We start from the raw sequence: 123,075 nt of genomic DNA on the forward strand, positions 1-123,075 counted from the left end.
TTGGAACGGGCCTCATCCTCAGACAGACGTCCTTGTGCAGTCAGGTAATCTGTGGGACACATGGGACGTCAAAGATCAGGCTCAGAGCCCACGCCATCCACCGACAGGAAGAGCCACGACTCACCAAATAACTCCCCGCTCCGGGCATATTCTGTCACTAGATAAATCATGTCTTTGGTCTCCATCACCTGCAACGTGAGAGAAAGATTAACAGGGAATAAGGAGCAGAGTACAGCAGGGTCACGCGAGGACGTGGAGGGGCAGAGGAGGACAGGTGAGGGTCATGTGAGGACACAGGGGGCAGAGGAGGACAGGTGAGGGTCATGTGAGGACACAGGGGGCAGAGGAGGACAGGTGAGGGTCATGTGAGGACACAGGGGGCAGAAGAGGACAGGTGAGGGTCATGTGAGGACACAGGGGGCAGAGGAGGACAGGTGAGGGTCATGTGAGGACACAGGGGGCAGAGGAGGACAGGTGAGGGTCATGTGAGGACACAGGGGGCAGAGGAGGACAGGTGAGGGTCATGTGGGGACACAGGGGCAGAGGAGGACAGGTGAGGGTCATGTGGGGACACAGGGGGCAGAGGAGGACAGGTGAGGGTCATGTGAGGACACAGGGGCAGAGGAGGACAGGTAAGGGTCATGTGGGGACACAGGGGCAGAGGAGGACAGGTGAGGGTCATGTGGGGACACAGGGGCAGAGGAGGACAGGTGAGGGTCATGTGGGGACACAGGGGGCAGAGGAGGACAGGTGAGGGTCATGTGAGGACACAGGGGGCAGAGACTGACAGGTGAGGGTCATGTGAGGACACAGGGGGCAGAGACTGACAGGTGAGGGTCATGTGAGGACACAGGGAGCAGAGGAGGAGAGGTGAGGGTCACGTGAGGACACAGGGGCAGAGGAGGACAGGTGAGGGTCACGTGAAGACACAGGGGGCAGAGGAGGAGAGGTGAGGGTCATGTGGGGACACAGGGGGCAGAGGAGGACAGGTGAGGGTCATGTGAGGACACAGGGGGCAGAGGAGGACAGGTGAGGGTCATGTGAGGACACAGGGGGCAGAGACTGACAGGTGAGGGTCATGTGAGGACACAGGGGGCAGAGGAGGACAGGTGAGGGTCATGTGAGGACACAGGGGGGCAGAGACTGACAGGTGAGGGTCATGTGAGGACACAGGGGGCAGAGACTGACAGGTGAGGGTCATGTGAGGACACAGGGGGCAGAGACTGACAGGTGAGGGTCATGTGAGGACACAGGGGCAGAGGAGGACAGGTGAGGGTCATGTGAGCACACAGGGGGCAGAGACTGACAGGTGAGGGTCATGTGAGGACACAGGGGGCAGAGGAGGACAGGTGAGGGTCATGTGAGGACACAGGGGGCAGAGACTGACAGGTGAGGGTCATGTGAGGACACAGGGGGCAGAGGAGGACAGGTGAGGGTCATGTGGGGACACAGGGGGCAGAGGAGGACAGGTGAGGGTCATGTGAGGACACAGGGGGCAGAGACTGACAGGTGAGGGTCATGTGAGGACACAGGGGGCAGAGACTGACAGGTGAGGGTCATGTGAGGACACAGGGAGCAGAGGAGGACAGGTGAGGGTCATGTGAGGACACAGGGGGGCAGAGACTGACAGGTGAGGGTCATGTGAGGACACAGGGGCAGAGGAGGACAGGTGAGGGTCACGTGAGGACACAGGGGCAGAGGAGGACAGGTGAGGGTCACGTGAAGACACAGGGGGCAGAGGAGGAGAGGTGAGGGTCATGTGGGGACACAGGGGGCAGAGGAGGACAGGTGAGGGTCATGTGAGGACACAGGGGCAGAGGAGGACAGGTGAGGGTCATGTGGGGACACAGGGGGCAGAGGAGGACAGGTGAGGGTCATGTGAGGACACAGGGGGCAGAGACTGACAGGTGAGGGTCATGTGAGGACACAGGGGGCAGAGACTGACAGGTGAGGGTCATGTGAGGACACAGGGAGCAGAGGAGGACAGGTGAGGGTCATGTGAGGACACAGGGGGGCAGAGACTGACAGGTGAGGGTCATGTGAGGACACAGGGGCAGAGGAGGACAGGTGAGGGTCACGTGAGGACACAGGGGCAGAGGAGGACAGGTGAGGGTCATGTGAGGACACAGGGGGCAGAGGAGGACAGGTGAGGGTCATGTGAAGACACAGGGGCAGAGGAGGACAGGTGAGGGTCACGTGAGGACACAGGGGTAGAGGAGGAGAGGTGAGGGTCATGTGAGGACACAGGGGGCAGAGACTGACAGGTGAGGGCCATATGAGGACACAGGGGGCAGAGGAGGACAGGTGAGGGTCATGTGAGGACACAGGGAGCAGAGACTGACAGGTGAGGATCATGTGAGGACACAGGGGGGCAGAGACTGACAGGTGAGGGTCATGTGAAGACACAGGGGGCAGAGGAGGACAGGTGAGGGTCATGTGAGGACACAGGGGGCAGAGGAGGACAGGTGAGGGTCATGTGAGGACACAGGGGCAGAGGAGGACAGGTGAGGGTCATGTGAGGACACAGGGGCAGAGGAGGACAGGTGAGGGTCATGTGAGGACACAGGGGCAGAGGAGGACAGGTGAGGGTCATGTGAGGACACAGGGGCAGAGGAGGACAGGTGAGGGTCATGTGAGGACACAGGGGCAGAGGAGGACAGGTGAGGGTCACGTGAGGACACAGGGGCAGAGGAGGACAGGTGAGGGTCATGTGAGGACACAGGGGCAGAGGAGGAGAGGTGAGGGTCACGTGAGGACACAGGGGGCAGAGGAGGACAGGTGAGGGTCATGTGAGGACACAGGGGCAGAGGAGGACAGGTGAGGGTCACGTGGTGGGGGTCTCACCTGGTACAGGCGGATGATGTGGGGGTGGCGCAGGCGCTTCATGATCTGCACTTCTCTGTAGATCTTCTCCAGGTTGCTGCGGTCCAGTCTTGTCTTGTCAATGATTTTAATGGCGACCTATGAAGAGAAGGAGCATGAGTCCGGTCACACAGGCTCCGCCCCCACACACCTGGAATTCCACTACCTGTGTGTTGGTCACTCGGTGCCGCGCCAGTTTCACCACTGCAAAGTTTCCCTTGCCAAGCGTCCTCTCAATATCGTAAAAGCCAACCCGGAGCGGCCTGCGGGGGGCGCCACCTGCACCATCCCTAAGAATCACCATCCTGCACCAGAGGAAACGGGAAGATGAGAGGCCGACACGTATATACCAGGGGGCACATAGGGGTCTGATACAACTGGGTGCATATAGTCAGGTGTATAAGGGGAGGGGTCAGGTATATTGTAATATATATATTATATATATATATATATATATATATTATATATATATATATATACACACAGAATATATATAGGTCCCACCTGTCATGTACACCCCATCCCCCTCTCTCGTCTTCTCTCTCCTTTGTGCATAGTGTATATATATATATATATATATATATATATGGAGGTGCATATAGTCTGTCTCCCAGTATCTCCCTTGTATATATGGTGTGTATATAGTGTAAGTGAGTAAAGATAATCTATGTATATATGTGGTTTGTGTATATAGTATACAGGGAGTGTACAGTGTATACAGGGAGTGTACAGTGTATATAGGGAGTGTATATATGTATACAGTAGAGGGTATAGTATATAATATATCCGGGTCCTACCTATCCGTCTCCCGGTCTCTCTCTTGTATATAGTATATATAGTACAGTGTATAGATGTATATATAGGGGTGTATAGATGTATATATAGGGGTGTATAGTATATATAGTACAATGTATAGATGTATATATAGGGGTGTATAGTATATATAGTACAGTGTATAGATGTATATATAGGGGTGTATAGTATATATAGTACAGTGTATAGATGTATATATAGGGGTGTATAGTGTATATGGTACAGTGTATAGATGTATATATAGGGGTGTATGATATATACACTCTCCGGCCACTTTATTAGGTCCACCTGTCCAACTGCTCGTTAACACTTAATTTCTAATCAGCCAATCACATGGCGGCAGTGCATTTAGGCATGTAGACATGGTCAAGACAATCTCCTGCAGTTCTCCCGAGCATCAGTATGGGGAAGAAAGGTGATTTGTGGCCTCTGAACGTGGCATGGTTGTTGGTGCCAGAAGGGCTGGTCTGGGTATTTCAGAAACTGCTGATCTACTGGGATTTTCACGCACAACCATCTCTAGGGTTTACAGAGAATGGTCCGAAAAAGAAAAAACATCCAGTGAGCGGCAGTTCTGTGGGCGGAAATGCCTTGTTGATGCCAGAGGTCAGAGGAGAATGGGCACACTGGTTCGAGCTGATAGAAAGGCAACAGTGACTCAAATCTCCACCCGTTACAACCAAGGTAGGCAGAAGAGCATCTCTGAACGCACAGTACGTCCAACTCTGAGGCAGATGGGCTACAGCAGCAGAAGACCACACCGGGTGCCACTCCTTTCAGCTAAGAACAGGAAACTGAGGCTACAATTTGCACAAGCTCATCGAAATTGGACAGTAGAAGATTGGAAAAACGTTGCCTGGTCTGATGAGTCTCGATTTCTGCTGCAACATTCGGATGGTGGGGTCAGAATTTGGCGTCAACAACATGAAAGCATGGATCCATCCTGCCTTGTATCAGCGGCTCAGGCTGGTGGTGGTGGTGTCATGGATCCATCCTGCCTTGTATCAGCGGCTCAGGCTGGTGGTGGTGGTGTCATGGATCCATCCTGCCTTGTATCAGCGGCTCAGGCTGGTGGTGGTGGTGTCATGGATCCATCCTGCCTTGTATCAGCGGGTCAGGCTGGTGGTGGTGGTGTCATGGATCCATCCTGCCTTGTATCAGCGGGTCAGGCTGGTGGTGCTGGTGGTGTCATGGATCCATCCTGCCTTGTATCAGCGGGTCAGGCTGGTGGTGCTGGTGGTGTCATGGATCCATCCTGCCTTGTATCAGCGGCTCAGGCTGGTGGTGGTGGTGTCATGGATCCATCCTGCCTTGTATCAGCGGGTCAGGCTGGTGGTGCTGGTGGTGTCATGGATCCATCCTGCCTTGTATCAGCGGGTCAGGCTGGTGGTGCTGGTGGTGTCATGGATCCATCCTGCCTTGTATCAGCGGGTCAGGCTGGTGGTGGTGGTGTCATGGATCCATCCTGCCTTGTATCAGCGGGTCAGGCTGGTGGTGCTGGTGTCATGGATCCATCCTGCCTTGTATCAGCGGCTCAGGCTGGTGGTGGTGGTGTCATGGATCCATCCTGCCTTGTATCAGCGGGTCAGGCTGGTGGTGGTGGTGTCATGGATCCATCCTGCCTTGTATCAGCGGCTCAGGCTGGTGGTGGTGGTGTCATGGATCCATCCTGCCTTGTATCAGCGGCTCAGGCTGGTGGTGCTGGTGTCATGGATCCATCCTGCCTTGTATCAGCGGCTCAGGCTGGTGGTGCTGGGGGTGTCATGGATCCATCCTGCCTTGTATCAGCGGCTCAAGCTGGTGGTGCTGGTGTCATGGATCCATCCTGCCTTGTATCAGCGGCTCAGGCTGATGGTGGTGGTGTCATGGATCCATCCTGCCTTGTATCAGCGGGTCAGGCTGGTGGTGCTGGTGTCATGGATCCATCCTGCCTTGTATCAACGGCTCAGGCTGGTGGTGGTGGTGTCATGGATCCATCCTGCCTTGTATCAGCGGGTCAGGCTGGTGGTGGTGGTGTCATGGATCCATCCTGCCTTGTATCAGCGGGTCAGGCTGGTGGTGCTGGGGGTGTCATGGATCCATCCTGCCTTGTATCAGCGGCTCAGGCTGGTGGTGCTGGTGTCATGGATCCATCCTGCCTTGTATCAGCGGCTCAGGCTGGTGGTGGTGGTGTCATGGATCCATCCTGCCTTGTATCAGCGGCTCAGGCTGGTGGTGCTGGTGTCATGGATCCATCCTGCCTTGTATCAGCGGCTCAGGCTGGTGGTGGTGGTGTCATGGATCCATCCTGCCTTGTATCAGCGGCTCAGGCTGGTGGTGGTGGTGTCATGGATCCATCCTGCCTTGTATCAGCGGCTCAGGCTGGTGGTGTCATGGATCCATCCTGCCTTGTATCAGCGGCTCAGGCTGGTGGTGGTGGTGTCATGGATCCATCCTGCCTTGTATCAGCGGCTCAGGCTGGTGGTGCTGGTGTCATGGATCCATCCTGCCTTGTATCAGCGGCTCAGGCTGGTGGTGGTGGTGTAATGGATCCATCCTGCCTTGTATAACGGCTCAGGCTGGTGGTGGTGGTGTCATGCATCCATCCTGCCTTGTATCAGCGGGTCAGGCTGGTGGTGCTGGTGTCATGGATCCATCCTGCCTTGTATCAGCGGCTCAGGCTGGTGGTGGTGGTGTCATGGACCCATCCTGCCTTGTATCAGCGGCTCAGGCTGGTGGTGGTGGTGTCATGGATCCATCCTGCCTTGTATCAGCGGCTCAGGCTGGTGGTGGTGGTGTCATGGATCCATCCTGCCTTGTATCAGCGGCTCAGGCTGGTGGTGGTGGTGTCATGGATCCATCCTGCCTTGTATCAGCGGCTCAGGCTGGTGGTGTCATGGATCCATCCTGCCTTGTATCAGCGGCTCAGGCTGGTGGTGGTGGTGTCATGGATCCATCCTGCCTTGTATCAGCGGCTCAGGCTGGTGGTGCTGGTGTCATGGATCCATCCTGCCTTGTATCAGCGGCTCAGGCTGGTGGTGGTGGTGTCATGGATCCATCCTGCCTTGTATCAGCGGCTCAGGCTGGTGGTGGTGGGGTCATGGATCCATCCTGCCTTGTATCAGCGGCTCAGGCTGGTGGTGGGGGTGTCATGGATCCATCCTGCCTTGTATCAGCGGGTCAGGCTGGTGGTGGGGGTGTCATGGATCCATCCTGCCTTGTATCAGCGGCTCAGGCTGGTGGTGCTGGTGTCATGGATCCATCCTGCCTTGTATCAGCGGGTCAGGCTGGTGGTGGTGTCATGGATCCATCCTGCCTTGTATCAGCGGCTCAGGCTGGTGGTGGTGGTGTCATGGATCCATCCTGCCTTGTATCAGCGGGTCAGGCTGGTGGTGGTGGTGTCATGGATCCATCCTGCCTTGTATCAGCGGGTCAGGCTGGTGGTGGGGGTGTCATGGATCCATCCTGCCTTGTATCAGCGGCTCAGGCTGGTGGTGGTGTCATGGATCCATCCTGCCTTGTATCAGCGGCTCAGGCTGGTGGTGGTGGTGTCATGGATCCATCCTGCCTTGTATCAGCGGCTCAGGCTGGTGGTGGTGGTGTCATGGATCCATCCTGCCTTGTATCAGCGGCTCAGGCTGGTGGTGTCATGGATCCATCCTGCCTTGTATCAGCGGGTCAGGCTGGTGGTGGTGGTGTCATGGATCCATCCTGCCTTGTATCAGCGGGTCAGGCTGGTGGTGGTGGTGTCATGGATCCATCCTGCCTTGTATCAGCGGGTCAGGCTGGTGGTGGTGGTGTCATGGATCCATCCTGCCTTGTATCAGCGGGTCAGGCTGGTGGTGGTGGTGTCATGGATCCATCCTGCCTTGTATCAGCGGGTCAGGCTGGTGGTGGTGGTGTCATGGATCCATCCTGCCTTGTATCAGCGGGTCAGGCTGGTGGTGGTGGTGTCATGGATCCATCCTGCCTTGTATCAGCGGCTCAGGCTGGTGGTGGTGGTGTCATGGATCCATCCTGCCTTGTATCAGCGGCTCAGGCTGGTGGTGGTGGTGTCATGGATCCATCCTGCCTTGTATCAGCGGGTCAGGCTGGTGGTGGTGGTGTCATGGATCCATCCTGCCTTGTATCAGCGGGTCAGGCTGGTGGTGGTGGTGTCATGGATCCATCCTGCCTTGTATCAGCGGGTCAGGCTGGTGGTGGTGGTGGTGTCATGGATCCATCCTGCCTTGTATCAGCGGGTCAGGCTGGTGGTGGGGGTGTCATGGATCCATCCTGCCTTGTATAAGCGGCTCAGGCTGGTGGTGGTGGTGTCATGGATCCATCCTGCCTTGTATCAGCGGGTCAGGCTGGTGGTGGTGTCATGGATCCATCCTGCCTTGTATCAGCGGCTCAGGCTGGTGGTGGTGGTGTCATGGATCCATCCTGCCTTGTATCAGCGGCTCAGGCTGGTGGTGCTGGTGTCATGGATCCATCCTGCCTTGTATCAGCGGCTCAGGCTGGTGGTGGTGGTGTCATGGATCCATCCTGCCTTGTATCAGCGGCTCAGGCTGGTGGTGGTGGTGTCATGGATCCATCCTGCCTTGTATCAGCGGCTCAGGCTGGTGGTGGTGGTGTCATGGATCCATCCTGCCTTGTATCAGCGGCTCAGGCTGGTGGTGGTGGTGTCATGGATCCATCCTGCTTTGTAACAGCGGGTCAGGCTGGTGGTGGTGCCATGGATCCATCCTGCCTTGTATCAGCGGGTCAGGCTGGTGGTGCTGGTGTCATGGATCCATCCTGCCTTGTATCAGCGGCTCAGGCTGGTGGTGGTGGTGTCATGGATCCATCCTGCCTTGTATCAGCGGCTCAGGCTGGTGGTGCTGGTGTCATGGATCCATCCTGCCTTGTATCAGCGGCTCAGGCTGGTGCTGGTGGTGTCATGGATCCATCCTGCCTTGTATCAACGGCTCAGGCTGGTGGTGCTGGTGTCATGGACCCATCCTGCCTTGTATCAGCGGCTCAGGCTGGTGGTGGTGGTGTCATGGATCCATCCTGCCTTGTATCAGCGGCTCAGGCTGGTGGTGCTGGTGTCATGGATCCATCCTGCTTTGTATCAGCGGCTCAGGCTGGTGGTGGTGGTGTCATGGATCCATCCTGCCTTGTATCAGCGGCTCAGGCTGGTGGTGGTGGTGTCATGGATCCATCCTGCCTTGTATCAGCGGCTCAGGCTGGTGGTGGTGGTGTCATGGATCCATCCTGCCTTGTATCAGCGGCTCAGGCTGGTGGTGGTGGTGTCATGGATCCGTCCTGCCTTGTATCAGCGGCTCAGGCTGGTGGTGCTGGTGTCATGGATCCATCCTGCCTTGTATCAGCGGTCAGGCTGGTGGTGGTGGTGTCATGGATCCATCCTGCCTTGTATCAGCGGCTCAGGCTGGTGGTGGTGTCATGGATCCATCCTGCCTTGTATCAGCGGGTCAGGCTGGTGGTGGTGGTGTCATGGATCATCCTGCCTTGTATCAGCGGCTCAGGCTGGTGGTGGTGGTGTCATGGATCCATCCTGCCTTGTATCAGCGGTCAGGCTGGTGGTGCTGGTGTCATGGATCCATCCTGCCTTGTATCAGCGGCTCAGGCTGGTGGTGGTGGTGTCATGGATCCATCCTGCCTTGTATCAGCGGGTCAGGCTGGTGGTGCTGGTGTCATGGATCCATCCTGCCTTGTATCAGCGGCTCAGGCTGGTGCTGGTGGTGTCATGGATCCATCCTGCCTTGTATCAGCGGCTCAGGCTGGTGGTGCTGGTGTCATGGATCCATCCTGCCTTGTATCAGCGGCTCAGGCTGGTGGTGGTGGTGTCATGGATCCATCCTGCCTTGTATCAGCGGGTCAGGCTGGTGGTGGTGGTGTCATGGATCCATCCTGCCTTGTATCAGCGGGTCAGGCTGGTGCTGGTGGTGTCATGGATCCATCCTGCCTTGTATCAGCGGTTCAGGCTGGTGGTGGTGGTGTCATGGATCCATCCTGCCTTGTATCAGCGGCTCAGGCTGGTGGTGGTGGTGTCATGGATCCATCCTGCCTTGTATCAGCGGCTCAGGCTGGTGGTGGTGGTGTCATGGATCCATCCTGCCTTGTATCAGCGGCTCAGGCTGGTGGTGCTGGTGTCATGGATCCATCCTGCCTTGTATCAGCGGGTCAGGCTGGTGGTGGTGGTGTCATGGATCCATCCTGCCTTGTATCAGCGGCTCAGGCTGGTGGTGGTGGTGTCATGGATCCATCCTGCCTTGTATCAGCGGGTCAGGCTGGTGGTGGTGGTGTCATGGATCCATCCTGCCTTGTATCAGCGGGTCAGGCTGGTGCTGGTGGTGTCATGGATCCATCCTGCCTTGTATCAGCGGTTCAGGCTGGTGGTGGTGGTGTCATGGATCCATCCTGCCTTGTATCAGCGGCTCAGGCTGGTGGTGGTGGTGTCATGGATCCATCCTGCCTTGTATCAGCGGCTCAGGCTGGTGGTGGTGGTGTCATGGATCCATCCTGCCTTGTATCAGCGGCTCAGGCTGGTGGTGCTGGTGTCATGGATCCATCCTGCCTTGTATCAGCGGGTCAGGCTGGTGGTGGTGGTGTCATGGATCCATCCTGCCTTGTATCAGCGGCTCAGGCTGGTGGTGCTGGTGTCATGGATCCATCCTGCCTTGTATCAGCGGCTCAGGCTGGTGGTGGTGGTGTCATGGATCCATCCTGCCTTGTATCAGCGGGTCAGGCTGGTGGTGGTGGTGTCATGGATCCATCCTGCCTTGTATCAGCAGGTCAGGCTGGTGGTGCTGGTGTCATGGATCCATCCTGCCTTGTATCAGCAGGTCAGGCTGGTGGTGCTGGTGTCATGGATCCATCCTGCCTTGTATCAGCGGCTCAGGCTGGTGGTGGTGGTGTCATGGATCCATCCTGCCTTGTATCAGCGGCTCAGGCTGGTGGTGGTGGTGTCATGGATCCATCCTGCCTTGTATCAGCGGCTCAGGCTGGTGATGGTGGTGTCATGGATCCATCCTGCCTTGTATCAGCGGGTCAGGCTGGTGGTGGTGGTGTCATGGATCCATCCTGCCTTGTATCAGCGGCTCAGGCTGGTGGTGGTGGTGTCATGGATCCATCCTGCCTTGTATCAGCGGCTCAGGCTGGTGGTGGTGGTGTCATGGATCCATCCTGCCTTGTATCAGCGGCTCAGGCTGGGGGTGGTGGTGTCATGGATCCATCCTGCCTTGTATCAGCGGCTCAGGCTGGTGGTGGTGGTGTCATGGATCCATCCTGCCTTGTATCAGCGGCTCAGGCTGGTGGTGGTGGTGTCATGGATCCATCCTGCCTTGTATCACCGGGTCAGGCTGGTGGTGGTGGTGTCATGGATCCATCCTGCCTTGTATCAGCGGCTCAGGCTGGTGGTGCTGGTGTCATGGATCCATCCTGCCTTGTATCAGCGGCTCAGGCTGGTGGTGGTGGTGTCATGGATCCATCCTGCCTTGTATCAGCGGCTCAGCCTGGTGGTGGTGTCATGGATCCATCCTGCCTTGTATCAGCGGGTCAGGCTGGTGGTGCTGGTGTCATGGATCCATCCTGCCTTGTATCAGCGGCTCAGGCTGGTGGTGGTGGTGTCATGGATCCATCCTGCCTTGTATCAGCGGCTCAGGCTGGTGGTGCTGGTGTCATGGATCCATCCTGCCTTGTATCAGCGGCTCAGGCTGGTGGTGGTGGTGTCATGGATCCATCCTGCCTTGTATCACCGGGTCAGGCTGGTGGTGGTGGTGTCATGGATCCATCCTGCCTTGTATCAGCGGCTCAGGCTGGTGGTGGTGGTGTCATGGATCCATCCTGCCTTGTATCAGCGGGTCAGGCTGGTGGTGGTGGTGTCATGGATCCATCCTGCCTTGTATCAGCGGCTCAGCCTGGTGGTGGTGTCATGGATCCATCCTGCCTTGTATCAGCGGGTCAGGCTGGTGGTGCTGGTGTCATGGATCCATCCTGCCTTGTATCAGCGGCTCAGGCTGGTGGTGGTGGTGTCATGGATCCATCCTGCCTTGTATCACCGGGTCAGGCTGGTGGTGGTGGTGTCATGGATCCATCCTGCCTTGTATCAGCGGCTCAGGCTGGTGGTGCTGGTGTCATGGATCCATCCTGCCTTGTATCAGCGGCTCAGGCTGGTGGTGGTGGTGTCATGGATCCATCCTGCCTTGTATCAGCGGCTCAGCCTGGTGGTGGTGTCATGGATCCATCCTGCCTTGTATCAGCGGGTCAGGCTGGTGGTGCTGGTGTCATGGATCCATCCTGCCTTGTATCAGCGGCTCAGGCTGGTGGTGGTGGTGTCATGGATCCATCCTGCCTTGTATCAGCGGCTCAGGCTGGTGGTGCTGGTGTCATGGATCCATCCTGCCTTGTATCAGCGGCTCAGGCTGGTGGTGGTGGTGTCATGGATCCATCCTGCCTTGTATCAGCGGCTCAGCCTGGTGGTGGTGTCATGGATCCATCCTGCCTTGTATCAGCGGGTCAGGCTGGTGGTGCTGGTGTCATGGATCCATCCTGCCTTGTATCAGCGGGTCAGGCTGGTGGTGGTGGTGTCATGGATCCATCCTGCCTTGTATCAGCGGCTCAGGCTGGTGGTGGTGGTGTCATGGATCCATCCTGCCTTGTATCAGCGGCTCAGGCTGGTGGTGGTGGTGTCATGGATCCATCCTGCCTTGTATCAGCGGCTCAGGCTGGTGGTGGTGGTGTCATGGATCCATCCTGCCTGGTATCAGCGGCTCAGGCTGGTGGTGGTGGTGTCATGGATCCATCCTGCCTTGTATCAGCGGCTCAGGCTGGTGGTGGTGGTGTCATGGATCCATCCTGCCTTGTATCAGCGGGTCAGGCTGGTGGTGGTGGTGTCATGGATCCATCCTGCCTTGTATCAGAGGCTCAGGCTGGTGGTGCTGGTGTCATGGATCCATCCTGCCGTGTATCAGCGGGTCAGGCTGGTGGTGCTGGTGTCATGGATCCATCCTGCCTTGTATCAGCGGGTCAGGCTGGTGCTGGTGGTGTCATGGATCCATCCTGCCTTGTATCAGCGGTCAGGCTGGTGGTGGTGGTGTCATGGTGTTGTTGCTGACCATGTCCATCCCTTTATGAGCACAATGTACCCTGTAACATCTGATGGCTACTTTCAGCAGGATAATGCGCCAGGTCATAAAGCTGGAATCATCTCAGACTGGTTTCTTGAACATGACAATGAGGTCACTGGACACAAATGGCCTGCACAGTCACCAGATCTCAATCCAATAGAGCATCTTTGGGATGTGATGGAACGGGAGATTCGCATCATGGATGTGCAGCCGACAAATCTGCGGCAACTGTGTGATGCCATCATGTCACTATGGAGCAAAATCTCTGAGGAGCTTCCAGCACCTTGTTGTATCTTTGCCACGAAGAATTGAGGCAGTTCTGAAGGCAAAAGGGGGTCCAACCCGTTACTAGCATGGTGTACCTAATAAAGTGGCCGGTGAGTGTATATAGTGTATAGATGTATATATAGGGGTGTATAGTGTATATAGTACAGTGTATAGATGTATATATAGGGGTGTATAGTATATATAGTACAGTGTATAGATGTATATATAGGGGTGTATAGTATATATAGTACAGTGTATAGATGTATATATAGGGGTGTATAGTGTATATAGTACAGTGTATAGATGTATAGGGGTGTATAGTATATATAGTACAGTGTATAGATGTATATATAGTACAGTGTATAGATGTGTATATATAGGGGTGTATAGTATATATAGTACAGTGTATAGATGTGTATATATAGGGGTGTATAGTGTATATATAGTACAGTGTATAGATGTATATATAGGAATGTATAGTATAAATAGTACAGTGTGTAGTATATATAGGGGGGTGTATAGTACAGTGTATAGTATATAGTATATACGGGTCCTACCTGTCCGTCTCCCGGTCTCTCTTGTATATATAGTGTGTAGTATATATAGGGGGTGTATATATGTATATAGTATATATAGTACAGTGTATAAATATATATAGGAATGTATAGTATATATAGTACAGTGTGTAGTATATATAGGGGGTGTATATGGTAAAGTGTATAGTATATATCTGGGTCCTACCGGTCCGTCTCCCGGTCTCTCTCTTGTATATAGTGTATATAGTACAGTGTATAGATGTATATATAGTACAGTGTATAGATGTATATAGTATATATAGTACAGTGTATAGATGTATATAGTATATATAGTACAGTGTATAGATGTATATATAGGGGTGTATAGTATATATAGTACAGTGTATAGATGTATATATAGGGGTGTATAGTATATATAGTACAGTGTATAGATGTATAGGGGTGTATAGTATATATAGTACAGTGTATAGATGTATATATAGGGGTGTATAGTATATATAGTACAGTGTGTAGTATATATAGGGAGTGTATAGATGTATATATTATATATATATGAGGGTGTATATAGTGTACAGTATATAGGGAGTGTATAGTATATAATATATCCGGGTCCTACCTGTCCGTCTCCCGGTCTCTCCCGTCCTGTGTCCCGGTGCATCACGTGTTTCTGAGCCTCTCCAGTCCATAGCCCCGCCCACAACCCCAGGGCCCGCCCAATTGACGTCACTCCTACGTAAACCCTCCAGAACTCCGCCCCGTTGCCTGGTGACCGGGAATGCTGACGCGCGCATTGATGTCTCCGCCGCCATGGTAACGAGGCAATGACGTCAGAGAACAGCTGGCGCCGCAATCATCAGGTTTCAGTTTCCTTCAAATGCGCATGCGCAGCTCACAGGTGCCGTCACGGGGCGGGGCCTAGCGGCTGCGGCGGGAACACCACACGGACACCTACCTGAGGAGATTATATATACACACACACCTACCTGAAGAGAGTCCCGACACCCACACCTACCTGAGGCGATTATACAGACACACACACCTACCTGAGGAGATTATACACACCCACACCTACCTGAGGAGATTATACAGACACACACACCTACCTGAGGAGATTATACACACCCACACCTACCTGAGGAGATTATACACACACACACACCTACCTGAGGAGATTATACACACACACACACCTACCTGAAGAGATTATACACACACACCTACCTGAGGAGAGTCCCGACACCCACACCTACCTGAGGAGATTATACACACCCACACCTACCTGAAGAGAGTCCCGACACCCACACCTACCTGAGGCGATTATACAGACACACACACCTACCTGAGGCGATTATACAGACACACACACCTACCTGAGGAGATTATACACACCCACACCTACCTGAGGAGATTATACAGACACACACACCTACCTGAGGAGATTATACAGACACACACACCTACCTGAGGAGATTATAATAATAATAATAATAATAATTCTTTATTTATATAGCGCACACAGATTACGCAGCGCTGCACAGGCATGTCAAATTGGTCCCTGTCCCCATGGGGCTCACAATCTAAACAACCTAACAGTATGTTTTGAAGTGTGGGAGGAAACCGGAGTACCCGGAGGAAACCCACGCAAACACGGAGAGAACATACAAACTCTTTGCAGATGTTGACCTGGGTGGGATTCGAACCCAGGACCCCAGTGCTGCAAGGCAGATGTGCTACTCACTCAGCCACCAGATTATACACACCCACACCTACCTGAGGAGATTATACACACACACACACCTACCTGAGGAGATTATACACACACACACACCTACCTGAAGAGATTATACACACACACCTACCTGAGGAGAGTCCCGACACCCACACCTACCTGAGGAGATTATACACACCCACACCTACCTGAAGAGAGTCCCGACACCCACACCTACCTGAGGCGATTATACAGACACACACACCTACCTGAGGAGATTATACACACCCACACCTACCTGAGGAGATTATACAGACACCCACACCTACCTGAGGAGATTATACAGACACACACACCTACCTGAAGAGAGTCCCGACACCCACACCTACCTGAGGAGATTATACACACCCACACCTACCTGAGGAGATTATACACACCCACACCTACCTGAGGAGAGTCCAGACACCCACACCTACCTGAGGAGAGTCCAGACACACCCACACCTACCTGAGGAGATAATACACACCCACACCTACCTGAGGAGAGTCCAGACACCCACACCTACCTGAGGAGAGTCCAGACACCCGCACCTACCTGAGGAGAGTCCAGACACACCCACGCCTACCTGAGGAGATTATACACACCCACACCTACCTGAGGAGATTATCCACACCTACCTGAGGAGATTATACACACCCACACCTACCTGAGGAGATTATACACACCCACACCTACCTGAGGAGATTATACAGACACACACACCTACCTGAGGAGATTATACACACACACCTACCTGAAGAGAGTCCCGACACCCACACCTACCTGAGGCAATTATACAGACACACACACCTACCTGAGGAGATTATACACACCCACACCTACCTGAGGAGATTATACACACCCACACACACCTACCTGAGGAGATTATACACACACACACCTACCTGAGGAGATTATACACACCCACACCTACCTGAGGAGATTATACACACCCACACCTACTTGAGGAGATTATACACACCCACACCTACTTGAGGAGATTATACACACACACACCTACCTGAGGAGATTATACACACACACCTACCTGAAGAGAGTCCCGACACCCACACCTACCTGAGGCAATTATACAGACACACACACCTACCTGAGGAGATTATACACACACACACCTACCTGAGGAGATTATACACACACACACCTACCTGAGGAGATTATACACACACACACCTACCTGAGGAGATTATACACACACACACCTACCTGAGGAGATTATACACACACACACCTACCTGCGGAGATTATACACACACACACCTACCTGAGGAGATTATACACACACACACCTACCTGAGGAGATTATACACACCCACACCTACCTGAGGAGATTATACAGACACACACACCTACCTGAGGAGATTATACACACCCACACCTACTTGAGGAGATTATACAGACACACACACCTACCTGAGGAGATTATACACACACACCTACCTGAAGAGAGTCCCGACACCCACACCTACCTGAGGCGATTATACAGACACACACACCTACCTGAGGAGATTATACACACACACACCTACCTGAGGAGATTATACACACCCACACCTACCTGAGGAGATTATACACACCCACACCTACCTGAGGAGATTATACACACCCACACCTACCTGAGGAGATTATACACACACACACCTACCTGAGGAGATTATACACACACACACGCCTACCTGAGGAGATTATACACACACACACACACGGCTACCTGAGGAGATTATACACACACACACGCCTACCTGAGGAGATTATACACACACACACACACACACGCCTACCTGAGGAGATTATACACACACACACACACACACGCCTACCTGAGGAGATTATACACACACACACACACGCCTACCTGAGGAGATTATACACACACACACACACGCCTACCTGAGGAGATTATACACACACACACACACACGCCTACCTGAGGAGATTATACACACACACACACACACGCCTACCTGAGGAGATTATACACACACACACACACACGCCTACCTGAGGAGATTATACACACACACACACACACGCCTACCTGAGGAGATTATACACACACACACACACGCCTACCTGAGGAGATTATACACACACACACACACACACGCCTACCTGAGGAGATTATACACACACACACACGCCTACCTGAGGAGATTATACACACACACACACACACGCCTACCTGAGGAGATTATACACACACACACACACACGCCTACCTGAGGAGATTATACACACACACACACACACGCCTACCTGAGGAGATTATACACACACACACACACGCGCCTACCTGAGGAGATTATACACACACACACACACGCCTACCTGAGGAGATTATACACACACACACACACGCCTACCTGAGGAGATTATACACACACACACACGCCTACCTGAGGAGATTATACACACACACACGCCTACCTGAGGAGATTATACACACACACGCCTACCTGAGGAGATTATACACACACACGCCTACCTGGTGAGAATACAGAAACCTACCTGAGGAGATTATACACACACACACACACACGCCTACCTGAGGAGATTATACACACACACACACACACGCCTACCTGAGGAGATTATACACACACACACACACACACGCCTACCTGAGGAGATTATACACACACACACACACACACGCCTACCTGAGGAGATTATACACACACACACACGCCTACCTGAGGAGATTATACACACACACACACACACACACACACGCCTACCTGAGGAGATTATACACACACACACACGCCTACCTGAGGAGATTATACACACACACGCCTACCTGAGGAGATTATACACACACACGCCTACCTGGTGAGAATACAGAAACCTACCTGAGGAGATTATACACACACACCTACCTGAGGAGAGCGCAGACGCCTACCTGACGACAGCGCAGGAGGGGAGTGCAGGCGCCCACCCGAGGGGCTACAGCTACAGGTGACAGGCATAGACGGGCGAGATTACGCCCCGCGTGGCTACAGGTGACAGGCATAGACGGGCGAGATTACGCCCCGCGTGGCTACAGGTGACAGGCATAGACGGGCGAGATTACGCCCCGCGTGGCTACAGGTGACAGGCATAGACGGGCGAGATTACGCCCCGCGTGGCTACAGGTGACAGGCATAGACGGGCGAGATTACGCCCCGCGTGGCTACAGGTGACAGGCATAGACGGGCGAGATTACACCCCGCGTGGCTACAGGTGACAGGCATAGACGGGCGAGATTACACCCCCCGTGGCTACAGGTGACAGGCATAGACGGGCGAGATTACACCCCCCGTGGCTACAGGTGACAGGCATAGACGGGCGAGATTACACCCCGCGTGGCTACAGGTGACAGGCATAGACGGGCGAGATTACACCCCGCGTGGCTACAGGTGACAGGCATAGACGGGCGAGATTACACCCCGCGTGGCTACAGGTGACAGGCATAGACGGGCGAGATTACACCCCGCGTGGCTGGGTTTGCAGCCAGATCTTGTTGCAGTAAGCTCAGCAGGTTTTTGTGGCACATTACCTTTTAAAAAGCATCAGAAAAGCGAGTGTGTGAGCTTGGTGGCGAGTGCGCATTGATCCGAAGTGTGTGCAGTGTCCAAAGTGTGACTTACGTTTGAGGGACTTTAGCAGGTAACTGCTGTATTTTGTGTTACTTTGACTGTAAATTTTTCTTTCCATGCATATTTCTATTGTAATCCCCATTAGAACAATGGACTCCATAAGTGGCATTGCTACACGGTGTACATCCTGTGCCATGTATGCTTTCCTTGAACAGCTGTTTGAGGGGGAATACTGCTGTGTGGGATGTGTGAGGGGGTATATACTGCTGTGTGGGATGTGTGAGGGGGTATATACTGCTGTGTGGGATGTGTGAGGGGGTATATACTGCTGTGTGGGATGTGTGAGGGGGTATATACTGCTGTGTGGGATGTGTGAGGGGGTATATACTGCTGTGTGAGGGGGTATATACTGCTGTGTGGGATGTGTGAGGGGGTATATACTGCTGTGTGGGATGTGTGAAAATTGCTCATCTGGAATCCCAGATTCTGGATCTAAATGAGCAAGTTCAAGGCTGCGGGCAAGTATGGAGGTGCAGAGTGAGGGGGCAGATGGGTGTGGGGAGGGAAGTATGGAGGTGCAGAGTGAGGGGGCAGCTAGTTGGGTAACATGTAGAAGGCGGGGTAGAGGGAAGAGTTGTAGAGAGTCTAGTCCTGATCTGGTGCACCCCAATAAGTTTGCCAGGCTGGCGGATGAGGGGGATATCAGCTCTGGGGTAGCAATGCTGCAGAAAGACGTGGCCTCTAGTAACCAGGGGAATGTCTGCTCCGGTAAGAAGGGTAATGGGAGCACAGGCAAGGTCAGACAGGTGCTGGTAGTGGGAGATTCAATTGTTAGGGGAACACACAGGGCATTCTGTCACAAAGACCGTGCATACCGAACAGTGTGTTGTTTGCCGGGTGCTCGGGTTCGGCATGTTGCGGATCGGGTTGACAGATTACTGGGAGGGGCTGGTGAGGAACCAGTGGTCATGGTCCACATTGGCACTAATGACAAAGTAAGAGGTAGGTGGAAGGTCCTTAAAAATGATTTCAGAGATTTAGGCCATAAGCTCAGGGCAAGGACCTCAAAGGTAATTTTCTCCGAAATACTGCCTGTACCACGCGCCACACCAGAAAGGCAGCGGGAGATCAGGGAGGTAAATAAGTGGCTCAAAAGTTGGTGTAGGAAGGAGGGGTTTGGGTTCATGGAGAACTGGGCTGACTTTTCTGTCGGCTATAGGCTCTACAGTAGGGATGGGCTGCACCTCAATGGGGAGGGGGCCGCTGTTTTAGGGGAAAAAATGGCCAGAAGGTTGGAGGAGTGTTTAAACTAGAGACCTGGGGGGAGGGCAACTACACTCATGCAGGGCAAATAGACAGTGTACATAGAGAGCTGGGAAGAGTCATAGTCCATGGGGGAGGAAGGGGGGCTGGAATGAGATTGGGGAATAAGGACAAAAGGAATACGGACAGGGAAAACCATATAAAGTGCATGTGCACAAATGCCAGAAGCCTCACAAACACAATGGAGGAACTGGAACTCTTGATGTTGGAGCGGAAATATGATATAGTGGGTATCAGCGAGACATGGCCGGACAGTAGCTATGACTGGGCTGTTACTATAGATGGTTATAGTCTTTTTAGAAAGGATCGTATAAATAGACAAGGGGGAGGGGTTTGTTTATATGTAAATTCTTGCCTCAAGCCTGTCTTGCGAGATGACATTGGTGACACAAATGCAAATGTGGAGTCCCTATGGGTGGAGATAAGGGGAGGGAAAAAGAATAATAAAATATTACTAGGGGTTTGTTATAAGGCTCCAAATATAATGGAGGCAGCAGAGGAAATGCTGATAAGTGAAATGGATGCGGCTTCAAAGCACAAGGAAGGACTTATCATGGGGGACTTCAATTACCCAGATATCGACTGGGGGGCAGAAACCTGCAGGTCCTTCAAAGGTAGCAGGTTCTTGTCAACAACAAAAGACAACTACCTGTCACAACTAGTCCTGGAGCCAACAAGAGGGGGGGCACTGCTGGACCTTATCCTTACCAACAGACCTGATAGGGTATCAAAACTACAGGTTGGGGGGAACCTGGGGAATAGTGATCATAATATCATTGATTTTTGTATTACGCTTTTTACACTCTAAAATGGGAATTTATCTCATATATTCTAAAAACAAAATCCTGTGAGAAACACATACCTTATGGGAAAAAGCATAAGAGGAACAAGAAAAAGCCAATGTAGTGACTAGTCCTGTAAGGAAAGCAATAAGTGAGAAAGGTAAGGCGTTTAAGGTGCTAATAATAATCTTTATTTATATAGCGCCATCATATTCCGTAGCGCTTTACAAATCATAGGAAACAAATACAAATATAATATAACATGACAGAGCACAACATTTGTATGGAACAACAGGAGTGAGGTCCCTGCTCGCCAGAGCTTACGGTTTATGAAGCTGATGGGGTAACACGAGGTAAAAGAATATTTAATGGTCAAGCCATTCTTCTTAGGGAATTGAACAAAATATAATAAATGGAATTGCTGTCGCTTGAACCAATCAGCCGTCATCTTATATACCAGGTAGTAGAAGAGTTAAAACTTCATGCAGTTAATGAGTGTTATAGGCTTGCCTAAAGAAATGGGTTTTAAGAGCACGTTTGAAACTTTGGAGGTTAGGTATTAGTCTGATAGTCCAGGGCAGAGCATTCCATAGAATTGGTGCAGCTCTAGAGAAGTCTTGGAGACGCGAGTGGGAGGTCCGCACTAGGGTAGAGGTTAATCTAAGATCACTGGCAGATCTAAGAGCACGAGTTGGGCGATAGACTGAGATAAGAGAGGAGAGGTAGGGGGGTGCAGCATTATACAGAGCTTTGTGGATGAGGGTTATTATTTTAAACTGTATTCGAAAGGAGACTGGCAGCCAGTGCAGCGACTGGCATGAACTGTAGGCATCCGTGTAGCGTTTAGTCTGAAAGACGAGCCTGGCTGCCGCATTAAGAATCGATTGGAGAGGAGAGAGTTTGGTGAGTGGAAGACCGGTTAGTAGAGAGTCAGAGAAAAAAGTAGTGTGTCACTAACATGGTTTGATTCAAAAAACATAACAAATTTTATTAATATTCAACACTGAACACAAACATGCATATAAAATCAATTAAAACTGTACCAAAGTACATACAATTGTCTACCATGTTATGCACTATGGTCGGTGCAAAAACAAGACACCTCCTGAATGGGTGGTATCCACCCAAAACCACCCCTAAACAATGAAAAGACACATATAAAGTGCAAGTGCATCTGTCAAGCTGCCATGGAAGTAAGGGTTAAGTCAATTAATGCCTACAATGTAAACATGGTAAAAAGTCGATAAAGGTATTCACCCCCTGTAGTATGGGACTCTTATAGCCCCCTTATAACTCACACAGTCACTTCCCCTTCTTTCACATCCACCCCATTTATTCGTTGTACACTTAACCAATCATTGTCCACGTTTTTTTGAACTCGGTAATAATCATCATCATGCGACTAACCTTCTCGATGTACCTGGTAGTTAAAGACAAAGCCTCTCTCCCTTTCTAATAATAAAAAGAAGGATCCACCATTTGGAAGCAGTCTCCTCAGAATCCCCTGGCCCCTCATCCTCCATATGAAGAGAATGAGCTATTAGGATTCGATGTTCCACTCCAAGTTTATTCCAAGGAGGACGATAAAGAGGTCCCTGATCCATATGGACTACTGTTATCTTTACACACCCCTTCTTGAATATGGACTTATGACTCGTATACCCCAGGACTTTTTACTTTACTCTTTTACAAACTTGATGTTCACACCCACTGGACACAGGAATGTTCATTTGTGTGACAACTATACTGTAACTTGCTGTGGCTCCCCTGTGTGCCCCTCTCAGCATCTCGCCGGCATTTTCATTCCTTAGTGGATTATTATCTTAAAAACTACTCGCGGTTGGCATTATATTTTGACAGGCGCTACATAATATTAATAATATACTGTACTTATTAAGTAGTTTATGAATATGTGACTACTACCTAATTCCTATGTTCGGAAGGTTCGGATTACACAGGATGATAATACTTACCTATATGTGACTACTTACCTTTATACTTCTCTTAATATATTGTCACTTCTGTGATTTCGCCGTCTTGAACTTCCTTATATGTATTTCCTAGGCAGTCTTTAATTACCGTCCTTTTGATAAATAACATTGCTTAGTGAGTAAAAAATCTCTTTCATGACCACTTGATTTTATTTGAGCACTTGAAATCACTCGTTTATGTGTTGCACGTATTACCTCTTGCTCGTAATAAGTGGATAATATATATTATTCATTTTATTATCTTATTGCGTTTGGATGGATTTATTTGCATCCATACCATTGGATCTTATATAACCTTGTTCTATCTTCTTTTATTTATTTTTTTTGAAATTCTTTATTTATATAACAATTTTTAACAGTAAATGGAGTAGAATATGCATATAGGCAAGACAGGACAACGAAAAGAACAAAAGATTGCATATATGTGACATGACCGCAGAAGCACGGTCTGGCTTAGGTTTTTACCGTCAGCTGCGCTGGGCGGCCAAGCGTTCGCTGGTGAGCCCAGGAAGGCCAAATACAGAAAGAAGGGGGGGGACAAGGTGTTTTCCAAGGGGAAAGAGGAAAAGGACGTGGGAGGAGGTTGGGGAATGGGGTGGGGGGAGGGAGGAATGACGGAGGAGGGCAGAGAAGAGTGGGGAAGGGGGAAAGAAAGAAGGGAGAAAAAAAAAAAAAAAGGGGGGGGGGAGCCTGGCCACAGACAGTGACCGGTGGGGTTGGGGGGTTATGGGATTTCCAGACAGCCAGGGCAGCCACTGGGTGGGCGTCCATGTAGGTGGGCTCACTAATCACCAGTGGCCAGGAGGGACCTGTACGTGGGTGATTGCCTGAACTGAGTCCAGGGAAGCCAGGTCTTGTGGAATTTCTCAAATGTGTCATGAATTGAGGCAGTGAGTTCTTCCATGAGCATTATTTCGTTAACCTTCGAAAGCCAGAGGGACACAGACGGGGCGACCGTTTGTCGCCACAAAAGGGGAATGCATGATCTTGCCGCCATAACGAGGAAGCGGAGACTATCTTCTTTTATATATATTCCTATTCCCAGTGTGGATGTTATCGATCGACTACACATCCTGTTTTGTTTTGATGTTTCGCCGTTCGTCTTATGTGAATAACCTGGCGCCACATAGTAGCGTCTGGTTATTTCCCTTAACTGCTTTCTATATGTCAATATTTACATTATCACGCCTTTGTTTCATTTTTGGGGTGTTTTACCCCCCTTTTTATGTATGTCCCTAGAACATAACTATATCTTTAAGGCAATTGTTGTCCATTTATATAAACATACTTTTGGAGTATAAATCCTTCTTATTACTATACCTTACTTCAACACTCCATAATCACCTATTTATTTGCTGTATAAAAAAAAAAAAAAAATTCACCTTTTGTTCACAACAAATTAAATATATATATTATCTCATTCTTATAAATAGTACTATACTTAGATGAGTTTTATTTATAATATTGAATTTCATGTAATAAGCGTCTTTTCTATGTGACTAACCAAGCACTGCATAGTAGCTCTTGGTTACCTAGCAACTATACTCACTTGTGATCATGTGACACCCGTCACTTCCGGTTTTCATACTCACTTGTGATCATGTGACACCCGTCACTTCCGGTTTTCAGTGACGCGAGCCATGTGACTAACCCGGAGACTTCCGGTCTCTGATGGACATGGCGCCTGATTCAAACATCTGGTTCCTACAGCTGAGGGTGAGTGCAATATGGGGGGTATATAAGGGGAGCCTAGCAACACAGGGGGCATCTTTACCCCTGAGGAAGTCTCCAGTTGGAGACGTAACGCGTGGGGAGCCCTCCACCTCCTGATCACTCCAGCACCCCCCCTGCATGCTGCTATTTCTCTGGTTTGTTTGCCAGGTCACTTGTTATATGTACTAGGGTTTGCCTCCATTACCTTTATCGACTTTTTACCATGTTTACATTGTAGGCATTAATTGACTTAACCCTTACTTCCATGACAGCTTGACAGATGCACTTGCACTTTATATGTGTCTTTTCATTGTTTCTGCGTAGTTTTGGGTGGATACCACCCATTCAGGAGGTGTCTTGTTTTTGCACCGACCATAGTGCATAACATGGTAGACAATTGTATGTACTTTGGTACAGTTTTAATTGATTTTATATGCATGTTTGTGTTCAGTGTTGAATATTAATAAAATTTGTTATGTTTTTTGAATCAAACCATGTCAGTGACACACTACTTTTTTCTCTGATTCTTGATTTGCTTGTTTTGAGTGTGTCGACTATTACCTCTACTTGGTGCAGTATTCTGCTGTGCAAGGTTCCATTTTCTATTGACTGCGGTTAGTAGAGAGTTACAGTAGTCTAGTCGAGAGTGAATCAGAGCAACAGTTAGCATTTTAGAAATTTCAAATGTGAGAAACGGTCGGATTCTGGAGATGTTTCTGAGATGCATCCGGCAAGAGCGAGCAAGAGCTTGAATGTGTGGCTCAAAGGAGAGGTCGGAGTCCAACACAACCCCAAGACAGCGGGCCTGCTGCTTTGGGGTTATGGTGACCCCACAGACTGATATGGAGAGGTTAGGATAGGCTCTGTTAGTGGATGGTGGAAAGACAAGAAGTTCAGTCTTAGAAAGATTAAGTTTCAAGAAGAGAGAAGACATGATGTTAGAGACAGCAGAGAGACAGTCACTAGTGTTCTGGATTAAGGCAGGGGTGATGTTACGTGCTGAGGTATACAGCTGGGTGTCATCAGCATAAAGATGATATTGAAACCAAATCTGCTGATTGTTTGTCCAATGGGGGCAGTATAGAGAGAGGAGAGGAGAGGACCTAGGACTGAGCCCCGAGGAACCCCAACACTGAGAGGAAGAGGACCTAGGACTGAACCCTGAGGAACCCCAACACTGAGAGGAAGAGGACCTAGGACTGAACCCTGAGGAACCCCGACACTGAGAGGAAGAGGACCTAGGACTGAGCCCTGAGGAACCCCGACACTGAGAGGATGATGAGAAGAGAAAGATCCAGAAAAGGAGACACTGAAAGTGCGGTCAGAGAGATAGGAAGAAAACCAAGAGAGTGCAGTGTCCTTTAGGCCAATGGAGTGAAGCATCCTGAGGAGGAGCTGGTGGTCCACAGTATCGAACGCTGCCGATAGATCCAGAAGAATGAGGAGAGAATAGTCACCTTTGGATTTAGCAGTGAGGAGATCATTGGAGACTTTAGTAAGAGCAGTTTCAGTGGAATACATAGAATGGAAACCAGATTGCAGGGGGTCAAGGAGGGAGTTAGCTGAGAGAAAACGGGAAAGTCGAGAATAGACCAGGAGTTTGGAGATGAAAGGGAGGTTAGAGACTGGTCGGTAGTTAGCAGCACTGGATGGGTCCAGGGAAGGTTTCTTTAGTAAAGGGGTAACAATAGCATGCTTGAAAGATGAGGGAAAACACCAGAAGAGAGAGAGAGATTGAAAATTGTAGTTAGGTGAGAAGTGACTGCTGGGGAGAGAGACTGTATCAGATGTGAGGGGATGGGGTCACTGATGCAGGTAGTGGGGCGAGCAGAGGAGAGAAGCCTGGACACTTCTTCCTCTGTGACTGGCTCAAAGGAAGAGAGTGAACAGGGTAAGGTATCAGAGAAAAGTGGATTTATGGAGTTAGTGGACTGAGAAATTACTTCCTGGCGAATGCAGTCGATTTTTATCTTTAAAGTAGGTGGCCATATCTTCAGCCCCAAGGTCTGTGACCGGTGGCTGCTCCTTTGGTGTTAGTAAGGAGGGAAGAGTATTGAAAAGCCTTTTGGGGTTGTTAGAAAGAGAAGATATTAGATTAGTAAAATAGACCTGTTTAGCAAGATGGAGAGCAGAGTTATAGGATTTAAGCATAAATTTAAAGTGAAGAAAGTCAGAGGAAGTGCCCGATTTTCTCTACAGACGTTCGGCACTCCTGGAGCACTTACGAAGGAAACGGGTTTGTGCCGTGTGCCAAGGTTGCCTACATCTGTGTCGAAAGGCTCGAACCGACGGTGGTGCCATCTTATCCAGGGCGCTTTTAAGAACATGATTGTAATGATTAGTGGCCAGGTTAGGACAGGAGAGAGAGGAGATGGGGGACAGCGATGGCTGCACAGTTTCTATGAGGTGGGGAACGCTGATGGCACGTGGGTTCCGCTATGTGTGATAAATGGACTTATTCTGTACAGGACAAGAACTATTTACAGTAAAAGAGAGAAGGTTATGGTCTGAAAGTGGAAAGTCATTGTTAGTAAAGTCAGAGACAGAAGAGAGTCGGGCAAAGACCAAGTCAAGGATGTTTCCCTCTTGGTGGGTAGGAGAATCAGAGAGTTGTACAAGTCCCAGAGAGGTAGTAAGTGATAAAAGCTGAGAGGCTGAAGAGGAGATGGGGGTGTTCATAGGGATGTTAAAGTCTCCCATGATGAGTGTTGGGATATCACAGGAAAGAAAGTAAGGGAGCCAGGAAGCAAAGTGATCAAGGAACTGATGGGGTGAACCAGGAGGACGGTATACTACAGCCACACGGAGAGAGAATGGACGGAAAAGTCTGATGGTGTGAACCTCAAAAGATGGGAAAGTAAGAGAGGGGACAGGAGGAATGACCTGGAAAGTGCCGACCCCACCTCCCTGCCTATTCTCTGGTCTGGAGGAGTGAGAGAAGTGCAAACCGTCATAGCCCAGTGCAGCGGGGGAGGCAGTGTCATCCTGCTGGATCCATGTTTCAGTGATAGCCAGCAAGTCAAATGACTTGGAAAGAAACAGGTCGTGAATGGACTCCAGTTTATTGCACACAGAGCGGGCATTCCAGAGGGCACATTTGAAAGGAGTTGTAAGACGGGAAGGGGAGATAGTAGAGGGGATGCATTGGATGTTGATGAGGTTAGTAGGGTTCATATGAGGGGTGGAAAGTTTTGAGCTAAAAGAAGGAGGGCCAGGGTTTGGAGAGATATCACCTGCTGCAAGTAGGAAGAGAATAGACAAGGAAAGAAGATGATTAAGCGATTTATGAGAAGGTGAACTCTGCTTCCCAGCAGAACCAGATGGAGTATGGGGGTTGGATAAAGTATAGAGAACATGGGAGGAGTACAATGGTGAAGGAAGGATTGAAGAACAGATGTGAACGGAAGACACTGATGGGATAGATGGACGAAAAGAGAGGAGAAGAACAGGTAGCAATAGTACAAAGCCATTGAAGAGGTAGACAGACAAACCAGATATGAAAAGCGATGATTTGTTTGCATTTCTTTGCAAGTTTACCTTTCTCTTGCCCTTTCTAATTGCCGCTTTTATAATTGCCATTTTCAAATTATTTCGTGACACTCGATCTATAGGACGGTCTGCAGCCTACAGGCCTTGCAGCCTAGAGGAAACTAAATTTAAAGGGAAGGGGCAGAGCCATACTTGGGTTTTAAAATCATTAGACCCAAAATGCAGGACACATGAGTGAAAGTTTCTCATACAAAGAAAAACAAACAAAGTTTCTAGATATAAAGATCAGTTAATTAAATAAGATCAAACAGGATTGTAAACTTTAGGAATAAGAATTTGATGCAGGGATGGGTTACCATTAAAGACAGCAGATCAGGACACACAGATGAAAATTGCAGAGATATAACAGCAAGCAGGGATGGGTTACCTGTAGAGGAAGAAGAGGAGAGATGGAAGTTATAGTCCATTAAATTGCCGCTTTTATAATTGCCATTTATTGCCAATTATTTCGTGACACTCGATCTATAGGACACTCTAGCTATAGGACGGTCTGCAGCCTAAAACGTGAAGGTAGCGATGAGGCATTACAGGATTATAGAGAGAAAAATAAATCCTGTAAAAAGCAGATAAAGGCTGCAAAAATAGAGACTGAGAGAAATATTGCCAGGGAGAGCAAAAATAATCCCAAATTATTTTTCAAGTATATAAATGATAAGAAACTAAAAACCGAGAGTGTGGGCCCTCTTAGGAATAACATGGGGGTCATGGTGGAAGGAGATGAGGAAAGGGCCAATCTACTGAATGTCGCCTTCTCAACTGTCTTTACCCAGGAAAATCCCCTGGTGGAGACACAATGAGGAATAATGTAATGAGGAAGAGGTACGGCGCCGCCTCGCAACCACTAAGATAGATAAATCACCGGGGCCAGATGGCATACACCCCCGGGTTCTCCATGAATTATGTACCGTGATAGACAGACCGGTATTTTTAATATTTGAAGATTCACAGGACTGGTTATGTTCCACAGGACTGGCGTATAGCAAATGTGGTACCAATATACAAAAAAAGGATCAAAAAGCGATCCTGGAAACTACAGACCCGTGAGTCTAACTGCGGTGGTGGGGAAAATATTTGAAGGGTTTGTTAGAGATGCTATCCTGGAGTATCTCACTGTGCACAACCTTATAACCCAGCGTCAGCATGGGTTTATGAGAGATCGGTCCTGTCAGACTAATCTGATTGGTTTCTATGAGGAGGTAAGTTCCAGACTGGATCTGGGGGATGCTGTGAATGTTGTATATCTGGACTTTTCAAAGGCATTTAACACAGTACCACATAAAAGGTTGGTATATAAAATGAGACTGCTGGGAATAGGAGAAAATCTGTGTATTTGAATAAGTAATTGGCTTCGTGATAGAAAACAGAGGGTGGTCATTAATGGCACATTCTCAGATTGGGTTGACGTTACCAGCGGAGGCCACAGGGGTCAGTATTGGGGCCACTTCTTTTTAATATTTTTATTAATTACCTTGTAGTTTCAATATTTGCAGATGATACCAAGCTGTGTAAAGTAATAAATACTGAGGTCGATAGTTTAGCATTACAGAGGGATTTGTGGAAGCTTTCGGGTGCAGTCACACGTTGCAGTTAAAACTGCATCGCAATCCGCTTTGAGGTGGTTTTAGGTGCAGTTTTGTCAATTGAACAGGTGAAAGACGTGAGCTGAACAGGTGAATTTAATTTTTAAGGGGAAACCTCCACAAATGTCACTCATTTAGTTCATGTCATTCACCTGTTCAATTGACAGAACTGCACCTAAAACCACCTCAAAGCTGATTGCGATGCAGTTTTAACTGCAACATGTGAACCCACCCTGAGGAGTGGGCATTGAAATGGTTGATGAGGTTTAATGTAGATAAATGTAAAGTTATGCACTTGGGCCATGGAAACAAAAAGTATAATTATGTTTTAAACAGTCAATTACTTGGTAAAACTGAAGCTGAAAAGGACTTGGGGGTATTGGTGGATGGTAAACTTAATTTTAGTGACCAGAGCCAGGCGGCTGCTGCCAAAGCAAATAAAATTATGGGATGTATCAAGAGATGAATAGATTCTCATGATAAGGACATAGTTTTGCCCTTATACAAGTCCCTGGTCAGACCACACATGGAATATTGTGTACAGTTTTAGGCACCAGTGTATAAAAAGGATATAGTAGAGCTGGAACGGGTGCAGAGGAGAGCAACCAGGATTATTAGGGGAATGGGGGAACTAGAATACAAGGAGAGATTACAAAATTTGGGATTATTCAGTTTAGAAAAAAGACGACTGAGGGGAGACCTCATTACAATGTACAAATACCTGAACGGACAGTACAAGGATCTCTCCAAAGATCTTTTTATACCTAGGCCTGTGACCAGGACAGGGGGCATCCTCTACACCTAGAGGAGAGGAGGGTCTACCATCACCATAGACAGGGGACATCCTCTACACCTAGAGGAGAGGAGGTTCTACCATCACCATAGACAGAGGGCATCCTCTACACCTAGAGGAGAGGAGGTTCTACCATCACCATAGACAGGGGCATCCTCTACACCTAGAGGAGAGGAGGTTCTACCATCACCATAGACAGGAGGCATCCTCTACACCTAGAGGAGAGGAGGTTCTACCATCACCATAGACACGGGACATCCTCTACAGCTAGAGGAGAGGAGGTTCTACCATCACCATAGACAGGGGGCATCCTCTACACCTAGAGGAGAGGAGGTTCTACCATCACCATAGACAGGGGGCATCCTCTACACCTAGAGGAGAGGAGGTTCTACCATCACCATAGACAGGGGGCATCCTCTACACCTAGAGGAGAGGAGGTTCTACCATCACCATAGACAGAGGCATCCTCTACACCTAGAGGAGAGGAGGTTCTATCATCACCATAGACAGGGGACATCCTCTACACCTAGAGGAGAGGAGGTTCTACCATCACCATAGACAGGGAGCATCCTCTACACCTAGAGGAGAGGAGGATCTACCATCACCATGGACAGGGGGCATCCTCTACACCTAGAGGAGAGGAGGTTCTATCATCACCATAGACAGGGGGCATCCTCTACACCTAGAGGAGAGGAGGTTCTACCATCACCATAGACAGGAGGCATCCTCTACACCTAGAGGAGAGGAGGTTCTACCATCACCATAGACACGGGACATCCTCTACACCTAGAGGAGAGGAGGTTCTACCATCACCATAGACACGGGACATCCTCTACACCTAGAGGAGAGGAGGTTCTACCATCACCATAGACACGGGACATCCTCTACACCTAGAGGAGAGGAGGTTCTACCACCACCATAGACAGGGGGAATCCTCTACACCTAGAGGAGAGGAGGTTCTATCATCACCATAGACAGGAGGCATCCTCTACACCTAGAGGAGAGGAGATTCTACCATCACCATAGACAGGAGGCATCCTCTACACCTAGAGGAGAGGAGGCTCTACCATCACCATAGACAGGGGGCATCCTCTACACCTAGAGGAGAGGCGATTCTACCATCAACATAGACAAAGGTTCTTTACTGTAAGAGCAGTGAGACTGTGGAACTCTCTGCGACAGGAGGTTGTTATGGAGGACTCTATGTACATGGTCAGGAGAGGCCTGGATGACTTTCTGGAGAGAAAAAATATCACAGGTTATGGGGATAAAACATTTATTTAATTTTTAAAGGTTGGACTTGATGGACTTGCGTCTTTTTCCAGCCTTATATACTATGATACTATGATACAGGTAACAAGTATAGACAGGCGAGATTACACCCCACGTGGAGACGCTGAATATATACATTATCACAGACTTTATACAGGTGATACCGGGGATCGTTGTAGACATAACGCAATCACCTTTAGGCAATGTAAAACATATGGGCATCTGATTCCAACAAACAATCAATATATATATATACACACTCACCGGCCACTTTATTAGGTACACCTGTCCAACTGCTCGTTAACACTTAATTTCTAATCAGCCAATCACATGGCGGCAGTGCATTTAGGCATGTAGACATGGTCAGGACAATCTCCTGCAGTTCTCCCGAGCATCAGTATGGGGAAGAAAGGTGATTTGTGGCCTGTGAACGTGGCATGGTTGTTGGTGCCAGAAGGGCTGGTCTGAGTATTTCAGAAACTGCTGATCTACTGGGATTTTCACACACAACCATCTCTAGGGTTTACAGAGAATGGTCCGAAAAAGGAAAAACATCCAGTGAGCGGCAGTTCTGTGGGCGGAAATGCCTTGTTGATGCCAGAGGTCAGAGGAGAATGGGCAGACTGGTTCGAGCTGGTAGAAAGGCAACAGTGACTGAAATCACCACCCGTTACAACCAAGGTAGGCAGAAGAGCATCGCTGAATGCACAGTACGTCCAACTCTGAGGCAGATGGGCTACAGCAGCAGAAGACCACACCGGGTGCCACTCCTTTCAGCTAAGAACAGGAAACTGAGGCTACAATTTGCACAAGCTCATCGAAATTGGACAGTAGAAGATTGGACAAACGTTGCCTGGTCTGATGAGTCTCGATTTCTGCTGCGACATTCGGATGGTAGGGTCAGAATTTGGCGTCAACAACATGAAAGCATGGATCCATCCTGCCTTGTATCAACGGTTCAGGTGGTGGTGGTGGTGTCATGGTGTGGGGAATATTTTCTTGGCACTCTTTGGGCCCCTTGGTACCAATTGAGCATCGTTGAAACGCCACAGCCTACCTGAGTATTGTTGCTGACCATGTCCATCCCTTTATGAGCACAATGTCCCCTGTAACATCTGATGGCTACTTTCAGCAGGATAATGCGCCATGTCATAAAGATGGAATCATCTCAGACTGGTTTCTTGAACATGACAATGAGGTCACTGGAGTCAAATGGCCTCCACAGTCACCAGATCTCAATCCAATAGAGCATCTTTGGGATGTGGTGGAACGGGAGATTTGCATCATGGATGTGCAGCCGACAAATCTGCGGCAACTGTGTGATGTGTTAAAGATATTACACTGGACTCAGGCGCCATTTTACATACTGTCGGACATTTTAAAGACTCAGCATTCATTTCATATAACTTTGTGTAATAAAAACTATAGTTTGGGTGTGCCCCTCAGCACACAAAGACTTAGTGCTCGCTAGCACCACCTAGTGAAAGGTATCCAGGTGAACATCTGGACATTTGGTTTATGTGAAGACAGCCAATGGTTCTACATTCCTTTGTGTGCTTACATCCAATAGTGTTACATTTCCTGGGTGAGAATACCCAATTATAGTTGCTGCTTTCCTAATTACACGCCTTATGTAAAGTGCCTTATGGTTTTCTATAAATGTCGGTCCCTCAATAAACTTATCAGTCTTGTTGTTTGCTAACTTCCTGCAAGGACAGGTTTTGTCTTTTCTTTCAAGTTAGTCAAATTCCAGCGCTGGACACAGACTCATTTAATTTGAAAGTCACCTTACAATGATTAGGGGTTTGAGCCCCAGATAAAAATCTATAAGAGATGCCATCATGTCAATATGGACCAAAATCTCTGAGGAGCTTCCAGCACCTTGTTGTATCTATGCCACGAAGAATTGAGGCAGTTCTGAAGGCAAAAGGGGGTCCAACCCGTTACTAGCATGGTGGACCTAATAAAGTGGCCGGTGAGTGTATATTGTGGGAGATTTGGCCCAGTAGAGACCGTGGTAGTGGGATTTTGTGATGCAGTCCAAGACAGTGACACCAAAGTTTAGTCCAAAACAGGTCTCACCTGCGTTTATTCCAGGAGTAGGTACAAAATAAAACGGCCTTTACATTCAGGCATCAAACAAACAAAATCCTACCCGTCTGGGTGCTAACTAAACAGAGTTTCTCTAACTCACCACTAACATAAAAGACGTTGCTGCTCCAGGCACAGAGGTCAGGGATGTGCGCTCTCCAGCCTCCTTTCAGAGAGGCCACAACCTAAGCACTAAGGCCTTGCATAGTAGGAAAACCCAGGGGAAACATACCGCCCATCCACAGTTAACCCCTTCAGTGTCTCACATACCCTCCCCCTCTGTTTGACCCTGTGGGGGCGAACAGCTTTGGCTATCAGACAGTGGGTACGAGACAGGGCATCTGCATTCCCATGTAGCTTTCCCGCTCGATGTTCTACCGTGAACTTGAAATTCTGTAACATTAGGAACCACCTTGTGACCCTGGCGTTCCTCTCTTTGGCCTGACTCATCCAGGTGAGGGGAGAGTGATCGGTCACTAGCGTAAACTGTCGCCCTATCAAGTAATATCTCAGGGATTCCAGAGCCCATTTGATCGCCAAGCACTCCGTCTCTACTATACTATTGTTCTTCTCAGGGGGTGTGAGCTTGCGTCTCAGGAATGTCACAGGATGTTCCTCACCCTCCACTACTTGGGACAGGACAGCCCCTAAGCCCACGTCAGAAGCGTCAGTCTGCACAATAAAGGTCTTGGTGAAATTAGGGGTGATCAGTACCGGTCCCTCGCACAAAACCGTTTTAAGTCTCTGAAACGCCCCCTCAGCCTCTTCACTCCACTTTACCATTACCGACCCGCTACCCTTGGTCAGATCAGTCAGGGGTGCCACTATTGTCACAAAATCGGGAATAAATTGTCGATAATAGCCCACTATACCTAGGAAAGCCCTCACTTCCTTCCTGCTCACAGGTCGTGGCCACTGCTGTATCGCCTCCACTTTATTTACTTGGGGTTTGATGACACCCGCCCAATACAGTACCCCAGGTAATGGGCCTCTTCCAGACCAAGGGCACATTTTTGGGGGTTTACTCGTCAACTCTGGGCATAGGGTAAGAATCAAATTTAGATTCCTCGTTCAACTTCCAAAAGTCATTGCAGAACCGTAGGGAACCATCAGGCTTGGGAATCAATACAATAGGACTCGACCAGTCACTTTTAGACTCCTAGGTCTAACATCTGCCTGACTTCTTCGGATATTGCTTGCCGGCATGCTTCAGGGACCCGGTAGGGTTTTAGGTGTACCCGAGCCCCCCAATGAACCCCCTCCCAACCTGACATGTTTCCCCTTTTCTGCAGTAGCAGTCTTACCAGATAGTTTAGTGGCCTTGTCACTGGCACTACTTCGTGTGGGAGAGGTAAGTAGAAGATCCTCTGTAGCCCAATATCTCTCTACTAGGGACACAAGCTCCTCAGCATTTGTGGGACCGGCCTGTCCAACCCATCGCTGGAGCCGAGAGGGCAGTGAACTTGTCAAGAACAACTCTCTCGACCATCTGTGCTGGGGCGCAGTCCTCTGGTTGTAGCCACTTCCGGATAAGATGGATCAGCTCATGCATTTGGAAGTGCGGGGTTAGTTTTTCTGAGTATGCCCACTGGTGGACCCGTCTGGAACGAACTTGTATGGTGACCCCAGAATCTCCGCCTTCTGCGATTCGCCTGTCAGGAACGGTGCCAGGACATCTGCCCACTGCTCAGCTGGTAACTCCTATCGTTCAGCTACTCGCTTGAACACAGTGAGATACGCATCCACGTCGTTGGTCGCCGTCATCTTTTGTAAGGCCTTCTGCACTGCAGCCGTGCGGAACGCTGGACAACCGGGTACCCTTGTAAACCAGTAGGTCGTCGCTTGCGGTGCTGCCATAATACCAGAAAACTTTTCCATCAGCAGCTGGAACATGGCTCGGGACTCTTCCTGTTGTCGCTCGACACACGCTTACCTGCACCCAGCAACCGATGGTCGCAGCAGCGACACCTGGTGGGCATTGGGCGCACTGCCTTAGTGAATCACCGGAAGACCTGAGTCCTCGACGGAGAACGTGCCGCTGCATCGTGACAGGACCGGGTAAGTAAATTTGCCCCAGTGTCTGACACACAGTCCCGGGATCTCACATACTGAGGTTGGTTTGTAAGGTAGTCTAGGATCCAACTACAGAGGTGCTGGTCCACTCCAGCCAGATCCAGTTTGTCTCTTAGTAGCCCTGGCTGTATAGTATTGGAGAAATCAAAGAACATAGGGGGTCATTTACTAAGGGCCCGATTCGCGTTTTCCCGACGCGTTACCCGAATATTTCCGATTTGCGCCGATTGTACCTGAATTTCCCCGGGATTTTGGCGCACGCGATCGGATTGTGGCGCATCGGCACCGGCATGCGCGCGACGGAAATCGGGGGCGTGGCAGAACGAAAACCCGACGTATTCGAAAAAAACGCCGCATTTAAGAACGGAAAATGTGTCGCTCGGGACGCACTTACCTTCACTCAGCCCGAGCCGGTGAACTCTGGTGCGTTCAGATGCTTTTCAGCGCAGCAGCGCCACCTGGTGGACGGTGGAGGAACTGCCTTATTAAATCCCGTCCGGACCCGAATACAGCGCAGAGAACGCGCCGCTGGATCGCGAATGGACCGGGTAAGTAAATCTGCCCCATAGGGTCACGGATCGCACTTTCGTCGGAATTTGCACTTTTTTCGGGGATTGCACGGCTTGGACAGGTATATAACAGGTGTCTGCACTGTGATTGTGTCGCACGCGATTGGATTGGATAGAAATCGGGGGGTGGCCGCCAGACGGTCTGAATGGTTCAAACTGAGAGCGGAATTTAACTTTCTAATTGTGTCACAAGACCAAGCACTTACATGCACCAGGAAGAAGAAGGTGAACTCCGGGGACCTAAACGGGGAAGCAACACATGCAGGATATCGGGGCACAATCTTAGTAAGTCCCCGCACAGCGCATTATACACGGACAATACACTTACATGCACCAGGAAGAAGAAGGTGAACTCCAGGGACCTGAGAGGGGAAGTGACACATGCAGGATATCGGGCGCAGGATCTTAGTGACTCCCCGCACAGCTCATTATACACGGACAATGCACTTACATGCACCAGGAAGAAGAAGGTGAACTCCAGGGACCTGAGTAGGGAAGCGACACATGCAGGATATCGGGTGCAGGATCTTAGTGACTCCCCGCACAGCGCATTATACACGGACAATGCACTTACATGCACCAGGAAGAGGAAGGTGAACTCCAGGGACCTGAGCGGGGAAGTGACACATGCAGGATATCGGGTGCAGGATCTTAGTGACTCCCCGCACAGCGCATTATACACGGACAATGCACTTACATGCACCAGGAAGAAGAAGGTGAACTCCAGGGACCTGAGTGGGGAAGTGACACATGCAGGATATCGGGTGCAGGATCTTAGTGACTCCCCGCACAGCGCATTATACACGGACAATGCACTTACATGCACCAGGAAGAAGAAGGTGAACTCCAGGGACCTGAGCGGGGAAGCGACACATGCAGGATATCGGGTGCAGGATCTTAGTGACTCCCCGCATAGCGCATTATACACGGACAATGCACTTACATGCACTAGGAAGAAGAAGGTGAACTCCAGGGACCTGAGCGGGGAAGCGACACATGCAGGATATCGGACGCATGATCTTAGTGACTCCCCGCACAGCGCATTATACACGGACAATGCACTTACATGCACCAGGAAGGAGAAGGTGAACTCCGGGGACCTGAGCGGGGAAGCGTCACATGCATCGGGCGCGCGCTCGTAGTGAATCGGTGCAGATGTGCATTCCAGTCGCACAATGCACTTTCGGGGATCGCGCAGGATGGGTAAGTAAATGTGCCGCAATGTGTCTATTGCATTTCCTAACAACTGCTTCCCAGACTATGACTACAGCATGTCACCAGGAGGTGCAGGAGGAAGCACGGTGCCAGGAGTAAATGAGCCCCACTGTGTATACTTGTGCAACAGCCCTGCCAATGCATAGGTTAGGTGGTTGTTGCAAATAGCGCCCTCACCATGTTAGGAACTGCTAGGGAAACTGTCCATCACTCTAGGAGATTTCCAAAAGTGGAGAACGTAGACATTGTAGCTTGAAGCCACTGCCTGCTAAGGTAAGAGTTAATATGTGAAATGTTAGTAACCAATTATATCCTTTGCATTATTGTAAAGCAAGCTGGAAGCTGATTGGAGGCTGCTGCCACCTGAGCAGGGGAGCACATGTCAGTAAGTAGCAGGAGAGAGCAGCAGCTGACAGGAAGCAGAGGTGTCCCAGGCCACTTCCTGACACCTTGAGCAAATCAAGAGACTAAGCCCCTGAGCAGAGGTCCGCCATCTGGACTCGGCTCCTTCTACCAGCCAAACCTAAAGCTACTAGCAGGCTGTGAGCGACCCTTCCTGTGGACCAGCTATCTCCTACCAGCTCTGCTGATTCTTCTGCTGTTATTGTTTGGCCGTTGAAGTTCAATAAAGAACCATGAGTAGTTTTGCACAATGTTGCCTCCGTCTGATCCCTGGTTTCAGCGGTTACCACCACGGGCTCCCCATCCATCACCCAGTAACTTATCTTACACTCAGGGGTTGCCCCAGGGAAAACCAGTACATCAGCCTCTCCTTCCATATTTCTTGCACAAACCACCAGCTGGAGACCTGCCAGGCTGTAGGACAGCCCTCCGGTCCCCATACCAAGCAGTGTGACATCAGTGAGCCCTAGGCCGTAACCGCCAGCCACTCCAGTAGGCTCCGGTGGGGGGTGTACGTGCTGTGTAGGCTCCGGTGGGGGGTGGTGTACGTGCTGTGTAGGCTCCGGTGGGGAAGGAGGTGTACGTGCTGTGTAGGCTCCGGTGGGAGTGGTGTACGTGCTGTGTAGGCTCCGGTGGGAGTGGTGTAGGTGCTGTGTAGGCTCCGGTGGGAGTGGTGTACGTGCTGTGTAGGCTCCGGTGGGAGTGGTGTACGTGCTGTGTAGGCTCCGGTGGGGGGTGGTGTACGTGCCGTGTAGGCTCCGGTGGGGGGTGGTGTACGCGCTGTGTAGGCTCTGGTGGGGGTGGTGTATGTGCTGTGTAGGCTCTGGTGGGGGGTGTACGCGCTGTGTAGGCTCTGGTGGGGGGTGTATGTGCTGTGTAGGCTCCGGTGGGGGGTGTACGCGCTGTGTAGGCTCCGGTGGGAGTGGTGTACGTGCTGTGTAGGCTCCGGTGGGGGGTGGTGTACGTGCCGTGTAGGCTCCGGTGGGGGGTGGTGTACGCGCTGTGTAGGCTCTGGTGGGGGTGGTGTATGTGCTGTGTAGGCTCTGGTGGGGGGTGTACGCGCTGTGTAGGCTCTGGTGGGGGGTGTATGTGCTGTGTAGGCTCCGGTGGGGGTAGTGTACGTGCTGTGTAGGCTCCGGTGGGGGGGGGGGGTGTATGTGCTGTGTAGGCTCCGGTGGGGGGTGGTGTACGCGCTGTGTAGGCTCTGGTGGGGGTGGTGTATGTGCTGTGTAGGCTCTGGTGGGGGGTGTACGCGCTGTGTAGGCTCTGGTGGGGGGTGTATGTGCTGTGTAGGCTCCGGTGGGGGGTGTACGCGCTGTGTAGGCTCCGGTGGGGGGTGAACGTGCTGTGTAGGCTCTGGTGGGGGGTGTACGTGCTGTGTAGGCTCCGGTGGGGGTTGTACGTGCTGTGTAGGCTCCGGTGGGGGTTGTACGTGCTGTGTAGGCTCCGGTGGGGGGTGTACGTGCTGTGTAGGCTCCGGTGGGGGGTGTACGTGCTGTGTAGGCTCCGGTGGGGGTTGTACGCGCTGTGTAGGCTCCGGTGGGGGGTGTACGCGCTGTGTAGGCTCCGGTGGGGGTTGTACGTGCTGTGTAGGCTCCGGTGGGGGTTGTACGTGCTGTGTAGGCTCCGGTGGGGGTTGTACGCGCTGTGTAGGCTCCGGTGGGGGGTGTATGTGCTGTGTAGGCTCCGGTGGGGGGTGTATGTGCTGTGTAGGCTCCGGTGGGGGGTGTACGTGCTGTGTAGGCTCCGGTGGGAGGGGTCAGTGTACGTGCTGTGTAGGCTCCGGTGGGGGGTGTACGTGCTGTGTAGGCTCCGGTGGGGGGTGTACGTGCTGTGTAGGCTCCGGTGGGGGGGGGGGGGTTTACGTGCTGTGTAGGCTCCGGTGGGGGGTGGTGTATGTGCTGTGTAGGCTCCGGTGGGGGGGGGGGGGTGTACGTGCTGTGTAGGCTCCGGTGGGAGGGGGGGGTGTACGTGCTGTGTTGGCTCCGGTGGGGGGTGGTGTACATGCCGTGTAGGCTCCAGTGGGGGGTGTACGTGCTGTGTAGGCTCCGGTGGGGGTTGTACGCGCTGTGTAGGCTCCGGTGGGGGGTGTACGTGCTGTGTAGGCTCCGGTGGGGGTTGTACGCACTGTGTAGGCTCCGGTGGGGGGTGTACGCGCTGTGTAGGCTCCGGTGGGGGTGGTGTACGCGCTGTGTAGGCTCCGGTGGGGGTGGTGTACGCGCTGTGTAGGCTCCGGTGGGGGGTGTACGTGCCGTGGAGGCTCCGGTGGGGGGTGTACGCGCTGTGTAGGCTCCGGTGGGGGGTGTACGCGCTGTGTAGGCTCCGGTGGGGGGTGTACGTGCCGTGGAGGCTCCGGTGGGGGGTGTACGCGCTGTGTAGGCTCCGGTGGGGGGTGTACGCGCTGTGTAGGCTCCGGTGGGGGGTGTACGCGCTGTGTAGGCTCCGGTGGGGGGTGTACGTGCCGTGGAGGCTCCGGTGGGGGGTGTACGCGCTGTGTAGGCTCCGGTGGGGGGTGTACGCGCTGTGTAGGCTCCGGTGGGGGGTGTACGTGCCGTGTTTGTAATCGGAGATGGAATCTTTAGGAATTTCCTGCATTCAAGTTAAATGTACGAACATCAACACAGCAAAGGAAGAACTTTAATATCCAACCAAGAACAGCAACAAACCAGACAGTGACATCACAACTAAGGAGGAACATGTGCTAGTGACATCACAGCTGAGGAGAACATGTGCTAGTGACATCACAGCTGAGGAGAACATGTGCTGGTGACATCACAGCTGAGGAGAACATGTGCTGGTGACATCACAGCTGAGGAGAACATGTGCTGGTGACATCACAGCTGAGGAGAACATGTGCTGGTGACATCACAACTAAGGAGGAACATGTGCTGGTGACATCACAACTAAGGAGGAACATGTGCTGGTGACATCACAGCTGAGGAGAACATGTGCTGGTGACATCACAGCTGAGGAGAACATGTGCTGGTGACATCACAGCTGAGGAGAACATGTGCTGGTGACATCACAGCTGAGGAGGAACATGTGCTGGTGACATCACAGCTGAGGAGAACATGTGCTGGTGACATCACAGCTGAGGGGGAACATGTGCTGGTGACATCACAGCTGAGGAGAACATGTGCTGGTGACATCACAGCCGAGGGGGAACATGTGCTGGTGACATCACAGCTGAGGAGAACATGTGCTGGTGACATCACAGCTGAGGGGGAACATGTGCTGGTGACATCACAGCTGAGGGGGAACATGTGCTGGTGACATCACAGCTGAGGAGGAACATGTGCTGGTGACATCACAGCTGAGGAGGAACATGTGCTGGTGACATCACAGCTGAGGAGGAACATGTGCTGGTGACATCACAGCTGAGGAGAACATTTGCTGGTGACATCACAGCTGAGGAGAACATTTGCTGGTGACATCACAGCTGAGGGGGAACATGTGCTGGTGACATCACAGCTGAGGGGGAACATGTGCTGGTGACATCACAGCTGAGGGGCACAAGGCATGAAGTTGAGGAATGGCTGATGGCTGGTTCCGATCGTATAACCTTACAGTAACATTAGACTATGTGTGCGGCGCGGGGCCCTTCAGTTCCTCCAGGAGCTCGGCGGCCATTTTCTGTACATCTGGATTGGCTGTATGGGACAGCTGTGTGATGTGGGGCAGGCAATCTTGTAGATCTTCCCATAACATGTGCAGAACCTCAGGCTCCAGAACCAAGGACTGGATGAGACGCAGAGTGTGCAGGCAGACCTCAGAGTCTGGATCTAGAAGGAAGAGAAGGCTCAACCTGAACATCTGAGAGGGCAAGGAACCTCCAACCTCTAGACCACAGCAGGGTCACCAGAAGAAGATGCTCCAAAGGGTTTTCAGTCCCAGGAGAGACATCACACTCCATGATGAGCCAGCACAGGAGAGACATCACACTCCATGATGAGCCAGCACAGGAGAGACATCACACTCCATGATGAGCCAGCACAGGAGAGACATCACACTCCATGATGAGCCAGCACAGGAGAGACATCACACTCCATGATGGGCCAGCACAGGAGAGACATCACACTCCATGATGGGCCACCCCAGGAGAGACACCACACTCCATGATGGGCCAGCACAGGAGAGACACCACACTCCATGATGGGCCAGCACAGGAGAGACATCACACTTCATGATGGGCCAGCACAGGAGAGACACCACACTCCATGATGAGCCAGCACAGGAGAGACATCACACTCCATGATGGGCCAGCACAGGAGAGACATCACACTCCATGATGGGCCAGCACAGGAGAGACATCACACTCCATGATGGGCCAGCACAGGAGAGACATCACACTCCATGATGGGCCAGCACAGGAGAGACACCACACTCCATGATGGGCCACCCCAGGAGAGACATCACACTCCATGATGGGCCACCCCAGGAGAGACATCACACTCCATGATGGGCCACCCCAGGAGAGACATCACACTCCATGATGGGCCACCCTAGGAGAGACATCACACTCCATGATGGGCCACCCCAGGAGAGACATCACACTCCATGATGGGCCACCCCAGGAGAGACAACACACTCCATGATGGGCCACCCCAGGAGAGACATCACACTCCATGATGGGCCAGCACAGGAGAGACATCACACTCCATGATGGGCCAGCACAGGAGAGACACCACACTCCATGATGGGCCAGCACAGACGAGACACCACACTCCATGATGGGCCAGCACAGGAGAGACATCACATTCCATGATGGGCCAGCACAGGAGAGACATCACACTCCATGATGGGCCACCCCAGGACAGACACCACACTCCATGATGGGCCAGCACAGGAGAGACATCACACTCCATGATGGGCCAGCACAGGAGAGACATCACACTCCATGATGGGCCAGCACAGGAGAGACATCACACTCCATGATGGGCCAGCACAGGAGAGACACCACACTCCATGATGGGCCACCCCAGGAGAGACATCACACTCCATGATGGGCCACCCCAGGAGAGACATCACACTCCATGATGGGCCACCCTAGGAGAGACATCACACTCCATGATGGGCCACCCCAGGAGAGACATCACACTCCATGATGGGCCACCCCAGGAGAGACACCACACTCCATGATGGGCCAGCACAGGAGAGACATCACACTCCATGATGGGCCAGCACAGGAGAGACATCACACTCCATGATGGGCCAGCACAGGAGAGACATCACACTCCATGATGGGCCACCCCAGGAGAGACACCACACTCCATGATGGGCCACCCCAGGAGAGACATCACACTCCATGATGGGCCACCCCAGGAGAGACATCACACTCCATGATGGGCCACCCCAGGAGAGACAACACACTCCATGATGGGCCACCCCAGGAGAGACATCACACTCCATGATGGGCCAGCACAGGAGAGACATCACACTCCATGATGGGCCAGCACAGGAGAGACATCACACTCCATGATGGGCCAGCACAGGAGAGACATCACACTCCATGATGGGCCACCCCAGGAGAGACATCACACTCCATGATGGGCCAGCACAGGAGAGACACCACACTCCATGATGGGCAAGCACAGGAGAGACACCACACTCCATGATGGGCAAGCACAGGAGAGACATCACACTCCATGATGGGCCAGCACAGGAGAGACACCACACTCCATGATGGGCAAGCACAGGACAGACATCACACTCCATGACGGGCCACCCCAGGAGAGACATCACACTCCATGACGGGCAAGCACAAGAGAGACATCACACTCCATGATGGGCCACCCCAGGAGAGACATCACACTCCATGATGGGCCACCCCAGGAGAGACATCACACTCCATGATGGGCCACCCCAGGAGAGACATCACACTCCATGATGGGCCACCCCAGGAGAGACATCACACTCCATGACGGGCCACCCCAGGAGAGACATCACACTCCATGACGGGCCACCCCAGGAGAGACATCACACTCCATGACGGGCCACCCAAGGAGAGACATCACACTCCATGACGGGCCACCCCAGGAGAGACATCACACTCCATGACGGGCCACCCCAGGAGAGACATCACACTCCATGACGGGCCACCCCAGGAGAGACATCACACTCCATGACGGGCCACCCCAGGAGAGACATCACACTCCATGACGGGCCACCCCAGGAGAGACATCACACTCCATGACGGGCCAGCACAGACGAGACACCACACTCCATGATGGGCCACCCCAGGAGAGACATCACACTCCATGATGGGCCAGCACAGGAGAGACATCACACTCCATGATGGGCCAGCACAGACGAGACACCACACTCCATGATGGGCCAGCACAGGAGAGACATCACACTCCATGATGGGCCAGCACAGGAGAGACATCACATTCCATGATGGGCCAGCACAGGAGAGACATCACCCTCCATGATGGGCCACCCCAGGAGAGACATCACACTCCATGATGGGCCACCCCAGGAGAGACATCACACTCCATGATGGGCCACCCCAGGAGAGACATCACACTCCATGATGGGCCACCCCAGGAGAGACATCACACTCCATGATGGGCCACCCCAGGAGAGACATCACACTCCATGATGGGCCACCCCAGGAGAGACATCACACTCCATGATGGGCCACCCCAGGAGAGACATCACACTCCATGATGGGCCACCCCAGGAGAGACATCACACTCCATGATGGGCCACCCCAGGAGAGACATCACACTCCATGATGGGCCACCCCAGGAGAGACATCACACTCCATGATGGGCCACCCCAGGAGAGACATCACACTCCATGATGGGCCACCCCAGGAGAGACATCACACTCCATGATGGGCCACCCCAGGAGAGACATCACACTCCATGATGGGCCACCCCAGGAGAGACATCACACTCCATGATGGGCCACCCCAGGAGAGACATCACACTCCATGATGGGCCACCCCAGGAGAGAAATCACACTCCATGATGGGCCAGCACAGGCGAGACATCAGACTCCATGATGGGCCAGCACAGGCGAGACATCACACTCCATGATGGGTCAGCACAGGCGAGACATCACACTCCATGATGGGCCAGCACAGGAGAGACACCACACTCCATGATGGGCCAGCACAGGAGAGAGACAACACTCCATGATGGGTCAGCACAGGCGAGACATCACACTCCATGATGGGCCACCCCGGGAGAGACATCACACTCCATGATGGGCCACCCCAGGAGAGACATCACACTCCATGATGGGCCAGCACAGGAGAGACATCACACTCCATGATGGGCCACCCCAGGAGAGACTTCACACTCCATGATGGGCCAGCACAGGAGAGACATCACACTCCATGATGGGCCACCCCAGGAGAGACATCACACTCCATGATGGGCCAGCACAGGAGACACCACAATCCATGATGGGCCAGCACAGAAGAGACACCACACTCCATGATGAGCCAGCACAGGAGAGACATCACACTCCATGATGAGCCAGCACAGGAGAGACATCACACTCCATGATGAGCCAGCACAGGAGAGACATCACACTCCATGATGAGCCAGCACAGGAGAGACATCACACTCCATGATGGGCCAGCACAGGAGAGACACCACACTCCATGATGGGCCAGCACAGGAGAGACACCACACTCCATGATGGGCCAGCACAGGAGAGACACCACACTCCATGATGGGCCAGCACAGGAGAGACACCACACTCCATGATGGGCCAGCACAGGAGAGACACCACACTCCATGATGGGCCAGCACAGGAGAGACACCACACTCCATGATGGGCCAGCACAGGAGAGACACCACACTCCATGATGGGCCAGCACAGGAGAGACACCACACTCCATGATGGGCCAGCACAGGAGAGACACCACACTCCATGATGGGCCAGCACAGGAGAGACACCACACTCCATGATGGGCCAGCACAGGAGAGACACCACACTCCATGATGGGCCAGCACAGGAGAGACACCACACTCCATGATGGGCCAGCACAGGAGAGACACCACACTCCATGATGGGCCAGAACAGGAGAGACACCACACTCCATGATGGGCCAGAACAGGAGAGACATCACACTCCATGATGGGCCAGCACAGGAGAGACATCACACTCCATGATGGGCCACCCAAGGAGAGATATCACACTCCATGATGGGCCAGCACAGGAGAGACATCACACTCCATGATGGGCCACCCCAGGAGAGACATCACACTCCATGATGGGCCACCCCAGGAGAGACATCACACTCCATGATGGGCCACCCCAGGAGAGACATCACACTCCATGATGGGCCACCCCAGGAGAGACATCACACTCCATGATGGGCCAGCACAGGAGAGACATCACACTCCATGATGGGCCACCCAGGAGAGACACCACACTCCATGATGGGCCAGCACAGGAGAGACATCACACTCCATGACGGGCCACCCCAGGAGAGACATCACACTCCATGATGGGCCACCCCAGGAGAGACATCACACTCCATGATGGGCCAGCACAGGAGAGACATCACACTCCATGATGGGCCAGCACAGGAGAGATATCACACTCCACTCCATAGAGCAAGCAGAGGCCTAGACAATGCTGAGGAATGCACAGGACAGCAGGCAGAGGTCTAGAAAATTCTAAGTAGTGGATACAGAAAGTAGACTGGGAAATTGAACAACTTTTCATTATACAAACAATATCAATTATTTGCTAAAAGTGGACGATCCCTTTAATCTATTGTGTATTGTTATATACATTCTGGTTATTATTACTGCATCTGCATAGAAAGTAGAAAGGGTTAACAACTGACAGCCTGACCGCTAGAGTGACAGGTGATGTCTGGAAGTTGTTTACTGCCATAGAATATTAAGGGGACACAATGTAAGTCTATGGGAAAATGCTTTGTCATTGTGTTTGTGCTGATATGTGACTCCTCCTCCCCTGGTAGACCCAGTCCCTGGAGTCTAGTGATGGGACTTGCAGCTCTTCTGGCTCCTCACCATCTCCCTATTAAATATATAATAGTCCAGCCAGTCACTCCACTCCACTCTACTTTAACTTTATTTTAACCGGTTAAAGGGGGCGTGGTGAGGTGATTATGGGAGGGGTTAAGTGAGTGGGTGCAGAGGGCGGGGGAGATGCAGTGGGTAATCCTCCTTGACTACTCTCAAGTAGTGGGGGCTGAATTCCTCCACCAGTTGTTTAAAGAAGACCTGTCACCAGATTTTGACCCCCCCCCCCCCCCTGAGTAACAATCCTGTGACTCTTCTCTCTGGCAGTAAACCACACCCCCTTATTGTGACTGACAGCTCGGCATCTCTTCAAATCCCTGCTCTGCATCCATAGGGACCTTATGCTACAGACATATAAACCTCAATGTACAGATGGAAAATACATAGACAAATACACAGTGCCTTGTGTTACATTCATGTGACCAGTGACATCATCGCAGGTCCTTCAGCCTTCTAAGAATAGCAAACTGTACACCACGCATGTATGTGATCACATGAGATCACAGCAGCCTCCATGGAGGATGAGGAGGAGTAGAGGTCCACGGAGACTGCTGTGACTTCATGTGATCAGATACATTCATGGGGTACAGTTTGCTATTGTTAGGAGGCTGAAGGACCTGAGATGATGTCACTCTGGTCACATGACATGAACTGTGACCAGTAAGGAAGCGAAGGCATGGGGAGGAGTAGATGGGAGGGGCTAAATGAGCAGGACCCGCCCCCTCTGATGCCAGGGAATAGAAGATGAAAGGGGATTTATATGGATGTAAGCGAAACAATTTTAAGCTAAAATAAGGGGGTCAGTCAGTTACTGCCGCTGTATAGGAACCTGTCACTGGCCGCATATGTGCTGACAGGTTCCCTTAATCACTTAAATGCTACAATGTGTCCTCCACATCTATGGGGTCTCAGAGGAGGGGGAGTGTAAGCAACACACAATGGGGCAGATTTACTTACCCGGTCCATTCGCGATCCAGCGGCGCGTTCTCTGCGGGGGATTCGGGTCCGGCCGGTATTCACTAAGGCAGTTCCTCCAGGACGTCCACCAGGTGTCGCTGCTGCGACCAAGCCGGGCCGAGTGAAGGTAAGTGCAAGCTCCGCAACACTTTTTTTTTTTTTTTTTTTAAATGCGGCGGTTTTTCCGAATCCGTCGGGTTTTTTTTCGGCCACGCCCCCGTTTTACGTCGCGTGCATGCCAGCGCCGATGCGCCACAATCTGATCGCATGTGCCAAAATCCCGGGGCAATTCAGGGGAAATCGGCGCAAAAGGGAAAAATTTTTGTAACCTGCCGGAAAAACGCGAATCGGGCCCTTAGTAAATGACCCCCAATGTCTCAGCCCCCCTGCCCCCGCAGTAACTGGGTGCTGGGGTCCCCATTATTATAATAGTTATTATGTGACTGTCTGTATATGTCCCCTATGATGTGTAACGCTACGGCATATGATGGCGACATAGATACATATAGATCATATAGATCCTCTCACCAGTCAAGAGCTGCTGAAGCCGAGACCTGAGTCCTGAGTGCTGACTCATCCAGACGAGACCCTCACGATGTATGGAGACATTATACAGAGACATCAGGATGAGACTGCAGGAGAGAGAAGGAGAGAATCACATCCAGCCAGGACTGTCACTCACATACAGCTGTCATATAGTGCCACATCTATCTATAGGGGACAGTCACTCACATACAGCTGTCATATAGTGCCACATCTATCTATAGGGGACAGTCACTCACATACAGATGTCATATAGTGGCAGGTCTATCTATAGGGGGCAGTCACTCACATACAGCTGTCATATAGTGCCACATCTATCCATAGGGGGCAGTCACTCACATACAGCTGTCATATAGTGCCACATCTATCTATAGGGGACAGTCACTCACATACAGCTGTCATATAGTGTCATGTCTGTCTATAGGGGGCAGTCACTCACATACAGCTGTCATATAGTGTCATGTCTGTCTATAGGGGGCAGTCACTCACATACAGCTGTCATATAGTGTCATGTCTGTCTATAGGGGGCAGTCACTCACATACAGCTGTCATATAGTGCCACATCTATCTATAGGGGACAGTCACTCACATACAGCTGTCATATAGTGCCACATCTATCTATAGGGGGCAGTCACTCACATACAGCTGTCATATAGTGCCACATCTATCTATAGGGGACAGTCACTCACATACAGCTGTCATATAGTGCCACATCTATCTATAGGGGGCAGTCACTCACATACAGCTGTCATATAGTGCCATATCTATCTATAGGGGCAGTCACTCACATACAGCTGTCATATAGTGCCACATCTATCTATAGGGGACAGTCACTCACATACAGCTGTCATATAGTGTCATGTCTGTCTATAGGGGGCAGTCACTCACATACAGCTGTCATATAGTGCCACATCTATCTATAGGGGACAGTCATTCACATACAGCTGTCATATAGTGCCACATCTATCTATAGGGGACAGTCACTCACATACAGCTGTCATATAGTGCCACATCTATCTATAGGGGACAGTCACTCACATACAGCTGTCATATAGTGCCCCATCTATCTATAGGGGGCAGTCACTCACATACAGCTGTCATATAGTGCCACATCTATCTATAGGGGACAGTCACTCACATACAGCTGTCATATAGTGCCCCATCTATCTATAGGGGGCAGTCACTCACATACAGCTGTCATATAGTGCCCCATCTATCTATAGGGGGCAGTCACTCACATACAGCTGTCATATAGTGCCACATCTATCTATAGGGGACAGTCACTCACATACAGCTGTCATATAGTGCCACATCTATCTATAGGGGGCAGTCACTCACATACAGATGTCATATAGTGCCACATCTATCTATAGGGGCAGCCACTCACATACAGCTGTCATATAGTGCCACATCTATCTATAGGGGGCAGTCACTCACATACAGCTGTCATATAGTGCCACATCTATCTATAGGGGACAGTCACTCACATACAGCTGTCATATAGTGCCACATCTATCCATAGGGGGCAGTCACTCACATACAGCTGTCATATAGTGCCACATCTATCCATAGGGGACAGTCACTCACATACAGCTGTCATATAGTGCCACATCTATCCATAGGGGACAGTCACTCACATACAGCTGTCATATAGTGCCACATCTATCTATAGGGGGCAGTCACTCACATACAGCTGTCATATAGTGCCACATCTATCTATAGGGGGCAGTCACTCACATACAGCTGTCATATAGTGCCACATCTATCTATAGGGGACAGTCACTCACATACAGCTGTCATATAGTGCCACATCTATCTATAGGGGGCAGTCACTCACATACAGCTGTCATATAGTGCCACATCTATCTATAGGGGCAGCCACTCACATACAGCTGTCATATAGTGCCACATCTATCCAAAGGGGACAGTCACTCACATACAGCTGTCATATAGTGCCACATCTATCTATAGGGGCAGCCACTCACATACAGCTGTCATATAGTGCCACATCTATCTATAGGGGACAGTCACTCACATACAGCTGTCATATAGTGCCATATCTATCTATAGGGGCAGTCACTCACATACAGTTGTCATATAGTGCCACATCTATCTATAGGGGACAGTCACTCACATACAGCTGTCACATAGTGCCACATCTATCTATAGGGGGCAGTCACTCACATACAGCTGTCATATAGTGCCACATCTATCTATAGGGGACAGTCACTCACATACAGCTGTCATATAGTGCCACATCTATCCATAGGGGGCAGTCACTCACATACAGCTGTCATATAGTGGCAGGTCTATCTATAGGGGGCAGTCACTCACATACAGCTGTCATATAGTGCCACATCTATCTATAGGGGGCAGTCACTCACATACAGCTGTCATATAGTGCCACATCTATCTATAGGGGGCAGTCACTCACATACAGCTGTCATATAGTGCCACATCTATCCATAGGGGGCAGTCACTCACATACAGCTGTCATATAGTGCCACATCTATCTATAGGGGACAGTCACTCACATACAGCTGTCATATAGTGCCACATCTATCTATAGGGGGCAGTCACTCACATACAGCTGTCATATAGTGCCACATCTATCCATAGGGGGCAGTCACTCACATACAGATGTCATATAGTGCCACATCTATCCATAGGGGGCAGTCACTCACATACAGCTGTCATATAGTGCCACATCTATCCATAGGGGGCAGTCACTCACATACAGATGTCATATAGTGCCACATCTATCTATAGGGGGCAGTCACTCACATACAGCTGTCATATAGTGCCATATCTATCTATAGGGGACAGTCACTCACATACAGCTGTCATATAGTGCCATATCTATCTATAGGGGGCAGTCACTCACATACAGATGTCATATAGTGCCACATCTATCTATAGGGGGCAGTCACTCACATACAGCTGTCATATAGTGCCACATCTATCTATAGGGGGCAGTCACTCACATACAGATGTCATATAGTGCCACATCTATCCATAGGGGACAGTCACTCACATACAGCTGTCATAAAGTGCCACATCTATCCATAGGGGGCAGTCACTCACATACAGCTGTCATATAGTGCCACATCTATCCATAGGGGGCAGTCACTCACATACAGCTGTCATATAGTGCCACATCTATCTATAGGGGACAGTCACTCACATACAGCTGTCATATAGTGCCACATCTATCCATAGGGGGCAGTCACTCACATACAGCTGTCATATAGTGCCACATCTATCTATAGGGGGCAGTCACTCACATACAGATGTCATATAGTGCCATATCTATCTATAGGGGACAGTTACTCACATACAGCTGTCATATAGTGCCACATCTATCTATAGGGGGCAGTCACTCACATACAGATGTCATATAGTGCCACATCTATCCATAGGGGACAGTCACTCACATACAGATGTCATATAGTGCCACATCTATCCATAGGGGACAGTCACTCACATACAGATGTCATATAGTGCCACATCTATCTATAGGGGACAGTCACACACATACAGCAGTTATATAGTGCCACATCTATCTATAGGGGGCAGTCACTCACATACAGCTGTCACATAGTGCCACATCTATCTATAGGGGGCAGTCACTCACATACAGCTGTCATATAGTGCCACATCTATCTATAGGGGGCAGTCACTCACATACAGATGTCATATAGTGCCACATCTATCCATAGGGGACAGTTACTCACATACAGCTGTCATATAGTGCCACATCTATCTATAGGGGGGCAGTCACTCACATACAGATGTCATATAGTGCCATATCTATCTATAGGGGACAGTCACTCACATACAGATGTCATATAGTGCCACATCTATCTATAGGGGGCAGTCACTCACATACAGCTGTCATATAGTGGCAGGTCTATCTATAGGGGGCAGTCACTCACATACAGATGTCACATAGTGCCACATCTATCTATAGGGGGCAGTCACTCACATACAGCTGTCATATAGTGCCACATCTATCTATAGGGGGCAGTCACTCACATACAGATGTCATATAGTGCCACATCTATCTATAGGGGACAGTCACTCACATACAGCTGTCATATAGTGCCACATCTATCCATAGGGGACAGTTACTCACATACAGCTGTCATATAGTGCCACATCTATCTATAGGGGACAGTCACTCACATACAGATGTCATATAGTGCCACATCTATCTATAGGGGGCAGTCACTCACATACAGCTGTCATATAGTGGCAGGTCTATCTATAGGGGGCAGTCACTCACATACAGATGTCATATAGTGCCACATCTATCTATAGGGGACAGTCACTCACATACAGATGTCATATAGTGGCAGGTCTATCTATAGGGGACAGTCACTCACATACAGCTGTCATATCGTGCCATATCTATCTATAGGGGACAGTCACTCACATACAGCTGTCATATAGTGCCACATCTATCTATAGGGGGCAGTCACTCACATACAGCTGTCATATAGTGCCACATCTATCTATAGGGGGCAGTCACTCACATACAGCTGTCATATAGTGCCACATCTATCCATAGGGGACAGTTACTCACATACAGATGTCATATAGTGCCACATCTATCAATAGGGGGCAGTCACTCAAATACAGCTGTCATATAGTGCCACATCTATCTATAGGGGGCAGTCACTCACATACAGATGTCATATAGTGCCACATCTATCTATAGGGGACAGTCACTCACATACAGATGTCATATAGTGCCACATCTATTCATAGGGGGCAGTCACTCACATACAGATGTCATATAGTGCCACATCTATCTATAGGGGGCAGTCACTCACATACAGATGTCATATAGTGCCACATCTATCTATAGGGGCAGCCACTCACATACAGCTGTCATATAGTGCCACATCTATCTATAGGGGCAGTCACTCACATACAGATGTCATATAGTGCCACATCTATCTATAGGGGACAGTCACTCACATACAGATGTCATATAGTGCCACATCTATTCATAGGGGGCAGTCACTCACATACAGATGTCATATAGTGCCACATCTATCTATAGGGGCAGTCACTCACATACAGATGTCATATAGTGGCAGGTCTATCTATAGGGGACAGTCACTCACATACAGCTGTCATATAGTGCCACATCTATCTATAGGGGGCAGTCACTCAAATACAGCTGTCATATAGTGCCACATCTATCCATAGGGGACAGTTACTCACATACAGCTGTCATATAGTGCCACATCTATCTATAGGGGACAGTCACTCACATACAGATGTCATATAGTGCCACATCTATTCATAGGGGGCAGTCACTCACATACAGATGTCATATAGTGCCACATCTATCTATAGGGGGCAGTCACTCACATACAGATGTCATATAGTGCCACATCTATCTATAGGGGCAGCCACTCACATACAGCTGTCATATAGTGCCACATCTATCAATAGGGGACAGTCACTCACATACAGCTGTCATATAGTGCCACATCTATCTATAGGGGGCAGTCACTCACATACAGCTGTCATATAGTGCCACATCTATCTATAGGGGGCAGTCACTCACATACAGCTGTCATATAGTGCCACATCTATCTATAGGGGACAGTCACTCACATACAGCTGTCATATAGTGCCACATCTATCTATAGGGGACAGTCACTCACATACAGCTGTCATATAGTGCCACATCTATCTATAGGGGGCAGTCACTCACATACAGCTGTCATATAGTGCCACATCTATCTATAGGGGACAGTCACTCACATACAGCTGTCATATAGTGCCATATCTATCTATAGGGGACAGTCACTCACATACAGCTGTCATATAGTGCCACATCTATCTATAGGGGGCAGTCACTCACATACAGATGTCATATAGTGCCACATCTATCTATAGGGGACAGTCACTCACATACAGCTGTCATATAGTGCCACATCTATCTATAGGGGCAGTCACTCACATACAGCTGTCATATAGTGCCACATCTATCCAAAGGGGACAGTCACTCACATACAGCTGTCATATAGTGCCACATCTATCTATAGGGGACAGTCACTCACACTCTGAGGCGGCTGCAGGTCCCTGATCTGATCTTTCCTAGGAGATGGATCCAATTCTCCATGAGTTCTCTGCAGGAGGACATCAGGAAATCCCTTCCACAGGACACGGCGGCCACGTCTTAAAGAAAGATGGTTGGAAAAAGTGAGAGGAAAGTCAGGAGACTCGGAATGGATGGATTCATGGTGGGCACCCAGAATACCCCCCATACTCATCGCCCAGCACCCAGTGCAGCACATTTACCCAGACCAGTGCAGTGTGAACACTATGGGGGTCATTTACTAAGGGCCCGATTCAGGTTTTCCCGACGTGTTACCCGAATACTTCCGATTTGCGCCGATTTTTCCTGTATTGCCCCGGGATTTTGGCACACGCAATCAGATTGTGGTGCATCGGTGCTGGCATGCACGTGACGGAAATCGGGGGGTGTGGCTGAGCGAAAACCCGACGGATTCGGGCTTATTTACTAAGGGTGGCGCGCTGCACTTTCGTCGGACTTTGCTCCATTTTCGGGATTTGCACGGCTGGGACAGGTATATAACAGGTGTCTGCGCTGCTTCCATGTAAAAGATATCGGGCGCAGGATCTTAGTGACTCCCCGCACAGCGCATTATACATGGACAATGCACTTACATGCACCAGGAAGAAGAAGGTGAACTCCAGGGACCTGAGCGGGGAAGCGACACATGCAGGATATCGGGTGCAGGATCTTAGTGACTCCCCGCACAGCGCATTATACACGGACAATGCACTTACATGCACCAGGAAGAAGAAGGTGAACTCCAGGGACCTGAGCGGGGAAGTGACACATGCAGGATATCGGGTGCAGGATCTTAGTGACTCCCCGCACAGCGCATTATACATGGACAATGCACTTACATGCACCAGGAAGAAGGTGAACTCCGGGGACCTGAGCGGGGAAGCGACACATGCAGGATATCGGGTGCAGGATCTTAGTGACTCCCCGCACAGCGCATTATACACGGACAATGCACTTACATGCACCAGGAAGAAGAAGGTGAACTCCAGGGACCTGAGCGGGGAAGTGACACATGCAGGATATCGGCGCAGGATCTTAGTGACTCCCCGCACAGCGCATTATACACGGACAATGCACTTACATGCACCAGGAAGAAGAAGGTGAACTCCAGGGACCTGAGCGGGGAAGGGACACATGCAGGATATCGGGTGCAGGATCTTAGTGACTCCCCGCACAGCGCATTATACACGGACAATGCACTTACATGCACCAGGAAGAAGAAGGTGAACTCCAGGGACCTGAGCGGGGAAGGGACACATGCAGGATATCGGGTGCAGGATCTTAGTGACTCCCCGCACAGCGCATTATACACGGACAATGCACTTACATGCACCAGGAAGAAGAAGGTGAACTCCAGGGACCTGAGCGGGGAAGCGACACATGCAGGATATCGGGCGCAGGATCTTAGTGACTCCCCGCACAGCGCATTATACACGGACAATGCACTTACATGCACCAGGAAGAAGAAGGTGAACTCCAGGGACCTGAGCGGGGAAGTGACACATGCAGGAAATGGGGTGCAGGATCTTAGTGACTCCCCGCACAGCGTATTATACACGGACAATGCACTTACATGCACCAGGAAGAAGAAGGTGAACTCCGGGGACCTGAGCGGGGAAGCGACACATGCAGGATATCAGGGGGAGGATCTTAGTGACTCCCCGCACAGCACATTATACACGGACAATGCACTTACATGCACCAGGAAGAAGAAGGTGAACTCCGGGGACCTGAGCGGGGAAGCGACACATGCAGGATATCGGACGCAAGATCTTAGTGACTCCCCGCACAGCGCATTATACACGGACAATGCACTTACATGCACCAGGAAGAAGAAGGTGAACTCCTGGGACCTGAGCGGGGAAGTGACACATGCAGGATATCAGGTGCAGGATCTTAGTGACTCCCTGCACAGTGTATTATACACGGACAATGCACTTACATGCACCAGGAAGAAGAAGGTGAACTCCGGGGACCTGAGCGGGGAAGCGACACATGCAGGATATCGGACGCAAGATCTTAGTGACTCCCCGCACAGCGCATTATACACGGACAATGCACTTACATGCACCAGGAAGAAGAAGGTGATCTCCGGGGACCTGAGCGGGGAAGCGACACATGCAGGATATCGGGTGCAGGATCTTAGTGACTCCCCGCACAGCGCATTATACACGGACAATGCACTTACATGCACCAAGAAGAAGAAGGTGAACTCCGGGGACCTGAGCGGGGAAGCGACACATGCAGGATATCGGGAGCAGGATCTTAGTGACTCCCCGCACAGCGCATTATACACGGACAATGCACTTACATGCACCAGGAAGAAGAAGGTGAACTCCAGGGACCTGAGTGGGGAAGTGACACATGCAGGATATCAGGTGCAGGATCTTAGTGACTCCCCGCACAGCGTATTATACACGGACAATGCACTTACATGCACCAGGAAGAAGAAGGTGAACTCCAGGGACCTGAGCGGGGTAGGGTTAGTGACGTGACTGTAAATGTGACTTAGCACCGGACACTTTGTAAATCTGTGGGGGGAAGCTGGGGGGTACATCTGTAGGGGAAGCTGGGGGGTACATCTGTAGGGGGAAGCTGGGGGGTACATCTGTAGGGGGAAGCTGGGGGGTACATCTGTAGGGGGAAGCTGGGGGGTACATCTGTAGGGGGAAGCTGGGGGGTACATCTGTAGGGGGAAGCTGGGGGGTACATCTGTAGGGGGAAGCTGGGGGGTACATCTGTAGGGGGAAGCTGGGGGGTACATCTGTGGGGGGAAGCTGGGGGGTACATCTGTGGGGGGAAGCTGGGGGGTACATCTGTAGGGGGCAGCTGGGGGGTACATCTGTGGGGGGAAGCTGGGGGGTACATCTGTAGGGGGCAGCTGGGGGGTACATCTGTGGGGGGAAGCTGGGGGGTACATCTGTGGGGGGAAGCTGGGGGGTACATCTGTGGGGGGAAGCTGGGGGGTACATCTGTGGGGGGAAGCTGGGGGGTACATCTGTAGGAGGAAGCTGGGGGGTACATCTGTAGGGGGAAGCTGGGAGGTACATCTGTAGGGGGAAGCTGGGGGGTACATCTGTAGGGGGAAGCTGGGAGGTACATCTGTGGGGGGAAGCTGGGGGGTACATCTGTGGGGGGAAGCTGGGGGGTACATCTGTAGGGGGAAGCTGGGAGGTACATCTGTAGGGGGAAGCTGGGGGGTACATCTGTGGGGGGAAGCTGGGGGGTACATCTGTAGGGGGAAGCTGGGGGGTACATCTGTGGGGGGAAGCTGGGGGGTACATCTGTAGGGGGAAGCTGGGGGGTACATCTGTGGGGGGAAGCTGGGGGGTACATCTGTAGGGGGAAGCTGGGGGGTACATCTGTAGGGGGAAGCTGGGGGGTACATCTGTAGGGGGAAGCTGGGGGGTACATCTGTAGGGCGAAGCTGGGGGGTACATCTGTGGGGGGAAGCTGGGGGGTACATCTGTGGGGGGAAGCTGGGAGGTACATCTGTAGGGGGAAGCTGGGGGGTACATCTGTGGGGGGAAGCTGGGGGGTACATCTGTAGGGGGAAGCTGGGAGGTACATCTGTAGGGGGAAGCTGGGGGGTACATCTGTGGGGGGAAGCTGGGGGGTACATCTGTAGGGGGAAGCTGGGGGGTACATCTGTGGGGGGAAGCTGGGGGGTACATCTGTAGGGGGAAGCTGGGGGGTACATCTGTAGGGGGAAGCTGGGGGGTACATCTGTAGGGGGAAGCTGGGGGGTACATCTGTAGGGGGAAGCTGGGGGGTACATCTGTAGGGCGAAGCTGGGGGGTACATCTGTGGGGGGAAGCTGGGGGGTACATCTGTGGGGGGAAGCTGGGAGGTACATCTGTAGGGGGAAGCTGGGGGGTACATCTGTGGGGGGAAGCTGGGGGGTACATCTGTAGGGGGAAGCTGGGGGGTACATCTGTAGGGGAAAGCTGGGGGGTACATCTGTGGGGGGAAGCTGGGGGGTACATCTGTGGGGGGAAGCTGGGGGGTACATCTGTAGGGGAAAGCTGGGGGGTACATCTGTGGGGGAAGCTGGGAGGTACATCTGTGGGGGGAAGCTGGGGGGTACATCTGTGGGGGGAAGCTGGGGGGTACATCTGTGAGGGGGCAGCTGGGGGGTACATCTGTGGGGGGAAGCTGGGGGGTACATCTGTAGGGGGAAGCTGGGGGGTACATCTGTGGGGGGAAGCTGGGGGGTACATCTGTAGGGGGAAGCTGGGGGGTACATCTGTGGGGGGAAGCTGGGGGGTACATCTGTAGGGGGAAGCTGGGGGGTACATCTGTGGGGGGAAGCTGGGGGGTACATCTGTAGAGGGAAGCTGGGGGGTACATCTGTAGGGGGAAGCTGGGAGGTACATCTGTAGGGGGAAGCTGGGGGTACATCTGTGAGGGGAAGCTGGGAGGTACATCTGTAGGGGGAAGCTGGGGGGTACATCTGTGGGGGGAAGCTGGGGGGTACATCTGTGGGGGGAAGCTGGGGGGTACATCTGTAGGGGGAAGCTGGGGGGTACATCTGTAGGGGGAAGCTGGGGGGATACATCTGTAGGGGGAAGCTGGGGGGTACATCTGTAGGGGGAAGCTGGGGGGTACATCTGTAGGGGGAAGCTGGGGGGTACATCTGTAGGGGGAAGCTGGGGGGATACATCTGTAGGGGGAAGCTGGGGGGTACATCTGTGGGGGGAAGCTGGGGGGTACATCTGTGGGGGGAAGCTGGGGGGTACATCTGTGGGGGGAAGCTGGGGGGTACATCTGTGGGGGGAAGCTGGGGGGTACATCTGTGAGGGGAAGCTGGGAGGTACATCTGTAGGGGGAAGCTGGGGGGTACATCTGTAGGGGGAAGCTGGGGGGTACATCTGTGAGGGGAAGCTGGGGGGTACATCTGTAGGGGGAAGCTGGGGGATACATCTGTAGGGGGAAGCTGGGGGGTACATCTGTAGGGGGAAGCTGGGGGGTACATCTGTAGGGGGAAGCTGGGGGGTACATCTGTGGGGGGAAGCTGGGGGGTACATCTGTGGGGGGAAGCTGGGGGGTACATCTGTAGGGGGAAGCTGGGAGGTACATCTGTGGGGGGAAGCTGGGGGGTACATCTGTAGGGGGAAGCTGGGAGCATACATCTGTGAGGGGGAAGCTGGGGGGTACATCTGTAGGGGGAAGCTGGGGGGTACATCTGTAGGGGGAAGCTGGGGGGTACATCTGTAGGGGGAAGCTGGGGGGTACATCTGTAGGGGGAAGCTGGGGGGTACATCTGTAGGGGGAAGCTGGGGGGTACATCTGTGAGGGGGCAGCTGGGGGGTACATCTGTAGGAGGAAGCTGGGGGGTACATCTGTAGGGGGAAGCTGGGGGGTACATCTGTAGGGGGAAGCTGGGGGGTACATCTGTAGGGGGAAGCTGGGGGGTACATCTGTGAGGGGGCAGCTGGGGGGTACATCTGTGGGGGGAAGCTGGGGGGTACATCTGTAGGGGGAAGCTGGGAGGTACATCTGTAGGGGGAAGCTGGGGGGTACATCTGTGGGGGGAAGCTGGGGGGTACATCTGTGGGGGGAAGCTGGGGGGTACATCTGTAGGGGGAAGCTGGGGGGTAGATCTGTAGGGGGAAGCTGGGGGGTACATCTGTAGGGGGAAGCTGGGGGGTACATCTGTGGGGGGAAGCTGGGGGGTACATCTGTGGGGGGAAGCTGGGGGGTACATCTGTGGGGGGAAGCTGGGGGGTACATCTGTAGGAGGAAGCTGGGGGGTACATCTGTAGGGGGAAGCTGGGGGGTACATCTGTAGGGGGAAGCTGGGGGGTACATCTGTGGGGGGGTACATCTGTGGGGTAGATCCGTGGGGGGAAGCTGGGGGTACATCTGTGGGGGGAAGCTGGGGGGTACATCTGTGGGGGGAAGCTGGGGGGTACATCTGTAGGGGGAAGCTGGGGGGTACTTCTGTGGGGGGAAGCTGGGGGGTACATCTGTAGGGGGAAGCTGGGGGGTACATCTGTAGGGGGAAGCTGGGAGGTACATCTGTAGGGGGAAGCTGGGGGGTACATCTGTGGGGGGAAGCTGGGAGGTACATCTGTAGGGGGAAGCTGGGGGGTACATCTGTAGGGGGAAGCTGGGGGGTACATCTGTGAGGGGGCAGCTGGGGGGTACATCTGTGGGGGGAAGCTGGGTGGTACATCTGTAGGGGGAAGCTGGGAGGTACATCTGTAGGGGGAAGCTGGGGGGTACATCTGTGGGGGGAAGCTGGGGGGTACATCTGTGGGGGGAAGCTGGGGGGTACATCTGTAGGGGGAAGCTGGGGGGTACATCTGTAGGGGAAGCTGGGGGGTACATCTGTAGGGGGAAGCTGGGGGGTATATCTGTAGGGGGAAGCTGGGGGATACATCTGTAGGGGGAAGCTGGAGGATACATCTGTGGGGGGAAGCTGGGGGGTACATCTGTAGGGGGAAGCTGGGGGGTACATCTGTAGGGGGAAGCTGGGGGTACATCTGTAGGGGGAAGCTGGGGGGTACATCTGTAGGGGGAAGCTGGGGGGTACATCTGTAGGGGGAAGCTGGGAGCATACATCTGTGGGGGGAAGCTGGGAGGGAAGATCTGTAGGGGGAAGCTGGGAGCATACATCTGTGGGGGGAAGCTGGGGGGTACATCTGTGAGGGGGCAGCTGGGGGGTACATCTGTGGGGGGAAGCTGGGGGGTACATCTGTGGGGGGAAGCTGGGGGGTACATCTGTAGGGGGAAGCTGGGGGGTACATCTGTAGGGGGAAGCTGGGGGGTACATCTGTAGGGGGAAGCTGGGAGCATACATCTGTGGGGGGAAGCTGGGGGGTACATCTGTGAGGGGGCAGCTGGGGGGTACATCTGTGAGGGGGCAGCTGGGGGGTACATCTGTGAGGGGGCAGCTGGGGGGTACATCTGTGAGGGGGCAGCTGGGGGGTACATCTGTGAGGGGGCAGCTGGGGGGTACATCTGTAGGGGGAAGCTGGGGGGTACATCTGTGGGGGGAAGCTGGGGGGTACATCTGTGAGGGGGCAGCTGGGGGGTACATCTGTGAGGGGGCAGCTGGGGCGGTACATGTAGGGAAGGACTGGGTCACACTCCTTGAGAAGTAACATGTGCCCCCACTAGTGGACTGAATCCAGGGTCTCGTAGCTCTGGCTGCCCATGTGGACTAAGTACTTACTTGTGATGGTACCAGCCAGACCGAGGACAAAACGACCTTCCTCCGAGTCCTCCTCCTCACTAAGAGCAGGCGATTCCACAAAACTGCTGAGCGTCTGTCCGGCCAGGCTAAAGAACCGAGCAGTCTCATCCTGAAAGATGAAATGTGGGCCACAAGTCTTACAGTGAGTGACAATCAAAGCCAAGATGGTGGCGCTCACGCACCTTGTATGGAGAGGGCTCCGGCTATAAGCCTTCTACATACACCCGCAGCTGACGTTTGACAAACTAATATGGCACACGTCAGTAAAGGGTTAAGCATGAAATATCAGATGGTAAAAGTATTCAGCCCCTTTCTGTGACTCTCATATGTAACTCAGTTGCTTTCCATTTCCTTCTGATCCTCCTTGAGGTGGTTCTACTCCTTCATTGGAGTCCAGTTGTGTTTAATTAAATTGTTTGGTCAGTTTAAAATGATTAGGAAAGGTGAACACCTAATAGGTCTATATAAGACCTCAGCTCACAGTGAGAGAATCATGAGGTCTAAGGAACTGCCCAAGGACCCAAGAGACAATTGTGGCAAGGCACAGATCTGGCCAAGGTTACTAAAGTATTTCTGCAGCTCTCAAGGTTCCTAAGAGCACAGTGGCCTCCATAATCCTTACATGGAAGAAGTTTGCGACAACCATAACTCTTCCTGGACCTGTCCACCACCCAAGCTAAGCAGAGAAAAGTATGGTAGATGAGCATTGTACCTACAGCATATGTGTTTAACATTTGGCTATACAGTAGGTCCAGTAAAATGGATCATATCTCTTTGTGCCCCGCCCCTCACCGATGTCTTATATTATTATTGTCTTTTGTTTAGGTTTTTTACCTTGTGATAATTGGATTCCATAGGAGTAATAATGTGAAGCTCAACATTTGCGACAACAATGCTCAGTAAAAAATTTTTGAAAGGGAAAAGGTTTTTTCTTCTGTTTATAGGTAATTTGTCCCCGTCATGTGTATGGCAGAAACTTCTGATACTACCTGCTGTGACCTGCTGTCCCAATACTACAACCAAGGACCAGAGAGGTAAGTATACCCCACCATGGCCCCATATATACACAGGATAACCCCTAATACATGAGATCATCACACAGACCTGTGGTACAAGAAGGGTCCACCTAATCCTGACCCATCCCAACGTCCTAACCCCTCCAGTACTCACCATCCCCACAATGCTACTCACCTCTCCAGTACTCACCATCCCCACAATGCTCCTCACCTCTCCAGTACTCACCATCCCCACAATGCTCCTCGCCTCTCCAGTACTCACCATCCCCACAATGCCCCTCACCTCTCCGGTACTCACCATCCCCACAATGCTCCTCACCTCCCCAGTACTCACCATCCCACAATGCTCCTCGCCTCTCCAGTATTCACCATCCCCACAATGCTCCTCACCTCCCCAGTACTCACCATCCCCACAATGCTCCTCACCTCTCCAGTACTCACCATCCCCACAATGCTCCTCGCCTCTCCAGTATTCACCATCCCCACAATGCTCCTCACCTCCCCAGTACTCACCATCCCCACAATGCTCCTCACCTCCCCAGTACTCACCATCCCCACAATGCTCCTCACCTCTCCAGTACTCACCATCCCCACAATGCTCCTCACCTCCCCAGTACTCACCATCCCCACAATGCTCCTCACCTCCCCAGTACTCACCATCCCCACAATGCTCCTCACCTCTCCAGTATTCACCATCCCCACAATGCTCCTCACCTCTCCAGTACTCACCATCCCCACAATGCTCCTCACCTCTCCAGTATTCACCATCCCCACAATGCTCCTCACCTCTCCAGTACTCACCATCCCCACAATGCTCCTCACCTCTCCAGTACTCACCATCCCCACAATGCTCCTCACCTCTCCAGTACTCACCATCCCCACAATGCTCCTCACCTCTCCAGTACTCACCATCCCCACAATGCTCCTCACCTCTCCAGTACTCACCATCCCCACAATGCTCCTCACCTCTCCAGTACTCACCATCCCCACAATGCTACTCACCTCCCCAGTACTCACCATCACCACAATGCTCCTCACCTCTCCAGTACTCACCATCCCCACAATGCTTCTCACCTCCCCAGTACTCACCATCCCCACAATGCTCCTCACCTCTCCAGTACTCACCATCCCCACAATGCTCCTCGCCTCCCCAGTACTCACCATCCCCACAATGCTCCTCACCTCTCCAGTACTCACCATCCCCACAATGCTCCTCACCTCTCCAGTACTCACCATCCCCACAATGCTCCTCACCTCTCCAGTACTCACCATCCCCACAATGCTCCTCACCTCCCCAGTACTCGTCATCCCCACAATGCTCCTCACCTCTCCAACACTCACCATCCCACACAATGCTCCTCACCTCTCCAGTACTCATCATCCCCACAATGCTCCTCACCTCCCCAGTACTCACCATCCCCACAATGCTCCTCACCTCCCCAGTACTCACCATCCCCACAAGGCTCCTCACCTCCCCAGTACTCACCATCCCCACAATGCTCCTCACCTCCCCAGTACTCACCATCCCCACAATGCTCCTCACCTCTCCAGTACTCACCATCCCCACAATGCTCCTCACCTCTCCAGTACTCACCATCCCCACAATGCTCCTCACCTCTCCAGTACTCACCATCCCCACAATGCTCCTCGCCTCTCCAGTATTCACCATCCCCACAATGCTCCTCGCCTCTCCAGTACTCACCATCCCCACAATGCTCCTCACCTCTCCAGTACTCACCATCCCCACAATGCTCCTCACCTCTCCAGTACTCACCATCCCCACAATGCTCCTCACCTCCCCAGTACTCACCATCCCCACAATGCTCCTCACCTCTCCAACACTCACCATCCCCCACAATGCTCCTCACCTTCCCAGTACTCACCATCCCACAATGCTCCTCACATCTCCAGTACTCACCATCCCACAATGCTCCTCACCTCTCCAGTACTCACCATCCCCACAATGCTCCTCACCTCTCCAGTACTCACCATCCCCACAATGCTTCTCACCTCCCCAGTACTCACCATCCCCACAATGCTCCTCACCTCCCCAGTATTCACCATCCCCACAATGCTCCTCACCTCTCCAGTACTCACCATCCCCACAATGCTCCTCGCTTCTCCAGTACTCACCATCCCACAATGCTCCTCACCTCTCCAGTACTCACCATCCCACAATGCTCCTCACCTCTCCAGTACTCACCATCCCACAATGCTCCTCACCTCTCCAGTACTCACCATCCCCACAATGCTCCTCACCTCTCCAGTACTCACCATCCCCACAATGCTCCTCACCTCTCCAGTACTCACCATCCCCACAATGCTCCTCACCTCTCTAATACTCACCATCCCCACAATGCTCCTCACCTCTCTAATACTCACCATCCCCACAATGCTCCTCACCTCTCCAGTACTCACCATCCCCACAATGCTCCTCACCTCTCTAATACTCACCATCCCCACAATGCTCCTCACCTCCCCAACACTCACCATCCCCACAATGCTCCTCACCTCTCCAGTACTCACCATCCCCACAATGCTCCTCACCTCTCCAGTACTCACCATCCCCACAATGCTCCTAACCTCTCCGGTACTCACCATCCCCACAATGCTCCTCACCTCTCCAGTACTCACCATCCCCACAATGCTCCTCACCTCCCCAGTACTCACCATCCCCACAATGCTCCTCACCTCTCCAGTACTCACCATCTCCACAATGCTCCTCACCTCTCCAGTACTCACCATCCCCACAATGCTCCTCACCTCCCCAGTACTCACCATCCCCACAATGCTCCTCACCTCCCCAGTACTCACCATCCCCACAATGCTCCTCACCTCCCCAGTACTCACCATCCCCACAATGCTCCTCACCTCCCCAACACTCACCATCCCCACAATGCTCCTCACCTCTCCAGTACTCACCATCCCCACAATGCTCCTCACCTCCCCAACACTCACCATCCCCACAATGCTCCTCACCTCTCCAGTACTCACCATCCCCACAATGCTCCTCACCTCTCCAGTACTCACCATCCCACAATGCTCCTCACCTCTCCAGTACTCACCATCCCCACAATGCTCCTCACCTCCCCAGCACTCACCATCCCCACAATGCTCCTCACCTCTCCAGTACTCACCATCCCCACAATGCTCCTCACCTCTCCAGTACTCACAATCCCCACAATGCTCCTCACCTCTCCAGTACTCACCATCCCACAATGCTCCTCACCTCTCCAGTACTCACCATCCCCACAATGCTCCTCACCTCTCCAGTACTCACCATCCCCACAATGCTCCTCACCTCTCTAATACTCACCATCCCCACAATGCTCCTCACCTCCCCAGCACTCACCATCCCACAATGCTCCTCACCTCCCCAACACTCACCATCCCCACAATGCTCCTCACCTCTCCAGTACTCACCATCCCCACAATGCTCCTCACCTCTCCAGTACTCACCATCCCACAATGCTCCTCACCTCCCCAGTACTCACCATCCCACAATGCTCCTCACCTCCCCAGTACTCACCATCCCCACAATGCTCCTCACCTCTCCAGTACTCACCATCCCCACAATGCTCCTCACCTCTCCAGTACTCACCATCCCCACAATGCTCCTCACCTCTCCAGTACTCACCATCCCACAATGCTCCTCACCTCTCCAGTACTCACCATCCCACAATGCTCCTCACCTCCCCAGTACTCACCATCCCCACAATGCTCCTCACCTCTCCAGTACTCACCATCCCCACAATGCTCCTCACCTCTCCAGTACTCACAATCCCCACAATGCTCCTCACCTCTCCAGTACTCACAATCCCCACAATGCTCCTCACCTCTCCAGTACTCACCATCCCCACTATGCTCCTCACCTCTCCAGTATTCACCACCCCCACAATGCTCCTCACCTCTCCAACACTCACCATCCCCACAATGCTCCTCACCTCCCCAGTACTCACCATCCCCACAATGCTCCTCACCTCTCCAGTACTCACCATCCCCACAATGCTCCTCACCTCTCCAGTACTCACCATCCCCACTATGCTCCTCACCTCCCCAGTACTCACCATCCCCACAATGCTCCTCACCTCCCCAGTACTCACCATCCCCACAATGCCCCTCACCTCTCCAGTACTCACCATCCCCACAATGCTTCTCACCTCCCCAGTATTCACCATCCCCACAATGCTCCTCGCTTCTCCAGTACTCACCATCCCACAATGCTCCTCACCTCTCCAGTACTCACCATCCCCACAATGCTCCTCGCCTCTCCAGTACTCACCATCCCCACAATGCTCCTCACCTCTCCAGTACTCACCATCCCCACAATGCTCCTCACCTCTCCAGTACTCACCATCCCCACAATGCTCCTCACCTCTCCAGTACTCACCATCCCCACAATGCTCCTCACCTCTCTAGTACTCACCATCCCCACAATGCTCCTCACCTCTCCAGTACTCACCATCCCCACAATGCTCCTCACCTCTCCAGTACTCACCATCCCCACGATGCTCCTAACCTCTCCAGTACTCACCATCCCCACAATGCTCCTCACCTCTCCAGTACTCACCATCCCCACAATGCTCCTCACCTCTCCAGTACTCACCATCCCCACAATGCTCCTCACCTCTCCAGTACTCACCATCCCCACAATGCTCCTCACCTCTCCAGTACTCACCATCCCCACAATGCTCCTCAGCTCCCCAGTACTCACCATCCCCACAATGCTCCTCACCTCCCCAGTACTCACCATCCCCACAATGCTCCTCACCTCCCCAGTACTCACCATCCCCACAAGGCTCCTCACCTCCCCAGTACTCACCATCCCCACAATGCTCCTCACCTCCCCAGTACTCACCATCCCCACAAGGCTCCTCACCTCCCCAGTACTCACCATCCCCACAATGCTCCCCACCTCCCCAGTACTCACCATCCCCACAATGTTCCTCACTGTCTCCTCCCTGTTAGAGACTGCCCACAACAAGGTGCAGAGTGCAGACCCCATCTGAGTGCAGAAGTCCACCTGCTGCAGAGAATGTTCCCGGAGCTGAGCCATCTGGAGGAGCAGAGCCTGATTCTCCTGCAAAGACAAGGAAACAATGTGAAAGCCTACACAAGGCCAACTCTACATGATGCCAATACCTGCCATTCTGCTATAAGGCCCCAAATGTTTGAGTCCCTCTCCTCCCGGATCACTTACCTCGGGCTCCGGTGCACATTGGTGATCCGAGCTCCAGGGCCCGTTCTCTAGGTCGCGGCAGGATACTGTCCTCCTGCGTCTGCGTTTACCTCCCGCACCCTCCCTGCTTCCGATCTCCTCCACGTCAGCGCCATTCTCAGTGATGGGCACGCGTCTGAGCTCTTCTGCCTCCTCCTCGGAGAAAGTTAATGTCGCGGCTCTGCTGGAGTCCACTCTCCCCCAGATTTCTCCTGCTCCAGCACCTTTACCCGTTCTGCCGGAGCCTGAGTGCATCCCGGTCTCTGGGCCACCCACTATTGCGGGGCATGTCCCCCCCTGCAGCGATGATGGTTCCCCTGCTGCCACCTGCACCAGCAGTTATGGCACCCCCAGCTAGAGTCGATATGGTCCGCAGTGCGCGCTACCGGTCCAGCAGATCCCGCTCTATTTCGCCCGTCCGGGATGCTCGCAGGCAGCAACTCTGTGGAGCATTATTATTCTGATGGCAGCAGATACTCCAGGTCATGGCGTTGGGTGAGGTGGTCCAGATCCTCCAGATGGAGCTCTCTGTCTTCTTTGGACGTGTCTTCAAAGGAGTCGCAGGTGCCTGGTTATCATAGCCGGGAACGGCAGCAGCTGGACCGCAGTAGGTCTCACAGGGTCCATAGCCTGGTTCAGCATTCGGATTTGCCGGTCACCTTGGTTCCGCTTGTGAGTGCTCCTGCGGTTGCTTCAGCATCTGGTGATTTACTGGGGCCTGGGGCGGTGAGGGTGGTCAGGCTGGGGTAGGGGCGGAGATATTACAATCTTTAAAGACATTATTGGACAGGTTTCCTTCTTCTACTTCATCCTCTGCCCCCTCCCTGGCCTCTACACCCCAATTGGCTGGAGTCCATAAGGATTGGGTTTTCTGTGCTGTTAGCCCCTCGGGTTCGCATCTGGACCAGGAAATTAAAGAAAAAATTTGGACCAATGCTATGTGGACATTTGGACCCTGGTTACGGTTGATCATGGTGTTTGGTCTGAGAAGCCCCAGGACCACAAGCCTAGAGTTGCTAAGACAATTAATAATTGGCTGCAAGCCTTTATGGTGCTGGGGTCTGTAACGGGACAAAAGTACCCGGAATGTTGTTCCGAACCTCTTACACACATGGACGTTGTATATTCTTCGTATAAAACCCACAGTGGTTCTGGTTGGTGGTGTTACGACAACGATTTTCGTCGGCGCCGAGCATTGAATCCAGACATTGGTTGGGGGTAAAAGCATCGGACGCGTGGCTGCGAGGATTCCTCAGGGGCGTATGCCTCGTTCGATAGGGCCATTGCGTTGTTGCACAGTGCCAGTCCGGGGCCTTGATGGCAAAATCTGACATTGAGTTGTCTTTTCGCCTTTTGCCAGTTCACCCCAAATGTTACCATCTGTTGGGGTGCTGTGTGGATAGGAAGTACTTCTACGATGCTTGTCTCCCAATGGGTTGTTCCATTTCCTGTCGTTATTTTCAGATATTTGGTCCTTTCCTTCAGTGGTCTGGAGTCAGGTCATCGTTCCGTTATCCACTACCTTGATGATTTTCTTTTCAATGGCCTCGAGGATAGTTCTGTGTGTGCCTTTTTGCTGTCTACCTTTTGTTTTGTCATGCAGCATTTTAGGGTCGGAGGGTCGGTGATCACTTTTCTCGGGATTGAGCTGGATTCAGTAGCCATGGTTTTTCGCCTCACTGGGGGCAAGCTGCTGCGGTTGCTTGGCTTGGTGGACGTTTTTTGTTCCGTACGCAAGGTTTTTGCATGGAGAATAATGCTGATGGGGCGGGTTTTTTCCCGACGCTTGTCCCTGGATGGCTAAGCCTAATCATCACATTAGGATTACGCGTTCCCTTTGTGAAGACTTGTTGGTGTGGAGGCATTTCCTTCTGTCTTGCAATGGGCAAACTTGTTGGCTCCCCCCTCCTGTGTCCAATTCTGAGTTGTCATTCTACACCGATTCCGCTGGCTCCACCGGCTTCAGTGCAGAGTATGGCCAGAATTGGTGCGCTGCACTATAGCCGTTTGAGTGGCAGGAGTCTGGCCTGTGCAGGAACCTGACTCTTCTAGAACTCTTTCCCATTGTTGTGGCAATCGAAATTTGGGGTCCAGAGATGGCAAATCACCAAAAACATATGCTCTGCAATATATTATTGTTTTCAGGTCCGGTCATGTTCCAAGTGTTTTGAATTCAGTTGCTGACTCTTTATCTCGGTTTCATTGGCAGGAGTCCCGGTCCCTGCTGCCTTTGTCCCTCCCGGAGGGGCAGGGTGGTCTGTCCCTGCTGTGGGGCAAGATTTGATGTTGCTGGCCCTGTCGACGTGGCAACATTATGGTAAGGCTTGGGAGACCTGGCTATCATTGGCGGGGGAGATCGGAGACCGTCTTGATGTTACATGCCAATAGCTGTGGATTCTGCAGGGCAGTCAGGTATCCGGCGCTGTGGTGCACAGGCGTCTTGCTGGCGTGTCTTTCCGTTTCCAGTTGTTGGGGTGCGTGGACGTCACTGAATCCTTCTTGTCTTCCAGATTCTGAAGAGTTGGAAGCGAGAGGGCGTATCTGACGATTGCCGTCACCCAGTTTTGTTTGTTAAGTTTGCTCTGCTCTCTGGTCCAGGCGTGTACGGCCGTATGTTCATCTGCGCATGAGTCATTGCTCTTTTCCTTGGCCTTTAGTTTGTCCTTTTTTGGTACTTTCCGCATCGGGGAGCTGGTTCCGCCTTCCTCCTCTCACCCTGGGGGCCTTTTGAGATGGGATGTGATTCTGGGCCCCGTAGGTCTAAGACTGATCTATGATCTATGGGAGGGGCTCCTGGGTTGGATTGCAGGCGGTGTCTGTCCCCCCTGCCCCTTTCCGATTGCATTGCACTTCCTTTGGAGGCCGAGCGTTTGTTAGTGCATGAGGATGGTTCCCCCCTTTCCCGCTTTCAATTTTCCTCGGTCGTTAAAAAATGTCTTTAGGTCTCCGGGATAAACCCTCTGGAATATGGTACACATTCGTTCCGTATTGGCGCAGCTACGGAAGCGGCTAGGCGGTTATCCGCACATACAGCGGTGGCGCTCGGCATGTTTTTCCAGGTACATCAGCCCGGACCCGTTGCAGTGATTTGGTACCAGCATTGTCCCGTACCATCAGTTTGGTTGTTGGGGCATTCTTGTGTCTGTGGTCTGAGGTGGTCACAGGTCCTTCCAGAGTTGGGTCCAGTGCCGTGGGTCCAGTGCTGCTAGGACTGAATGCTGGTGGGAATGCTTTATGCTTTACCAGGGCAGCGGAATGGCTGACTCTAATGCGCTCTGATATTGAGAGGCTTACTTCTTTCTGGAAATGGTCCTGTATGGTCCGAGATAGTTCCGCAGGTGGTATGGTAAGGGTCCAGGGACTCCGGAGCAGTGGACCGCGCTGGGCGCACAGATAATGTCCGTATGGCCCGATATGTGAGATCACGTTATGGGGGGGGGGGGTTAGAAGGTTCTCCTTCATGACATAGGGTTGGATATTTTCCTGTCGGGTCCAGGATGGTGTGGAGGAGGCTTTGTTTCTGTTGGGTGGCGGTCGGGGGTCAGTATAGGAGTATACTAAAGAGACAAGTGTTTAACCAGGTGGGCGCCTTGCCAGTTGGGAGTCCGGCTGGGCATACCGCTGCTGTTGTGCCTTGTAACCTGATGGCTGAATTTGCAAACTGTTTTGCCACCAGATGTTCATAAAAATTGCTGTGACCGTTTTACACCCAACAACAAGCCTCTGTCTCCGTTATTTAAGGGATGGGTTGTTTTGGATTTATATTTTGGGGAAGTGCAATTAATCTGGTTATTAAGAGTTATGTTTGTTTCCTACCAATAGTCTGACATACCCACCCCCGATCCTGCCATACCGCCTCCCCATCCCGACATACCGCCTCCCCATCCTGACATACCGCCTCCCCATCCTGCCATACCGCCTCCCCATCCCGACATACCGCCTCCCCATCCTGACATACCCACCCCCGATCCTGCCATACCGCCTCCTCATCCCGACATACCGCCTCCCCATCCTGCCATACCGCCTCCCCATCCTGCCATACCCACCCCCGATCCTGCCATACCGCCTCCCCATCCCGACATACCGCCTCCCCATCCTGACATACCCACCCCCGATCCTGCCATACCGCCTCCCCATCCCGACATACCGCCTCCCCATCCCGACATACCGCCTCCCCATCCCGACATACCGCCTCCCCATCCTGACATACCGCCTCCCCATCCTGACATACCGCCTCCCCATCCTGACATACCGCCTCCCCATCCTGACATACCGCCTCCCCATCCTGCCATACCGCCTCCCCATCCTGACATACCCACCCCCGATCCTGCCATACCGCCTCCCCATCCCGACATACCGCCTCCCCATCCTGACATACCGCCTCCCCATCCTGACATACCGCCTCCCCATCCTGACATACCGCCTCCCCATCCTGACATACCGCCTCCCCATCCTGACATACCGCCACCCCATCCTGCCATACCGCCTCCCCATCCCGACATACCGCCTCCCCATCCTGACATACCCACCCCCGATCCTGCCATACCGCCTCCCCATCCCGACATACCCACCCCCGATCCTGCCATACCGCCTCCCCATCCTGACATACCGCCACCCCATCACGACATAACCCCTCCCCATCCTGACATACCGCCTCCCCATCCTGCCATACCGCCTCCCCATCCTGACATACCCACCCCCGATCCTGCCATACCGCCTCCCCATCCCGACATACCGCCTCCCCATCCCGACATACCGCCTCCCCATCCTGCCATACCGCCTCCCCATCCTGACATACCGCCTCCCCATCCTGACATACCCACTCCCCATCCTGACATACCGCCTCCCCATCCTGCCATACCGCCTCCCCATCCTGACATACCGCCTCCCCATCCTGACATACCGCCTCCCCATCCTGACATACCGCCTCCCCATCCTGACATACCGCCTCCCCATCCTGACATACCGCCTCCCCATCCTGACATACCGCCTCCCCATCCTGACATACCGCCTCCCCATCCTGACATACCCACCCCCGATCCTGCCATACCGCCTCCCCATCCTGACATACCCACCCCCGATCCTGCCATACCGCCTCCCCATCCTGACATATCCACCCCCGATCCTGCCATACCGCCTCCCCATCCTGACATACCGCCACCCCATCCCGACATAACCCCTCCCCATCCTGACATACCGCCACCCCATCCTGCCTCCCCATCCCGACATAACCCCTCCCCATCCTGACATACCGCCAGCCCATCCCGACATAACCCCTCCCCATCTTGCCATACCGCCTCCCCATCCCGACATACCGCCTCCCCATCCCGCCATACCGCCTCCCCATCCCGACATAACCCCTCCCCATCCTGACATACCGCCACCCCATCCCGACATAACCCCTCCCCATCTTGCCATACCGCCTCCCCATCCTGACATACCCCCTTGACATGAGGGGGTGCAGTCAGGTCAGACATGACGTGAGGGGGTGCAGTCAGGTCAGACATGACGTGAGGGGGTGCAGTCAGGTCAGACATGACGTGAGGGGGTGCAGTCAGGTCAGACATGACGTGAGGGGGTGCAGTCAGGTCAGACATGACGTGAGGGGGTGCAGTCAGGTCAGACATGACGTGAGGGGGTGCAGTCAGGTCAGACATGACGTGAGGGGGTGCAGTCAGGTCAGACATGACGTGAGGGGGTGCAGTCAGGTCAGACATGACGTGAGGGGGTGCAGTCAGGTCAGACATGACGTGAGGGGGTGCAGTCAGGTCAGACATGACGTGAGGGGGTGCAGTCAGGTCAGACATGACGTGAGGGGGTGCAGTCAGGTCAGACATGACGTGAGGGGGTGCAGTCAGGTCAGACATGACGTGAGGGGGTGCAGTCAGGTCAGACATGACGTGAGGGGGTGCAGTCAGGTCAGACATGACGTGAGGGGGTGCAGTCAGGTCAGACATGACGTGAGGGGGTGCAGTCAGGTCAGACATGACGTGAGGGGGTGCAGTCAGGTCAGACATGACGTGAGGGGGTGCAGTCAGGTCAGACATGACGTGAGGGGGTGCAGTCAGGTCAGACATGACGTGAGGGGGTGCAGTCAGGTCAGACATGACGTGAGGGGGTGCAGTCAGGTCAGACATGACGTGAGGGGGTGCAGTCAGGTCAGACATGACGTGAGGGGGTGCAGTCAGGTCAGACATGACGTGAGGGGGTGCAGTCAGGTCAGACATGACGTGAGGGGGTGCAGTCAGGTCAGACATGACGTGAGGGGGTGCAGTCAGGTCAGACATGACGTGAGGGGGTGCAGTCAGGTCAGACATGACGTGAGGGGGTGCAGTCAGGTCAGACATGACGTGAGGGGGTGCAGTCAGGTCAGACATGACGTGAGGGGGTGCAGTCAGGTCAGACATGACGTGAGGGGGTGCAGTCAGGTCAGACATGACGTGAGGGGGTGCAGTCAGGTCAGACATGACGTGAGGGGGTGCAGTCAGGTCAGACATGACGTGAGGGGGTGCAGTCAGGGGGTCCTACCTCACTTGCTCTGACACTTTGGTTCTGAGTGGCCTGCAGTCGGGACCTCATGTGCTCGCAGTCCATTTCTCTCTCCTCCAGAGCTGTTGGAAGAAGAAGGAACCAGAGTGACCCGAGCCCCGGACACAGGTCAGAGGTCAGAGGAGGTCACTGCTCCCCGCATAGTCCGGCCGTGTCCTGCTGATGCCCCCAGTATTATGGGGGGACACGTTCTGCATCTCATCACCAAAATCTCCACAGAAATAGGGAATTGTTATTTACAAATAAAATGTTCTGATTTCTCTGAAAGCAAAGTCTAAGCCCCTCCCTGGTCATGTGACAGGGGTATGAGAAGCCACCCTACTGGTCATGTGACAGGGGTATAAGAAGCCGCCCTCCCTGGTCATGTGATAGGGGTATAAGAAGCCGCCCTACTGGTCATGTGATAGGGGTATAAGAAGCCGCCCTACTGGTCATGTGACAGGGGTATAAGAAGCCGCCCTCCTGGTCATGTGACAGGGGTATAAGAAGCCGCCCTCCTGGTCATGTGACAGGGGTATAAGAAGCCGCCCTCCTGGTCATGTGATAGGGGTATAAGAAGCCGCCCTACTGGTCATGTGATAGGGGTATAAGAAGCCGCCCTACTGGTCATGTGACAGGGGTATAAGAAGCCGCCCTCCTGGTCATGTGACAGGGGTATAAGAAGCCGCCCTCCTGGTCATGTGACAGGGGTATAAGAAGCCGCCCTCCTGGTCATGTGATAGGGGTATAAGAAGCCGCCCTCCTGGTCATGTGACAGGGGTATAAGAAGCCGCCCTCCTGGTCATGTGACAGGGGTATAAGAAGCCGCCCTCCTGGTCATGTGATAGGGGTATAAGAAGCCGCCCTCCTGGTCATGTGACAGGGGTATAAGAAGCCGCCCTCCTGGTCATGTGATAGGGGTATAAGAAGCCGCCCTCCTGGTCATGTGATAGGGGTATAAGAAGCCGCCCTACTGGTCATGTGACAGGGGTATAAGAAGCCGCCCTACTGGTCATGTGACAGGGGTATAAGAAGCCGCCCTCCTGGTCATGTGACAGTGGTATAAGAAGCCGCCCTCCTGGTCATGTGATAGGGGTATAAGAAGCCGCCCTCCTGGTCATGTGACAGGGGTATGAGAAGCCGCCCTCCCTGGTCATGTGACAGGGGAATGAAAAGCCGCCCTCCTGGTCATGTGACAGGGGTATAAGAAGCCGCCCTACTGGTCATGTGATAGGGGTATAAGAAGCCGCCCTCCTGGTCATGTGACAGGGGTATAAGAAGCCGCCCTACTGGTCATGTGACAGGGGTATAAGAAGCCTCCCTACTGGTCATGTGACAGGGGTATAAGAAGCCGCCCTCCTGGTCATGTGACAGGGGTATAAGAAGCCGCCCTCCTGGTCATGTGATAGGGGTATAAGAAGCCGCCCTCCTGGTCATGTGACAGGGGTATAAGAAGCCGCCCTCCTGGTCATGTGACAGGGGTATAAGAAGCCGCCCTCCTCGTCATGTGATAGGGGTATAAGAAGCCGCCCTACTGGTCATGTGATAGGGGTATAAGAAGCCGCCCTACTGGTCATGTGACAGGGGTATAAGAAGCCGCCCTACTGGTCATGTGACAGGGGTATAAGAAGCCGCCCTACTGGTCATGTGACAGGGGTATAAGAAGCCGCCCTCCTGGTCATGTGACAGGGGTATAAGAAGCCGCCCTACTGGTCATGTGATAGGGGTATAAGAAGCCGCCCTACTGGTCATGTGATAGGGGTATAAGAAGCCGCCCCCTTGTTGTGAGAAGGGTATAAGAAGCCGCCCTCCTGGTCATGTGACAGGGGTATAAGAAGCCGCCCTCCTGGTCATGTGATAGGGGTATAAGAAGCCGCCCTCCTGGTCATGTGACAGGGGCATAAGAAGCCGCCCTCCTGGTCATGTGACAGGGGTATAAGAAGCCGCCCTCCTGGTCATGTGATAGGGGTATAAGAAGCCGCCCTCCTGGTCATGTGACAGGGGTATAAGAAGCCGCCCTACTGGTCATGTGACAGGGGTATAAGAAGCCGCCCTCCTGGTCATGTGATAGGGGTATAAGAAGCCGCCCTCCTGGTCATGTGACAGGGGTATAAGAAGCCGCCCTACTGGTCATGTGACAGGGGTATAAGAAGCCGCCCTCCTGGTCATGTGATAGGGGTATAAGAAGCCGCCCTAATGGTCATGTGATAGGGGTATAAGAAGCCGCCCTACTGGTCATGTGACAGGGGTATAAGAAGCCGCCCTCCTGGTCATGTGATAGGGGTATAAGAAGCCGCCCTACTGGTCATGTGACGGGGGTATAAGAAGCCGCCCTCCTGGTCATGTGACAGGGGTATAAGAAGCCGCCCTCCTGGTCATGTGACAGGAGTATAAGAAGCCGCACTACTGGTCATGTGACAGGGGTATAAGAAGCCGCCCTCCTGGTCATGTGACAGGGGTATAAGAAGCCGCCCTCCTGGTCATGTGACAGGGGTATAAGAAGCCGCCCTCCTGGTCATGTGACAGGGGTATAAGAAGCCGCCCTCCCTGGTCATGTGATAGGGGTATAAGAAGCCGCCCTCCTGGTCATGTGATAAGGGTATAAGAAGCCGCCCTACTGGTCATGTGACAGGGGTATAAGAAGCCGCCCTCCTGGTCATGTGACAGGGGTATAAGAAGCCGCCCTACTGGTCATGTGACAGGGGTATAAGAAGCCACCCTACTGGTCATGTGATAGAGGTATAAGAAGCCGCCCTCCTGGTCATGTGATAAGGGTATAAGAAGCCGTTCTACTGGTCATGTGATAAGGGTATAAGAAGCCGTCCTACTGGTCATGTGACAGGGGTATAAGAAGCCTCCCTACTGGTCATGTGATAGGGGTATAAGAAGCCGCCCTCCTGGTCATGTAATAGGGGTATAAGAAGCCGCCCTCCTGGTCATGTGACAGGGGTATAAGAAGCCGCCCTCCTGGTCATGTGAAAGGGGTATAAGAAGCCGCCCTACTGGTCATGTGATAGGGGTATAAGAAGCCACCGTACTGGTCATGTGATAGGGGTATAAGAAGCCGCCCTATTGGTCATGTGATAGGGGTATAAGAAGCCGCCCTACTGGTCATGTGATAGGGGTATAAGAAGCCGCCCTACTGGTCATGTGATAAGGGTATAAGAAGCCGCCCTACTGGTCATGTGACAGGGGTATAAGAAGCCGCCCTCCTGGTCATGTGATAAGGGTATAAGAAGCCGCCCTACTGGTCATGTGATAGGGGTATAAGAAGCCGCCCTCCTGGTCATGTGAAAGGGGTATAAGAAGCCGCCCTACTGGTCATGTGATAGGGGTATAAGAAGCCACCGTACTGGTCATGTGATAGGGGTATAAGAAGCCGCCCTATTGGTCATGTGATAGGGGTATAAGAAGCCGCCCTACTGGTCATGTGATAGGGGTATAAGAAGCCGCCCTACTGGTCATGTGATAAGGGTATAAGAAGCCGCCCTACTGGTCATGTGACAGGGGTATAAGAAGCCGCCCTCCTGGTCATGTGATAAGGGTATAAGAAGCCGCCCTACTGGTCATGTGATAGGGGTATAAGAAGCCGCCCTCCTGGTCATGTGAAAGGGGTATAAGAAGCCGCCCTCCTGGTCATGTGACAGGGGTATAAGAAGCCGCCCTACTGGTCATGTGACAGGGGTATAAGAAGCCGCCCTACTGGTCATGTGATAGGGGTATAAGAAGCCGCCCTACTGGTCATGTGATAGGGGTATAAGAAGCCGCCCCCCTGGTCATGTGATAGGGGTATAAGAAGCCGCCCTACTGGTCATGTGATAGGGGTATAAGAAGCCGCCCTACTGGTCATGTGATAGGGGTATAAGAAGCCGCCCTACTGGTCATGTGATAGGGGTATAAGAAGCCGCCCTACTGGTCATGTGATAGGGGTATAAGAAGCCGCCCTCCTGGTCATGTGATAGGGGTATAAGAAGCCGCCCCCCTGGTCATGTGATAGGGGTATAAGAAGCCGCCCTACTGGTCATGTGATAGGGGTATAAGAAGCCGCCCTCCTGGTCATGTGATAGGGGTATAAGAAGCCGCCCTACTGGTCATGTGATAGGGGTATAAGAAGCCGCCCTGCTGGTCATGTGATAAGGGTATAAGAAGCCGCCCTCCTGGTCATGTGACAGTGGTATAAGAAGCCGCCCTACTGGTCATGTGACAGGGGTATAAGAAGCCGCCCTCCTGGTCATGTGACAGTGGTATAAGAAGCCGCCCTCCTGGTCATGTGATAGGGGTATAAGAAGCCGCCCTCCTGGTCATGTGACATGGGTATAAGAAGCCGCCCTCCCTGGTCATGTGATAGGGGTATAAGAAGCCGCCCCCCTGGTCATGTGACAGGGGTATAAGAAGCCGCCCTCCTGGTCATGTGACAGGGGTATAAGAAGCCGCCCTACTGTTCATGTGATAGGGGTATAAGAAGCCGCCCTCCTGGTCATGTGATAGGGGTATAAGAAGCCGCCCTACTGGTCATGTGATAGGGGTATAAGAAGCCGCCCTCCTGGTCATGTGATAGGGGTATAAGAAGCCGCCCTCCTGGTCATGTGACAGGGGTATAAGAAGCCGCCCTCCTGGTCATGTGACAGGGGTATAAGAAGCCGCCCTCCCTGGTCATGTGATAGGGGTATAAGAAGCCGCCCTACTGGTCATGTGATAGGGGTATAAGAAGCCGCCCGACTGGTCATGTGACAGGGGTATAAGAAGCCGCCCTCCTGGTCATGTGACAGGGGTATAAGAAGCCGCCCTCCTGGTCATGTGACAGGGGTATAAGAAGCCGCCCTCCTGGTCATGTGATAGGGGTATAAGAAGCCGCCCTCCTGGTCATGTGACAGGGGTATAAGAAGGCGCCCTCCTGGTCATGTGACAGGGGTATAAGAAGCCGCCCTCCTGGTCATGTGATAGGGGTATAAGAAGCCGCCCTCCTGGTCATGTGACAGGGGTATAAGAAGCCGCCCTCCTGGTCATGTGATAGGGGTATAAGAAGCCGCCCTCCTGGTCATGTGATAGGGGTATAAGAAGCCGCCCTACTGGTCATGTGATAGGGGTATAAGAAGCCGCCCTACTGGTCATGTGATAGGGGTATAAGAAGCCGCCCTCCTGGTCATGTGATAGGGGTATAAGAAGCCGCCCTACTGGTCATGTGATAGGGGTATAAGAAGCCGCCCTACTGGTCATGTGATAGGGGTATAAGAAGCCGCCCTACTGGTCATGTGATAGGGGTATAAGAAGCCGCCCTACTGGTCATGTGATAGGGGTATAAGAAGCCGCCCTACTGGTCATGTGACAGGGGTATAAGCAGCCGCCCTCCTAGTCATGTGATAAGGGTATAAGAAGCCGCCCTACTGGTCATGTGATAGGGGTATAAGAAGCCGCCCTACTGGTCATGTGACAGGGGTATAAGAAGCCGCCCTACTGGTCATGTGACAGGGGTATAAGAAGCCGCCCTCCTGGTCATGTGATAGGGGTATAAGAAGCCGCCCTACTGGTCATGTGATAGGGGTATAAGAAGCCGCCCTACTGGTCATGTGATAGGGGTATAAGAAGCCGCCCTACTGGTCATGTGATAGGGGTATAAGAAGCCGCCCTCCTGGTCATGTGACAGGGGTATAAGAAGCCGCCCTCCTGGTCATGTGATAAGGGTATAAGAAGCCGCCCTCCTGGTCATGTGACGGGGGTATAAGAAGCCGCCCTCCTGGTCATGTGACAGGGGTATAAGAAGCCGCCCTCCTGGTCATGTGATAGGGGTATAAGAAGCCGCCCTCCTGGTCATGTGATAGGAGTATAAGAAGCCGCCCTCCTGGTCATGTGATAGGGGTATAAGAAGCCGCCCTACTGGTCATGTGATAGGGGTATAAGAAGCCTCCCTAATGGTCATGTGATAGGAGTATAAGAAGCCGCCCTCCTGGTCATGTGATAGGGGTATAAGAAGCCGCCCTCCTGGTCATGTGACGGGGGTATAAGAAGCCGCCCTCCTGGTCATGTGACAGGGGTATAAGAAGCCGCCCTCCTGGTCATGTGACAGTGGTATAAGAAGCCGCCCTCCTGGTCATGTGATAGGGGTATAAGAAGCCGCCCTCCTGGTCATGTGACAGGGGTATAAGAAGCCGCCCTACTGTTCATGTGATAGGGGTATAAGAAGCCGCCCTCCTGGTCATGTGATAGGGGTATAAGAAGCCGCCCTACTGGTCATGTGATAGGGGTATAAGAAGCCGCCCTACTGGTCATGTGATAGGGGTATAAGAAGCCGCCCTCCTGGTCATGTGATAGGGGTATAAGAAGCCGCCCTACTGGTCATGTGATAGGGGTATAAGAAGCCGCCCTACTGGTCATGTGATAGGGGTATAAGAAGCCGCCCTACTGGTCATGTGATAGGGGTATAAGAAGCCGCCCTACTGGTCATGTGATAGGGGTATAAGAAGCCGCCCTACTGGTCATGTGACAGGGGTATAAGAAGCCGCCCTCCTAGTCATGTGATAAGGGTATAAGAAGCCGCCCTACTGGTCATGTGATAGGGGTATAAGAAGCCGCCCTCCTGGTCATGTGACAGGGGTATAAGAAGCCGCCCTCCTGGTCATGTGAAAGGGGTATAAGAAGCCGCCCTCCTGGTCATGTGACAGGGGTATAAGAAGCCGCCCTACTGGTCATGTGACAGGGGTATAAGAAGCCGCCCTACTGGTCATGTGATAGGGGTATAAGAAGCCGCCCTACTGGTCATGTGATAGGGGTATAAGAAGCCGCCCCCCTGGTCATGTGATAGGGGTATAAGAAGCCGCCCTACTGGTCATGTGATAGGGGTATAAGAAGCCGCCCTACTGGTCATGTGATAGGGGTATAAGAAGCCGCCCTACTGGTCATGTGATAGGGGTATAAGAAGCCGCCCTCCTGGTCATGTGACAGGGGTATAAGAAGCCGCCCTCCTGGTCATGTGATAGGGGTATAAGAAGCCGCCCTCCTGGTCATGTGACGGGGGTATAAGAAGCCGCCCTCCTGGTCATGTGACAGGGGTATAAGAAGCCGCCCTCCTGGTCATGTGACAGGGGTATAAGAAGCCGCCCTCCTGGTCATGTGATAGGAGTATAAGAAGCCGCCCTCCTGGTCATGTGATAGGGGTATAAGAAGCCGCCCTACTGGTCATGTGATAGGGGTATAAGAAGCCTCCCTAATGGTCATGTGATAGGAGTATAAGAAGCCGCCCTCCTGGTCATGTGATAGGGGTATAAGAAGCCGCCCTCCTGGTCATGTGACGGGGGTATAAGAAGCCGCCCTCCTGGTCATGTGACAGGGGTATAAGAAGCCGCCCTACTGGTCATGTGACAGGAGTATAAGAAGCCGCCCTACTGGTCATGTGATAGGGGTATAAGAAGCCTCCCTACTGGTCATGTGACAGGGGTATAAGAAGCCGCCCTACTGGTCATGTGACAGGGGTATAAGAAGCCGCCCTACTGGTCATGTGACAGGGGTATAAGAAGCCGCCCTCCTGGTCATGTGACAGGGGTATAAGAAGCCGCCCTCCCTGGTCATGTGACAGGGGTATAAGAAGCCGCCCTCCCTGGTCATGTGATAGGGGTATAAGAAGCTGCCCTCCTGGTCATGTGACAGGGGTATAAGAAGCCGCCCTCCTGGTCATGTGACAGGGGTATTAGAAGCCGCCCTACTGGTCATGTGATAGGGGTATAAGAAGCCGCCCTACTGGTCATGTGATAGGGGTATAAGAAGCCTCCCTCCCTGGTCATATGACAGGGGTATAAGAAGCCGCCCTCCTGGTCATGTGACAGGGGTATAAGAAGCCGCCCTCCTGGTCATGTGACAGGGGTATTAGAAGCCGCCCTACTGGTCATGTGATAGGGGTATAAGAAGCCGCCCTCCTGGTCATGTGATAGGGGTATAAGAAGCCGCCCTCCTGGTCATGTGACAGAGGTATAAGAAGCCGCCCTCCTGGTCATGTGACAGAGGTATAAGAAGCCGCCCTCCTGGTCATGTGACAGGGGTATAAGAAGCCGCCCTCCTGGTCATGTGATAGGGGTATAAGAAGCCGCCCTCCTGGTCATGTGATAGGAGTATAAGAAGCCGCCCTCCTGGTCATGTGATAGGGGTATAAGAAGCCGCCCTACTGGTCATGTGATAGGGGTATAAGAAGCCTCCCTACTGGTCATGTGATAGGAGTATAAGAAGCCGCCCTCCTGGTCATGTGATAGGGGTATAAGAAGCCGCCCTCCTGGTCATGTGACGGGGGTATAAGAAGCCGCCCTCCTGGTCATGTGACAGGGGTATAAGAAGCCGCCCTACTGGTCATGTGACAGGGGTATAAGAATCCGCCCTCCTGGTCATGTGACAGGGGTATAAGAAGCCGCCCTACTGGTCATGTGACAGGGGTATAAGAAGCCGCCCTACTGGTCATGTGATAGGGGTATAAGAAGCCGCCCTACTGGTCATGTGATAGGGGTATAAGAAGCCGCCCCCCTGGTCATGTGATAGGGGTATAAGAAGCCGCCCTACTGGTCATGTGATAGGGGTATAAGAAGCCGCCCTACTGGTCATGTGATAGGGGTATAAGAAGCCGCCCTACTGGTCATGTGATAGGGGTATAAGAAGCCGCCCTCCTGGTCATGTGACAGGGGTATAAGAAGCCGCCCTCCTGGTCATGTGATAGGGGTATAAGAAGCCGCCCTCCTGGTCATGTGACGGGGGTATAAGAAGCCGCCCTCCTGGTCATGTGACAGGGGTATAAGAAGCCGCCCTCCTGGTCATGTGATAGGGGTATAAGAAGCCGCCCTCCTGGTCATGTGATAGGAGTATAAGAAGCCGCCCTCCTGGTCATGTGATAGGGGTATAAGAAGCCGCCCTACTGGTCATGTGATAGGGGTATAAGAAGCCTCCCTAATGGTCATGTGATAGGAGTATAAGAAGCCGCCCTCCTGGTCATGTGATAGGGGTATAAGAAGCCGCCCTCCTGGTCATGTGACGGGGGTATAAGAAGCCGCCCTCCTGGTCATGTGACAGGGGTATAAGAAGCCGCCCTCCTGGTCATGTGACAGTGGTATAAGAAGCCGCCCTCCTGGTCATGTGATAGGGGTATAAGAAGCCGCCCTCCTGGTCATGTGACAGGGGTATAAGAAGCCGCCCTACTGTTCATGTGATAGGGGTATAAGAAGCCGCCCTCCTGGTCATGTGATAGGGGTATAAGAAGCCGCCCTACTGGTCATGTGATAGGGGTATAAGAAGCCGCCCTACTGGTCATGTGATAGGGGTATAAGAAGCCGCCCTCCTGGTCATGTGATAGGGGTATAAGAAGCCGCCCTACTGGTCATGTGACGGGGGTATAAGAAGCCGCCCTACTGGTCATGTGATAGGGGTATAAGAAGCCGCCCTACTGGTCATGTGACGGGGGTATAAGAAGCCGCCCTACTGGTCATGTGATAGGGGTATAAGAAGCCGCCCTACTGGTCATGTGATAGGGGTATAAGAAGCCGCCCTACTGGTCATGTGATAGGGGTATAAGAAGCCGCCCTACTGGTCATGTGACAGGGGTATAAGAAGCCGCCCTCCTAGTCATGTGATAAGGGTATAAGAAGCCGCCCTACTGGTCATGTGATAGGGGTATAAGAAGCCGCCCTCCTGGTCATGTGACAGGGGTATAAGAAGCCGCCCTCCTGGTCATGTGAAAGGGGTATAAGAAGCCGCCCTCCTGGTCATGTGACAGGGGTATAAGAAGCCGCCCTACTGGTCATGTGACAGGGGTATAAGAAGCCGCCCTACTGGTCATGTGATAGGGGTATAAGAAGCCGCCCTACTGGTCATGTGATAGGGGTATAAGAAGCCGCCCCCCTGGTCATGTGATAGGGGTATAAGAAGCCGCCCTACTGGTCATGTGATAGGGGTATAAGAAGCCGCCCTACTGGTCATGTGATAGGGGTATAAGAAGCCGCCCTACTGGTCATGTGATAGGGGTATAAGAAGCCGCCCTCCTGGTCATGTGACAGGGGTATAAGAAGCCGCCCTCCTGGTCATGTGATAGGGGTATAAGAAGCCGCCCTCCTGGTCATGTGACGGGGGTATAAGAAGCCGCCCTCCTGGTCATGTGACAGGGGTATAAGAAGCCGCCCTCCTGGTCATGTGATAGGGGTATAAGAAGCCGCCCTCCTGGTCATGTGATAGGAGTATAAGAAGCCGCCCTCCTGGTCATGTGATAGGGGTATAAGAAGCCGCCCTACTGGTCATGTGATAGGGGTATAAGAAGCCTCCCTAATGGTCATGTGATAGGAGTATAAGAAGCCGCCCTCCTGGTCATGTGATAGGGGTATAAGAAGCCGCCCTCCTGGTCATGTGACGGGGGTATAAGAAGCCGCCCTCCTGGTCATGTGACAGGGGTATAAGAAGCCGCCCTACTGGTCATGTGACAGGAGTATAAGAAGCCGCCCTACTGGTCATGTGATAGGGGTATAAGAAGCCTCCCTACTGGTCATGTGACAGGGGTATAAGAAGCCGCCCTACTGGTCATGTGACAGGGGTATAAGAAGCCGCCCTACTGGTCATGTGACAGGGGTATAAGAAGCCGCCCTCCTGGTCATGTGACAGGGGTATAAGAAGCCGCCCTCCCTGGTCATGTGATAGGGGTATAAGAAGCTGCCCTCCTGGTCATGTGACAGGGGTATAAGAAGCCGCCCTCCTGGTCATGTGACAGGGGTATTAGAAGCTGCCCTCCTGGTCATGTGACAGGGGTATAAGAAGCCGCCCTCCTGGTCATGTGACAGGGGTATTAGAAGCCGCCCTACTGGTCATGTGATAGGGGTATAAGAAGCCGCCCTACTGGTCATGTGATAGGGGTATAAGAAGCCTCCCTCCCTGGTCATGTGACAGGGGTATAAGAAGCCGCCCTCCTGGTCATGTGACAGGGGTATAAGAAGCCGCCCTCCTGGTCATGTGACAGGGGTATTAGAAGCCGCCCTACTGGTCATGTGATAGGGGTATAAGAAGCCGCCCTCCTGGTCATGTGATAGGGGTATAAGAAGCCGCCCTCCTGGTCATGTGACAGAGGTATAAGAAGCCGCCCTCCTGGTCATGTGACAGGGGTATAAGAAGCCGCCCTCCTGGTCATGTGATAGGGGTATAAGAAGCCGCCCTCCTGGTCATGTGATAGGAGTATAAGAAGCCGCCCTCCTGGTCATGTGATAGGGGTATAAGAAGCCGCCCTACTGGTCATGTGATAGGGGTATAAGAAGCCACCCTACTGGTCATGTGATAGGGGTATAAGAAGCCGCCCTCCTGGTCATGTGACAGTGGTATAAGAAGCCGCCCTACTGGTCATGTGATAGGAGTATAAGAAGCCGCCCTCCTGGTCATGTGATAGGGGTATAAGAAGCTGCCCTCCTGGTCATGTGACGGGGGTATAAGAAGCCGCCCTCCTGGTCATGTGACAGGGGTATAAGAAGCCGCCCTACTGGTCATGTGACAGGAGTATAAGAAGCCGCCCTACTGGTCATGTGATAGGGGTATAAGAAGCCTCCCTACTGGTCATGTGACAGGGGTATAAGAAGCCGCCCTACTGGTCATGTGACAGGGGTATAAGAAGCCGCCCTCCTGGTCATGTGACAGGGGTATAAGAAGCCGCCCTCCCTGGTCATGTGATAGGGGTATAAGAAGCTGCCCTCCTGGTCATGTGACAGGGGTATAAGAAGCCGCCCTCCTGGTCATGTGACAGGGGTATTAGAAGCCGCCCTACTGGTCATGTGATAGGGGTATAAGAAGCCGCCCTACTGGTCATGTGATAGGGGTATAAGAAGCCTCCCTCCCTGGTCATGTGACAGGGGTATAAGAAGCCGCCCTCCTGGTCATGTGACAGGGGTATAAGAAGCCGCCCTCCTGGTCATGTGACAGGGGTATTAGAAGCCGCCCTACTGGTCATGTGACAGGGGTATAAGAAGCCGCCCTCCTGGTCATGTAACGGGGGTATAAGAAGCCGCCCTACTGGTCATGTGATAGGGGTATAAGAAGCCGCCCTCCTGGTCATGTGATAGGGGTATAAGAAGCCGCCCTACTGGTCATGTGATAGGGGTATAAGAAGCCGCCCTCCTGGTCATGTGATAAGGGTATAAGAAGCCGCCCTCCTGGTCATGTGACGGGGGTATAAGAAGCCGCCCTCCTGGTCATGTGATAAGGGTATAAGAAGCCGCCCTCCTGGTCATGTGATAGGGGTATAAGAAGCCGCCCTACTGGTCATGTGATAGGGGTATAAGAAGCCGCCCTCCTGGTCATGTGATAGGGGTATAAGAAGCCGCCCTCCTGGTCATGTGACAGAGGTATAAGAAGCCGCCCTCCTGGTCATGTGACAGGGGTATAAGAAGCCGCCCTCCTGGTCATGTGATAGGGGTATAAGAAGCCGCCCTACTGGTCATGTGATAGGGGTATAAGAAGCCGCCCTCCTGGTCATGTGATAAGGGTATAAGAAGCCGCCCTCCTGGTCATGTGACGGGGGTATAAGAAGCCGCCCTCCTGGTCATGTGACAGGGGTATAAGAAGCCGCCCTACTGGTCATGTGACAGGGGTATAAGAAGCCGCCCTCCTGGTCATGTGACAGGGGTATAAGAAGCCGCCCTACTGGTCATGTGACAGGGGTATAAGAAGCCGCCCTACTGGTCATGTGACAGGGGTATAAGAAGCCGCCCTACTGGTCATGTGACAGGGGTATAAGAAGCCGCCCTACTGGTCATGTGACAGAGGCATAAAAAGCCGCCCTCCTGGTCATGTGATAGGGGTATAAGAAGCCGCCCTCCTGGTCATGTGACAGAGGTATAAGAAGCCGCCCTCCTGGTCATGTGATAGGGGTATAAGAAGCCGCCCTACTGGTCATGTGATAGGGGTATAAGAAGCCGCCCTCCTGGTCATGTGACAGGGGTATAAGAAGCCGCCCTCCTGGTCATGTGATAGGGGTATAAGAAGCCGCCCTACTGGTCATGTGATAGGGGTATAAGAAGCCGCCCTACTGGTCATGTGACAGGGGTATAAGAAGCCGCCCTACTGGTCATGTGATAGGGGTATAAGAAGCCGCCCTCCTGGTCATGTGACAGGGGTATAAGAAGCTGCCCTCCTGGTCATGTGATAGGGGTATAAGAAGCCGCCCTACTGGTCATGTGACAGGGGTATAAGAAGCCGCCCTACTGGTCATGTGATAGGGGTATGAGAAGCCGCCCTACTGGTCATGTGACAGGGGTATAAGAAGCTGCCCTCCTGGTCATGTGATAGGGGTATAAGAAGCCGCCCTCCTGGTCATGTGACAGGAGTATAAGAAGCCGCCCTACTGGTCATGTGATAGGGGTATAAGAAGCCTCCCTACTGGTCATGTGACAGGGGTATAAGAAGCCGCCCTACTGGTCATGTGATAGGGGTATAAGAAGCCGCCCTACTGGTCATGTGACAGGGGTATAAGAAGCCGCCCTACTGGTCATGTGACGGGGGTATGTAGGGCAGGACTCATGGTCATGTCACGGGGGTGCTTAGGGCAGGACTCATGGTCATGTCACGGGGGTGCTTAGGGCAGGACTCATGGTCATGTCACGGGGGTACGTAGGGCAGGACTCATGGTCATGTCACGGGGGTACGTAGGGCAGGACTCATGGTCATGTCACGGGGGTACGTAGGGCAGGACTCATGGTCATGTCACGGGGGTACGTAGGTCAGGGCTCATGGTCATGTCACGGGGGTGCTTAGGACAGGACTCATGGTCACGTCACGGGGGTACGTAGGGCAGGACTCATGGTCACGTCACGGGGGTACGTAGGGCAGGACTCATGGTCACGTCACGGGGGTACGTAGGGCAGGGCTCATGGTCACGTCACGGGGGTACGTAGGGCAGGACTCATGGTCACGTCACGGGGGTACGTAGGGCAGGACTCATGGTCACGTCACGGGGGTACGTAGGGCAGGACTCATGGTCACGTCACGGGGGTACGTAGGGCAGGACTCATGGTCACGTCACGGGGGTACGTAGGGCAGGACTCATGGTCACGTCACGGGGGTACGTAGGGCAGGGCTCATGGTCACGTCACGGGGGTACGTAGGGCAGGGCTCATGGTCACGTCACGGGGGTACGTAGGGCAGGACTCATGGTCACGTCACGGGGGTACGTAGGGCAGGACTCATGGTCACGTCACGGGGGTACGTAGGGCAGGACTCATGGTCACGTCACGGGGGTACGTAGGGCAGGACTCATGGTCACGTCACGGGGGTACGTAGGGCAGGGCTCATGGTCACGTCACGGGGGTACGTAGGGCAGGACTCATGGTCACGTCACGGGGGTACGTAGGGCAGGACTCATGGTCACGTCACGGGGGTACGTAGGGCAGGACTCATGGTCACGTCACGGGGGTACGTAGGGCAGGACTCATGGTCACGTCACGGGGGTACGTAGGGCAGGACTCATGGTCACGTCACGGGGGTACGTAGGGCAGGACTCATGGTCACGTCACGGGGGTACGTAGGGCAGGGCTCATGGTCACGTCACGGGGGTACGTAGGGCAGGGCTCATGGTCACGTCACGGGGGTACGTAGGGCAGGGCTCATGGTCACGTCACGGGGGTACGTAGGGCAGGGCTCATGGTCACGTCACGGGGGTACGTAGGGCAGGGCTCATGGTCACGTCACGGGGGTACGTAGGGCAGGGCTCATGGTCACGTCACGGGGGTACGTAGGGCAGGACTCATGGTCACGTCACGGGGGTACGTAGGGCAGGACTCATGGTCACGTCACGGGGGTACGTAGGGCAGGACTCATGGTCACGTCACGGGGGTACGTAGGGCAGGACTCATGGTCATGTCACGGGGGTACGTAGGGCAGGACTCATGGTCATGTCACGGGGGTACGTAGGGCAGGACTCATGGTCATGTCACGGGGGTACGTAGGGCAGGACTCATGGTCATGTCACGGGGGTACGTAGGGCAGGACTCACCGCTCTCGGCATGCTCCAGGCGCTGAATGCTCTCCAGGAGATCTTGGTTCAGGATCTGGGGCAGAATTTCCTTCATCTGCATCACCTCAGTGGTCAGCCGCTCCACGTCCTGCCGTCTGACCAATACAAACTCCGCCCCCGAGGATCCCGACATCACTGACACCTGCACGTACACAGGAGGATAGTTCCATCAAGACAACTCATGGAGAGCATTAAACATGAGAAGCTTAGATACATGCTCACACATCATGGCCTTTACCTGGGATAGCCTGGGGCTTTGGTTGTGTGTGGTGGATGTATGGAGTTATCCTGGACATGGGGTCACATACCCCTTCCCCCACACAGACAGTGGCTATGACTTGTTGGATCAGATGATGCCATACATGAAGCCCTGAGATAATGACATCAAGATAAAAAAGAGGAAAGCAGAGGACACCACCACTGCTTGCTGTGATGTAACTAGTTGAGCCCTGCTAATCCACCTTTGTGCTCCTGTCACAGATCGTCTCTGCACGTGACGTCATCGGGGAGCGACGCTCCATCACCATGACAACCTCGGGTCTTACGAAGTTTTAACCCATTTAATTTAATGTGCTATTTACACATTGTAATGACTGAGGAGGAAAATCCCCACATACTGCAGTATATAATAGGATGGATCAGACAATCTAGGGTTAAAACAGTAAAAGTAAAAATAAAAAAAAGTTTAAAATATAAATAAAAAACCAAAAAATTCTAATCCCCCCCCTTTCCCTAGAACTGATATAAATATTAATAAACAGTAAAAATCATAAACACATCAGGTATCGCCGCGTCCGAAAATGCCCGATCTATCAAAATATAATAACGACTTTTCGCTGCGTTTAGCCTGATAACGGAAAATAGCGCCCAAATTCAAAAATGGAACTTTTTGCCATTTTGAAAAATATTAAAAAAAACAATAAAAAGTGATCACAAGGTTGTACAGTCCTAAAAATGATAGCAATGAAAACGCCATCAAAAGTCGCAAAAAACGGCACCACCCACAGCTCAGGCACCAAAGTATGAAAAAGTTATTGGCGCCAGAAGATGGCAAAATCCCCCCCAAATTTTTGTACAGAAGGTTTTAATTTTTGTAAATGTATGAAAACATCATAAAACCCGTATAATGTGTTCTCCCACCCGTGATCGCTGCGACCCAAAGAATAAAGTAGACGCGTCACATGGGCGCTCAGTGACAGCCGTAATATCCAAGCCCACAGGAAAACGGCGCAAATGTGTTTTTTCACCATTTTCACTGCATTTGGAATTTTTTTCCTGCTTCCCAGTACACGGCAGGGAATATTACATACCGTCACTATTAAGTGCAATTTGTAACGCAAAAAATAAGCCCTCGCACAGCTGGAAAAATAAAAGCAGATTTTTGAAGGTGGTGAGTGAAAAGTGGAAGTGAAAAAACTAAAAAGGGCCGGGTCGTGAAGGGGTTAAATGTCGTGGACAGGGCCGCATCGTTCCAGGAGAGTTCCGAGGCCAGGGTACGGAACGGGACAGCATGTTCTCCCACGGACGAGTCCCAGCGGAGGAGGCTCGTGCAGGTTCTTCAAACAGGAATGCCGTGAGAGTAGCCGTGACCGCATCGTCTCTGTCTCTAAGAGGGGAAGCCCAGGCCAGAGCCTTTCCGGAGAGGAGGCTGATGAGAAATCCCCATCATACTTATCGGGCATAGATAGCCTTAGCCCAGGTTCAGCGCCAGGCAGGATAACCGGAGCAGCAAGAGGAGCCGCAGGAGGAGCAGCAGGAGGAGCCGCAGGAGGAGCAGCAGGAGGAGCCGCAGGAGGAGCCTCAGGAGGAGCAGCAGGAGGAGCCGCAGGAGGAGCAGCAGGAGGAGCCTCAGGAGGAGCAGCAGGAGGAGCCGCAGGAGGAGCAGCAGGAGGAGCCGCAGGAGGAGCCGCAGGAGGAGCAGCAGGAGGAGCCGCAGAAGGAGACGCAGGAGGAGCAGCAGGAGGAGCAGCAGGAGGAGCCGCAGGAGGAGCCGCAGGAGGAGCAGCAGGAGGAGCAGCAGAAGGAGCCGCAGGAGGAGCAGCAGGAGGAGCAGCAGGAGGAGCCGCAGGAGGAGCAGCAGGAGGAGCCGCAGAAGGAGCCGCAGGAGGAGCCGCAGGAGGAGCAGCAGAAGGAGCCGCAGAAGGAGCCGCAGGAGGAGCCGCAGGAGCAGCAGGAGGAGCAGCAGGAGGAGCAGCAAGAGGAGCCGCAGAAGGAGCCGCAGGAGGAGCAGCAGGAAGAGCCGCAGGAGGAGCCGCAGGAGGAGCAGCAGGAGGAGCAGCAGAAGGAGCCGCAGGAGGAGCAGCAGGAGGAGCCGCAGGAGCAGCAGGAGGAGCAGCAGGAGGAGCCGCAGGAGGAGCAGCAGGAGGAGCAGCAGGAGGAGCCGCAGGAGAAGCAGCAGGAGGAGCCGCAGGAGGAGCAGCAGGAGGAGCCGCAGGAGGAGCAGCAGGAGGAGCCGCAGAAGGAGCCGCAGGAGGAGCCGCAGGAGCAGCAGGAGGAGCAGCAGGAGGAGCAGCAGGAGGAGCAGCAGGAGGAGCCGCAGGAGGAGCAGCAGGAGGAGACGCAGGAGGAGCCGCAGGAGGAGCAGCAGGAGGAGCCGCAGGAGGAGCAGCAGGAGAAGCAGCAGGAGGAGCCGCAGGAGGAGCCGCAGGAGGAGCAGCAGGAGCCGCAGGAGGAGCAGCAGGAGGAGCCGCAGGAGGAGCAGCAGGAGGAGCCGCAAGAGGAGCCGCAGGAGGAGCAGCAGGAGGAGACGCAGGAGGAGCAGCAGGAGGAGCCGCAGGAGGAGCAGCAGGAGGAGCAGCAGGAGGAGCAGCAGGAGGAGCCGCAGGAGGAGCCGCAGGAGCTTGATGCTGTGGATGAGTTGCCAACAATTGCTGCAGCATGGCGGGACTTGTCCTAACTGTGCACCTTGCACAGCAATCTTCCTGAGCCACGATGGTGGTAAGATCGGACCGGAAAGGTTACGGAACCTCGGCGGGATCCATGGGCGGATCTTACTGTCAGGATCAGTGGAAATGGATATCGGGTGCAGGATCTTAGTGACTCCCCGCACAGCACATTATACACGGACAATGCACTTACATGCACCAGAAAGAAGAAGGTGAACTCCAGGGACCTGAGCGGGGAAGCGACACATGCAGGATATCGGGTGCAGGATCTTAGTGACTCCCCGCACAGCGCATTATACACGGACAATGCACTTACATGCACCAGGAAGGAGAAGGTGAACTCCAGGGACCTGAGCGGGGAAGCGACACATGCAGGATATCGGGTGCAGGATCTTAGTGACTCCCCGCACAGCGCATTATACACGGACAATGCACTTACATGCACCAGGAAGAAGAAGGTGAACTCCAGGGACCTGAGCGGGGAAGCGACACATGCAGGATATCGGACGCAAGATCTTAGTGACTCCCCGCACAGCGCATTATACACGGACAATGCACTTACATGCACCAGGAAGAAGAAGGTGAACTCCAGGGACCTGAGCGGGGAAGCGACACATGCAGGATATCAGGCGCAGGATCTTAGTGACTCCCCGCACAGCGCATTATACATGGACAATGCACTTACATGCACCAGGAAGAAGAAGGTGAACTCCGGGGACCTGAGCGGGGAAGTGACACATGCAGGATATCGGGTGCAGGATCTTAGTGACTCCCCGCACAGCGCATTATACACGGACAATGCACTTACATGCACCGGGAAGAAGAAGGTGAACTCCGGGGACCTGAGCGGGGAAGCGACACATGCAGGATATCGGGCGCAGGATCTTAGTGACTCCCCGCACAGCGCATTATACACGGACAATGCACTTACATGCACCAGGAAGAAGAAGGTGAACTCCAGGGACCTGAGCGGGGAAGTGACACATGCAGGATATCGGGTGCAGGATCTTAGTGACTCCCCGCACAGCGCATTATACACGGACAATGCACTTACATGCACCAGGAAGAAGAAGGTGAACTCCAGGGACCTGAGCGGGGAAGCGACACATGCAGGATATCGGGTGCAGGATCTTAGTGACTCCCTGCACAGCACATTATACACGGTCAATGCACTTACATGCACCAGGAAGGAGAAGGTGAACTCCAGGGACCTGAGCGGGGAAGAGACACATGCAGGATATCGGGGGCAGGATCTTAGTTACTCCCCGCACAGCACATTATACACGGACAATGCACTTACATGCACCAGGAAGAAGAAGGTGAACTCCGGGGACCTGAGCGGGGAAGTGACACATGCAGGATATCGGGCACAGGATATTAGTGACTCCCCGCACAGCGCATTATACACGGACAATGCACTTACATGTACCAGGAAGAAGAAGGTGAACTCCTGGGACCTGAGCGGGGAAGTGACACATGCAGGATATCGGGCACAGGATATTAGTGACTCCCCGCACAGCGCATTATACACGGACAATGCACTTACATGCACCAGGAAGAAGAAGGTGAACTCCGGGGACCTGAGCGGGGAAGTGACACATGCAGGATATCGGGTGCAGGATCTTAGTGACTCCCCGCACAGCGCATTATACATGGACAATGCACTTACATGCATCAGGAAGAAGAAGGTGAACCCCGGGGACCTGAGCGGGGAAGTGACACATGCAGGATATCGGGTGCAGGATCTTAGTGACTCCCCGCACAGTGCATTATACATGGACAATGCACTTACATGCACCAGGAAGAAGAAGGTGAACTCCGGGGACCTGAGCGGGGAAGCGACACATGCAGGATATCGGGGGCAGGATCTTAGTGACTCCCCGCACAGCGCATTATACACGGACAATGCACTTACATGCACCAGGAAGAAGAAGGTGAACTCCGGGGACCTGAGCGGGGAAGCGACACATGCAGGATATCGGCGCAGGATCTTAGTGACTCCCCGCACAGCGCATTATACACGGACAATGCACTTACATGCACCAGGAAGAAGAAGGTGAACTCCAGGGACCTGAGCGGGGAAGCGACACATGCAGGATATCGGGGGCAGGATCTTAGTGACTCCCCGCACAGCGCATTATACACGGACAATGCACTTACATGCACCAGGAAGAAGAAGGTGAACTCCGGGGACCTGAGCGGGGAAGCGACACATGCAGGATATCGGGTACACGATCTTAGTGACTCCCCGCACTGCGCATTATACACGGACAATGCACTTACATGCACCAGGAAGAAGAAGGTGAACTCCGGGGACCTGAGCGGGGAAGCGACACATGCAGGATATCGGGGCAGGATCTTAGTGACTCCCCGCACAGCGCATTATACACGGACAATGCACTTACATGCACCAGGAAGAAGAAGGTGAACTCCAGGGACCTGAGCGGGGAAGCGACACATGCAGGATATCGGGTGCAGGATCTTAGTGACTCCCCGCACAGTGTATTATACACGGACAATGCACTTACATGCACCAGGAAGAAGAAGGTGAACTCCGGGGACCTGAGCGGGGAAGTGACACATGCAGGATATCGGGCGCAGGATCTTAGTGACTCCCCGCACAGCGCATTATACACGGACAATGCACTTACATGCACCAGGAAGAAGAAGGTGAACTCCAGGGACCTGAGCAGGGAAGCGACACATGCAGGATATCGGACGCACGATCTTAGTGACTCCCCGCACAGCGCATTATACACGGACAATGCACTTACATGCACCAGGAAGAAGAAGGTGAACTCCGGGGACCTGAGCGGGGAAGCGACACATGCAGGATATCGGGCGCAGGATCTTAGTGACTCCCTGCACAGCGTATTATACACGGACAATGCACTTACATGCACCAGGAAGAAGAAGGTGAACTCCAGGGACCTGAGCGGGAAGTGACACATGCAGGATATCGGGGGCAGGATCTTAGTTACTCCCCGCACAGCGCATTATACACGGACAATGCACTTACATGCACCAGGAAGAAGAAGGTGAACTCCGGGGACCTGAGCGGGGAAGAGACACATGCAGGATATCGGGTGCAGGATCTTAGTGACTCCCCGCACAGCGCATTATACACAGACAATGCACTTACATGCACCAGGCAGAAGAAGGTGAACTCCGGGGACCTGAGCGGGGGAAGCGACACATGCAGGATATCGGGCGCAGGATCTTAGTGACTCCCCGCACAGTGCATTATACACAGACAATGCACTTACATGCACCAGGAAGGAGAAGGTGAACTCCAGGGACCTGAGCGGGGAAGAGACACATGCAGGATATCGGGCGCAGGATCTTAGTGACTCCCCGCACAGCGCATTATACACAGACAATGCACTTACATGCACCAGGAAGGAGAAGGTGAACTCCAGGGACCTGAGCGGGGAAGAGACACATGCAGGATATCGGGTGCAGGATCTTAGTGACTCCCCGCACAGCGCATTATACACGGACAATGCACTTACATGCACCAGGAAGAAGGAGGTGAACTCCAGGGACCTGAGCGGGGAAGTGACACATGCAGGATATCGGGCGCAGGATCTTAGTGTCTCCCCGCACAGTGCATTATACACAGACAATGCACTTACATGCACCAGGAAGAAGAAGGTGAACTCCAGGGACCTGAGCGGGGAAGTGACACATGCAGGATATCGGGGGCAGGATCTTAGTGACTCCCCGCACAGCGCATTATACACAGACAATGCACTTACATGCACCAGGAAGAAGAAGGTGAACTCCAGGGACCTGAGCGGGGAAGTGACACATGCAGGATATCGGGGGCAGGATCTTAGTGACTCCCTGCACAGCGCATTATACACGGACAATGCACTTACATGCACCAGGAAGAAGAAGGTGAACTCCGGGGACCTGAGCGGGGAAGTGACACATGCAGGATATCAGGTGCAGGATCTTAGTGACTCCCCGCACAGCGCATTATACACAGACAATGCACTTACATGCACCAGGAAGAAGAAGGTGAACTCCAGGGACCTGAGCGGGGAAGTGACACATGCAGGATATCGGGGGCAGGATCTTAGTGACTCCCTGCACAGCGCATTATACACGGACAATGCACTTACATGCACCAGGAAGAAGAAGGTGAACTCCGGGGACCTGAGCGGGGAAGTGACACATGCAGGATATCAGGTGCAGGATCTTAGCGACTCCCCGCACAGCGCATTATACACGGACAATGCACTTACATGCACCAGGAAGAAGAAGGTGAACCCCGGGGACCTGAGCGGGGAAGTGACACATGCAGGATATCGGGCGCAGGATCTTAGTGACTCCCCGCACAGCGCATTATACACAGACAATGCACTTACATGCACCAGGAAGAAGAAGGTGAACTCCGGGACCTGAGCGGGGAAGAGACACATGCAGGATATCGGGCGCATGATCTTAGAGACTCACCGCACAGCACATTATACACGGACAATGCACTTACATGCACCAGGAAGAAGGTGAACTCCTGGGACCTGAGCGGGGAAGAAACACATGCAGGATATCGGGGGCAGGATCTTAGTGACTGCCCGCACAGCGCATTATACACGGACAATGCACTTACATGCACCAGGAAGAAGAAGGTGAACTCCAGGGACCTGAGCAGGGAAGCGACACATGCAGGATATCGCGCGCAGGATCTTAGTGACTCCCCGCACAGCGCATTATACACGGACAATGCACTTACATGCACCAGGAAGAAGAAGGTGAACTCCAGGGACCTGAGCAGGGAAGCGACACATGCAGGATATCGCGCGCAGGATCTTAGTGACTCCCCGCACAGCGCATTATACACGGACAATGCACTTACATACACCAGGAAGAAGAAGGTGAACTCCGGGGACCTGAGCGGGGAAGTGACACATGCAGGATATCGGGTGCAGGATCTTAGTGACTCCCCGCACAGCGTATTATACACGGACAATGCACTTACATGCACCAGGAAGGAGAAGGTGAACTCCGGGGACCTGAGCGGGGAAGCGACACATGCAGGATATCGGGCGCACGATCTTAGTGACTCCCCGCACAGCGCATTATACACGGACAATGCACCAGGAAGAAGAAGGTGAACTCCGGGGACCTGAGCGGGGAAGCTACACATGCAGGATATCAGGTGCAGGATCTTAGTGACGCCCCGCACAGCGCATTATACACGGACAATGCACTTACATGCACCAGGAAGAAGAAGGTGAACTCCAGGGACCTGAGCGGGGAAGCAACACATGCAGGATATCAGGCACAGGATCTTAGTGACTCCCCGCACAGCGCATTATACACGGACAATGCACTTACATGCACCAGGAAGAAGAAGGTGAACTCCAGGGACCTGAGCGGGGGAAGTGACACATGCAGGATATCGGGCGCAGGATCTTAGTGACTCCCCACACAGCGCATTATACACAGACAATGCACTTACATGCACCAGGAAGAAGAAGGTGAACTCCAGGGACCTGAGCGGGGAAGCGACACATGCAGGATATCGGGGGCATGATCTTAGTGACTCCCCGCACATCGCATTATACACGGACAATGCACTTATATGCACCAGGAAGAAGAAGGTGAACTCCGGGGGCCTGAGCGGGGAAGCGACACATGCAGGATATCGGGCGCATGATCTTAGTGACTCCCCGCACAGCACATTATACACGGACAATGCACTTACATGCACCAGGAAGAAGAAGGTGAACTCCGGGGACCTGAGTGGGGAAGCGACACATGCAGGATATCGGGCGCAGGATCTTAGTGACTCCCTGCACAGCGCATTATACACGGACAATGCACTTACATGCACCAGGAAGAAGAAGGTGAACTCCAGGGACCTGAGCGGGGAAGCGACACATGCAGGATATCAGGCGCAGGATCTTAGTGACTCCCCGCACAGCGCATTATACACGGACAATGCACTTACATGCACCAGGAAGAAGAAGGTGAACTCCGGGGACCTGAGCGGGGAAGAGACACATGCAGGATATCGGGTGCAGGATCTTAGTGACTCCCCGCACAGCGCATTATACACAGACAATGCACTTACATGCACCAGGCAGAAGAAGGTGAACTCCGGGGACCTGAGCGGGGGAAGCGACACATGCAGGATATCGGGCGCAGGATCTTAGTGACTCCCCGCACAGTGCATTATACACAGACAATGCACTTACATGCACCAGGAAGGAGAAGGTGAACTCCAGGGACCTGAGCGGGGAAGAGACACATGCAGGATATCGGGCGCAGGATCTTAGTGACTCCCCGCACAGCGCATTATACACAGACAATGCACTTACATGCACCAGGAAGGAGAAGGTGAACTCCAGGGACCTGAGCGGGGAAGAGACACATGCAGGATATCGGGTGCAGGATCTTAGTGACTCCCCGCACAGCGCATTATACACGGACAATGCACTTACATGCACCAGGAAGAAGAAGGTGAACTCCGGGGACCTGAGCGGAGAAGTAACACCTGTAGGATATCAGGCACAGGATCTTAGTGTCTCCCCGCACAGTGCATTATACACAGACAATGCACTTACATGCACCAGGAAGAAGAAGGTGAACTCCAGGGACCTGAGCGGGGAAGTGACACATGCAGGATATCGGGGGCAGGATCTTAGTGACTCCCCGCACAGCGCATTATACACAGACAATGCACTTACATGCACCAGGAAGAAGAAGGTGAACTCCAGGGACCTGAGCGGGGAAGTGACACATGCAGGATATCGGGGGCAGGATCTTAGTGACTCCCTGCACAGCGCATTATACACGGACAATGCACTTACATGCACCAGGAAGAAGAAGGTGAACTCCGGGGACCTGAGCGGGGAAGTGACACATGCAGGATATCAGGTGCAGGATCTTAGTGACTCCCCGCACAGCGCATTATACACAGACAATGCACTTACATGCACCAGGAAGAAGAAGGTGAACTCCAGGGACCTGAGCGGGGAAGTGACACATGCAGGATATCGGGGGCAGGATCTTAGTGACTCCCTGCACAGCGCATTATACACGGACAATGCACTTACATGCACCAGGAAGAAGAAGGTGAACTCCGGGGACCTGAGCGGGGAAGTGACACATGCAGGATATCAGGTGCAGGATCTTAGCGACTCCCCGCACAGCGCATTATACACGGACAATGCACTTACATGCACCAGGAAGAAGAAGGTGAACCCCGGGGACCTGAGCGGGGAAGTGACACATGCAGGATATCGGGCGCAGGATCTTAGTGACTCCCCGCACAGCGCATTATACACAGACAATGCACTTACATGCACCAGGAAGAAGAAGGTGAACTCCGGGACCTGAGCGGGGAAGAGACACATGCAGGATATCGGGCGCATGATCTTAGAGACTCACCGCACAGCACATTATACACGGACAATGCACTTACATGCACCAGGAAGAAGGTGAACTCCTGGGACCTGAGCGGGGAAGAAACACATGCAGGATATCGGGGGCAGGATCTTAGTGACTGCCCGCACAGCGCATTATACACGGACAATGCACTTACATGCACCAGGAAGAAGAAGGTGAACTCCAGGGACCTGAGCAGGGAAGCGACACATGCAGGATATCGCGCGCAGGATCTTAGTGACTCCCCGCACAGCGCATTATACACGGACAATGCACTTACATGCACCAGGAAGAAGAAGGTGAACTCCAGGGACCTGAGCAGGGAAGCGACACATGCAGGATATCGCGCGCAGGATCTTAGTGACTCCCCGCACAGCGCATTATACACGGACAATGCACTTACATACACCAGGAAGAAGAAGGTGAACTCCGGGGACCTGAGCGGGGAAGTGACACATGCAGGATATCGGGTGCAGGATCTTAGTGACTCCCCGCACAGCGCATTATACACGGACAATGCACTTACATGCACCAGGAAGAAGAAGGTGAACTCCGGGGACCTGAGCAGGGAAGTGACACATGCAGGATATCGGGCGCAGGATCTTAGTGACTCCCCGCACAGCGTATTATACACGGACAATGCACTTACATGCACCAGGAAGGAGAAGGTGAACTCCGGGGACCTGAGCGGGGAAGCGACACATGCAGGATATCGGGCGCACGATCTTAGTGACTCCCCGCACAGCGCATTATACACGGACAATGCACCAGGAAGAAGAAGGTGAACTCCGGGGACCTGAGCGGGGAAGCTACACATGCAGGATATCAGGTGCAGGATCTTAGTGACGCCCCGCACAGCGCATTATACACGGACAATGCACTTACATGCACCAGGAAGAAGAAGGTGAACTCCAGGGACCTGAGCGGGGAAGCAACACATGCAGGATATCAGGCACAGGATCTTAGTGACTCCCCGCACAGCGCATTATACACGGACAATGCACTTACATGCACCAGGAAGAAGAAGGTGAACTCCAGGGACCTGAGCGGGGGAAGTGACACATGCAGGATATCGGGCGCAGGATCTTAGTGACTCCCCACACAGCGCATTATACACAGACAATGCACTTACATGCACCAGGAAGAAGAAGGTGAACTCCAGGGACCTGAGCGGGGAAGCGACACATGCAGGATATCGGGGGCATGATCTTAGTGACTCCCCGCACATCGCATTATACACGGACAATGCACTTATATGCACCAGGAAGAAGAAGGTGAACTCCGGGGGCCTGAGCGGGGAAGCGACACATGCAGGATATCGGGCGCATGATCTTAGTGACTCCCCGCACAGCACATTATACACGGACAATGCACTTACATGCACCAGGAAGAAGAAGGTGAACTCCGGGGACCTGAGTGGGGAAGCGACACATGCAGGATATCGGGCGCAGGATCTTAGTGACTCCCTGCACAGCGCATTATACACGGACAATGCACTTACATGCACCAGGAAGAAGAAGGTGAACTCCAGGGACCTGAGCGGGGAAGCGACACATGCAGGATATCAGGCGCAGGATCTTAGTGACTCCCCGCACAGCGCATTATACACGGACAATGCACTTACATGCACCAGGAAGAAGAAGGTGAACTCCAGGGACCTGAGCGGGGAAGCGACACATGCAGGATATCGGGGGCATGATCTTAGTGACTCCCCGCACATCGCATTATACACGGACAATGCACTTATATGCACCAGGAAGAAGAAGGTGAACTCCGGGGACCTGAGCGGGGAAGCGACACATGCAGGATATCGGGCGCATGATCTTAGTGACTCCCCGCACAGCACATTATACACGGACAATGCACTTACATGCACCAGGAAGAAGAAGGTGAACTCCAGGGACCTGAGCGGGGAAGAGACACATGCAGGATATCGGACGCACAATCTTAGTGACTCCCGCACAGCGCATTATACGCGGACAATGCACTTACATGCACCAGGAAGAAGAAGGTGAACTCCGGGGACCTGAGCGGGGAAGCGACACATGCAGGATATCGGGGGCAGGATCTTAGTGACTCCCCGCACAGCGCATTATACACGGACAATGCACTTACATGCACCAGGAGAAGAAGGTGAACTCCAGGGACCTGAGCGGGGAAGTGACACATGCAGGATATCGGGTGCAGGATCTTAGTGACTCCCCGCACAGCGCTTTATACACGGACAATGCACTTACATGCACCAGGAAGATGAAGGTGAACTCCGGGGACCTGAGTGGGGAAGCGACACATGCAGGATATCGGGCGCAGGATCTTAGTGACTCCCTGCACAGCACATTATACATGGACAATGCACTTACATGCACCAGGAAGAAGAAGGTGAACTCCGGGGACCTGAGCGGGGAAGTGACACATGCAGGATATCGGGCGCACGATCTTAGTGACTCCCCGCACAGCGCATTATACACGGACAATGCACTTACATGCACCAGGAAGAAGAAGGTGAACTCCGGGGACCTGAGCGGGGAAGTGACACATGCAGGATATCGGGCGCAGGATCTTAGTGACTCCCCGCACAGCGCATTATACACGGACAATGCACTTACATGCACCAGGAAGAAGAAGGTGAACTCCAGGGACCTGAGCGGGGAAGCGACACATGCAGGATATCGGGGCAGGATCTTAGTGACTCCCCGCACAGCGCATTATACACGGACAATGCACTTACATGCACCAGGAAGAAGAAGGTGAACTCCGGGGACCTGAGCGGGGAAGAAACACATGCAGGATATCGGGTGCAGGATCTTAGTGACTCCCCGCACAGCGCATTATACACGGACAATGCACTTACATGCACCAGGAAGAAGAAGGTGAACTCCGGGGACCTGAGCGGGGAAGAGACACATGCAGGATATCGGGGGCAGGATCTTAGTGACTCCCCGCACATTATACACGGACAATGCACTTACATGCACCAGGAAGAAGAAGGAGAACTCCGGGGACCTGAGCGGGGAAGCGACACATGCAGGATATCGGGGGCAGGATCTTAGTGACTCCCTGCACAGCGCATTATACACGGACAATGCACTTACATGCACCAGGAAGAAGAAGGTGAACTCCGGGAACCTGAGCGAGGAAGTGACACATGCAGGATATCGGGCGCAGGATCTTAGTGACTCCCCGCACAGCACATTATACACGGACAATGCACTTACATGCACCAGGAAGAAGAAGGTGAACTCCAGGGACCTGAGCGGGGAAGCGACACATGCAGGATATGAGGCACAGGATCTTAGTGACTCCCCGCACAGCGCATTATACACGGACAATGCACTTACATGCACCAGGAAGAAGAAGAACTCCAGGGACCTGAGCGGGGAAGCGACACATGCAGGATATCGGGTGCAGGATCTTAGTGACTCCCTGCACAGCGCATTATACACAGACAATGCACTTACATGCACCAGGAAGAAGAAGGAGAACTCCAGGGACCTGAGCGGGGAAGCGACACATGCAGGATATCGGGGACAGGATCTTAGTGACTCCCCGCACAGCACATTATACACGGACAATGCACTTACATGCACCAGGAAGAAGAAGGTGAACTCCGAGGACCTGAGCGGGGAGGTGACACATGCAGGATATCGGGCGCAGGATCTTAGTGACTCCCCGCACAGCACATTATACACGGACAATGCACTTACATGCACCAAGAAGAAGAAGGTGAACTCCGGGGACCTGAGCGGGGAAGCGACACATGCAGGATATCGGGCGCAGGATCTTAGTGACTCCCCGCACAGAGCATTATACACGGACAATGCACTTACATGCACCAGGAAGAAGAAGGTGAACTCCAGGGACCTGAGCGGGGAAGTGACACATGCAGGATATCGGGCGCAGGATCTTAGTGACTCCCTGCACAGCGCATTATACACAGACAATGCACTTACATGCACCAGGAAGAAGAAGGTGAACTCCAGGGACCTGAGCGGGGAAGCGGCACATGCAGGATATCGGGTGCAGGATCTTAGTGACTCCTCGCACAGCGCATTATACACGGACAATGCACTTACATGCAGCAGGAAGAAGACGGTGAACCCCGGGGACCTGAGCGGGGAAGCGACACATGCAGGATATCAGGCGCAGGATCTTAGTGACTCCCCGCACAGCGCATTATACACGGACAATGCACTTACATGCACCGGGAAGAAGAAGGTGAACTCCAGGGACCTGAGCGGGGAAGTGACACATGCAGGATATCGGGCGCAGGATCTTAGTGACTCCCCGCACAGCACATTATACACGGACAATGCACTTACATGCACCAGGAAGAAGAAGGTGAACTCCAGGGACCTGAGTAGGGAAGCGACACATGCAGGATATCGGGCGCAGGATCTTAGTGACTCCTCGCACAGCGCATTATACACGGACAATGCACTTACATGCACCAGGAAGAAGAAGGTGAACTCCAGGGACCTGAGCGGGGGAAGTGACACATGTAGGATATCGGGGGCAGGATCTTAGTGACTCCCCGCACAGCGCATTATACACGGACAATGCACTTACATGCACCAGGAAGAAGAAGGTGAACTCCAGGGACCTGAGCGGGGAAGCGACACATGCAGGATATCGGGCGCAGGATCTTAGTGACTCCCCGCACAGCGCATTATACACGGACAATGCACTTACATGCACCAGGAAGAAGAAGGTGAACTCCAGGGACCTGAGCGGGGAAGTGACACATGCAGGATATCGGGCGCAGGATCTTAGTGACTCCCCGCACAGCGCATTATACACGGACAATGCACTTACATGCACCAGGAAGAAGAAGGTGAACTCCAGGGACCTGAGCGGGGAAGCGACACATGCAGGATATCGGGTGCAGGATCTTAGTGACTCCCCGCACAGCGCATTATACACGGACAATGCACTTACATGCACCAGGAAGAAGAAGGTGAACTCCAGGGACCTGAGCGGGGAAGTGACACATGCAGGATATCGGGCGCACGATCCTAGTAACTCCCCGCACAGCGCATTATACACGGACAATGCACTTACATGCACCAGGAAGAAGAAGGTGAACTCCAGGGACCTGAGCGGGGAAGCGACACATGCAGGATATCGGGTGCAGGATCTTAGTGACTCCCCGCACAGCGCATTATACACGGACAATGCACTTACATGCACCAGGAAGAAGAAGGTGAACTCCAGGGACCTGAGCGGGGAAGCGACACATGCAGGATATCGGGCGCAGGATCTTAGTGACTCCCCGCACAGCGCATTATACACGGACAATGCACTTACATGCACCAGAAAGAAGAAGGTGAACTCCAGGGACCTGAGCGGGGAAGGGACACATGAAGGATATCGGGTGCAGGATGTTAGTGACTCCCTGCACAGCGCATTATACACGGACAATGCACTTACATGCACCAGGAAGAAGAAGGTGAACTCCGGGGACCTGAGCGGGGAAGTGACACATGCAGGATATCGGGGGCACGATCTTAGTGACTCCCCGCACAGCGCATTATACACGGACAATGCACTTACATGCACCAGGAAGAAGAAGGTGAACCCCGGGGACCTGAGCGGGGAAGTGACACATGCAGGATATCGGGTGCAGGATCTTAGTGACTCCCTACACAGCGCATTATACACGGACAATGCACTTACATGCACCAGGAAGAAGAGGGTGAACTCCAGGGACCTGAGCAGGGAAGCTACATATGCAGGATATCGGGGGCAGGATCTTAGTGACTCCCTGCACAGCGCATTATACACGGACAATGCACTTACATGCACCAGGAAGAAGAAGGTGAACTCCAGGGACCTGAGCGGGGAAGCGACACGTGCAGGATATCGGGGCACGATCTTAGTGACTTCCCGCACAGTGCATTATACACGGACAATGCACTTACATGCACCAGGAAGAAGAAGGTGAACTCCTGGGACCTGAGCGGGGAAGTGACACATGCAGGATATCGGGCGCAGGATCTTAGTGACTCCCCGCACAGCGCATTATACACGGACAATGCACTTACATGCACCAGGAAGAAGAAGGTGAACTCCAGGGACCTGAGCAGGGAAGCGACACATGCAGGATATCGGGCGCAGGATCTTAGTGACTCCCCGCACAGCACATTATACACGGACAATGCACTTACATGCACCAGGAAGAAGAAGGTGAACTCCAGGGACCTGAGCGGGGAAGCGACACATGCAGGATATCAGGTGCAGGATCTTAGTGACTCCCCGCACAGCGCATTATACACGGACAATGCACTTACATGCACCAGGAAGAATAAGGTGAACTCCTGGGACCTGAGCAGGGAAGCGACACATGCAGGATATCGGGTGCACGATCTTAGTGACTCCCCGCACAGCGCATTATACACGGACAATGCACTTACATGCACCAGGAAGAAGAAGGTGAACTCCAGGGACCTGAGCGGGGAAGCGACACATGCAGGATATCGGGTGCACGATCTTAGTGACTCCCCGCACAGCGCATTATACACGGACAATGCACTTACATGCACCAGGAAGAAGAAGGTGAACTCCTGGGACCTGAGCAGGGAAGTGACACGTGCCGGATATCGGGGGCACGATCTTAGTATCTCCCCGCACAGCGCATTATACACGGACAATGCACTTACATGCACCAGGAAGAAGAAGGTGAACTCCGGGGACCTGAGCGGGGAAGAAACACATGCAGGATATCGGGTGCAGGATCTTAGTGACTCCCCGCACAGCGCATTATACACGGACAATGCACTTACATGCACAAGGAAGAAGAAAGTGAACTCCGGGGACCTGAGCGGGGAAGTGACACATGCAGGATATCGGGCGCAGGATCTTAGTGACTCCCCGCACAGCGCATTATACACAGACAATGCACTTACATGCACCAGGAAGAAGAAGGTGAACTCCGGGGACCTGAGCGGGGAAGTGACACATGCAGGATATCGGGTGCAGGATCTTAGTGACTCCCCGCACAGCGCATTATACACGGACAATGCACTAACATGCACAAGGAAGAAGAAAGTGAACTCCGGGGACCTGAGCGGGGAAGTGACACATGCAGGATATCGGGCGCAGGATCTTAGTGACTCCCCGCACAGCGCATTATACACGGACAATGCACTTACATGCACCAGGAAGAAGGTGAACTCCAGGGACCTGAGCGGGGAAGTGACACATGCAGGATATCGGGTGCACGATCTTAGTGACTCCCCGCACAGCGCATTATACATGGACAATGCACTTACATGCACCAGGAAGAAGAAGGTGAACTCCGGGGACCTGAGCGGGGAAGCGACACATGCAGGATATCAGGTGCAGGATCTTAGTCACTCCCCGCACAGCGCATTATACATGCACAATGCACTTACATGCACCAGGAAGAAGAAGGTGAACTCTGGGGACCTGAGCGGGGAAGTGACACATGCAGGATATCAGGGGGAGGATCTTAGTGACTCCCCGCACAGCGCATTATACACGGACAATGCACTTACATGCACCAGGAAGAAGAAGGTGAACTCCGGGGACCTGAGCAGGGAAGCGACACATGAAGGATATTGGGTGCAGGATCTTAGTGACTCCCCGCACAGCGCATTATACACGGACAATGCACTTACATGCACCAGGAAGAAGAAGGTGAACTCCAGGGACCTGAGCGGGGAAGTGACACATGCAGGAAATGGGGTGCAGGATCTTAGTGACTCCCTGCACAGCGCATTATACACGGACTATGCACTTACATGCACCAGGAAGAAGAAGGTGAACACCAGGGACCTGAGCGGGGGAAGTGACACATGCAGGATATCGGGCGCAGGATCTTAGTGACTCCCCGCACAGCGCATTATACACGGACAATGCACTTACATGCACCAGGAAGAAGAAGGTGAACTCCGGGGACCTGAGCGGGGGAGTGACACATGCAGGATATGGGGTGCAGGATCTTAGTGACTCCCCGCACAGCACATTATACATGGACAATGCACTTACATGCACCAGGAAGAAGAAGGTGAACTCCAGGGACCTGAGCGGGGAAGCGACACATGCAGGATATCGGGTGAAGGATCTTAGTGACTCCCCGCACAGCGCATTATACACGGACAATGCACTTACATGCACCAGGAAGAAGAAGGTGAACTCCAGGGACCTGAGCGGGGAAGTGACACATGCAGGATATCGGGTGCAGGATCTTAGTGACTCCCCACACAGCGCATTATACACGGACAATGCACTTACATGCACCAGGAAGAAGAAGGTGAACTCCAGGGACCTGAGCGCGGAAGCGACACATGCAGGATATCGGGCGCAGGATCTTAGTGACTCCCCGCACAGCGCATTATACACGGACAATGCACTTACATGCACCAGGAAGAAGAAGGTGAACTCCGGGGACCTGAGCAGGGAAGTGACACATGCAGGATATCGGGTGCAGGATCTTAGTGACTCCCCGCACAGCGCATTATACACGGACAATGCACTTACATGCACCAGGAAGAAGAAGGTGAACTCCGGGGACCTGAGCGGGGAAGTGACACATGCAGGATATCGGGTGCAGGATCTTAGTGACTCCCCGCACAGCGCATTATACACGGACAATGCACTTACATGCACCAGGAAGAAGAAGGTGAACTCCGGGGACCTGAGCGGGGAAGTGACACATGCAGGATATCGGGTGCAGGATCTTAGTGACTCCCCACACAGCGCATTATACACGGACAATGCACTTACATGCACCAGGAAGAAGAAGGTGAACTCCAGGGACCTGAGCGGGGAAGCGACACATGCAGGATATCGGGTGCAGGATCTTAGTGACTCCCTGCACAGCGCATTATACACGGACAATGCACTTACATGCACCAGGAAGAAGAAGGTGAACTCCAGGGACCTGAGCGGGGAAGCGACACATGCAGGATATCGGGCGCAGGATCTTAGTGACTCCCTGCACAGCGCATTATACACGGACAATGCACTTACATGCACCAGGAAGAAGAAGGTGAACTCCAGGGACCTGAGCGGGGAAGCGACAGATGCAGGATATCGGGGCAGGATCTTAGTGACTCCCCGCACAGCGCATTATACACGGACAATGCACTTACATGCACCAGGAAGAAGAAGGTGAACTCCGGGGACCTGAGCAGGGAAGTGACACATGCAGGATATCGGGGGCAGGATCTTAGTGACTCCCCGCACAGCACATTATACACGGACAATGCACTTACATGCACCAGGAAGAAGAAGGTGAACTCCGGGGACCTGAGCAGGGAAGCGACACATGCAGGATATCAGCGCAGGATCTTAGTGACTCCCCGCACAGCGCATTATACACGGACAATGCACTTACATGCACCAGGAAGAAAAAGGTGAACTCCTGGGACCTGAGCAGGGAAGTGACACATGCAGGATATCGGGTGCACGATCTTAGTGACTCCCCGCACAGCGCATTATACACGGACAATGCACTTACATGCACCAGGAAGAAGAAGGTGAACTCCAGGGACCTGAGCGGGGAAGCGACACATGCAGGATATCGGGTGCACGATCTTAGTGACTCCCCGCACAGCGCATTATACACGGACAATGCACTTACATGCACCAGGAAGAAGAAGGTGAACTCCGGGGACCTGAGCAAGGAAGCGACACATGCAGGATATCGGGTGCAGGATCTTAGTGACTCCCCGCACAGCGCATTATACATGGACAATGCACTTACATGCACCAGGAAGAAGAAGGTGAACTCCAGGGACCTGAGCGGGGAAGCGACACATGCAGGATATCGGGTGCAGGATCTTAGTGACTCCCCGCACAGCGCATTATACACGGACAATGCACTTACATGCACCAGGAAGAAGAAGGTGAACTCCAGGGACCTGAGCGGGGAAGGGACACATGCAGGATATCGGGTGCAGGATCTTAGTGACTCCCCGCACAGCGCATTATACACGGACAATGCACTTACATGCACCAGCAAGGAGAAGGTAAACTCCGGGGACCTGAGCGGGGAAGTGACACATGCAGGATATCAGGTGCAGGATCTTAGTGACTCCCCGCACAGCGCATTATACACGGACAATGCACTTACATGCACCAGGAAGAAGAAGGTGAACTCCAGGGACCTGAGCGGGGAAGCGACACATGCAGGATATCAGGTGCAGGATCTTAGTGACTCCCCGCACAGCGCATTATACACGGACAATGCACTTACATGCACCAGGAAGAAGAAGGTGAACTCCAGGGACCTGAGCGGGGAAGTGACACATGCAGGATATCGGGGGCAGGATCTTAGTGACTCTCCGCACAGTGCATTATACACGGACAATGCACTTACATGCACCAGGAAGAAGAAGGTGAACTCCGGGGACCTGAGTGGGGAAGCGACACATGCAGGATATCGGGCGCAGGATCTTAGTGACTCCCCGCACAGCGCATTATACACGGACAATGCACTTACATGCACCAGGAAGAAGAAGGTGAACTCCAGGGACCTGAGCGGGGAAGCGACACATGCAGGATATCGGGTGCAGGATCTTAGTGACTCCCCGCACAGCGCATTATACATGGACAATGCACTTACATGCACCAGGAAGAAGAAGGTGAACTCCTGGGACCTGAGCGGGGAAGCGACACATGCAGGATATCGGGCGCATGATCTTAGTGACTCCCCGCACAGCACATTATACACGGACAATGCACTTACATGCACCAGGAAGAAGAAGGTGAACTCCAGGGACCTGAGCGGGGAAGCGACACATGCAGGATATCGGGTGCAGGATCTTAGTGACTCCCCGCACAGTGCATTATACATGGACAATGCACTTACATGCACCAGGAAGAAGAAGGTGAACTCCAGGGACCTGAGCGGGGAAGCGACACATGCAGGATATCGGGTGCAGGATCTTAGTGACTCCCCGCACAGTGCATTATACATGGACAATGCACTTACATGCACCAGGAAGAAGAAGGTGAACTCCAGGGACCTGAGCGGGGAAGTGACACATGCAGGATATCGGGTGCAGGATCTTAGTGACTCCCTGCACAGCGCATTATACATGGACAATGCACTTACATGCACCAGGAAGAAGAAGGTGAACTCCAGGGACCTGAGCGGGGAAGTGACACATGCAGGATATCGGGTGCAGGATCTTAGTGACTCCCCGCACAGCGCATTATACACGGACAATGCACTTACATGCACCAGGAAGAAGAAGGTGAACTCCTGGGACCTGAGCGGGGAAGCGACACATGCAGGATATCGGGTGCAGGATCTTAGTGACTCCCCGCACAGCACATTATACACGGACAATGCACTTACATGCACCAGGAAGAAGAAGGTGAACTCCAGGGACCTGAGCGGGGAAGCGACACATGCAGGATATCAGGTGCAGGATCTTAGCGACTCCCCGCACAGCGCATTATACACAGACAATGCACTTACATGCACCAGGAAGAAGAAGGTGAACCCCGGGGACCTGAGCGGGGAAGTGACACATGCAGGATATCAGTCGCACAACCTGTATATATGGGGTCCTCCTGTGTATATTTGGGGCCTCCTGTATATATGGGGGTGTCCTGTAGATATGGGGGTCCTCCTGTATATATTGGGGGTGTCCTGTGTATATAGGGGTGCCCTGTATATATTTGGGGTCCTCCTGTATATATGGGGGTGTCCTGTGTATATAGGGGTGTCCTGTATATATTTGGGGTCCTCCTGTATATATGGGGGTGTCCTGTAGATATTGGGTACCTCCTGTAGATTTTGGGGTCCCCCTGTGTATATTGGGGGCCTTCTGTAGATTTTGGGGTCCTCCTGTATATATTTGGGGTTCTCCTGTATATATGGGGGTGTCCTGTGTATATAGGGGTGCCCTGTATATATTTGGGGTCCTCCTGTATATATTGGGGTCCTGCTGCAGATATTTGGGGTCCTCCTGTATATATTGGGGGCCTCCTGCATATATAGGGGTGTCCTGTGTATATTTGGGGTCCTCCTGTATATATTGGGGGCCTCCTGTATATATTTGGGGTTCTCCTGTATATATGGGGGTGTCCTGTAGATATTGGGGGCCTCCTGTATATATGGGGGTGTCCTGTGTATATAGGGGTGTCCTGTGTATATTTGGGGTCCTCCTGTAGATATTGGGGGCCTCCTGTATATATGGGGGTGTCCTGTGTATATAGGGGTGCCCTGTGTATATGGGGGTGTCCTGTATATATATGGGTGTCCTGTGTATATTTGGGGTCCTCCTGTATATATTGGGGGTGTCCTGTGTATGTGGGGTCCTCCTGTAGATATTGGGGTCTTCCTGTATATATTTGGGGTCCTCTTGTATATATTGGGGGTGTCCTGTATATTTGGGGTCTTCCTGTATATATTGGGGTTCTCCTGTATATATTTGGGGTTCTCCTGTATATATGGGGGTGTCCTGTATATTTGGGGTCCTCCTGTAGATATGGGGGTGTCCTGTGTATATTGGGGTGTCCTGTATATATTTGGGGTTCTCCTGTATATATTGGGGGCCTCCTGTATATATGGGGGTGTCCTGTAGATATTGGGTACCTCCTGTAGATTTTGGGGTCCCCCTGTGTATATGGGAGTGTCCTGTATATATTTGGGGTCCTCCTGTATATATTGGGGGCCTCCTGTATATATGGGGGTGTCCTGTGTATATTTGGGGTTCCCCTGTATATATTGGGGGCCTCCTGTATATATTGGGGGTGTCCTGTATATATTGGGGGCCTCCTGTATATATTTGGGGTCTTCCTGTATATATGGGGGTGTCCTGTATATTTGGGGTCCTCCTGTAGATATGGGGGTGTCCTGTGTATATAGGGGTGTCCTGTATATATTTGGGGTTCTCCTGTATATATGGGGGTGTCCTGTATATTTGGGGTCCTCCTGTAGATATGGGGGTGTCCTGTGTATATAGGGGTGTCCTGTATATATTTGGGGTTCTCCTGTATATATGGGGGTGTCCTGTATATATTTGGGGTCCTCCTGTACATATTGGGGGCCTCCTGTATATATTGGGGTGTCCTGTTTATATAGGGGTGTCCTGTATATATTTGGGGTTCTCCTGTATATATGGGGGTGTCCTGTGTATATAGGGGTCCTCCTGTATATATTTGGGGTCCTCCTGTATATATTGGGGGTGTCCTGTATATTTGGGGTCCTCTTGTAGATATTGGGGTCCTCCTGTATATATTGGGGGTGTCCTGTGTATGTGGGGTCCTCCTGTGTATATGGGGTGTCCTGTATATATATGGGTGTCCTGTGTATATTTGGGGTCCTCCTGTATATATTGGGGGTGTCCTGTGTATGTGGGGTCCTCCTGTAGATATTGGGGTCTTCCTGTATATATGGGGGTGGCCTGTATATATTTGGGGTCCTCCTGTATATATTTGGGGTCCTCTTGTATATATTGGGGGTGTCCTGTATATTTGGGGTCCTCCTGTATATATTGGGGTCCTCCTGTATATATGGGTGTCCTGTGTATATTTGGGGTCCTCCTGTATATATTGGGGTCCTCCTGTATATATGGGTGTCCTGTGTATATTTGGGGTCCTCCTGTATATATTGGGGGTGTCCTGTGCATGTGGGGTCCTCCTGTAGATATTGGGGTCTTCCTGTATATATGGGGGTGTCCTGTATATATTTGGGGTCCTCCTGTATATATTTGTGGTCCTCTTGTATATATTGGGGGTGTCCTGTATATTTGGGGTCTACCTGTATATATTGGGGTCCTCCTGTATATATTTGGGGTTCTCCTGTATATATGGGGGTGTCCTGTATATTTGGGGTCCTCCTGTAGATATGGGGGTGTCCTGTGTATATAGGGGTGTCCTGTATATATTTGGGGTTCTCCTGTATATATGGGGGTGTCCTGTATATATTGGGGGCCTCCTGTATATATTTGGGGTCCTCCTGTATATATGGGGGTTTCCTGTGTATATAGGGGTGTCCTGTATATATTTGGGGTTCTCCTGTATATATGGGGGTGTCCTGTGTATATAGGGGTCCTCCTGTATATATTTGGGGTCCTCCTGTATATATTGGGGGTGTCCTGTATATTTGGGGTCCTCTTGTAGATATTAGGGTCCTCCTGTATATATTGGGGGTGTCCTGTGTATGTGGGGTCCTCCTGTGTATATGGGGGTGTCCTGTGTATGTGGGGTCCTCCTGTAGATATTTGGGGCCTCCTGTATATATTGGGGGTGTCCTGTGTATGTGGGGTCCTCCTGTAGATATTTGGGGCCTCCTGTATATATGGGGGTGTCCTGTGTATGTGGGGTCCTCCTGTGTATATGGGGGTGTCCTGTGTATGTGGGGTCCTCCTGTAGATATTTGGGGCCTCCTGTATATATTGGGGGTGTCCTGTGTATGTGGGGTCCTCCTGTAGATATTTGGGGCCTCCTGTATATATGGGGGTGTCCTGTATATATTGGGGTCCTCCTGTAGATATTTGGGGCCTCCTGTATATATGGGGGTGTCCTGTATATTTGGGGTCCTCCTGTATATATTTGGGGTCCTCCTGTATATATGGGGGTGTCCTGTATATATTTGGGGTCCTCCTGTATATATTGGGGGCCTCCTGTATATATGGGGGTGTCCTGTGTATATTTGGGGTTCCCCTGTATATATTGGGGGCCTCCTGTATATATTGGGGGTGTCCTGTATATATGGGGGTGTCCTGTATATATTGGGGGCCTCCTGTATATATTTGGGGTCTTCCTGTATATATGGGGGTGTCCTGTATATTTGGGGTCCTCCTGTAGATATGGGGGTGTCCTGTGTATATAGGGGTGTCCTGTATATATTTGGGGTTCTCCTGTATATATGGGGGTGTCCTGTATATTTGGGGTCCTCCTGTAGATATGGGGGGTGTCCTGTGTATATAGGGGTGTCCTGTATATATTTGGGGTTCTCCTGTATATATGGGGGTGTCCTGTATATATTTGGGGTCCTCCTGTACATATTGGGGGCCTCCTGTATATATTGGGGTGTCCTGTTTATATAGGGGTGTCCTGTATATATTTGGGGTTCTCCTGTATATATGGGGGTGTCCTGTGTATATAGGGGTCCTCCTGTATATATTTGGGGTCCTCCTGTATATATTGGGGGTGTCCTGTATATTTGGGGTCCTCTTGTAGATATTGGGGTCCTCCTGTATATATTGGGGGTGTCCTGTATATTTGGGGTCCTCCTGTGTATATGGGGTGTCCTGTATATATATGGGTGTCCTGTGTATATTTGGGGTCCTCCTGTATATATTGGGGGTGTCCTGTGTATGTGGGGTCCTCCTGTAGATATTGGGGTCTTCCTGTATATATGGGGGTGGCCTGTATATATTTGGGGTCCTCCTGTATATATTTGGGGTCCTCTTGTATATATTGGGGGTGCCCTGTATATTTGGGGTCCTCCTGTATATATTGGGGTCCTCCTGTATATATGGGTGTCCTGTGTATATTTGGGGTCCTCCTGTATATATTGGGGTCCTCCTGTATATATGGGTGTCCTGTGTATATTTGGGGTCCTCCTGTATATATTGGGGGTGTCCTGTGTATGTGGGGTCCTCCTGTAGATATTGGGGTCTTCCTGTATATATGGGGGTGTCCTGTATATATTTGGGGTCCTCCTGTATATATTTGTGGTCCTCTTGTATATATTGGGGGTGTCCTGTATATTTGGGGTCTTCCTGTATATATTGGGGTCCTCCTGTATATATTTGGGGTTCTCCTGTATATATGGGGGTGTCCTGTATATTTGGGGTCCTCCTGTAGATATGGGGGTGTCCTGTGTATATAGGGGTGTCCTGTATATATTTGGGGTCCTCCTGTAGATATGGGGGTGTCCTGTATATATGGGGGTGTCCTGTATATATTGGGGGCCTCCTGTATATATTTGGGGTCCTCCTGTATATATGGGGGTTTCCTGTGTATATAGGGGTGTCCTGTATATATTTGGGGTTCTCCTGTATATATGGGGGTGTCCTGTGTATATAGGGGTCCTCCTGTATATATTTGGGGTCCTCCTGTATATATTGGGGGTGTCCTGTATATTTGGGGTCCTCTTGTAGATATTAGGGTCCTCCTGTATATATTGGGGGTGTCCTGTGTATGTGGGGTCCTCCTGTGTATATGGGGGTGTCCTGTGTATGTGGGGTCCTCCTGTAGATATTTGGGGCCTCCTGTATATATGGGGGTGTCCTGTGTATGTGGGGTCCTCCTGTGTATATGGGGGTGTCCTGTGTATGTGGGGTCCTCCTGTAGATATTTGGGGCCTCCTGTATATATTGGGGGTGTCCTGTGTATGTGGGGTCCTCCTGTAGATATTTGGGGCCTCCTGTATATATGGGGGTGTCCTGTATATTTGGGGTCCTCCTGTATATATTTGGGGTCCTCCTGTATATATGGGGGTGTCCTGTAGTTATTGGGGTCCTCCTGTATATATGGGGGTGTCCTGTGTATATAGGGGTGTCCTGTATATATTGGGGGTCCTCCTGTATATATGGGGGTGTCCTGTGTATATAGGGGTGTCCTGTATATATTTGGGGTCCTCCTGTATATATGGGGGTGTCCTGTAGATATTGGGTACCTCCTGTAGATATGGGGGTCCCCCTGTGTATATAGGGTGTCCTGTATATATTTGGGGTCTTCCTGTATATATTTGGGGTCCTCCTGTATATATTGGGGTTCTCCTGTATATATGGGGGTGTCCTGTGTATATAGGGGTGTCCTGTGTATATTTGGGGTCCTCCTGTAGATATTGGGGGCCTCCTGTATATATGGGGGTGTCCTGTGTATATAGGGGTGCCCTGTGTATATTTGGGGTCTTCCTGTATATATTGGGGTCCTCCTGTATATATTTGGGGTTCTCCTGTATATATGGGGGTGTCCTGTATATTTGGGGGTCTCCTGTAGATTTGGGGGTCCCCCTGGGTATATAGGGTATCCTGTATAAATTTGGGGTCCTCCTGTATATATGGGGGTGTCCTGTGTATATAGGGGTCTTCCTGTATATATTTGGGGTTCTCCTGTATATATGGGGGTGTCCTGTATATAATTGGGGTCTTCCTGTATATATTTGGGGTTCTCCTGTATATATTTGGGGTTCTCCTGTATATATGGGGGAGTCCTGTATATAATTGGGGTCTTCCTGTATATATTTGGGGTTCTCCTGTATATATTTGGGGTTCTCCTGTATATATGGGGGTGTCCTGTATATAATTGGGGTCTTCCTGTATATATTTGGGGTTCTCCTGTATATATTTGGGGTTCTCCTGTATATATGGGGGAGTCCTGTAGATATTGGGGGCCTCCTGTAGCTATGGGGGTCTTCCTGTGTATATAGGGTGTCCTGTGTATATTTGGGGTTCTCCTGTATATATGGGGGTGTCCTGTATATATTGGGGGCCTCCTGTATATATTTGGGTTTCTCCTGTATATATGGGGGTGTCCTGTATATATTGGGGGCCTCATGTATATATTTGGGGTTCTCCTGTATATATGGGGGTGTCCTGTGTATATTTGGGGTCTTCCTGTATATATGAGGGTGTCCTGTATATATTGGGGTCTTCCTGTATATATTTGGGGTTCTCCTGTATATATTGGGGTCCTCCTATATATATATGGGGTCTTCCTGTATATATTTGGGGTCCTGCTGTATATATGGGGGTGTCCTGTATATATTGGGGTCCTCCTATATATATATGGGGGTGTCCTGTATATATTTGGGGTCCTGCTGTATATATGGGGGTGTCCTGTATATTTGGGGTCCTCCTGTAGCTATGGGGGTCTTCCTGTGTATATAGGGGTGTCCTGTATGTATTTGGGGTCCTCCTGTATATATTGGGGTCCTGCTGTAGATATTTGGGGTTCTCCTGTATATATGGGGGTGTCCTGTGTATATAGGGGTGTCCTGTATATATAGGGGTGTCCTGTATATATGGGGGTGTCCTGTGTATATAGGGGTGTCCTGTATATATTTGGGGGCCTCCTGTAGATATTGGGGTCTTCCTGTATATATTTGGGGTTCTCCTGTATATATGGGTGTCCTGTGTATATTTGGGGTCCTCCTGTATATATGGGGGTGTCCTGTATATTTGGGGTCCTCCTGTAGCTATGGGGGTCTTCCTGTGTATATAGGGTGTCCTGTATATATTGGGGGCCTCCTGTATATATTTGGGGTCCTCCTGTATATATTTGGGGTTTTCCTGTATATATTTGGGGTCCTGCTGTATATATGGGGGTGTCCTGTATATTGGGGGCCTCCTGTAGCTATGGGGGTCCTCTTGTGTATATAGGGGTGTCCTGTATATATTTGGGGTCCTCCTGTATATATGGGGGTGTCCTGTAGATATTGGGTACCTCCTGTAGATTTTGGGGGCCCCTGTGTATATGGGGGTGTCCTGTATATATTGGGGTCCTGCTGCAGATATTTGGGGTCCTCCTGTATATATTGGGGGCCTCCTGAATATATGGGGGTGTCCTGTGTATATAGGGGTGTCCTGTGTATATTTGGGGTCCTCCTGTATATATTGGGGGCCTCCTGTATATATGGGGGTGTCCTGTGTATATAGGGGTGTCCTGTGTATATTTGGGGTCTTCCTGTATATATTTGGGGTCCTCCTGTATATATGGGGGTGTCCTGTATATTTGGGGTCCTCCTGTAGATATGGGGGTGTCCTGTGTATATAGGGGTGTCCTGTGTATATTTGGGTACCTCCTGTATATATGGGGGTCCCCCTGTGAATATAGGGTGTCCTGTATATATTTGGGGTCCTCCTGTAGATATATGGGGTCTTCCTGTATATATTTGGGGTCTTCCTGTATATATTTGGGGTTCTCCTGTATATATGGGGGTGTCCTGTATATATGGGGGTGTCCTGTGTATATAGGGGTGCCCTGTATATATTTGGGATCCTCCTGTATATATGGGGGTGTCCTGTATATTTGGGGTCCTCTTGTAGATATTGGGGTCCTCCTGTATATATTGGGGGTGTCCTGTGTATATAGGGGTCTTCCTGTATATATGGGGGTGTCCTGTATATATTTGGGGTCCTCCTGTATATATTTGGGGTCCTCCTGTATATATTGGGGTCCTCCTGTATATATGGGGGTGTCCTGTATATATTTGGGGTCCTCTTGAAGATATCGGGGTCCTCCTGTATATATTGGGGGTGTCCTGTGTATATTTGGGGTCCTCCTGTATATATTGGGGGTGGCCTGTATATATGGGGTCCTCCTGTATATATTGGGGGTGTCCTGTATATATGGGGGTGTCCTGTATATATTTGGGGTCCTCTTGTAGATATTGGGGTCCTCCTGTATATATTGGGGGTGTCCTGTGTATATTTGGGGGCCTCCTGTATATATGGGGGTGTCCTGTGTATATAGGGGTGTCCTGTGTATATTTGGGGGCCTCCTGTATATATTTGGGGTCCTCCTGTATATATGGGGGTGTCCTGTGTATATAGGGGTGTCCTGTGTATATTTGGGGGCCTCCTGTATATATGGGGGTGTCCTGTGTATATAGGGGTGTCCTGTATATATTTGGGATCCTCCTGTAGATATGGGGGTGTCCTGTATATATTGGGGGTGTCCTGTATATATTGGGGGTGTCCTGTATATATTGGGGGTGTCCTGTGTATGTGGGGTCCTCCTGTATATATTGGGTACATCCTATATATTTGGGGGCCTCCTGTATATATTTGGGGTCCTCCTGTCTATATTTGGGGTCCTCTTGTATATATTGGGGGTGTCCTGTATATTTGGGGTCCTCCTGTATATATTGGGGTCCTCCTGTATATATTTGGGGGCCTCCTGTATATATGGGGGTGCCCTGTATATATCGGGGGCCTCCTGTGTATATTTGGGGTCCTCCTGTATATATTGGGTACCTCCTGTATATTTGGGGGTGTCCTGTGTATGTGGGGTCCTCCTGTATATATTTGGGGGTGTCCTGTATATATTTGGGGTCCTCCTGTATATATGGGGGTGTCCTGTATATATCGAGGGCCTCCTGTATATATTTGGGGTCCTCCTGTATATATAGGGGTGTCCTGTATATATTTGGGGTCCTCCTGTATATATTTGGGGTCCTCCTGTATATATTGGGGGTGTCCTGTATATAGGGGTCCTCCTGTGTATATAGGGTCTTCCTGTATATATGGGGGTGTCCTGTATATATTTGGGGTCCTCTTGTATATATTGGGGGTGCCCTGTATATTTGGGGTCCTCCTGTAGATATTGGGGGCCTCCTGTATATATGGGGGTGTCCTGTGTATATAGGGGTCTTCCTGTATATATGGGGGTGTCCTGTATATATTTGGGGTCCTCCTGTAGATATTGGGGGCCTCCTGTATATATTGGGGGTGCCCTGTATATTTGGGGTCCTCCTGTATATATTGGGGGCCTCCTGTATATATGGGGGTGTCCTGTATATATTTGGGGTCCTCCTGTATATATTTGGGGTCATCTTGTATATATTGGGTACCTCCTGTATATTTGGGGGTGTCCTGTGTATGTGGGGTCCTCCTGTAGATATTGGGGGCCTCCTGTATATATGGGGGTGTCCTGTGTATGTGGGGTCCTCCTGTAGATATTGGGGGCCTCCTGTATATATTTGGGGTCCTCCTGTATATATTTGGGGTCCTCCTGTATATATGGGGGTGTCCTGTATATTTTGGGGTCCTCCTGTAGATATTGGGGTCCTCCTGTATATATTGCGGGTGTCCTGTATATTTGGGGGTCCTCTTGTAGATATTGGGGTCCTCCTGTATATATTGGGGGTGTCCTGTATATTTGGGGTCCTCCTGTAGATATTGGGGGCCTCCTGTATATATTGGGGGTGTCCTGTGTATGTGGGGTCCTCCTGTAGATATTGGGGGCCTCCTGTATATATTGGGGGTGTCCTGTGTATGTGGGGTCCTCCTGTAGATATTGGGGTCCTCCTGTATATATGGGGGTGTCCTGTATATATTTGGGGTCCTCTTGTATATATTGGGGGTGTCCTGTATATTTGGGGTCCTCCTGTAGGTATTGGGTACCTCCTGTATATTTGGGGGTACCATGTAGATTCGGGGGTGCTGTCCCCACTCTTCTCCTACCTCTTTCCTGCTGGGTCACTATAGTTACCAATGCACTGACCTCACGTAGACGTCACATGTCCTGCTCCGCTCATGTGATTGGTTGAATAGCGTTGTGGGCGTGGCGCCGCCATCTTTTTGAATTCCTTGAGTCTCCGCTTCCGGGTTGTGCTGATGTCATCATTAGGCGCCTCTGCGTGGTCCTGACGTCATCAGCTGGAGACACAGAGCGGCCAACGTGACTGAGACAGCATGGCAGAGCCCTGTGTGCAGCTGGCGCAGCGCCTGGCGGCCAATGACAAGAAGAGCCGGGACCGGGCCCTGCGCAAACTGCGGCTCTACCTGACGGCCCGGAGCGGCCACAGCCAGGGTGAGAGAGGACGGACATGGGGGCCCTGGGGGAGAGGAAGGGAGAGGGGCCCGAGAGAGAGGGGCCCGGAGCGGCCACAGCCAGGGTGAGAGGATGGACATGGGGCCCCGGGGGAGAGGAAGGGAGAGGGGCCCGGAGCGGACACAGCCAGGGTGAGAGGATGGACATGGGGGCCCGGGGGGGAGAGGAAGGGAGAGGGGCCCGGAGCGGCCACAGCCAGGGTGAGAGGACGGACATGGGGGCCCGGGGGGAGAGGAAGGGAGAGGGGCCCGAGAGAGAGGGGCCCGGAGCGGCCACAGCCAGGGTGAGAGGATGGACATGGGGGCCCCGGGGGAGAGGAAGGGAGAGGGGCCCGAGAGAGAGGGGCCCGGAGCGGCCACAGCCAGGGTGAGAGAGGACGGACATGGGGGCCCCGGGGGAGAGGAAGGGAGAGGGGCCCGGAGCGGACACAGCCAGGGTGAGAGGATGGACATGGGGGCCCGGGGGGGAGAGGAAGGGAGAGGGGCCCGGAGCGGACACAGCCAGGGTGAGAGGATGGACATGGGGGCCCGGGGGGGAGAGGAAGGGAGAGGGGCCCGGAGCGGCCACAGCCAGGGTGAGAGGACGGACATGGGGGCCCGGGGGGAGAGGAAGGGAGAGGGGCCCGAGAGAGAGGGGCCCGGAGCGGCCACAGCCAGGGTGAGAGAGGACGGACATGGGGGCCCCGGGGGAGAGGAAGGGAGAGGTGCCCGAGAGAGAGGGGCCCGGAGCGGCCACAGCCAGGGTGAGAGAGGACGGACATGGGGGCCCCGGGGGAGAGGAAGGGAGAGGGGCCCGGAGCGGCCACAGCCAGGGTGAGAGGACGGACATGGGGGCCCCGGGGGAGAGGAAGGGAGAGGGGCCCGGAGCGGCCACAGCCAGGGTGAGAGGATGGACATGGGGGCCCCGGGGGAGAGGAAGGGAGAGGGGCCCGGGGGGAGAGAGAGAGGGGCCCGGAGCGGCCACAGCCAGGGTGAGAGGACGGACATGGGGGCCCCGGGGGAGAGGAAGGAAGAGGGGCCCGGAGCGGACACAGCCAGGGTGAGAGGATGGACATGGGGGCCCCGGGGGAGAGGAAGGGAGAGGGGCCCGGGGGGAGAGAGAGAGGGGCCCGGAGCGGCCACAGCCAGGGTGAGAGGACGGACATGGGGGCCCGGGGGAGAGGAAGGGAGAGGGGCCCGGAGCGGACACAGCCAGGGTGAGAGGACGGACATGGGGGCCCCGGGGGAGAGGAAGGGAGAGGGGCCCGGAGCGGCCACAGCCAGGGTGAGAGAGGACGGACATGGGGGAATATCCCGGGGGGAGAGGAAGGGAGAGGGGCCCGAGAGAGAGGGGCCCGGAGCGGCCACAGCCAGGGTGAGAGGACGGACATGGGGGCCCGGGGGGAGAGAGAGAGGGGCCCGGAGCGGCCACAGCCAGGGTGAGAGGATGGACATGGGGG

General features: G+C 52.7%; 2 protein-coding genes across 6 annotated transcripts in view; both read right to left on the reverse strand.

Moving 5' to 3' along the window:
• The window catches only part of SIK1 (salt inducible kinase 1), an 18,977-nt gene extending 4,652 nt beyond the window's left edge, over positions 1-14,325 (reverse strand). Inside the window, exons 1-5 of one of the 2 annotated variants that reach the window (XM_072139063.1) lie at positions 14,187-14,325; positions 3,029-3,167; positions 2,845-2,961; positions 125-188; positions 1-49 (exon numbers count right to left, since the gene is read on the reverse strand). The exon at positions 1-49 is cut by the window's left edge and continues 113 nt beyond it. In XM_072139063.1, the coding sequence (XP_071995164.1) occupies positions 1-49; positions 125-188; positions 2,845-2,961; positions 3,029-3,166 (368 nt within the window). In that variant the 5' untranslated portion in view covers position 3,167; positions 14,187-14,325. Of the gene's footprint in view, positions 50-124; positions 189-2,844; positions 2,962-3,028; positions 3,168-13,591; positions 13,688-14,186 lie in introns of those variants that run through there. The other variant, XM_072139064.1, reaches the window with a different exon arrangement.
• A 26,558-nt stretch (positions 14,326-40,883) lies between these two features.
• HSF2BP (heat shock transcription factor 2 binding protein) lies at positions 40,884-121,407 on the reverse strand. 4 transcript variants are annotated; one of them, XM_072139068.1, is made up of 8 exons: positions 121,308-121,407; positions 89,845-90,007; positions 74,862-74,944; positions 68,046-68,195; positions 62,079-62,208; positions 54,861-54,978; positions 48,766-48,869; positions 40,884-42,048 (listed from the first exon to the last, which is right to left on the reverse strand). In XM_072139068.1, the coding sequence occupies exons 2-8, from the start codon at positions 89,996-89,998 to the stop codon at positions 41,846-41,848; spliced, it is 942 nt and encodes a 313-aa protein (XP_071995169.1). In that variant the 5' UTR covers positions 89,999-90,007; positions 121,308-121,407; the 3' UTR covers positions 40,884-41,845. The 4 variants fall into 4 exon arrangements, with proteins under 4 accessions (XP_071995169.1, XP_071995168.1, XP_071995166.1 ...); XM_072139067.1 differs by lacking the exon at positions 121,308-121,407 and adding an exon at positions 121,268-121,304; XM_072139065.1 differs by lacking the exon at positions 121,308-121,407 and adding an exon at positions 121,208-121,258.
• Positions 121,408-123,075: the final 1,668 nt, after the last annotated feature.

Source organism: Engystomops pustulosus, chromosome 2 (assembly GCF_040894005.1).
Source record: "Engystomops pustulosus chromosome 2, aEngPut4.maternal, whole genome shotgun sequence".
Taxonomy (NCBI): domain Eukaryota; kingdom Metazoa; phylum Chordata; class Amphibia; order Anura; family Leptodactylidae; genus Engystomops; species Engystomops pustulosus.

What these genes read in the sequence shown, in the direction of transcription:
- HSF2BP (XM_072139065.1), bottom strand. Translation starts at nt 121,231, where the DNA reads ATGGTACCCCCAAATATACAGGAG. An exon ending in TGAGGAACATTGTGGGGATG is followed by an intron (nt 62,209 to 68,045) that starts GTGAGTACTGGG and finishes TTCATCTTTCAG; the next exon opens with GATGAGACTGCTCGGTTCTT. An exon ending in ACCTGCAGCCGCCTCAGAGT is followed by an intron (nt 48,870 to 54,860) that starts GTGAGTGACTGT and finishes TCTCTCCTGCAG; the next exon opens with TCTCATCCTGATGTCTCTGT.